Consider the following 144,179-nt stretch of genomic DNA (forward strand, 5'->3'; position numbering starts at 1 on the left):
ATTTTAAATAAATGTTTTGTTCTGTGCAGTCATATCATTAAATCATAGACTTGATATCTTCTGAGGGAAAAGTCTAATTAAAACTACAGATCAGTTAATTGTATTTAAGGAAGTAAATCACAAACAACTGGGCATTAATAATCTGCTCTTTGCTGTGACTCATTTGTCCTTTTAATTATGCCCGATCCCACCATTGTAAAAAATACATTTAAAGGGAAAGTTTATTAGACTATACGTGCGTGTGAGGGAGTAGTAGAGAGCTCTTAGTAGGCAACCTGTTAGAAGAGATTACATTAGATTAAATTAGATTAGATTAGTTAAAAACTCTAGTGATCAAACTTTATTCAGGCTCCAATAGGGCAGCAGCATGAATAGATTAATCACACACACAGGTAGAATAAATCAATAATAGGTAGTAAGGCAGTGCCATAATAACATCAAATAAGTATAAAATATAAAGTTATACAACATATGGAGATGAAGTATAGCATCATTTGTAGTTCAACCCTTGGTGTAGTCCTTTAAGGTATAAATAAAAGTAGTAAATCAGTAGTAAGTAACAAGGGAACCAGAACACGATTCATTATTTGTTTTACAGTGAGCATGGACATAAAATATCACTCAGCTGGAAAGAGAAAACCCTGAAAATATATGAAATAAGATTTATGTCAATATTTTGAAACAATACTTTTCACGAAACAAACAACAGTTTTTAAGAAACAATAAAATATTGATTTAATTGTTCAAAAATATTGTATATTAATGTTTGAAAATACACTTGTTCTTTGCGCTCCTTGATTTGTTTTTTTGCGCTGTGGTTTATAGGTCACATATTCAGGCTTTAAATAATGTTTTTGATTTTAAACATTTTGAGTACTTTTTGCTCATGCGTGTTTATATATATGATTGATTGATTGATAGTTGGTGAAAATGAGTTTTTTGTTTGTTTGTTTTTCCATCAGATTGCCTATACGTTGTGCTGATTTCCTGGATGCGCTACAGCCGCGGCACGTCAGCGGTGTGGTCGCCGTTGCAAATAGCTTCCATTCTAATCAATGAGAGCATTTCCACTGGGCGCGATGCGGAACGTCTCAGCAGCGTCCCATAGGTAGGTAGCAGTTCTATTTTTGCTGTTGCCGCTGCGGAAATACGTACATTTCAACAGAGCGGATCGCACCAGACAAGTCCGACACAGACTCAAAGTAAAACACTTCCACCCCCTTTCAAAATAAAACACAATACGCAGGTCATACAGCCTGTCACAACTTCACATCAACATTACGTCGGGGCCGGTGCTGCCAGGTCAACAGTCAAATTATTCAGAGCGTCTCGGAGAGTCATAATGTACGACGAGAGACTGATTGTGGAAGTGGAGAAACATAAAATAAATTATGACACCAGTTTAACAGTTCTTCCACGTCGGAGAATGAAAAGAAGCTGTGTTGTGTCAGGACTGGAGTCAGGATCATGGACTCAAATGCACGAGAAACAGAAGTTGGTTTCAAAACAGGGATTTATTTGCCAAAAGAGCAAACCCAAAAAATGGCGACCATAGGTCCAAACATAACTCAAAAAACCTCCTCAAAAATACAGAAAAGAAATCTACAGACTTGCTGCGATATTACCATGAACGAGGGAACAAATGAGATACGTATGCTAGATTCAATACTTAGTCTTGTCTGAATACACATTGGTGACGCACTGACTAGGGGAGAGTGACGCTTTTAAAGGTGCAGAGGTAATAATCACAGGGGCGCGGTGAAGACAGAGACAGTGAACACAGGCAGCGGAAACCCATCACCAAAATAAAACAGGAAGTGACATAACAAAAACCCGACAAACCTAACTAAAACCACCAACTAAACTAACATAACCTCCGCTTCGTGACATGTTGTTGTTGTTTTCTTTATACACACAGTCTATCGCTGACGTGCCACGGCTGTAATGCGTCCAGTGAAAATCGGCCAAGACACAGTCACAGTGACAGTCTTGTCACTTATTCATTTTGTAGAAACAACAGCTTATAACCTGAGAGTGGAGGCGGGACTTCCACTACAAGTAAAGAGACGCTTGATTTGTTCTCTCGCGTTTGTCTATACAGGCTCCCGTAGAAACATGGCGTCGTGGCAATGCAGTAGCGGCCCGCGACCATGTTATTTTACATGACTTTTTGAAACACTACGAAAATGAAACAAAGAATATTATACAGCGACTAGACAATACAGGAGCACATAATATGTATACAAAAGTGGATTTTGGGTTATATAAATACTAAGCAGTGTCCCTTTAAATTAACAACAAATGCTGAGTGCTGATCAAGAGTTTTGTGCAAACAATTTAAGGTCCCGACTCTTGTACCAAATATGACAGGCTTCATTCAGTGATATAATCAAATATATTAACATTAATAAAACGTTTACCTGCAGTGCGCGCACTCGTAAAGCAGACATCCGCGCCGCGGGTGCCTGGATGTGTTTTTCCACATTTGAATATTAATTTTCACCCCGAATATATGTTTTTAAAATCTATTTGAATATAGAATATTTGTTGACAGTCCTACTACACAACCTGCACTCATTATAGGTTGTTTGTGAACATGCTACATGTCCAATTTGCTTGGGCCCCCCAAATTCCTTCAAACGGCGCTGTTTCCATGAGCTTAAAGGACTGCATCCATGTGGTTCGACAATGATCCATACAATTTATTGATGAAGTCATCAGCAATAGCAGAGAAAGCAGTCTTCCATGCCTCCCAGAGTTCATCAAGATTCTTTGGTTTCATCTTCCATGTTTCCTCTTTCATTCCACCCCAGACATGCTCAATGATGTTCATGTCTGGTGACCTTGATCTTCTTCGCCTTGAGGATATTTTGGTGTAGAGATGGAAGTATGCGATGGAGCACCATCCTGCTGCAAAATTTGACCCCTTTTATGGTTGGGAATGTAAGAGGTAGCTAATACTTCTTGATATTTTAGGCTATTGATATTGCCTTCCATCCTGCAAATCTCTCACACACCACCATACTGGATGTAACCCCGGACCATGCTTTTTCCACCACCAAACTTAACTGTTTTCTTGCGGGAGACCTACTGGAGCCTGCATGGATCCGATATTCACCCAGAAAACAACATTTCTTCAGTGAAGCAACTTTATTTTAGTGTATTAAACATAATTTGAAAAACTGAACTGAAGATTTTGATGAAACGTTTTATGACACTAACATCAACTATAGTTATCCATCTGATGTCTTCATAAGAATGATGACGATGATGATGATAGAAAAACAATGTTACAGACTGTTACCCATGCCTATTCATGTTTTATGGAATTATTCAGTAAATCAAGTTTTGTTTTTGCAAGTCTGTCCGTCTTAAATATACCTTTTTATTATTGCAGTAATAACTGTGAGCGAGGACTGTTGAAGAAGGAAGAAGCTGCACATTTCTCATTTCTCTGTTTTCAACACAGAATGAGATGAGAGGAGAAGAAGAACAAAAGGAGGACGTGAAAGGAAACAAAACACGGTGCTCTCGTAAATCCATGCACCATTAAATAGCAAATGACAACCCATGTGATCTTTTTTTCTCCCAGGCTCCAAAAATGTATGGTTGATCCGGTGGAGTTGAGGTCTAAAAAAGAGAAGCAACACAATAAAACATCCTGGACTTGATAAAGGTGAAGCAGGCAGGAGTAACTGAGCCACCGGGGATGAAGCCATCTCAATCTCGCACTGTGTGACATGACGTGACTGCAGTATTGACATCATCATTCAGTGCTGCATGTTTTAATGTTGTTATGTGAGAGCTATTTTCTGAATTCATACTCTGTCTTGTTAATGTGATGTAGAAATAGGAATATTGACCAGTGACTGATGGCATATAACTCATTTTGATTGACTATGAGATTGAGATAAAAGCAAAGCACCAGCAAAATACCGTATTGCACCATATTAAGTTATTAAGCTTTTTAAAAAACGGTCAAGATTTTAAGTTCCATACTTTTGTGATGTTTCTATTTCACGATTAAAAATACAACAAAGAAGAATTTGGGATTCAGGACTTTTGCTTCCTAACAATTGTTTGTTGAGTGCAAAAACCTTTAGGTTCTAAGCTAGTGAGTCAGCTGAACTGCACCCACACTGCAGTTACTTATCCCCATTATGCCGGTTGGTGCATAGGGCAGCTACAAAGGCTCTCCACTCCAATCTGTCTATGAGCTGTGATGGTGTTGCTAGAGCTCCTATGTCATTTTAAGGTGTTTCTTTCTTTCTCCTGGTGCATGCTGGGAGAGAGTGTGAGTGAGAGCTACGGTGAGAGGGAATGCAGACGGGGTGAATCTATGGAGACAGAGGGGACCAGAGAGTCTGTGCTGGAGGAGGATGATGATGACTATAGATAGATGACTGTTTTTAGTTTGATGACTGTAAAGAAGTTAGATGCTTTATTTGTCCAGGAAACACACAGTACCCAAGACAATGAAATGGAACAGAGACATTTATTTTAGTCATAAAAGCAGCAGTGGGTTTTTTTTAATTCCATCTGCTTTTAAACCATGCTCTGTTTTTATAGAGGAGACTTTACCAGGTCATATTTTAAAAATAAGAGCAGATTTTGAAAATAAAAGGATGTTTTTTTATAAATGTTTATGCTCCAACTGAAGGCACAGAAATTTTAGATAGAAACCAACAAGAGCCTCATGCTGCATAAAAAACAAAATTAAAGGAACGAATAAAATCAAACGAATTGACTAGACTAAACAAATTGTATTGTTTTACCCATCATTTAAATGTTTTTAAAATATTTTCCATTTTACCTGTCGGTTTTACAGATTACACTTTGGTTAAGTGTTGTTTTTATTAATAAAATAAAACCAAGCAGTGCTTTTTGGCATTTTAATACTGCACTTTTTTCTGACGAATGTTTTAAAAACCGCTTTTATCACTTTTTGGAACACTTATAAAAACAGATACAAGTTTTTACCTCTTTGCAGCAATGGTGGGATATTGGGAAAAGCCAAATTAAAACTCTGTTACTACAGTACACTCGCAATGTCTCCGGTGACTTGATCAGATCTATCAGAGATCTAGAGAAGGACATGATAGAGTTACAAAGTTTAGCTGAGTCCACAGGAATAAGAGTGCACATTACAGCCCTCAAAGCCAAAAAAACGTGTTTTAGGCGAGTTGCTGGGCGTACCCGCCAGGGGCGCTATGGTACGCAGTTAGTTCAATAATGTTGCTCTGATGGATGCCCCCTCTCACTTTTTCGTTGGTTTAGAGAGGAAAAATTGGCAGAGGTGGTTGATACACTCTCTGAGATCCACGGAGTGTACGGTGTTGCGAGACAGTGCTGAAATCCGTGGATATGCAGCAGGTTTCTATGAAGAATTGTTTCAATGTGAATATACTGAGAAACCTGAAGTCTTACGCTCTTTTCTCTCTGGTCTGCCAAAGGTGCCAGAAACTGGCAACAAACAGCCAGAAGCTGACGTCACCCTGCAGGAGCTCTCTGAAGCTCTGCAGAGCTCCCAGTGGGACGTGTACGGAACACCTCACCAGGGAGGTGTCCAGGAGGCATCCTAACCAGGTGCCCGAGCTACCTCATCTGGCTTCTCTCAATGCGGAGGAGCACTAAGCAAATATGTAGAACAGCCTTCTACCACCTTCGCAACATTAAGACAATTAGAAATATTATATCGGGACAAGACTCTGAGAGACTAGTCCACGCCTTTATAACCTCTAGGCTGGATTACTGTAACTCCTTACTGTCTTGATGTCCTAGTAAGTCCTTGAGAAGCCTTCAACTTGTCCAGAACGCAGCAGCACGGATACTGACTGGAACCAGACGACGTGATCATATAAATCCTGTCTTGGCTTCTCTTCACTGGCTCCCAGTGAAAAGTAGAATAGATTTTTAAAATACTTCTACTTACATACAAGGCCATGAATAATTAGGCACCTTCTTATATTTGTGACTTAATCACTTTATATCAACCGAATAGACCGCTGCACTCCCTGAACTCAGGTCTAGAATGAGCACACAGACTTTGCACGAGCCGCACTTTCTCTACCCCGTCCTCGATTTCTCATCCTTCACCACTTACCCTATGTCCCCCCTTGAGATGTAGCACATAAATCCACATGTAGCACATCTCTAACTGATTTTTAATCTCTTACAGTTCTGCTGACACCAGTGAACGACATGAGGTCAGGACAGGAAAGAGGACTCCGTCATCTTCAAGTCTCTGACCACAACAGCCTTCACTACAGGCTGTGACAAACCCAGTGATCCAGATGGATCCTGACATTTAAAGACTTTACACTTTTTATTCTTTGTCATTGTGTATTGTATGTTTTGGGTAACATCTACTGCACGTCTGTCCGTCCAGGGAGTGGATCCCTCACCTGTGGTTCTCCCTGAGGTTTCTACCCTTTTCCCTGTAATAAGGGTTTTTTCTCTGGTAGTTTTTCCTTACCCTGGTCAAAGGTCTAAGGACAGAGGATGTTACCAACCCTGTGAAGTCCCGTGAGACAAACTGTGTTTTGTAAACTGTGGGCTATATAAATAAAGATTGATTGATTGATAGATGTGGACCTGATAAGGCGTATCATTGCCTGCCAATCATCCTCAATTTATTCATTGTTCAAGTCTTTCTCCCATATATGAGAGATGTCTGGTAAATGGTATGATGCAGAAGAACCAAGAAGTGAGTAAAATTATGCTATAAAATGTTTTCTGTTTTTGCGCTCTAGAAAAAATCTCTCAGCATCACTGTAAGAGATGTAAGTGGGGAAAGAGGTGGTTTATAAAGACGTAAAGTATACCTAATCTGTAAATACGCGAAAAAATGGTATTTGTGAATATTGAATGTCTCCTGTAACTGCTAGAAGGACAGTAAGGTATTATCTCTCAATAATTCATCAATTACATGAATTCCCTTGTCCCTCCAAGAGAGGAATGTGGGTGAGCTGACACCTGCAGGAAAATCAGGATTTTGAGTTATAGGAGACAGTAAAGACTGTCATATTTTTCCTTCCTAGGTATTTAGACATATCATGCCATATTGTGACACTGTTGTAAATGATATTGCCTTTTACTTCTGGATTAATCTTCTTTGCTTCACATGTGATTAAGCTCCATGGGGAGTAAGGGTGGAAGGCCCAGGAATCAATACAGGTCTCTCTCTTAACATAAGAATGTAACCAGAGCCAAAAGTGGCGTGCATGACAGGCCCAGTTATAGTACAATATATAAGCATAGATAGTTTGTCGGTGATTGTAATATCTTAAGCCTATGTCTAGGTTTTTTGCCTTGCCAAACAAATTTGGAAAATGCCTTCTCTTAGTCTAGGTTGGTTTTCTTTGATAGATATGAGCAAATATATATATATATATATATATGTATATAATATATAAGAGTCGAGGGAGCACATTCATCTTAATGAGGCTGATTCGGCCATACAGGGAGATAGGTAGGTTCTGCCATCACTCCAGGTCTCTCTTAACAGAGTACAGATTGGGGCCAAATTTAATTTTTGCAGATCCCTCAAGTCTCAGGACACCTTTATCCCCAAATAAGTAAAGCCAGATCTCAACCATCTATAGTATTCAGGGCTCCCAGTGGCATAGCTTCAGATTTATAAAAAAATATTTTGTAGCCAGATTATTAACTTATTAACTTATTGAAGATATCCATAATTGTAGAAATTGATAGTTGAGGGGAGGACAAAAACACAAGGATATCATCCGCGTACAAGGCACTTTTATGTTCTTTATGTCCTATTGTTATTACCTTTATGTCGGTGTGTAGTCAAATAGTTTCGGCTAATGGTTCTAATGCTAAGACAAAGAGGAGCGGGCTGACTCCTCTTGCTATTGGGAAGGGTTCAGAACGTTGTCCGTTAGTTATGACAACTGCAGTAGGCGAGTGATATATGGTTTGGATCCATTTACGGATGTCCCCCCCCATCTAAATCTCCCCAGAACATCAAACAGATAGCCCCACTCAACCCTATCGAAGGCCTTTTCTGCATCCAGAGAGACGGCTAGTGCCTTCTGCTTGTATTGTGAGGTAAACTGTATAATATTCAAGAGCCTTCTCACATTGCTGGTTGCATAGCGCCCATGAACAAAACCCATCTGATCTGGATTGGAAGTGTGGGTAATGTCTCCAGGCGTCTGGCCAGAAGATTTGACAGCAGTTTGCTGTCTACAGAAATTAAACTAATTGGTCTATAGGAGCCACACATGTCAGAAGGCTTATCCCACTTCAGAACAACCGAGATATTAGCGATGCCCAGTGTTGGAGGGAGGCAACCCCTATTGAAGGAGTCTCGATACATGTCTGTAAGGGGACCGACTATTTCCTGACTAAATATTTTATAGAATTCAGGGCCAAAACCATGTGTTCCTGGGGCTTTACCTCCTTTAAGGGTGCGTATGGCATGTAAGACTTCTTCTTTACTGATTGGCTTGCATAAATCTGCTTTCTGTGCCTTTGAGAGAGACGGTAATTTTATCTTATGGATTAGATGTGCATTCAGCGCTATAGAGATCTTTATAAAACAGTTTAATTACTTCATTTATATCAGATGATTTGAGGTGTCTCATTCCATTTCTGTCTATGAGAGAAGGGATTACATTGGGCTCGGTTTTACCACGGGCAAGGCGAGCTAGCAACCGGCCTGGTTTATTGCCTGATTCAAATAGTCTGTTTAGCAAAGAAAATATGTCTCCACTTTTCTGGTCAAGAGCTGATTTAAGGCGGAGCGATCTGCGTCCAGCTGTTTCGCCAAAGAGCTGCTGTAAATTTTCTTAAACCGAGTTTCCAGATTATCTATTGTCTTCTCTAAATCCAATTGTCTCAACGTATAAAATATAATAGCCCCGCGTATATATGCTTTGCCAGCTTCCCACAATGTAGAAAGAGTAATATCTCGAGTTTCATTTATAGAGATGAACTGCTGCCACTCAGATTTAACATACTTCATAAAAGAATGGTTACTTAGTAGAGTAGGGTCAAGCCTCCAGTGTCTGCAGGCTGGATCCCGATAAGGAGGAGGGATAGTTACACTGATAGGGGAGTGGTCAGAAAGAAACTTGGTATCAATTGTACAGTTCAGTATTCTGCCCAAAACTGTTCTCGAAGACAAAAAGTAGTCTATTCTGGAAAAGACCTGATGGGGAATTGAGATGAACGTGTAGTCTCTATCTGTGGGGTGTAGCACGCTCCAAGCATCATATAAATCTAAATCTTTACGAAATTCAACAATTTTTGCACTTTTCTTGGAGAGGGTAGTGTGGGGGGAGACATATCAATATTTGGGTTAGTTGTACAATTAAAGTCACCTCCTAGAAGTAAGTATGGGGACAAAAATGTTGCCAAATCTGAAAGAAGCTGTGGGATAAAAAGAGGTTTCATATACTGTTGGGGCATATATACATCCAAAAACGACAAGTTCTCCTGACAAATAACCAGACAAAAGTCCCTCCTTGTCTGATACTGTCTTATCAAGAGTAAAAGGCAGGGAGCGGTGTAGGATAATTGCAACTCCTCTACCTTTGGAGTTATAGGAAGAGTGGAATACCCGGCCCACCCAGTTTCTCCTCAGTTTTATATGTTCCAGGTCTGAAAGATGGGTTTCTTGGAGAAAGGCTATTTGGCATCTGGCGATTTTCTGGCGTTTGATGCCCTGGTTAATACCCTTCACATTGAGTGAAACAACCTTAAGATCACTCATGAAAGATTAAGCCCTTCATATAGTTGTAGGTATTCTTTACATGAGACACTTAGAAAAAAGGCAGTATTTGACCTGATAGTCAGTGAAGGACCGGCGCTAAACCTGCACTGTAGGAGTGAAAAAACCACAATAAGTACAGCTGTCTGTAGAAACCCCTCCCCAGAAGGTGTCTCAGAACCATCAACAAAATAGAGCCCCCCAAACAAGAGAACAAAGAACATCCTTATAAAGGTGTCAAGTCTCGGGGCAGGTGAGGCAAAGAGGTATCCTCCCACCTGAGAGAGAAAAAAACACACCAGCCGCAGGAATGTGCACTTGCATCCCACTGCCAATGCCTGTTCTCCGCAACCCCCCCGCTCCCCCAGCCGAACATGTGAATAAACCATCGTCTGTAATAATAATCACTGAGAAACAACACAGGCATATTACCTGAGCATGTGTCTATAAAAGGAACAAATAAATCAAAAAATAGGTATGTAAATTAGGGCTGTAACGATATGCGTATCGAAATCGAATACTCAGAGCCACGAACCTGTCACGTGGCGTGAGAAAACAGAATCACGTAACGCCCTTTCTAACTCCCAGTTATTTTTCCAGTCAGCCACATGATATGAGCTGTTAGTGCTACCAAACTTATTTTTATTAGGGGTGTCAAATTATCGCGTTAATTGTTATTAATTAGGGTTACACATAACTGTCACGGATTCAGTCTGTTTCCCGTTTCTGTAAAAGTCTTCTATAATGTCGCGCGCCACCGCGACTGTTTCGCTGTGGACTGAATCAGTGACACTTCTGTGTTCGCAAATCATGAAGAGTCAGTGACAGCGAGAGCTGAACGTGTTTCATGTCCTCCTCCGTGACAACTCTCTGTCTCAGTTCGTTCGTACGTGCGAATCATGAGTGAGTCAGTGACTGAGAGTGTGAACGAATCACAGCAGCACGGCAGACACAGTTCTTCTTACGAGTCACTCCCTCCCCGCTCGGCGCACGTTGGCTGGCGCAGTTTGCCGAAGATTCACGAGTGATTCACAGAACGCGGCAGTTCCACTCCCAGTCGCCACGCTCACTGCTGAGCTCAACTGAACTTAAAAAGGAACAAATCAGTTCATGAAGTGAGAGAGCTGGAGAACTGTGGCTGAGGAACGAACTGACACACAGAGAGCTGGTGTACTGTCACTGAGGACATGAATCTCGTCTGCGCTGTCACTCACTCTATGACCCGTGGCGCGAACGTACTTCACTCAGGGAGGAGGTGAGTCACGTAGCAGGGCACTGGGCTCCTGCTAAGCACTGAACAATTCGGTGAACGAATCTTTTGAACTAATAATTGTAATTAACTGATTCAAGTGATTCAGTACACTCAAATGAACTGCCGATCCCATCACTAGTGTCAGACCCGATAAGCATCAGTGAAAGTCGTGGTAAAAACATGAAAAACTGATGGTAAATATAATCAACAAATACAAACTGAAGGGTCGGGCTGACACACCATGGAGGGTTCACCTAAGTCTCGCACCAGACTTGAACCCTTCATGGGAGTCACTCTATAACCCACCGTTAACAAAAAAAAGTTGGAGATCTACAATGGAGAATTTTACATGGTGCTGTGGCAGTTAACAGTTTTATATCCATTTTTAATGTAAATGTGTCAGAAAACTGCCCGTTCTGTTCTCTGAGAGAAACTGTGTTTCATTGTTTCCTGGACTGTCAGAGGCTCGAACATCTGTTCTGGTTTTTAGAGGGAGTTTTTATTTCCTTTGGACTGTTTTTTAACAAACAAGCATACATCACTGGTTTTAAACACAGCAATAAAAAAAAAAAAAAGAAATGGCGTATTTTAAACTTCCTTCTGGGTCAGGCAAAGATGGCAGTGCACATCAGTAGAAGAAACAAATTCCTACAAGGCAATGAATGACAGACAAATTCAGAGATGTGTGGTGTGTGAATGAGGTTTTGTGTGGGGGGCTTGTACTTGGGAGGTGTTTGGGTTAGTGTATATTTTTTGGGGGGTGATTTCTTGGCAAAGTGTATATCTTTTGGGTGTTATTTTTGGTGTAGTATATAGCTTTTGGTTAATTTAAGTTATGTATTTGTATATTTTTTTGTTATTTTAAGTTATTTATCCATCCGTTCATCCATCCATCTTCTACCGCTTATCCCAGGCCGGGTCGCGGGGGCAGCAGTCTGAGAAGGGACGCCGAGACCTCCCTCTCGCAGGACACTTCCTCCAGCTCTTCCGGGGGGACCCCAAGGCGTTCCCAGGCCAGCCGGGCGACGTAGTCACTCCAGCGTGTCCTTGGTCTCCTCCCGGTGGGACATGTCCGGAACACCTCCCGAGGGAGGCGTCCAGGAGGCGTCCAGGGGGCATCCGATACAGATGCCCGAGCCACCTCAGCTGGCTCCTCTCGATGTGGAGGAGAAGCAGCTCTACTCCGAGCTCCTCCCGGGTGACAGAGCTCCTCACCCTATCTCTAAGGGAGCGCTCTGCCACCCTGCGGAGAAAACTCATTTCAGCTGCTTGTATCCGGGATCTTGTTCTTTCGGTCATAACCCAAAGTTCATGACCATAGGTGAGGGTAGGAACGTAGATTGACCGGTAAGGAGGGAGCAAGCCACCTTTTTCCAGTCAAGAACCATGGCCTCGGACTTAGAGGTGCTGATTCTCATCCCAGCCAATTCGCACTCGGCTGCAAACCGCCCCAGCGCATTCTGGAGTTCCTGGTTCGTAGGAGCCATCAAGACCACGTCATCTGCAAAGAGCAGAGATAAAATCGGCCCCTGGCTGCGCCTAGAAATTCTGTCCATAAAATTAATGAACAGAACCGGTGACAAATGGCAGCCCTGCCGGAGTCCAACATGCACTGGGAACAAGTCTGACTTACTGCCCGCAATGCGAACCAAGTTCCTGCTCTGGTCATACAGAGACCGCACAGCCCTTAACAAAGGGCCCCCGACCCCATACTCCCGGAGCACCCCCCACAGAATGCCACGAGGGACACGGTCGAAAGCCTTCTCCAAGTCCACAAAACACAGGTGGACTGGTTGAGCAAACTCCCATGAACCCTCGAGCACCCTGCAAAGGGTATAGAGCTGGTCCAGTGTTCCACGGCCAGGACGAAAACCGCATTGTTCCTCTTGGATCCGAGGTTCGACTATCGGCCGAACTCTCCTCTCCAGTACCCTGGAATAGACTTTCCCCGGAAGGCTGAGGAGTGTGATCCCCCGATAGTTGGACACACCCTCCGATAGTTAACACACCCTCCGATCCCCCTTTTTAAAAAGAGGGACCACCACCCCGGTCTGCCATTCCAGAGGCACTGTCCCCAACTGCCACGCAATGCTGCAGAGACGTGTCAACCAGGACAGCCCTACAGCATCCGGAGACTTAAGACTTCATCCACTCCCGGTGCCTTGCCACTGGGAAGCTTCCTAACTATCTCAGTGACTTTGGCTTGGGTAATGAATGAGTCAACCTCTGAGTCCCCAGCCTCTGCTTCCTCTAGGGAAGGCGTGCCAGTGGGATTGAGGAGATCCTCGAAGTGTTCCTTCCACCGCCCAACGATTTGTAGATATTTCAATATTTTTCTCTTTTTTTTTACATTACTTCTACAGTATGTTTGTGTCTTGTTGTATGAGTGAATTTATTTTGTTTAATGTTTACATTTAGTTAATAAATATGATTTCTTTGGTCCAGTGTAATGTGACTCTTGGGATCGCGGTGATTGTCATTCTGAGGACATGATCGATCAAGGTCCTCCTCTTGATTACGTTGTGCATGTCTTCCTGTTGGGTGTTGTAGAGGAGCTTATTGTTTGAGATGATTTGGAGCCAGAATATATGTAGGATTTGGTGCAGACATGATGTGTGGAAAGTGGATAGTTTTCCAGCATTCTACACCGTATAACAGTGTTGATATTACGCAGCTTTGTTAGATCCGGAGTTTTGTTTTGGTGTATTGGTTTGGTATTGGCTGCAGTAACTTGAAAATAATTGCATGATGGTACTTTCTTATTTATCTGCTTGAGTTTCCTCCAAGCTCGGTTCCTCTGCCAGAGGTCTGGTACACTGAGGTTTATGTGCAGAATCGCAGAATCTTTTCAGGACTATGCTCTTTTGGACATAGATCAGATTGGCAGGAAGCTGTTCTGTTCAAATCCATAGACATATAGAACTGGCAGCATTTACACCGGCAGGCTACTTCACTGAAGATGGTGGATGTAGAGGTGATCGATTCATTTCAGGTACAGAATCCACCACTAACGGTGATGTCTATTTTTTTTTTTTCTTTAATTGTGATGTGTAAGGGGAACTTTATCAGAAAATGGAAGATTACTGCAGGTCTGGAATAATATTCAATGGTGAATGGCACTTGGGGGCATTTTAAGTTCTGCAGTATATTGCTAAATCTCTATGGATTTAAAAATAAACTCGGATGGCTTGAAATTGGCCTTGGCAATGTTCATAAACACAACCCACCTGCTCACTTGTTTTTCCAATCACTGGGATTGATCTCGCCTCTCCACACACCTGTCCCTCACATCCATCTTCACCTCCTGGTGTCAATGTAACCCCTCTTTCCTCAGCAAATCATTTGGTAACATCTCTGAGTGTGTGTTTGTGTCTCCCATTGTGCCGCTCACACTGTGGACCATTATTTAAAGTTTAGTTATGCAGAAAACAGGTGCAGAAATAATAATTAAAAAAAATTTATTTGAAAAAATACAACTGTGAAAGGGATAAGCAGAATTCTGTGGCCAAACTGTTTGTCACAATAAAAAGTCAAGCCTTTTCTAACTGTTATTTTTAGCTGAAGTCATCGGGAGGTGAAGGTTCCCTCATTTTAAATGGATGGCACTCTGACTTTGCATTGTGGGAAATGCATCTTGGTTTGCTTGATTGAAGTAAAACAAATCAATTTCCCCTTGTCCTTTGATCAGCAGCTACACTTTAAATACAAATCAAAAATAATTTATCTTGAAGAGCAGGCGGTAAGTAAAACAGAAAAGTGTATTCAGTAAATCTGATGAGTTCATTTCTCCTTTCATTCTGGGTTTTCCTTTCACATATGTACATCAACTCTACATACTGTTGTGTTCAGGGCTGGACATGTTTGCTTTACGCTGCAGAGGAAATGAGCACAGATGAGGAATTCAGATCAGACAGCAGATCTTCAGTCTTTCCACCAAAGGACTATTTGTCTTCCACTGCTGCTGTCAGGTGAAAACCCGGAGAACTTAGGAATTTCTATTCTCGATCACATGCACTGGTATGTAAATACAGGAACATTGTCCTATAGTTTAATAAAAAAAAAATATATATATATCTAATCAAGTCTTGAAGGAAAGGGATAGGTTTGTTTGTTTTTAACGCCACTGTATTGTGGCCAGCATTTACAACAACTTTAATACTGTGTGGTTTTTTTTATGTTAACTGACTTTGGTACAGTAGCATGTAAAAGGGAAAATATATCACCGAAACAACTGGCTAAACCAGTACCCTATGCTAGATTCTACCCCAGGCATATTATGGAGTATAAATTAGCCTCTGCCAGACTATACACCTCTTGGCCAAAATATACCCCTCTTGTGTAAAGAGGTTTTGATTGTATTCACACAAGAATGACTTATTTGTTCAACATTTTAAACCATCACATCAATATCACCCTGAGAAAATGTTAAATCTCAAAAGTTTGTCAGTCATTAGAGACTTGTTTTGGATAAATGTATGAAACTTAATAGAGTAGTTTTTGACTTCTATATCCTATATTTTGTTAGGTTGCTGATGAAAAAGCTCATTTAGCTCACCGGGTTTATTCTGGGCTGGGGTTAATTTGGCCTGTTACACCCGCTACTCTATCTTAACCCATCTCCACTGTTCCTCAAACCCTCCTTTATTTCAGAATCCAAAGTCTAATGCTTTAGCTTTCCAACCGTTCAAGTACATTTGAAATCAAATTGAAATTGTCTTTGGTGGGTGAGACAAAAACAAAATAACACACAATCAACCAATGCACAACATGAATGAGAATCCAGAGGATTGAAGGTAGTACATTCTCAACTCGTGTAGAGGCTCTGGTTACTTTACCACTAATATTAAATTTTAACATGATGAACTTAGGGGGTGGAGCACATTTTTAGGATATTGTATTTCTGAAGTATGAAGCAATGATGGAAGGAAAGAGGCTTTCTGTCAAATACAGATCAATCAAATGTCAAAATGTAAACCCTTTTTAGACAGAGATTATATTGGTTTTAAGATTGTCATTCTCGCCAGTGGCCAGTTAGTTAAACAGTATTTGATATTAGAAAAAATCATGGAGTGAAGAAACATTATTAGCAAACTATCGTGACAAAACATACAATATAAATAGTTACAAGGGTAAATTTGTGTGTTGCTGCAGATTCTGCAGATTTGTTTTGAGGCCGAAAAATATCCGATTTTCAGAGGGAGATGTTTGGGTGCGGCCACACGGTTGGTGTAGTGGTTATCACTCTTGCCTTTGCACCAAGAAGACCCGGGGCTGGAACAAGGGCCTTTCTGCATGGAGTTTGCATGTTCTCCCCGTGTGATTGTGGGTTTTCTCTAGGTTCTCCGTCTTCCTCCCACAGTCCAAAAACATGCAATATGGGGTCGGTGTAAATTGTTAGAGTGGATGATTGAATGGTTGTTTGTCTCTATATGTGTCCTTGCAATACTGGCATACTGTCCAGGGTGTACTCCTATTGCCCTTTGTCAGCTAAGTTTGGCACAGCTGTTGTCACATATCAGAAATAGTCACATATAAGTAGCTGAAATCACACACTCAAATACTCAGACCAATAAAACAACTATCACAATATTTGATGGTTAATTCTTGGAACCATTATTGATTCACTGCTGTGGCCATAATGTGAAGCTCATCATTAACATATTCACAAATCAAATGTTATTTGTGGCTCATGAAACACATATAGACCCCTTGGCAGCCTACATCATGAGCGAGTCACCTTCTCTCTACTGCGCATGTCGGTTGCAGAAAGCGCTATTTTGAGCAACACAACAACATGTCTTGTTGTGCTGTCGGTTGCACTAATTGTTTTAACAAGCAAGACAAAAGTTTTACCGGATACCAAATTGCACCCCTTTCAAGGTTAACAGGAGACGTCTTTGGTTGTAAGACATTAGGAGGATCGACTGGAACGAGCAAATGATAAAAGAAGCAAGAATTTGCCGTGCTCACTCCATATCAGTAAACATTACGTTTTAATTTTTTGGCATCAGGTAACAAGCTAACATGAATGAAGTAACATAAAAATGCTGCATTCCTGGCAACAGGGGCATTCCAGCGGGAGCTGGCCGACCGGTCAGGAGTGTGCCAGTCAACCCTGAGCTGAGCCATGCCAGCTGTGTGGGACGGAATCATCCGTATGTCACCCAGGTACATCAAATTCCCATACAATGCTGTTGAACAGGCCAACATTAAAGCGCAATTTGCAGCGAGAGCCGGTCTCCCTAATGTAATCGGAGCTATTGACTGCACACACATTGCTATAAAAGCGCCATCACAGGATGAATTTGTTTACATTAATAGGAAACACTTTCATTCCGTAAATGTTCAAATCATATGTGATGCGCAAATGCAGCTAACAAACATCGTGGCAAGGTGGCCTGGTTCAACGCATGACTTATTCATTCTGACTAAGAGCATGGTTGGAACAGTGCGTGATGGGTGGCTTCTGGGTGAGTAAATGGTTTCTTTTATTGTCTCGTATGTAAACCAGCGCCATGCACATTTGGGCATGTGTGCATTCATATATCAAATATCATGATTTTGGTTTTCTTAATTTTCTGCTGGTGAAATTACAGCTACAGAGCTTTCTAACAAGCCCCCGATTGTCTCCCTGTGTTCAGTATTCATGTCAGTAAAAGCGCGCGTAAAGTTGGAAATGTCAGCCGCGGCCTTCATTCATTAATTGTGTGGTTAATTAAGTGGTGTGATGTATTCTGACTTCATGTGACCCCAGGGGAGCTCACACCCCAAAACACAAGTGCTTTTATAAAATGTAATATGCCTAGACCTATATGTATTTGAAGGCCTATTCATAAAAATAGTTATTTCCCTTTCATCACTACTTTTTTTTTTTTTTTTTACTTTTGTACCAACAGATTCTGATGGTGCTATCTGCCTGGTGGATCCCACTCACGCCACAACAGACCTTGTGACTGTAAGTAAGCAATACTCTTATACCATTTTGTCAAATGGTAGTTTAAATTATTCTGAAAGGTATCACTCATCTAGGTTGAAGAGTACGAGGAAACTCTATCTGCTGCCTTTACAGAGGGGGATCCAGAAAGGCCTATAGAGATAACATCTTGATATGTTATTGAAAGTTCTATTTCCCATTTACATTTCTTAACATTCTGGTGGAATATAGAGTGACATTTAGCCTACACTGAAGTATTAACACATTCTCATCCTTTTTTAACAGGACATGGCTGGACAGCAGCAGGAGGCTCCCTCAACTTCCACTGCACAGATTGACACAGTGAGATGGATGTTCAGTAAACACCAGAGATTCATTCAACGGAATTCATGTGCAACTGTATAATGTCCTCCTTGTATGTATTTTCAGTTACCAGTCAAAGAAATTCATAAAGTGCTCCTTCTGAAAAAAAAAGAAAGAAACTGACAAAGAAATGCAGTTCTTGGACTGCCAGATTAGGAAGGCAAAGAGAAATATAGAAATTGAAATACTGGAGCACAAGTTAGAGGTAGGTGCATGGTCACAGGTGAATTATGTTAACTATTGGAACATTAACTAAACTAGCTCTCGTATTCGCAGGAAATAAAGAAGACCGAATGAAAAGTGTATCATGTCTTTATTTGGTTGTTGTGGTGGTGGTGGTGGTGTCACAATCACTTGTTTGTGACATATAATGTCTCTCACTGCTCTGCCGTCCTGCACTGCTGACAGTTGGATGGGGTCATCATCGTGGTCTTCTATTTGTAGGGCAGGGTGTTATGAAGAACAACACATGCCACATTAATATCACAGGCCTTCTCAGGGGTGACCATGAGGTGACGTAGGCACTGGAAACGGGCTTTCAGCAGGCCTATGGTCATCTCAAACCGGGCTCTCGTCCTGCAGTGAGCCCGGTTGAAGTTCTGTTGGGGGCCTGGTTCAGGGTCAGGGTAAGGGGTCAGCAGTCTGGTTTGACACGGGTAACCCCTGTCACCCAGCAGATGTCCATCAAACTCTCCTGTGATGTATAGTGGATACATTAGAGTATATTAAAAGGAGGGAGACAAGTGTTGTGTGTCAGTATTGTGCAAATCTTTAGGCTGCTTACCACGCTGCAGTCTGTAGCTCAGGTAAGACTCACGATACATTCTTGAGTCATGAACAGACCCGGGGCCACTTGGCCTCCACGTTAGAAATTATGTGTGCAGCATCACATACGATCTGGACAGTGCAGAGAATGACAGATGTTGAACTATGATGCAGTCTTTAACATTTTGAAACAGTAGTCAATCCACATGTACCTGCACATTTATGCTGTGAATGGACTTCCTGTTTACATAATCTGCTTCATTCACTGACAGAACCGTGATGGGAATATGTGTTCCATCAATGCAGCCAATAACACTGGGAAATCCTGAAAGAAATTAAAATCAATATTCCCAGTCTGAGGTTGCAGCACAATGTCATGAACAGAATATTATTTAATATTCATTTAATGTATCTCTACATCATTCACCTGCAATCCTGTGGAAGTCCTCTTTGATGGCTCTGACGGGTTTATGGCCAGGGAAAGTAACAAAATGGGCAATAGTGTTTTTAGAGCGAGGCAGACTTTTCTGACTGCTCTGCACACCGTTGCCTTGCTTAAATGTTCTGCATCTCCGACGTTGTATAAAAAACTCCCATTAGAAAAAAAACGCAGCGCAACACACAGATTCTGCTGGGATGTGAGAGCATGACTTCGGTTGGTAATGTTAGAACAGGGGTCACCAACCTTTTTGAGTCAGAGAGCTACCTTAAGGGTAAAAAATAATATGGAGGGCTACCATATAATATTTTTTTGTTTGTTTACCATTTAAATGATTAATATTATGCATTCAACTGCATACACATTCCTTCCAGTGCTTACTCCTAACGATTACCAGTTTTTATAAACAATATCAAAGATATTTTACTGACAGATCATACGGATACATGCAAGTGAGGTGAAGTGAAGTGAGCCCGCGGGCACCATATTGGCTGCCCGCGGGCTACCAGGTGCCCGCGGGCTACCAGGTGCCCGCGGGCACCACGTTGGTGACCCCTGTGTTAGAAATATGAGGACGGATTATGTTGTGTATGTAAATGATGGACTGTGACGTGAAACGGTACCGCTCAAAAAGAAAAGTGTCTGAAAATGCAAGAACATCAATGCGCGGTCTGATAATCATCTCCTGACGAATATTTAATTCTCTGCGCAGTAATGCTGCACCTTCATCCACGGGATCACTGTCAAAAGGACATGCCATGGTCGTGAAAATAGTCTCCACCTAATCTAACTTCTAATGTAGCCAGCAAAACGAACGGCAGTAATATACTACGCCAAAACGCTGCTGACTGAATGAATGAGGAAATCAAATAACGTGTGTGGCTGAAAGACGGCGGAGACAGAGAGAAACTCAAGGTTTGCGGACAAAAACCTGTTCCCGACCAGGTTAGTTTCAAAGAGCATGTTACCATGGTAACTGACCGAGAGGTTAAGTTAAGTTGCCTCTCTCTGTGAAACAGGCTAGAGTTACTCCTCTTTCTCTGGTTTGACTTACCTCCCTTTGTGAAACAGAAAACTCAGTTTCCCTCATTTCAGGGTTAACAGACTCAGAGTTTTCACTAAACCTGCTTTGTGAAACGGACACCAGCAAATAAGAAAACACCAGCAAATAAGAAAACACCAGCAAATAAGAAAACACCAGCAAGTAACAAAACACCAGCAAGTAACAAAACGGAAGTGCTCCAGGTCTGTGGGGGCGCTGTCGTGCAGGTCTTCGACCAACCTATTGACTCGCAGTGTTAGGCCAAAACTTTTTTTTTTTATAAACTTTATTTTAACTTTTCCAGTACACATATACACATATACAAAATACCTCAAAGGGAATATAAAATTGCATCTCGTCGATCTATTAATCAAAACTAAAATAAAATAAATAAATTCTACAAGGCTTTGTTCATCAATCACAACAAGGCAATAAAGGCAAGGTTACAATCGAGGTATCCTTTCTAAATGACGAGATGCAATTGTATATTCCCTTTGAGGTATTTTGTATATGTTCGTGTACTGGAAAGGTACTGCGAGTCAACAAGTTGGTCGAAGACCTGCACGACAGCGCCCCCACAGACCCGGAGCACTTCCCTTTTCTTACTTGCTGGTGTTTTCTTACTTGCAGTTGATCATCTGAGATTTTGCTTGAATAATACTTCTCACTATTCTCATATACAGTACAGTACAGTTTATTCTGTATAACATTTTTCATTCACTTAAAGGGACAATGTGTAGTATTTATGGGTTTATATAACCCAAAATCCACTTTTTTATACATATTATGTGCTCCTGCATTGTCTATTCGCTGTATAATAGTTTTTGTTTCATTTTCGTAGTGTTTCAAAAAGTCATGTAAAATAACATGGTCGCGGGCCGCGGTTGCATAGCCACTGTTAGCAGCGAGACGCCATGTTTCTACCGGAGCCTGTAAGGACAAACGCGAGAGAACAAAACAAGCGTCTCTTTACTTGTAGCGGAAGTCCCGCCTCCACTCTCTCCGCTTCGTCTGCTACGGCCGTGGTAGCTCGCCCTCTCCCTCGCCTCACGAACCTCATCTGCTGACACGGAGAAAGACGATGAGGACGATATTTGACCAGCTGCGGATACCGTATCGCTCAGGGAAGGGAGGGGGTGAGCAGAGCAGCAGTTCTTTGTTGTAAATTTCAGCCTCTCCTCTAGATGGCACTATAAACTACTTATTTCACCTTTAATTTGGCCCTAACACTTACTTGTTTTATTTCCAATTGAAACAAAATTGCCCTCACTCTATGGTGATGGTCCTCTCATTTCTAATCCGAATGCTCATCACTCCTCTCGTCCAACACTCAAGTAAAGAGGATGAGATAAGGGAAAAAAGAAAGCATTAGTTAAAATAAGACATCCTGTCCCACAGTAAACAAGGTATTTAAGATTTAATGCAGAGATTGTGCTTTTGCTCGTGCACTTTTAGTTCAGAACTGCTGCTGGAAACAGGACAAAATGTGACAGCTGGAGTTTTGTTCTATACAGCATTTCTCCGTGTGATGGAACATCAGCTGAACACACTGAACTGTGGGAGAGACAGACTTCCTATGAGAGAGGGAGGGCATTTCCTCACTGTGAAAAATGTTAGAAGCAGGTTGTTGATGCCATAAAGATTCCCTCAGCACACCGATTAAAAAAGAAAAATGGAATCAGTTGATATAAGTGATAATCCAGTTTAATGGCAGTGATTGCTTTGTCCTGTTGTTGTGGTTTGAAACTATGGGCAGGAAACATTTTATGTGGCTGTGGATTAGCGGTAGAGTGGGTTTTGTTGGAAGGATGGAAGGTTGAATTCCCTGAGACTCGTGGCTCACACTTAGTGTGATTTGTCTCAGGAGGCTACATTGTAATGCATTATAATCTAGGTTGTGTTCATGTGTTGGTATGTTGGTGATTAGATTTTTACCTGGCACACAAACTGTATCTAACGGAAGAGTATTAGGACCACATGTTAGAAAAAAAACAGCATGAATTCTGAGATTGAAGTCAGAAAAAGTCAGAATTCTGACTTGAATAAATAAAGTTTAGATATATTTTTATGTGGCCTTAATACTTTCCCATAGAATCCAACCGCAGAAGTATTATGCACATTCTCTTGTCGACTGTTGTAGAACCTGATAATGTAAATAATCCCAGATAATGTAATAGCCCCGATAAGGTAATACAAATTTGCATTTGAGTCCATTGAAAATGTAATAATACCTGATAATGCTCACAGAGTGGTCCTGTTGCACATATATGTTAGTCATGGAGGTCTACTTACATACATTAACTTGTTTTTATGGTCAAAACCTCCTAGTTGCTGTAAACGATCCTCTTTTCTGACACTGTTCCCCAGCCGCGATATTTCAGACTCAACTCTCACCCCGGCTTCCCAACTGTTGTGATTGGCCAATACCCGGAAGTGACATATTCAGCACACCAGCTCTCAGAAGCGCAGCTCCCCCCTCTGGAACGGTGGATGCACTGCTACTCATTATCAAAACATTGTTTTAACAATGTTTAAAAATCGATTCTTCACGACTCCCCGCCGCAGTCCCTTTTATGACTTTGACCCGGAGTCAGACCCAGAGTCAGAAGACGCTGTCGCTCGTGAAACACCTCCACAACGGACGTTATGGAGGTGTTCTGCAGTTCAAGGAGAACCGGTGTTTACGTAACCGGACCGGGTTTTTTCCGAGATCTCGCTGAGCCCGAGATTACAATACAACACAGTGTTCTCAGCAATGGCTGAACTGTCTGTTTAGAACCTTCAGGGCTTCGTAAAAAAGGTAATGATGCAGATACACACTAAAACACAATGTTAATAGGAACTTCCGGTCTAGGTCCGCTTTAACAGCAGACCAGCCATTTTTTGGGTTCAAGTGGTGATGCTGTGTAAGCAATGCAAGCTCGAGAGCTCTAGTGCCACCAACAGGTCAAAGTTGGACAGGCATGAATGTTCATTAACTTTTGACCTGTTCCTCCGTTTTTCACAAACGTATTTAATGTCTTTTTTCTCTGACCTAGAGAACAAGGCCCCGATGTCATATACCAAATTTGGTTGAGATATGTTAAAGGGTTGCTGAGAAATGGGCTTACTTCCTGTTTGGCGACCTCAACGTGGCAGAATTATTACATTATCGGGACCTGTGAAATAAAGGCTAACCTGATAATGTAATAACCTCCCGTTAATGCAATAGTTATTACATTATCAGGTTTAATTACATTATAAGGTTTCATTACATTTTTAATGGACTCGTGCAATTTTTATTACATTATTGGGGTTATTACAAAATCTGGGATTTATTATATTATCTGGTTCTACAACTGTTATATTTGATACAGGGATGTTTTCTTCAACTGTCCATAAACATTTTTAAAATGGTATCTTTTGTTTGTTGTTTTTATGGCACACAATACTTATTATGACCTTTCGAATCATGCACCTGGAAAATTTTTGTTTGTTTGTCCGAGGACTTAGAAGATCATGTCTCCTACTAAGCACATATTTGTAGCATATTTATCTGTTGATAGTATTGTGTTTTCTTAATCGTATTATTCCTTATTTTCCCTTTCTGTGAGTTCTTTCAATTTTAAAGGAGCAAATGAAATGCACCCCTGGAGGATTAATCATTTTGATTATAATGGATGTACACAGATGCCCTATATGAACGTGACAGTGATTGAGTGTGAATGGAAGACATACCCAGAACAGCTATTTAAGCCATTAAACTAGAAATGGTTATACTGTGTTTGTTGGTGTCAAAGTGTTCTCGCGACACATGAACATTCTCTCAGCACTTTTGAGACACAAGCTCTGGTTTAATCTCACGATGATTACTGCTCCATCTGCTGTGACAGAAAATCCATCTGGACTTGGACTGGAACCCGTTACTGCTTAGAGGCAACCAGTAACGCAACTTTTCAAAGGCTGGTAGAGAAACATTTTGACCATAAAACATGATGAACTGTTTCGTAATTCATACGTCTTTTTTTCCTCAAATAAATTTTTCATGTTTTGTATGAAGTTCAGGCAGGAAGTACCTGGACATCTACAGTATGTGGCCATTAAAGAAAATTGAACTACTATAATAATTTGTATCATAGTTTTATTGCTACATATGAATAGCAAGAGCATGTAAACGCACACATGCTGCCAGAGTGAATGTGTGATTCACGCAGAGATCTATAAGAACAGATGAGATACAAAGTACATTAACTTCTCGATCTGAGTCACTGGCAGTTTAACAGTGTGAAAAGAGATGTTCTCTCTCTCTTTCACTGTGTGTGTGTGGTTTTACAAATACTGGCTGTTACATGCCCATCCCCCCCTCTCTGTCTTCTCTCTGTCTCCCTCACCTATGCACTCTAGGTTATACACACTATAGGTTTATTGGTGTGATTGGCAACCACCTGTGTCTAGTCCTTCTGCCTGCTGACCGGCCAATAACCAGAGCCTTCTTTCTGCTGCTGATTGCTATGTGGTGAGGGGGTATGGATTAAATTGGACGATCCCTGTACATCCACACAGGGATCCATCATTTATTGTTTTGATTCCATATTTTTGTAGAAAATATCTTTAGTTTGTTTGGCTTTAATGTGAGTGACAGCCTGAAACATTCTCATTTGTCCTTAGAGGTGTGAAACCTGAGAGAACGTGCACCCACACAGGGAGAAAATGCAAATTTTGCCATCTAGCCAATAGCATAAATTGTCAATTAAGTTGTAATTTTTGCAAGTGAAGTGTGAAATTAAATATTTGCCTGCTCCCTGAAATGTTGGCACACATCTCACATCTGGTTAAAGCTCCAATAGAGTGGTCCTATCTCACATATATGTGAATTATGGAGGTCTACTTACATACATTAACTTGTTTTTATGGTCAAAAACCTCCTAGTTGTTGCAAACCAGCCGATCGGAATCTCTCCTCACTGAAGCTCTCGTCAGCCTCGCTGTTTCCGACTGAAATCTCACCCTCAGAAGACTGAACTGTGTTGTGATTGGCCAGCCAACGAGAGCTTTCCCAACTGTCTTGTGATTGGCCAAGTACCTAGAAGTGACACACCAGTTCTCAGAAGTGCAGCTCCCCCTCTGGGACGGTGGATGAACAGCTACTCATCAAAACATTGTTTTTTAATAATGTTTAAAAATGTATCGTGACTCCCCGCCGTGGTCCCTTTTACGCCTGACACTGTCACAAGTGAAACACCTCAACAACAGACGTTGTCCTTCTTCTGCGGTTCACTGTACGCAGCCGGATGTGCCCGGAGAAGGAGGGTCTTCTGTTCAGGAGACGAGATCCTTAAAACAATTCCAGAGCTCTAGAATACAATAAAACCCAGCGTTCTCAGCAGTGGCTGAACTGTTTGTTTCTATACTTTCGGTCTTTTTAAACAAGGTAATGGACCAGATACACAGCAAAAAAAACAGCGTTAATTGGAACTTCTGCTATGGGATTTGCTTTGACTGACCAAATGAATGCAGTGTCCAAAAGCATGTGTGAGTATGTGTGCGTGTGTGCAAATCAGAGTGAGACATGTTTTCCTTTGCTACTTGCAGAGGCAGCTGTTGCGCAGGAACCATTTGAATGACATTTATTTATTGTTTGGTCAGGGATAACACAGAAACTGGAACATTAGCACGGAAGACACCACAGCCTTGGACACAATGTAATAAATACACTGCTCTCTTGTCGCTTTTACACTACCCCCTCTTTACTTGTATGGAATATGTGTGTGTGAAATATAGAGATGGAGAGAGAAATATATCGATAAGGGTGAAAATAAAAACATATAAGCCCATTTGAGTTCGGTTTATTGGATGTGTTTTTTTTTTTTCTTGGTTTCCAAGGTGAAACATGAAGCGACTAAATGGTAAAAGCTCCACTCACTGAATGCTCGTGCGTCACCGCAGCAGCGCCAATAACGATCCCGCCTCCTGCTGTGACAAGTATTAAAGCTGCTCTCCTCCGGCTTGAAGAGACTGAAAACATTTTTGCTCAGATTGGTCTCAATGTGAAATTTGGCAAATGCGTTCTCACTCTCATCCTATGTTTCTACGGTTTCACGCATAAAAGGCGCAAATGGATTTAAACTTAACGCTGTCGGAGCGCGACCTGATCGGCTGGAGCGCGCTGGCGCAGAGACTCCTCGGGAATCACTCTTTGGCTCAGTTTGATAACAACACGGCCGTTTCCAACACAGATGAGGAAGATTTGGAAGTCAACACGAACGTGTATGCCAAGGTGATCGTGACTGTCATCTATGTGGCTCTGTTCGCTGTGGGCGCCCTGGGCAACTCCATCACACTGTACACGCTGCTGACCAAAAAGACCCTGCAGAACCTGCAGAGCACCGTGCATTACCACCTGGCCAGCCTCGCCGTGTCCGACCTGCTCATCCTCGTACTCTCTATGCCCATCGAGCTCTACAACTTCATCTGGTTCCACCACCCGTGGGTGTTCGGGGACGCGGTATGCCGGGGTTACTATTTCCTCCGGGACAGCTGCTCCTACGCCACCGCGCTCAACATCGCCAGTCTTACCGTGGAGCGCTACATGGCCATCTGTCACCCATTCAAGGCAAAGAGCATCATGTCCCGCAGCCGCACCAAAAAGCTCATCAGCGCCATGTGGCTCGCGTCGTTCGCGCTGGCCACGCCGATGCTCTTCATCATGGGCCAGGAGGTGCGCAAAGACGAGAAGATCTGCACGCCTGTTGTCGCCCTCGTCACCATGAAGACGGTTCTTCAGGTAGGTGTGATGGGCACACACGCACACAGCTGTTCTTTACGCACCGAATATATGATGACTCTGGCGTGCCAAAAAGTGATGGTCCCTATACGCACTGCGCTCCAACGTCACGTTTCGGCACGACACCTGTCCCAAAGTAGCACGCTCGATAAGCGGATGTTAGTAGTGATTTGTATCTGTCTTGCTTGTTTGTCACAACGCGTACACAAGCGCTCGTGCGTTATTACGCGCGGGATCTCTGGGCTCAATTATTTATATTCCAGCTTCTTAAATCTGATGATTTATTGCTCTTTTATTTGCCACATCATGTGACTATGTTTGCAGTTTGGTCTGTTAGTCCATTTGGATGGACTGTATACTCAGATATTTTCTTACAGATCTCTGTTTGTTGATCAAATAAAAAGTCATGAGTCTCCCAATTTGAGACTCGTCCTGCATAATTTCTTATTAAATTCTTGGGTTTTTTTTTGTTTGTTTTTTTTAAACAAGGAAATTGGCAAATAAGGTTACTTGATTTCAATTGGTATGTATTTCCATTCATTTATTTGTCGTCCTGATCATAAAGCAGCAACATGTGAAGTGAAGGGTTAAAAACTGTTGAATGGTTTAGTTGGTGAAGTGACTTTTGCATAACAGCAGTAAATGATTGTTTTTATTTTTTAAATACCGGTATAAGCTTTGAGCGCTGTAAATTTAATTTAGTGATGGCACTTAAGATCTACAAACTGAGGTTTCTGAAGTGACACTTAGTCCATCAGCACTGACTATGTGTCATGACCTCATACAACTGTGTGTGTGTCCAGCCCCTGACCCTGAGACCCTGCTTCAACTTTCAAAATGTCCTCATATCACAGCCAGCAGTTTAAAGACAAAAGGCTCACCTATTGAAATAAATGCCCACTTAAATCTGTGGTATCTTAAGAAATATGTCATCAAATTCACCCAAGTGACACAAACTGTGACAAAACCAAGCAGTTGACATTAAACTCCCGTGTACATGTGAGCTAAAAACAGAGATTTTCTCTATTAGACTTAAGTGCAAGAGATTGAGGCGTTCACAAATTTCACTTGCTAGTTGAAAAAAATAAATCCTGGTACATATTCTTAAAACATGGTAGACTTAGATGAGCATAGACGTTACTAAGTGAGCCTTTTTTTAAATGGCTAAAATGTATGATTGTGTCCCTGCTGACAGCCATGTTTTTAGTGAGAGCAAGCATCTCGCTGGGCCTATGAACAGGTACTGTGTCTTGTGCAACCACACAAAAACACTGAACTATGCCTTTAAAGTCAATAAAATCATGATTTCCTAGATTCCATACAATATAAAGAACAATTGACATTATCATCCGTTGTGGCCCTATATGGATGGAACAGGAACATCTGCCTCAAAGAAAAAGTGTCTGTGAGGAAAAAGCGAGCGAGGCAGACAGAAAATACTGCGAGCATAGCAGCTGTCTCCTCACAAAAAAATGATTTCTCAAGGCTGTCCCCACTGCCCGCTGAGATAAATGATACTGCTGAGCAGTTTGTATAAATGATTATGCTAATCTCCCTGGCTTTGTTTACAATGCACATATGGATTCAGTAGGGACATGGCAAAATGAAGGGGGGGAAGCCCCTTTTACCCCTCAGCTCAGGACCTTATGTCTACAGCTGATTACGTTTGTCCACAGCAATGACAAATTTGTGAGAACTCCCTTTAAATTCATGATTGCCTTAATACTTGGAAACCCACAAACTATGTTCCGCGCTACGAGTTTCTTTCGGTTCTGTTGCGATGTCCCTTAATCTCAGAAGATCATCAAGGTCCTTGGTGTTGTCCTGTGTGGAAGGAGAATTGATTAGGTGAGGTGTGCAGTCAGCACAGCATATGTCCAGTGTTTAGATCGTTAAAAATGGACACAACCTTTTTGAAAAGTAAAGTCCAGGAGGTAGAGCAGAAGTTGCAATTGGCCACCAGGGGGAGTCCACCATTTACGCTCTACCAGTAATCACCAGGGGCCTCATGTATAAACCGTGCGTACGCTTGCTTTCACACACACGATGGCATTTATAAAATGTACTTGGCGTGGAACATAGCGGACCGCAGCGCAAACTCTCGTCAGGTGGAGACGCTGCAATATTAAGCTCTGAAACTTATCACAGTGTTTCAAAATAATATTATTAATGTGTCTACAGTGACAAACACAAATTATTCTGTGACGAACAACAATGATACACCATCGTACGTTTGAACATGTGTGGATAAGATCAGAGGACACTGAGGACAAAACTGATCCCGCGCGCAAACACACACACTTCAAACGTGTGTGTGTGTGCGCGCGCTCGTGTGTGTGAGTGAGTCACACTTTTCTCTAAGTCTTACTTTGAGCAAATAACTGAAATTGATTTAACACAAATTAATATTTTCTTTATGTAAATAGACTAAGCTCGTGACGTGAACGCATGGACACACGCCAGTGTGTCCATGCGTTCACGTCACGAGCTTAGCCAGTCTAACCAGTAACCAGTCTAACATGTTTTAAAACGCTCCAAAATAAAGTTACAAACTCATTTGCTGTAAGAAAAAGGGACTTGGACGTTGAGTAGAACATTTCCTAATCCCATTTTAATCCATACGATAACAAAATAACTGCAAAAAAGTTATTCCACCACCGCTGCTACTTTCATCAGAAGAGACAGCTGATGCAGGTGCGCGCTCGTCAGCCGCTGGAGACACCGGCACACCTGAGACATCGGCACACTGGCATCTTCTTCCTCCCTCCCCAGCGACCACAACACAATCAGTGACAGTAATGAATCATTATTATGCAGTAACTCAATGAGCTCTATCTGCTTATTCTGTGCTAATGCGCGTGTGCGTAACTGGATGATGACGCGTGACACTGACACATTTATAGATTGTTGAAATATATAAATTCAGCTCACATGGATAAGTCATGTCATGTTACATCAGAAAAACACCCACGGGATCAACTATCAATGCACAGCCAGTTTTTTCAAGCATCAACATTAATATGAGAGCAGCCGCGGTGACCCTCACATTTAGTTCCTTCGTGTTTATATCTAATTCCAAATAAACAAACAAACAAAAAATATTAATATATTTTTTTTAAAATTTATACATCATAAATCGATGCGTCGATCGCACACTTTCCATCTTTTTATTTTATTTTCCTCCTTCGCTGCCGCATTTGTCATTGTTCTTCAGGAAGGAGGCATCAGAGAGTGCGTTTTAGAGTCATTTGTATATTAATGTGTGGGTGGAACGAGGGCGTGGTGTGTTACTCATTCACCTCCGCTCAGTTTTACGTTTGATGGGATGTATAAAGAGAAGGTGTGCAGGACTCGGTTTTATAAATCTGAGAATTTCTTTGCGTACGTACTTTTCAAATTTTGTGAGTGCGCCCTCTTTCAGTATGAAAGCTGCGCACTCTTTTATACATGAGGCCCCAGGTATTTAGTGTCATGTCAATAGATCATTAGTTGACAATTGTTTATATCAACAGTCTCAACTGTTTTTCACTTTAATTACATGGTCCTGACAATCCAACCATAAGGGTTATAGTCAGGCTGATAATATGAGCTTCACATCTGGGGCCAATGTTACTGTAACCATTGTGGGATCTGCATACTTTGACCATTTCAAGCTCATGCCCACTTAGTACCCAAGTAGCCTGGAAAGGGTACAGAGTGGGCGTGAGCTTAAACAGAGGTGGGGCCACCATGGAAACCATGGACTGACCCACTTGAGACCCATGTTCTTAGCCCAAATATAACCATTATGGAGCCTACATTGACATGCTGGCTGGGTATTAGACCATCAACATTCAACTATAGGACAGTTGGCTGTCAACTCATCTATGTTGTGATGTTTTCTTGACGATAAAAACACATTGTCAACAGATATTCAACTAACAATTGATCATACAATCCTGAGGTCTTCTTCAATAGCACATGTTGACAATTTTGTAAATTATGTTCCCATTTAGAGGAAAGTTGATGATGAAATGCAGAACATGAGTGGTTAACAGTGTGATATTGTCCAACAGACGCCTGGTTGCAGGTGACATCTGTGAATTCCTGGTTTGGGAAAATGGCAAATCTCACGGTTACAGTAGTTGAGTTTGCGACACTGGAGTGTGCCTGGTTTCAAGTCCTTGTTATTCAGCATCACATTTGAGCTTCACTATATGTTTGTCTCTCAATTTTGTTTGACTTAACATATCTCCTCCTCTTCCTCTTATGCTACATGTTTTTCCCCTCTTCAATCCATCACTTGTAAATGATGGTGACTGACCAGAAATGGCGCCAAGGCTAACGACTCTTATCTTCCCATGCTTTCTTTGAGTTTATTGGCATTTATGAGCCAGACTGGAAACATTTTCCCACACCAGAGGTCTTAACCTATAGAAATCACATAAGACTTGTATTATTCTTTTCTTCTGTTCTTCACATTAGCAGCAGATTCTGGACACGCACAAGAGGAAATTGCTCCCATAATGTTGTTTAAGTGTCTGCTTGTTTGTGGACTGAGTGTGTGTGATGAAAGATGCATTACAAGCTGGGGGGGGGGGGGTCTCTGGAGGGTCCCCAAACACTCTGGCTGTACAGACAACAGTGAGTGACACAAGGTTGTGTGTGGGTGTGGGTGTGTCTTTGAGTGAAAGAGAGAGACAGAAAGGACAATGAAAAATGAGGAGGTCAGAGAGCAAGAACGGAGAACTAACACTGTCTGTGTTGTGAGTTCATCTCCTGCTGCATCAGTCTTCCATTCACCATCCAGATACAAGTGCAATTACAGACAATCAGATGGGATTAGTGGACATATTTGGTTTCTTGGAAACCACTTCTCTGGAGAAGGTGGTAAAATTGTGTGTTAAAAGTTCTGGGGGCACCTATTCCACTGCTTTATATGTAGTTTTATATGAAAATGCTGACTGTGCAAGACTGGTTTTATGTCCGGAAATACAACACTGAACTCTGGTTGTAGATCTCGTAACTCTCTGCGTTATTGGAGATGTCTGATGAACAAAGTTTTTAAGATGTGCATTAAAATGAAACTGTGCTGATGCACATGGAGGGACAGCTTTATACCGACTGAGGGACTGTACTTATCGTGGGCAAGGCCAAGAAGAAAGGAATTGCGCTCGTAACTGGAAGGGTGTTGGTTCAGTCCTGGGACAAGCCAAGGCCTGGGATTCCCCCGAGCAAGGCACGCAATCCTGCCGATTCCTCTCGGGGTACAGATGAGTGCTGCCCACTGCTCTTGCGCCCGGATTGTAAAAGTTTTGAGATCAAAACTCACATTTTCACCAAGTTATTAACGTTTCCACACACACAGGTACAAACAAATCTGTCAGTCTGCCTGGGCTGTGCACACAGTGAGGGACTTATGTCTCCAGCAGTAAAATGTATTGGGTTTTTGTGGGTAAATTAAATATATAATACACACACACACACACACACAGGGATGATAACAATACCCTGCTTACACAGCTACACCGGCATGCAGGGCAATAAAACTTGAATGTAACATATTTTCTGAAACATCGGCAGAGTGTGTGACGCAGGAAGACTGTGTGTGAATCAGGGAATGAGTACTTCCACTGCGATGTTCTCTCTTATGTTTCATTATCAGATCAGTAGTTTATACCTGTATGTAGTGTTTCATATGAAAAACTTGCAGAATGAGAGACTATCATGCAAAATATTGGACCTTTTGCTGATATCCAACATGCGGATATATCTGGAGTGCTTGGGTCGAAGACCAATATACACTATCATTCCAGAGATTGGGGTCACCTATACAATTAGTCAAGACATTGACAAGATTAGAAATTCAGTCATTCTCCTCTGCTGGAGAGGAGTGGTGCCCCGTTTCCTAATTTTATAAGGAAATTAATACATAATTATTATAAAATGATTAATTTCTCATATTAAACATTCCTCACCAATCATATTGTTAATCCCAACATCTTTGTTTGTAGCCTCACAGCTAAATATGTAGCATCATATATAGCTTAAAAAGATACAGAATATATATATTTCACTCTTCATTTTCCTTTTTATTTTCAAATTGTATAACATTTTTCATTAATATAGTGCATGCACCCCTCATTAATCCACATTTTCATAATGCAAAGGATACATTTTAATATAGAAGATGCACGTCTAGTAGTATTTTTTGTTTTGTTTCTGTCCTGTAATTACCACGTAGCATTAAAATGTGTTAGCACACTTGAGTTTTGTGCCAGTACATGATGAGACTGAAGGAAGGAGGATTGGTGCCTTTATCGCTGTGTAACAGCAGTGTCAACGTAAGTGTTTCTCATAAACCCGTTGTCTCCTGCTGTCACACAGCCCATGTCCCTGGAAGTTATTGCATTTGCTGAAAAGAACATAGTAAAGGTGATTTTTCCATCAGCCTTTTTCATTTGACTCATTTCACCTCCTGTAACTTCCAGTATGTTTTGCTTTTTTTGGTCTGAAAAAACACTATTTGATACTGTGGGAGAAAAAAATGGACTGGATGTCATTGAAAAGGAGTGGTTGATCATCTTTACCCCAAAACCTCTGCTTAGTGAGTAAATAAACATCTTGAAAGTTAAAACAACAGTACTGGAGGTCTGCTAAAACTCAGTGTTGCCTCACTATTAAAATGTGTCTCTGGCTGGCTCTTCCTCTTGAAAGGAACCAGTCCAGACCATTATGTTTACATCCCAACAACACCAGTAGCTCCATGGAAGCTCTGGCCTCATATAAAACAGTGTCTAAAGCCCAATTTATACTCCTGCGTAAAGTGCTCTGCGTAGGTTACGCAGAGACTCTGTGTCGACGTAGAGCCTGTCGAAGAGCCTCTGCGTCGTCTCTGACTGCACAAAATATTGTGTCCGTCACTCCGTCAAGGGACAACGGAGACGGCAAGAGCTGCGATTGGTCCTCAGGACAGACCGAGCTAAGCTGCTCTGTGCCGGCTCACAGTGCGCACCGAGCTTCCACAGAGGCGGAGCTGATCACCGCCGAGAATGTCGCTGCCAAACTATAAATACGTCATATCTTAACACACACAGCACATGTTTAGACTCTAAATGGCCAATTTCTCGCCTCAAATTATCTTAAAATTGCGTTCCGTGACACAGAAAAGTGAGAAACGGCCACTGTTCCAACAACAACAGTCTTTCTCTCTCTTTCTCTCTCGGACACCATTGCTCACTGTTGCCTGAAGCACAACAACCTTGCACAGCGACCCCCACTGATCGGGCGGGAAATTGCAGCGCATATCTGTCACCACGACGCAGAAGTATGAAGGCTCGGATAACGCATACGCAGTCGGAGAATTATAATGTGGCCAACAGCCTGTTCAAAAGCTCTCAGATAGCTCAGTGCTTGTGGCCTTTTATATCCATTGCTAGCTCGATGCAGTATGAATGATGGGGTGCTGGTTGTGGCATGGGCTTCTTTAATGGTCTTCTCATATAGTGCAGTGTTGGTTAGTGCAGCTATAGTATGATGATTTTGTTTGATGGTCTGCATGTATGTAGTGATTAATTTATTATTGGGAGTCTGTGAGCCAGTGTCCATGCTTCGTTTTGTAACTTCTGTGATCGTTGTTGTCTTTAATGGTGATCCAATCGGGGACCACTCTTCAGAAAGTGGTCTGATGTATGTCTCTAACCCTGTGTATGTCTTTTTATTATGCAAAGTACGCTGTGTTGTTCCTCACTTGTGATTAGACACATAAGGAGTCTGCATGAGGACCAACCACACATCTAATGACCTTACACTTAGTGAAGAGATGAGAAGAAGCCCTTCATCATGCACATGCAGGGCCGGCCCAAGGCATAAGTGAACCGCTGCTTAGGGCCCCGTGACCACTAGAGGGCCCCCAAGAGCAATTAACTCAAAAAAAAGTTTGGATTGCTGTAGTTTATTTAGACTTTCTCACCATTTTTACCAAAGCTTTTTCACAGTTTTTACATAGTTTAACAGATATGATTATTTAATATATTTTTATATTTTATTTATAAACCATTTTTATTACCTTGTTCCGGGTGCCTCTGTTGATTTACATTATTATTTAAGTATTTGTTTGATATTTATTTGTTTATTTTATTTAATGTTGTGTTTTTTACATATAAAAGTCAAATCTTTGTATTACAGGAGTGTACTTTGAATCCCCCCCCCCCCAAACCTTGTGAACATTTTTAGATTTTCAGACCTTAATATCTTAATATTTTATTTATAAACCGTTTGGTTTTATGTATTGATTCTCTTTGTCGCCAGTAGGGGGAGTTGCTGATTTTGCCAAATACTAATTGAATGATTTTTCTGTAAGTTTGCAAATCTGGTGTCTGCTTCCATGCAACAAAAAGTTCTCGCATTTAGTTTTTTACGAGTGTATTCGTATTTGTGACTGAGTAGAATAAGTAGAATAGTATAGTAGGTGTGTGAATGATCACTAATCATTATTATTGGCAGTAACAACAGGGCCCCAAAATCAAATTTTGCTTAGGGCCCGATGGAGGCCTGGGCTTGTGCACATGAGAGTTGAAGCACCTCGCCGACAATGTGATTCGTAACCATGTGAACAAACAGGGTTTAGCTTTACAAACTATTTGTATAACCTTTTTATAGAGCTTGGCATCGATGCTGTTCCTGCATGTATTTAGAATTTCATTCATCCATCCATCCAGGAGCTGCTGGTGCCAATCCCAGCTGACATAAGGTGAAAGGCCCCCTGAAGAAGTCGCCAGTAATTTTGGTTTTCTCCATTCTGAACAGGGCTTAGCTGGACAGAGTTTTTTGTTTTAATGATGTTAATTATGTGATAGCTCTTTTAGTTCTTTTTTAACAGCATCCATTGTTCCCTTTTCTGTTGTGTTTTTGAATACATTTAATTACCAAATATTACATCTGGGTCCTATGTTGTTTCCCTTTTCACCCTGTGGTCTGGGCTGTATCAGGCTTTGAAATTCTTGATTCAGATGACACAAACTCACTAAAACCAGGCAGCAGTTGACCATTAGCCCATGTTATGAGCTTTGTGGGGGGAGATTATATGGATTACAAACTTCAGTTTCCAGCCTCAAATGCAGTTTCTTTGCCATTTTCTCCTAGAAATATTGTAATCTTAATTCTTTTAGTTTGGGAAAACTGTGTGAAAAAAGGTCTCCTTTTCCCTTATGTTTTCCTGCTCTGTGCATGTCACAGATGACACAACCATAGACCATAGTTTGTGTTGGAGGTGATAAAACATCATGACACATGGCTTGCAGCCTGTCCAGAGACTCTGGGCTAAATATTATCAGCGTGATGTGAACGTTTAGAGTTTTTCCCCTGTTGAAAATGGGATAGATTGTTGTTTAGATATGAACAACCAGGGCGGGACAATTACAGGAGCAGTGTGCCAGAGGAAAAGATAAATGGGCTCTCTGGCTGTAAACAGCGTGTGAACACTTACTGCAATTTGTTAGGTCAGGTTCATCATTCTCATTAAGAGCTTTATTAACTTGCACTGGGGGATCCTTTCTGTGTCAAGGAAAAACATGACATTGTCTCTGTGTTTAGTCTTGGCTAGTATTATTCATATCCTTCCTGTCCACCAGGTGCTCATGGCTGACACAACTCTGTGTCTCCCCAGCTGCACCTCATTAAAGCGGAACTCGACCAGAAGTTCCTATCAATGCTGTTTTGTTGGTGTGTATCTGCGTCATTACCTTGTTTATGAAGCCCTGAAGGTTCGAAACAAACAGTTCAGCCATTGCTGACAACACTGTGTTTATTGTAATCTCGGGGCTCAACGAGATCTCTAAAAATCCCGTAATAGTTACGTAAACATCGGTTCTCCTGAACAGCAGATCCTCCTGCTCCGGGCACTAGTCCGGGCACATCCGGTTGCATACATTGAACCGCAGAAGAAGAATAACGTCCGTTATGGAGGTGTTTCACGAGCGACAGTGTCTTTTGACTCTGGGTCTGACTCAGGGTCAAAGTTATAAAAGGGACTGCGACGGGGAGTCGTGACAAAGCTATTTTTAAACATTGTTAAAACAATGTTCTGATAATGAGGAACAGAGGGGGGAGCTGTGCTTCTGAGAGCGGGTGTGCTGAATAGTATTGGCCAATCACAAGACTGTCTTCTGGGGGTGAAAGTTCACTCTGAAATATTGCGGCTGATGAACACCGTCAGAAAAGAGGATTTCAATCGGCTTGTTTACAGCAACTAGGAGGTTTTTGACCATAAAAACAAGTTAATATAAGTAGACCTCCATAACTAACATTAATGTGCAACAGGACCACTCAATGTGACCTTTAACTCTTTTAACATAAACCTGTGACACATAACTATTCCTTTTGTCTGTTCATTCCTTTCTTCTCTTTTGCTCTTGTCCTCCTGTGACACAGAGAGATGATGTTCATACTTATGCCTGGGTTTAGCCCTAAAGGAAGGTGCTAGCTACCAAACCTCATAGAAAGTAATAATATTGTTTTGCTCTGCATTCACAGAGAACAGAATGATCTGCTGTGGCAAAACAAGTGGCATTTTTTGACTCATAAATAAAATTAACAATCAATATTCCAAACTGCATTTTCAACTTCTAGTTTGCTTATTCTGTGCCTTAAAGCTCACATAGAGCGGTCCTGTTGCACATATATGTTAGTTATGGAGGTCTACTTACATACATAAACTTGTTTTTATGGTCAATAACTTCCTAGTTGCTGTAAACGAACCAATAGAAATCCTCTTTTCTGACGGTATTTCCCAGCCATGAGATTTGAGACACAACTTTCATGGCCAGAAGACAGAGTCTTGTGATTGGCCAGTACCCGGAAGTGACATATTCAGCACACCCGCTCTGAGAACCGCAGCTCCCCCCTCTGGAACGGTGGATGCACTGCTACTCATTATCAAAACATTGTTTTAACAATGTTTAAAAATAGCTTCTTCACGACTCCCAGCCGCAGTCTCTTTTATGACTTTGACCTGGAGTCAGATCCAGATTCAGAAGACACTGTCGCTCGTGAAACACCTCCACAACGGACCTTCTTCTTCTTCTGTGGTTCAATGTACGCAACCGGATGTGTCCGGACTTGTGCAGGACGATCTGCTGTTCCGGAGAACCTGTGATTAAGTAACCGGACCGGGTTTTTTCAGAGATATCGCTGAGCCCGAGATTACAATAAAACACAGCGTTCTCAACAGTGGCTGAACTGTTTAGAACCTTCAGGGCTTCTTAAACAAGGTAAGGACGCAGATACACACTAAAAAACAGCGTTAATTGGAACTTCCGGTATAGGTCCGCTTAAATTAAAAGACAAAGCAAACAGAGAAATGCTTTTTCGTTTTCATGTTTGCCCGCAAAAAGTGTTTCATAATTCAAAAGGAGTACACGATACGTGGGGGCGCAGGATAGTGACATCATTGGCCGCTGGCCTTGTTCTGGCTCTTCTACACACACCAACACAAATGAGTGGAGGACCATGGCAGACCAGACTTCTACGGTTAAATATTGAAATGTCAGACATTTCCCTGGTAATTTTCAGAGAATAACCCCCGTTTTTAGGATTGTTAAAGTAGTTTTAACCGATCTACAGTTCGGCATTGTTTGGCTCGATCCTTGTGTCGGAGTTCTTCGGAGCGCAGACTCCGTGTGACACAAACACACACAGCTGCAGCGTCGCATACATCTATATGCTCAGGTATAGACGCGTCCAGGATTCATAGAACCGTAGTTAAATACGTAACTTTCGTTATATTTCATCCTTACTGAGGGCCAGAGGCGGTGCTTTAGCACTGGATGACCGATGACAACAAAGTCACGAGGAATGCCAGTACGTACCTCAGTGAGAGGAAGCAGTAGAGGCGGCAACAAGGCCACACCCAGTGGGAGTGGCCACATTCACCCGATAGAATCTGGAGAAGGTAGTTGGTGATGCCCACCAGGGGCACGCCGTGCAGAGCCGCCCATGATGTAGCGACAGCCCTAGTAGAGTGGCACCTCACCCTGGATGGCAGGGGATAATCACTGTGTTTATACACCTGGGTGATGACATCCGTAATCCTGTTTGGAGGGAGCATGGCCTTTCTTAGGGCCGCCATAGTAGAGGAACAGCTGTTCTGACCGTCTCATGCTTGTGGTCAAAGTTATATAGACTCTTATGGCCTGGACAGGGCACGGCAGTCCTGACCTTTCCTCCCCTGCTAGGGAGATAAAATGTGCCAGGATTAGGTTTGACGATGACAGAACCTTAGGGAGAAAAGGCCAAATTCGGCCACAGAGTGACCCCTGAGTCATCTGAGTTCCACCGCAGACATGAGTCGCTCACAGAGAGAGCATGTAGTTCCCCAACACGCCTTGCTAGTGATTGCGAGGAGAGAGGCAGTCTTAGTGGACACCCACTTCAACTCTGCTTGCGCCAGGGGCTCAAGGGGGGGCAGGCACAAGGCCTCCAGCACCAGTGGCAGACCCCAGGAGGATGTCGTCCACACACAGAGGTAATGGACAGGCCCTCATGGCAGTGGCATCCAGAGTCACCCCCAGAAAAGTGTACTCTGTGAGGGAACCAGGCGGCTCATTGTGAAATTCACTCTGAGACCCAGCTGGGCCACATGTGATAGGAGAATCGCTGTGTCTCGGGTCACCTGAGACCAGGGTGGTGCACAGACCAGCCAATCGTCCACATACAGCAGAACCTTCATGCCCCACGACTGCAGGGGTGAGAGGGCTTCCGCCACACAGCTGGTGAAAGGGAGAGGTTGTGGGGACGTGAGAGTATGCATCCTTCAGGTATATTGAGGTAAACCATTCCCCATCTGACAACAGTACGCAGAACCACTGCAGTACTGAGGATGTGGAACTTCAGGACCTTCAGGAACCTGTTGAGTCCTCTTTTCCACAAAAACATAAGTTGAGTAGAAGCCCCCGCGTGACAGGGGGTCTACTGGCTCGATGGCACTCATGTCCAGGAGGGCGGGAAACTCCTGGTTGAGGGCATGGGCTTTTGCCGGGTCGCGTATAATGGTCATCTTGACTTGGCTGTAGGTTGGGGGCCGGCGTTTGTACCCATGGGGTTAAGGTGGAAATCACCCAAGCGTCCGTGGTGAAAGCAGTCCAGTAGCTGGTGAGGGTCCGGCCCCCGGACCCTCCCCAGCAGGTGTTCAGCCTCATCCAGTCTGGCAACCCGTACTGCATGGGGCATGAAGCTATGGTTCATGCACGGTATCCTCCGAAAGCCCGTTTCTCAGATGTTCAAGGCCAAGGCATGGAGGACACCTATCATGACCATCTTCTGTTTGCAGGGAGGCCAAACAGGTCTAGCAAGAGTGGTCACCAAGCATGGTGTCTGTCAGCTCTAGTAGACTGGAAAAAATGATAGGTGCTGGGAGTTGCCTTCACCAACTGGTGTCGCACAAACAAATACAGTTAGCCTTGGTGGGACATGTCTGCTAACTACTAGGGCAACAGCACCCACCGATGCTGGGAGCAGGAGTGAGAGCACTGCCTTCACTGGCAAGGTCAGCTTGGGTGTTGTTGCCTCATCCTCCCCCAAAATTTTTAATGCACACTAGTTACCAACATCCCCCATACACACATCCAACAGCACACATACATACACATCACACATCACGGGTGTGGGGGGACCACCCGGGTACCTGTGTCCCGCCCGCCTCCCGGCTGGGCTGGGGTTGGCAGTTTGCGGCTGTGGAGCTCCGGGGCGCTGGGAGCTGCAGGGGTGGTTGGGTCGGCTGTCGGTCTGTCGGGGGGAGCCCCAGGGGACCTGGCCGTGGCTTGCCATGACTCCTGGGAGGGGTGATGGTGGACGGTGGGTCCTTGTGCCGGGTGGGCGCGGGTCCCGCCGCGACGGATCTATTGGGCTCTGACCCATCCCTGTGCAGGGGGGCTTGCCCGGGGCGGATCCGGGACCCTGCTGTCTCCTGTTTCTTGGGGGCCCCTGGCTGGGATCCCTACGTGAGCCTCTGCCGGCTTCCCTCTGGGGCAGAAGTCGTGTGGTTGGCTCCGGGGTAGGCGTCGGGGATAGCTGTGGCGGGCTCCAGCCTTCCCTCCTGGGGGGCGGTCTGGGGGAGGCTCCACTGTCTCTGGTGGTGGGCTGGGCTGCCCTGGGGCCTGCCTTGGCGTGTGGTGATTTGGTCTGTGCCCGTGGTGTTGTCGCCTCCTGCCCCCTCGGGGTGGGCTCTGGGTGGGGGGGGAACTTGGGCCACAGAGCCGGCTCCCTGCTCTGGTCTTGTGTGGGGTGGACTTGCAGCTGGCCCTGGGTCGGGCGGCTGCGGGTCTCTCATGGCCCGGGGCCGGTGGACGCCCCACATGCCTGGGTTACTGACGGTCTTTTCCCGGGGGGCTGGGGGCGACGACATGGTTTCCACCACGGATTCCCGACCACGCCAAGTGACAACCTCCGCACATACATATACATGGATGCGCGAATACACAGACATACAGATACACACTCTGGTTCATGATAGAACTAATATAAACTGATACAGCTGTTATAAACAAGATCACCTTTTCTATATGTGGTTGTTAACAAATTCAAATGGTACTGTACATATACAAATGCATATCAGTGTTGTTAATGTTATAATGTTATCATTATTGCCTTAGTGTGTAATGCTACTAGCTTGTATCTAGTGTCTCTCTCTCTCCCTCCCTCTCTCTCTCTCTTCCCCCCCATCTCTCTCACACCTCCCCTGTCTGTCTACTGGCAACGAAGCGGCAATGAACGCTTTTAGTTCAGCTAGAACTCACTGACGTGCTGGGTCAAGGGTGACTTTGTTGGTATAAACACTCTACCTGCGCATTCGCGAGATGTAGACATTCAGTGCTTAAGCACCGCCTCTGGCGGTCAGTAAGGATGTAAATAAATAGAACTGACTTGATAAATACTGTAGTATTCGTTAAAGTTAAAGATGGACTTGAAAAAGTGTCTCTTGCTAGCATTTTATTTTATCTTGGTTCCATTCTTATAAGTGTGATCCATTCACGTGCAGTGATAATGACAGTGAAGGGGTACAATGGGTTAGACCACCAGCACACTAATTACAAAAACAGTACACACTAGATGGATGGGACTAAGACATTTAAATGCAGTAGCTGGTGTTTGGCCAGAGACACAGAAGGTCTGCCAGTTTGTATGTATAATTTCAATACTTTACTCCAAACTGTAAAAATGTGCACATCAGCAAGGTTTTTAGGAGTTTAGTATCACTTAAACAACAGTGGATGAAAACACAAATAATTTAGCATCTTAATCGACAGCAGAACATTTGATACATGGACCAAAATCATTAACCCTCCACTTTGTTGATTTAATTAGTGTCTTACTCATGATGTGAGTAAGACATTTTGCGAGCGGAGCTCTTTCAAGAGCCACATTCAGATCTCCCAGCTTTAAATTTGTTAACTCGTACCAGGGGTTCTTGAAAATGAATTTACCAATATAAATATAATCTGGTGATTTATCACTACATAAATGCAGAAGATTATTGGTGTGAGAGGATGTCTGTCAAACATTAAACGTGGAAACATAACAGGAACAGTAGTCCGCTGCTCTGTTTTGGCACATGGAAGATTTCACTAAACACCACACGCAATGCCAGTGGCTCTTGAGCACTCTTCACTTTATTTGAATTCCTACATAAATGCTCATTCAGCTAACCTCTTTATTTGGGCCAATAACTTTAATTAACCTCAACCTGACTAACTGAAGAAACCCCATATCATGACGCTGCCCCACAGTCTTAAACAACAGGCACTAAGCAAAATATTGTATCTTACAGTTTGTAACATCTTTGGCTGGGCAGTGTATTTGTAGTGGTTTTTCTATCACACATCTTACTATACACAGTCACATGCTACTTGCAAAGCCACCAGGAGCAATTTGGGAGTAAAAGTCTTGGGCCCGGGTACACAACAGCATGTCGACAAGCAGAGATTTAACCTCAACAACCCACTGTACTGCTGGGTTTTTAAAATTCTTAGGTCTGCTTGTGCAAAATGCAATTTTTTTTCTTTGACTTTGTTGTTGGTTGTCTTTTTTTTATTTTTTATAAATAAATTACCCCAATGTGACATCATTCTCTGAGTAAAGATCCATTAAGGTTTCACTGATTGCACTGAACAAGCCTCATGTTTCCTTGGGGAAAAAAAGAAAGGAAAACCAACAACAGCAAAAGGAGGAAGACATCCTGGTATGTCCCTTTTAAGAGGAGTTCTATCGAAACATGCTGTTTGAAATGAGAAAGAAAAACAGAGAGAGACTTCCTGCTGGTGCTTCGACTGCAGTGATGCAGAGTCACACAGTGAACTGGTAGTAGACCCTTCAACGAATGACGCTGAGGAGTCTATTAAATGAGTTGTAATGTGTTTCTGCTATTTGGGGGTAAATTGGTTTTGTGTTTTCCTCTCTATTTCATTGCCTCATCATGTACATCATCTGTGCAAAGAAGACAGAGACAGCGAGAGAGAAGGGGAGCATTTTATGTTACCACTGAAATCTTAAACATTCTGTTACTGTTATGTAAACAAGGACATAAAGCACAGCTTTCCTTTTGGCCAAATAACTTCCACCAATAAAACTACACTAAACAATGGCTGTGAGTCCAGACACATACAAATGAAATGTTGCACAGCCAACCAAATGATTAATTTTAAAGATTAAATGTGTATGTTAGAGATAAAGAAACTGAATTATACCCGTGGACTAAACCTTGTACCGTGTGTCGTCTTCTTACAACAGAAACTAAATAACAAATTGTTAAACATTGGCAGAGTGAGCTTCCATGTTTGCCTTGTAGTTTGTGTATAGTGGTTTTTCTTTGACTGGTTACCTAGTTTCAGTTAGACAAACAAAGATGAACTGCACTGCAATCAGAGGTTTTATTGCCGTCTCACAATTGACTTTGCTTCAATACTCACACTGGCAGTGAGTTAAACAATTAACATCACAAAACATTATATTATTGTAATAATACTATTATTATATCTTATAATGTTGTTGTATAATGTTGTTGTCATTTTAGAATATCGTTTATTATTTCTACAGTAACGTAGCTTGGTAATAATAATATAAATGTGTGTGTGACACAAGGGAGGAGGCATTTTAACTCATCTGATGTTTTACACTGATGGTAGTCTACAGTAATTCTCATTATAAAGCTATGACCTGGAGATTACTATAAAAATGACATGAAAGTAATGCAATACAATCTCCTAATTACCACGCTGTAAAGCTGAAAACTGCATTACAAATAACATTATCATAATGTTCCCGCAGTGTTATGAAAGTGTTTCCATACAATTACCATACTCATTATGACCAGGCCAAGGGGAAAACCTGATCACAACATGAATAATGAGACTCCCTCTTCCCAACTCCCAAGAAACAACCAGCAAAAAGTCAAACAAACCATTTTAAAGGTTTATTGAAAACAAGCTCAACATGTCTGCTGGCAGTCTGGCTGTGAGTGATTTGAGGAAGTCCACTGCAGCTGGGATGATCAAGCCTCTTGTACTGGTAGCTCAGTGGCGTATCTAGAAAATTCTATATGGGGTGGCAAAGCGGGGGCAAGAGGTCTTGGCAGGGTGCCATGGGATGGATTTAACATAACAAACATAAAACTACTAATTACTGTTTTATCATGAACAACAGCAACAAGCCCAGTGTATCTCTTAAAAAGTAAAAGTATTAATAGCAAAATTAAAATCTAAAATAAAAAGTGCAATAATCAAAAATATTAAAAAACAAACTTAAACGGCTGAGGACCCTCTTCCTCCCTGCCTCACTTTGTGAATCTGCAGCAGCCTCCTCCTTTCATCCCTCACATCCTCTACTCTTTCACTTATTTGTTCATCTCATTCTGTGGTCTTTTTCTGCTTTGAGCCTCCCGGTCTCTCCAGTTCACTACCTTCTCCTTCATTTCCCTCCTTCTCTTCTGCTGTGCACTTTTCTTACTAAAAACCCTTTCAGTGTCCCCACTTTTTGCTCTCCTTTTCATTGTGAGAAGCTCTGGTTATCCTAGTATCACCACACTGTAGGGCCATGTAGTTATTGTGTACAACAAATCTAAAATCATAAGATATTTATTACATCGAACAGTTATGTTTAGACTACTTAATGCTATTGTATGTGTTATCTTCCCAGTTAGAAAAGTAAAGGATGTCACCTGGTTTACCTCATTGCTGTGATAGGTGACAGTAAGTGGTTTTATAGCAGGTCTACTGCTTAGCTAATCAAATCAATATGATCCATCAAGCTACAACTGTGTAGTGTGTTGTAAAGTAATCCCGCGAAACGGCGTCCCTGTGTAAATGTTATGGATTAAAACATGACAGGTTTTGATATATTGTATGAAGCTGTTGTTGTCTTTACTAAAATCAAAACTAATCAAAGAGCAAAACACTACAAATCACGAGTGTTGTGATTCGACGTTGTAATTATGAGTATGAATGATTAATTAATGTTATTAATTAATTATATTACACATTTTCCTAAGAATATCAAAAAGGGGGCACCACTCCTATCAAAGCCAGGAGAATGACAGGACTGTCACTTAACAACATTAAAGTGTCTCTCGACTATGAGTTAATTAATAATAAGTATATTAATATTAATTAGGATTAACTTTTAAGAAGGGAAGGTGTGAGGTCGTACACTGGCAGTAAAAAGTTAACATTTATTAAAGTATTAAAATTGATTAATAACAACAAAAACAAACGTCAATCCTCTAATCTAAATAACTACTGATAAAACTGTTCAAATGTGCAGGAAGGGGCATGGATCACTCAGCTCTTCTGTCTTTCACCAGCGGGGGCGCTGAGTAAAAGAGGAGAGTTGAAGGAGGAAATGGAGTCAGCGGTGACGAGGAAAATTTAAAAGGGACGTGAGGTAGAAAGGGAACATGTCTGATCAGAAAACTTCTGTAAATCACACAGTTTATGCGGCGATGACCGACTTAAGCTGCGGTTTTAACAGATCACGGAAGTTTTCCTCTCAATACGTGATCACGAGCTGTGTTGAGGACACAGGATCGTAACACACAGGGACAATCCACAGCGATAGAGGGGAGACGCGGGAATAATAGAGACTTTATCTCGGCCACACAGCTTAGCTGGAGTTTGTCCAGTTAATATGTAGTTTTACCGGTTTAAGTCTTCTATTATGATCGCGCACACAGAGAGCAAATAAACGATCAAACAGCTGTGCGGACGGCGCCACGATTTAACATCAATGTTATAGAAAACTATACAGTCCGATATATTATCTCACTGATGTTATCTTAAGCAAATTACAGCCGTGTGTGAAACATGCACACGGTGGTGTGGAAAGAAAAGAAAAACACACATAAACAATAATAAACACAGTGAAACTATCGGGTGTGCACTACCCATGTCTATAGTAAATTCTGAATAAGCTATTTGCCCAGACACAATTGCCGCTTACTATACTTATACCATACGTACTATAAATCGTCTTCTGGCGAGTAAGGAGGGGGGGGGGGGGGTTCTGCCGCTTCATGCGATTCGATCCATCCTTCGGTCGATGCCAGTATCCGGAAAAGCGAGCGGGCGCTGGGTTACGCGGCTCGTGTAGCTGTGTGATGCGTAGTCCAACGAGTCACGACAGGGACAGCTGGTCAACGGTGGTTAGGAACGTGTGCAAATCACAATCTCCTCTTCTGCAGGTATAACAGGGAATAACTCACAGGGAGTTATTCATGGGATCCTTGTATCAAAAACAAAAGAAAAACAAAAAGGGAAAAACCAAAAACTAGGGTAGGAATAGACAAAGGGCCAATTCCAATTCCTATCTTACCCCTCAATCTTAACCCTCAAGCTCAGCCCTTATCTTAACTGGCCCTCAAAACCAAGTGTTGAGGGTTATTTTGTCACTTAGAAATGGGACACCCCTTAAATGCAGATACGTCTTCAGACTGCGGGGGGCAGAATAACGCTAAAGCTGCGTCCAGTCTGTCAACTCCAAAAAAAAAGAAGTAGAACACATTTACGTCACGATTATTTATTTATTATTTTATTTCAGTCAAGTTATTAGGTTGTCAGTTACTTATAAGATGATACTACAAATACCACAACCACGGACATATTCAGCTGACAGTTACCACACACCACGGCTTATTGAAGGGTAAACGATAGCAAACGATCGCGTGTGCGCACCGGCCGGCTATTGACAAAAGACGCAACAATGACGTCAGTAATCCATAATATGGGCCTAAACTAAGATAATACAATGGTTTTCATAATTTTTATATCTCTATTAACAAAGAAAATACTTAATTTGTAGCGCACTCGCTTCACTGCTTTCGCCGCCATCTTTCTTATGCGAAAACACGCAATGCATTCTGGATAGCCCTTGCTCCCAAGGGTGGTCTCGGAAAATCTCAATATTGAGGGCGATACAGCCCTTAAACTCGCCCCTCAACTTAATTTTTCTGAGAATTGGGACAGCACTTGCACTAGCGGGAGTGCGCATTTTTGAGATTGAGGGTTAAGATTGAGGGTTAAGCAAGGAATTGGAATTCACCCAAAGAATCTTCAAAGCTCGGCCAGCAAGGATGTAGATCTTCAGAGTGTTGATTCTCTCCTAAAACATATACGTCTGCTCATGCTGACAAGTCAGGTGGAAGAGACTGGGGAGGAGTCTGTCTGTGAATTTTAAAGTTTCCCTGGGAGGTACAACCCCCCAAGAATACCCACCAATGGGTGTCCATCACAGACTGGACCCTCTGGTGGGGTGGAATTCTTCTTTTGTCCGCAACATGTGGTTTCTGGGCTTTATGACCCGAAACTTTTCACCAGGCCTGAGTTCAGGCTTTATGACTTCCCAGTAGGCCGCAACAGATTACAATGGCTAGGCCCAACACGAGCAAGCGATTTCACATTTAATTAATGGTCGCACTGTTATCGTTGAAGCTGAATAAGACTATAATTAGACTATATCCATTATGAATGTAACTGTGTGGGTTTGCACATAATTGGTCAGATGATTATGAAGGCCAATCCGAGCTTGGAATACTTTTTGGTACACTGGACAGGTCAGAGAGGATGTAGAGCTCTGAGGTTTCTTTTTTGGCAGACTTGCGCTGCTGCCTCTTCAACATAGCACAGTATTGTCTCCTGCTCTCACTGAGGACTGCATCTTCTTGAACTTTTCTTCTCTAGGCAAGTCAGTCCTGGGCTAGATGTTCCCAATGTTTGAGGTCAATATCAAAGCTCAGCGAGGAAGACTTTCAGAGTGTCCTTGTAGTGCTTTTTGGGTCACCTTGTGCTCTTTTGCTGTACTTCAGTTCACCAAAGAATACTTTTTGTGGCAATCTTGTGGATAGAATTCTTGTCCCATGGCCATTCCAGCTGTGGATTGGGGGTGAGGATGCTGGGCATATTGGACCTGCTGGGGACTTGTGTCCTGCCGCTTGGAATTCTGTTCTGCCACTTGATCCTCAGCAGTTTCCTCAGGCAGTTCAGGTGGAGCTCAGCTTCCTGGCATGACGCTGGTAGACTGATGGCACAAGATGGCTGCCCTTGGTTATAAGGCCAATTCAATGGTGACAAAAACCAAATTACTTTTATTTTAATTTATCAATTGTTGCCAATTAACCCTCCTACAGTAAATGTTACTCTCTAGACATATAATGGAACTTTACCTTTTATCATCACCAGGGTATACAGTTCTCACAGTGAAGTTCATATATTTGCACAAAGACACACAGCCATACAGCAACTCACAGGTATGAAAGCAAGTCGACACTAACCTAACATCCATCGTTTCCCAGAAGAAATGCCAAGTAGCTGAAAGGTGAAGAGCGCTGTGTGGAGCAACATCTGAAGAAAGTGTGAAGAAGAGCTATCACAACACGACAAGGGGCAGAGAGAGGTCTGGTGTGCATAGTGTATAAGAGCTAAAGACGGTGAAATGTAAACCATTAAGTGAAGTGAAAGCAAGTCCCATCTCCCTTCTCCAAACTAACAGAGAGTGTTTCCAACGAAAACTCCACTCACTGAAAAATGTGCAGGGCATGAAGGTGGGGGCGAGAAAGAGCTGCAGACACTCAGAGGTTTTTTCACTCTCATCTCCTGTAATTGTATAGTCTGACGCTACATCATTAGATGGCATCATCAAAAGAGACACGTTGGCCTGCTACACTCATTATTCAAAGTCACTCAAGCGTCCTGTAATCTCGATTACAACGTACACCCACCCATGACGTCATACATATGTTTTCTCAATTGTTTTGATTGTATCATAGAAAATCTTTCGATTAGCTGTTCCTTTGAGTCAAATTGTAGACATACAGAAACTGGGATTTCTATTCCCAATCGTCTCTTTTAGTGGATGCTCCAGTTGAGCGTGTTTGCCAGAGGGAAGACAATCACAACTGCTCAACATCTGCTTTGGAAAAAAACATTAATGTTTTCATGTTTTGGGAGCTACATGTCCCACACATCCCTTCAGCAGTTACAAGTCCAACTACAGATTCTCTGAATACAAATCAATACATTAAAGGGATTCCTACAACCATTAAAGTTGGGAGAGACTGGAAGACAGAAAGGAAGAGAAACAATCTCAAGTGCTGTGTTTCCATCAAGTTCAGTTTGGTACAGCACGGTATGTCTTTGGGGTACCAGAGTCGGGCTGGATTGTGTGACAGAAAAACGTCTAAACCTATGCAAATATTCCATGGAATGGAATATCCATTAAATAGCACTGTGGGAGCCATGTCTCATTTTTATGTGTGATTTTACCCCCAACCACTACTGGGTTGTATTTAATTTATTATATTGGGTCATGCTGGGTTATTTGATTCACCTGTCACTTTACTCTGGTGTTGGTGATTGAGAGGCAAACAGTTTTCTGCTGTGCTCAGGTTTAAGTTTAGTTTTTTGAAAATAGAAAGATGCATGTTTAGTGGAAATGAAATATAAGTGAACATTGGAAGAAAATAAACCCCTGATATGATTTCAGTCACTAAGGAAGAACCTGGTCGTGAAGACAATTGTGGCCAGCCATGGCAAAACCGGGAACAAGTAAGGCAGAGGGACATTTTTAGTTATTTACAGATTCTGTGTGATTTCTAAGCTTTCGAACAATGTCTAACACATGCAAATCTAATATTTGAAGAAGATGAAAACACATGGAGGTCATGTAACAATATGTGGATGCGAGTTGTGCAAAGTCTGATGCTGCTGAAATTAAGCAGAGTGAAATTACAGAGGTTTTAGTAAAGATCTGTCTAGGATTTCTCTCTTTTGGCACTGTGTGGCACCATCTGTGCCATTTGAGATTTCTTAGGTACCAAATTATTAAAAACCCATTTAATTTTATTTATATGTCACTACAGATCTAAAAAGAACTTGTTTGAAAAAAAAAAAAGTATGATAACTGTACTCGCTGTAAATTGATGCTCCCTGTGCGGTGCGTAATAACAACTCTGTGACTCTGCAGCGTCTTCAGTTACGCAGCGCCATAGCTCTGGCTTACCTTGGTCAACTAGGGTGATTGACAGCTTGTTTTGAACCTCCAAACCAGTAGAATCAGAACCCGGTCTCCAAATGCGTGTGAATCACTTCATTAGGGAGTCAAAAGGATTTTGTGTGGACATTCGCCTTTCTGTAGTCAGAACTATCTAATGTCGCTCTGTAATGGTCAATCAGACCGGGATTTGTTCCCAAAGAATGCTGGAAAGTGTAGTTCTTCATTAGAAGAGGTTTTGTTCTGGTGGAAATACAGAAAAGGTAAGACAACATTTCTGCTTGTATTTCTTGAAAGTCAGTTGTTGTCTGTCATGCAATTGGGTTCACATCTGCCGTTTGTATAAACTGGACAGTACAATCTGGCCAACATTCAACCACGCCAACATGGAGAAGTTGTAGCATGAAGTAGCACCACAAGCCGCTGCCATTCACCATCAGGAACGACAACTCACCGCCATGGCTGTAGCACTCCAGCAGTCATCGGAGCGTCACAGTCAACAGCTGAAGTCTCTGAGTGGGCAACTCCAACAGCTCGTTCAGGTCCAGCAACCACCAGCGGTTGAGGAGCTCTGTCACCCGGGAGGAGCTCGGAGTAGAGCCGCTGCTCCTCCACATCGAAAAGAGCCAGCTGAGGTGGCCCGGGGATCTGTATCGAATGCCCCCTGGACGCCTCCCTCGGGAGGTGTTCCGGGCATGTCCCACCGGGAGCAGACCCAGAGGAAGACCCATGACACACTGGAGTGACTACGTCGTTCGGCTGGCCTGGGAACGCCTTGGGGCGAGAGGGAGGTCTGGGCGTCCCTTCTCAGACTGCTGCCCCCGCGACCCGGCCTCGGATAAGTGGTAGAAGATGGATGGATGGAAGGAAAATATACATCAACTTACAATAAATAGTAACTTCATTTACATTGTTTTTTAGTCTGTAACAGAAAAGATTTAAAGATTTATAGTACATCAATTTTATTCTAGTGCAGCAAAAAGGGCATGTTCCCCGGGGGGTCACTCACACCCCCGTGGCATTGCACCGCTCCCCCAGGGGAGCCCGTCCCACTATTTGAGAAGGACTGCTTTGGGAGAAATTGACAACACAATTCTTTGTTTGACTCTTTATAAGTTGTAGAAATTCGCTGGTGGAAGTCAGCATTGGTTTTATTGGCCAAAATATGAGCATCCATACAAATTAGATTTTATTTTTCATTGCTCTCTTTACTGACACATAAACAAAAATAGAAACAGGACAACCCAAATGATCAAATAAGTCAAAACAAAAAGTAAAACAATTGTACATAAGGATCAAGCATATGTAGCTGTGTATGTAACTATCCAAACAGAAGTCAGGTTTAGCAACAAGCGCTAACATCACTCACTGTTAATGCAGTTGTAGAAATGACAGACTGGCAATAACATAAACACTCAATCTGACAAGTGCAATTTGTGCAAATTCATTTGTGCCTGTTTGACAACAACAGCTTTAATCTCCTCATCTTTTCTGTTGCACTCTGCCCCCTCTCTGTCTCTCTGTTTCTCTCATATAAACATTGTGGAGGCTGTCAGTGACGCTCTGATTACTAATGACCATACGGATGTGGATGATTAATTATAAAATACCATAATATGTTACACATGTCAAAGGTGGTGCAGATGATTATCTGTACGACTCATCTAATCAATGCAATCTTTATTTAATGTTGGAAAGACAACTGTAGCAAAGCAAACTGGAGGGAAGGGGGGTTGTTTTTCAAATGATCAGGGTGGTACTTTTCCAGCTTGAGTAAATTAGTGTCATAAATAAATATTTATTGTGAACTATACCAACATACTAACAGAGATACTTTGTTTAAAATTCGGAAAGACATCTTTCATCATATTTTTGGGGTCATATCATGATGGAATATCATGATATAATTTTAAGCTCATTTCGCCCTCCCCTACTGAATAGTTGCTTTTTTTCCTTTTTTTCTCTTGATTGGCCCCCTACTGTCCAAATGAGATGCTCTGTGGCCTCCATGTTATTTGAGTTTGAGACCCCTGCTTTAACACTTCCAAATGTCCACCTGGACTTTTGTACTTATTTTAACCACAATAAAAAATCCAGAAAATGTCCAGTCACTACGTGCTTTTGCCCAATTTTCCAGAATAACTTGCAATATCTGGCAGTTGTTTATAATGTACTGCTACTAGTGTAATGTTAAAATAGTGTATTAACAATTTAATGAATAAAAACACTGTAGTTGTACACAAACACCAGGTATTGTGTGTTTTTAACAGTAGAAAACATATTTAAAATAACATTTGTTTGAGTTTTTGCCTCAATTAACAAAAACAGGCCAAAGAAATGAAAACTATGTACAGGCTTTTTTCAGACTCTCCTCTGGTGATAAAGACTCAGATTGGCTAGCTTCCTGCAACAGCACCAGTTAAATTACCATGATAATTGCACGTTGGCTTCTCAGCTTTCACAAAACCATTGCAATTTTTCCAATAGCACAAATCGTCACATAATTACATTTATGCAAAGTGTGTGTGTTGATGGGTTGTTAAAGGGTTATTTTTTTTACTAACAGCATTTTCAACTCAGTTACTTGTTTCCTCCCTGCCTTTATCGTCATCTCACTGTAGGACACACTTCCACCTCTGTGACTTCACTTGTTTGCATTGTTTCTTCTCATTCTCCTGTTTTTCACATGTTGTTAGACATAACTCATAAATCATCAGACATCAAACGTATCTATATATAGAGAGAGAAACGCAGATGCAGCAGTGTGCAAACTGCAGAGAGGGGACAAGCGTGTGACAAATAAGATTTACGGTAAGTGATTGAGGCTAATTTGATTTTGTCAAAGAGTGTATATTTCATACCCTGACGGTGCACTCTGCAATTTCGCATTAAATGTCACAAATCTTCAGTAATTCTCAAACAGAGGACCTTTTAAAGCAGAATATCTGGATTTGTGTGAACTGTTTTTAGCCGAAACCACAAAGATAGATCATCATATATATATTTATATATATATATATATAGTCTCTTTTGTAGCCTCGTCACGTCAGCTAATCACCGTGCACAGTGGGAGTGCTTTACAAATTGTTTGTTCTGGAGGGTTACAGAAAAATCGGACATTGGCGAAGTGCAGATGAGGTGTTTTTTTTACTTAATATTTGAGTTCTTGACAAGCTCTTTGAAGAAAATCTGATCCCTTCATGGAGCTTGAAAGAGAAGAGAGAGGCATGGCACAGTGTTCGCACTCTCATGCTGTGAGAGAAGCACCAGAAACCAGGCAGTGGACCAAAAAGAAAAGCAGGACAAACCACAGGTAGTCTAATTAAAGGATCTGACAAATCAGGTTATCATTTCAGCACAGAAAAACAAAATGAATTGCACATAATGACACTCCAGATGCCATGATCTTAAATGAGCTCTCTGACTGATATGATGTATGTAACAATGTTATATGAGATCCATCTCTTATTTTTAGTCTCTTGGCTGAGAGCAGTCTAATTCTTTGCTTTATGATAAGTGACAAGGAAGACAATATACTTCCCAGCACTATACATACAGACATCTGGAATGAAGCATCCACCATTAACCAAGGAAACCATTTACTGTACACATACTGGCAGCAGAGACTCAAATGATGCCTCTACCAATATATTTTACGAGGAGAAAATATTAACACGAACCGCATTCTTTCACATCTATTGCATGACTTATTGTTTAAATAATAATAATAGTGCCCAGTTAATTGTGTAAGAATTACTGACATTCAATGGAGAGACTGCAGAGTGCAACTCCTCTTTCAAAGGAACTGTGCACAATGTTCACAACTTTCACTTTCTCTCCACTCTACCTTTTCCTAAATTTTTTTCTTAAGCTGGTTTGTTCAGTGAAGCTCCTTTTATAAATATGATGGCACAAGCTGGTGGCCTAAAGTAAATGCTGCAATACATTTAGATCGGAAGTGACATCCCCCCACAAGTTCACCACATTCCACTTGTAAAGGCAGAAATGCAAACATATCTCAGACTCGAGTAATTCCAGTTGATAACAATGCACTACAAGTTATTTTGCACACAGAAACAGACAAGTTGAAAATTAAACAGAACAATGTGAACAAGAGAAATGTCTCCCATTGAGACATGGGAGTGTTATGGTATGACGGAAAATATGGAACCCAGTAAAACTCAACGCTTTGGCTTATTTTTGAAGAAAACTCTTATTTAAAAGTAGTTATGAATGTCAATGTCATATGGTGGCCACACAGTATAAAGGGTCATGTAGGGGAATGATAGACCATTGTCTTCTGCTGGGGAGAAAAAGGAGAAAATTACTGTGAAATCACCTTTACAGTTATTCAAACATACGTATGGGTAGTATAATTATAAATACTTTATAATGGACATTTTATGTAAAAGGCTGGAAAGTACTCAACCCCTGTCTCTCTGAGTCCTTGCTTTCAGTTGACAAGAAATCAATGATCTGCTACTGCAGAGGACTACCATTAAATATTGGCACTGGAAATTGCATTATCATTCAGTCTTAAACTCTTTCCCAGGAGATTGACTTGGATCCTCCAAAGCAGTGAGTGAAATGTGGAAGTTCAAAGGTCCATGAGCTAGAGCTCAGGAGCCAAGCTTGAGTCAGAAGGCCATACAGCAGCTATGTGCCATCACCTGCACCTCATGCATTAAGAAAATGACTATCCCTTACAGGACACTAATCTATTTTGGATGAAAGGCTCTGTCGTAAATCAAACACGCTCCTCAGAACAGCTGGTAGCCGCTTGTTTAGGTGATTAGATAACCACCTTTTCTTCGGATTCTCCCTCACAGATAATCTCAGGCCTTCTCAGATTAGTTGGTAAGCATTATAATGAAACTGCCATCTTTAGACCCCCCCCCCCCCCCACACACACACACACACACACATTCAATGAGGTTTAAGTCTAGGCTGATGGACCATTCAAGAACTGGTCATTGTCATGATCAAAGAGTTTCAAGCACCTCTGTTTTTTTCTTCCCACCCTCAGTTGTAAGTGGTCTTACTCTCCCTGCTGCTTCTGAGATGCCCCTCACCCTTCCATATAATGATGGTATCAACCCGCTGACGAGCAGAGCCTGTCATTCCCCATTAATATTGTTGGGGTTATTTTTTGTTCTTGTTTATGTCCCAGATCAAAGCCCTGCCTGCCACACAGTTTTGCTGAAAGACCAACCAGAAGAGTCCTTCAGGTTGCGTGTATCCTCTGCTTCATATTACCAACACCAAGAGAAAGTTGATGAGTCCCTCTATGTCTAATTTATTGGCAGAGATTGAATATACTACCCATACATATGTTTTATACTATTTTAAATGGTTGTGTACAAGCCAAGAAATCTAAAAATTATTCTGGTTCAATTCAAGGTTGGGATATTGGTATTGGTATGAGACACAACAGTGATTTCAGAGCCATCACTAACAAATGCACATGCTCCCTTTCATAAAAGTGGCAATGGTACTGCATGGAGTACCATTGAGAACACTGATAGAGATCTTTGTCCACAAATAAGACCGGATGGATTTTTCTCCTTCACTAAGCTTGAACAGGCACGTTCTACAAAAAGCCAATTGTGATGTTCCAAAAAATGATAAAGGAGAAACATGGGCTGTCAATATCTTCATTGTACTGTAGCAGAAGCTCTGGCAGAGGTCAGTGATGGAAGCTCTTTGTAATTTAACTTGTGAAGGCAAAGAACATTTTCATTTTCATATTTTTTGATCTAACACCTTCAAAACTTAACCAGAGTCATAACCTTTTGTTATTTTCCCAGTGTGTCGCCCTTTCCTCCTCCACTCAACCATCACTAATATCTTCATTTCTGTCCCAATTATCAGCAGCAAGCTTTGTCACTTTTTTGGCCGCTTTTCATCTATTTTTTTTTTTTTATTCCTTTCGATGTAGAGATGGGGATTTTGTCTCACTGTTAAATCAGCGTTTGCCTTGTTGCTTTTCCCTCTGCTGTACTTCAACTCTAATTAGTCATCAATGACCTGGAGACAGGGGACCCTCTGAAGTCATCCAGGCTGTTCATTAAAGCCATTAACATTTTTCATCCATGATTATCCACAAGAAAAACAGCAGAGCTGCAAATGTGCGTGTAGTAGTAGATGTTCTTAGGAGAAACAAATGTAAAATCTGTTGCAACAAGAAAATATCCACACAAATGACCACCTCACTCATTCATACATACTTCCTCTTCTCTTCACCAGTAAACGTAACACATTGATTGGCCAATTTATTTATCAACATTTGCACTTTTTTTTAGCAATCAGCATCGGCCGACACTTATTTGTTAATCAGCCAATTATTACAAATAGTTTGTTTTTGTTATCAAAATTTTTATACATTTTGCTTAGCCTCTAAAACTTGTCAAGTTAAGTGTAGCCATAAAATGGGAAGACAGAGCAGTCCGGGGTTATTTAATGGAATATTTACACCTAGCATTAAAATGCATTTTCTGTGATCAGAATGCAATCAGTGCTTAACCACATGTACAGTGGTATGCAAAAGTTGTGGGAACATTGTTGGACACCCTTGTGAATTTTCATGATTTTCCTTTTCAAATCATTGGTTGTTTGAATGATAAATTTCTGTTACATATATCATATAGGAGACAGGCACAGGGATATTTGAGAAGTGAAATAAAGTTTATATGATTTACAAAAAGTCTGCAAAAATTATTTAAACAAAATTAGGCATGTGCATAAGAAAAGAAAAACATTGTTCATCCTCCTTTTCCAGACATAACCCAGCTTTAACCAGATTCCCAGTCCCTGCACTGGCTCACAGCCCCACAGCATGATGGAACCGCCACCAAATTTTACTGTAGGTAGCAAGTGTTTTTCTTGGAATGCTGTGTTCTTTTTTCGCCATACAAATCTGCTCTATTTTAGTTTAATCAGTCCACAGCACCACAGCAATCCAAAAAGAAGCTGTCTTGTCCAAATGTGCTTTAGCATACCTCAAGCGACTCTGTTTGTGGCGGGTGCAGAGAAAAGGCTTTTTCTGCATTACTCTTCTTGTGTAAAGTGCACTGAATAGTTGAACGATGCACAATGACACCATGTGCAGCAAGATTGTAGGTCTTTGGAGCTGGTCTGTGGGTTGACTGTGACTGTTCTCAGCATCCTTCGCCTCTGCTTATCTGAGATTTTTCTTGGTCTGCCACTTCGGGCCTTAACTAGAACTGTGCCTGTAGTCTTCCAATTCCTCACAATGTTCCTCACACATGAAACTGAGAGCTTAAATCTCTGAGATAGCTTTCTGTATCCTTCTCCTAAACCATGATATTGAACAATCATTATTTTCAGGTCATTTGAGAGTTGTTTTGAGGCTCCCATGTTGCCACTCTTCAGGGAAGATGCAAAGAGGAGAAACACTTACAGTTGGCCTCCTTAAATACCCTTTCTAATGATTGGATTCATCTGTGTATGGAGGTCAAGGGTCACCAACCAATGTTGAGTTCCAATAATTAGTGCTAAAGGTATTGAAATCAATAAAATAACAAGGGTGCCTAAATGTATGCACATGCCTAGTTCTTGCAAACTTTCTGTAAATCATATATACTTTATTTCTTCATGTGAGCTGTAGTTAGAAATTCATATGTCGTAACTCATGTCTAGCAGCACTTTCTCTCTCTCTCTCTATATATATATATATATATATATTTATCTCACTCTAGTGATTAATCTTCACTCCTCACTTTATTTATCTTCCCTCTTCGTATTGTTTTGATCAGGAGTGTGAAAGAAATGATTCTCGCAAAAAAAACATCCATTTGATCAAATTTGTCGCTCATGAAATGCTATTGCAAAAAATATCCCTTTTGTCATAGTGTGTGTTCTAAATTATTGTAATGAAAGAAGGATTTATCTTGGTTGCAAAAAGGTTTTCCCTTAAAAGCATAAAAATGTACTGTCTCACTTTTTCTCGCACTATTATATTTTTCCACGTTTCTCTTGCGTCACATTTTTCCCACTAGTGTCATCTCTCTATCTCTTACCGGGTGTCCAATGCTACTTAAGATTTTTTTTTTCCTTTTTGAATCATCTAATCGATTTTCCAATTCATCACATTCCCTTTTTTTGGAACACATCATGCATATTATTTACATGTGTTCACCACTGTTTTTCACCGCGACATAGATTCCCTTTGACTAAGAGGGTGAGGGAAAAAAATGTGACGCAAAACGAATATGAATGTCCACATGAAGGCTGTATGTTCAGGCAAATCTGGTGACCAATTTGTGTTTCTGCCATCGAGTGAAGCTGCCATTACTATGTGTGAGTCACAGTGACTCACTGCCTGCCACTGCTTGCTGACAATAACAGCAGCATGGAAAGTCGGTGTACAGTATCCCACTGTTGTGTTTGTTTTTTTGTAGGTTCGCTGTTCTAAAAGACATGTCCCTTATTTGGTTCTTCTGTGAGGAAATCTGTTGTAGTTGCAAATGCCATTTGAAATTATTAGAATAAACAATGTGTTTTTCTCAGAGCCTCAAGACTTGCTGATATCCTTCACACTGAGCATCTGAACAAATACAATTGCTGATCACCACTTTCAAAGAATTTTGAGTAGTTTATTCAACTCCTAGTCAATAATAAGTGCTATAAGATGTTCCCAACTCACTTACATCCATTTCATGTTCACTTCACTTTGAGAGGAGAGTCAGTTGATACCTGCGGAGGTGGCTTGAGCCAGCATCACCCTTTATGGATAGAGCAACATCCTGAGGCTCCCCATCGGCAGCCTGAATGAGGTGTTCATGGTGAGGCGTACAAGGGAGGTGCTGCTATACCGAGAGTCCTCTGATCACAAGGTCTCTGAGGCTGCGATCGAAGTCCGGACAGGTCAGAAGTGGCAGCAGAGTGGCAGCAGAGGCTGTAGATGTGGCTGAATCTTTGCTGTGGCACAGAAAACTTGTGGGAGCAGTGACTTGGGGCAGAGCGGGCCTAGGTAGAAGTACAACACCTTGCTATGAAAGCAAAGCAAAGGGGAAGGTCAGGAGAGCACTGGTCCAGGAAGAGGTGCCAGCATCAGTGGAGGAGGAGTGGTCCAGCCGAATAGTTGGAATGCGGCAGCAGGGAGCCTGGATGAGATGGGAGCAAGCATTGGGTGCCAGCGGTATTCACAGAAGATCACACGATAATCTCAAACGGACGCAACAACACAGCTTCTTTCATTCTACGATGTGGAAGAACTGTTGATCTGGTGTCATAAATGATTTCTTACGTTTCTCCACTTCAACAATCAGTCGTACATTATGAGTCTCCGAGATGCTCTGATTAATTGACTGTTGACCTGGTCACGACGTAATGTTGATGTGAAGTTGTGATAGGCTATTTGACCTGCGTATTGTGTTTTATTTTGAAAGGGGGGCGGAAGTGTTTTACTTTGAGTCTGTGTCGGACTTCCTGTCTGGGGCGATCTGCTCTGTTGAAATTTACGTGGTTCAAATAGAACTTCTACCTATCGAAAGCGGCAAGGCAAGGCGAGCCACTTCTGGGACGCTGCTGAGACGTTCCGCAGCACGTCTGGTGGAAATGCTCTCATTGATTAGAATGGAAGCTATTTGCTATTTGCAAGCGACCTCGCCGCTGACGTGCCGCGGCTGTAACACGTCCAGTGGAAATCCAGGGTTAGAGCGTAAAGCCTGCACTCTGTGCCAGAGGAGAGGGACCCTGGAGCACATTCCGAGCTGCTGTCCAAAAGGCCTGGGCGACGGGCACTAACGCTGGCCAGGTCTCGAGGACCTTAGCGAACACCATTTGCAGTGGAATTGACAAATGCAAGTGTCGCCACCCAGTAAAGAGGAGCATTGCTTTTGTGAGGGCCAGGGAGAAGCCACCAGTTGCAGCCAGAACCACCTCCACTGGCAACATCACAAGATTGGGTACTCAGAGTTGACCTGGGAAAGCAACTGAAGTTCCAGAAAATGCTGCCACAACAACTCTCAGGTCCTCACCTCAGCAACATGTCACAATATATGCTTGAGACAATTTGTGGTTTTAAAGGCAAAGCGTATGAAATTTAGTAAAACCTGTGTAGCCTTCATTTAGCCTGATGGCCTCTATAGAGCTGACCGAGCTCTGGATATGATTATAAAATCTCATTCTTGGTTAATGATATATAATAAATATATAAAATGTCATACATTCAGGTGGTTGTACACAATTATTCAATATTAAATTTTTTTTGTCAAATTAACATAATTTCACCCAACATTTCTACACTGGACCTTGAATATAAGATATGTTGAAATACAGTGGTCACACTAATCTGTGAACACTGAAATAAGAGAAAGTTCAAGGAATAGTAGAAGGGTTAATTATCTGAACAGTTTATAAATACTTTTATTTATTTTTTAAATACGAAACTTTTCACCAAATGTTTCGTAAAGGTCTTTGGGAATACAGCCAGAACAATAAGAAAAAATAATCCTATCTCTCAGCTCTGCTCTCAGGCTGTGGGTAATGAAACAATCAAGACAATGACGATAATCATTAGCTGTAGCTCTGATTTTCACCTGTTTTCAACCGGCAATTTCTGCCCATGCATTTCCGTCCACCTGATTTTGGCACACAGTCACGCAAATAAACTGCAGTGGAAATAACAGGCCTGTAAATAGTGCCAGGCATTTGACAATTCAAACAGCCTGAGACAAAAACAATGAGGTGGAGATAAACATGAGAGACAAGTAGCACCAACAGCTGTTTGCCCCAGTGCATTCCTCATAGTAGTTGAGAGATACACATATTGTGTCACATCTTTTGTAAATTCAGCTCAAATTTGTGGCAATTTGATCACTTCAGTTTAATTTGCACTTGTTCCTTAACTTTGAATTCATTTTGTAGTATTAGGGCGAGAATAAAACATTGAGATAAAAACACTGGAAATTCTTACATTCTTTGATTTGGAAAACAGTTTTTCCGATCTTGATCAGTGTCTGTTGACTGTCTTAATTAAATTACTTTTATGCCTCTCTCTCCCTAAACAGGTAAATGCATTTCTGTCCTTCGTGGTTCCCATGGTGGCCATATCTGTGCTGAATGGGGTCATAGCGAATCAGCTGCTGCGGATGTTCCGTGAGGCAGAGCAAGACAACCGAGTTTGCATCGTCGGAGGAAATCCCACCACGCTCAACGTCACTGTGGAGCCTAACCGTGCTCAGTCACTTCGCCATGGAGTTCTTGTTCTCAGTAAGTATTCACATACACACACAAAAGTACCTACACAATTCAAAGTTCATATGAGCGTCAGTGAATCAACTGAAGTACAGGGTATGATTTTGGGTTGTGTCAAATGAAAGATGCTCAGTGTGTTATAATCGTGGCAATTTCTTTGATCTTGGCTCCTACATGGTTGTCCTACACCGTACCATGAGAGGTTCAAAGATGGAACTTATTTGATTGACCTGACCTTGACCTGATTGTGTTGTAAAGTTAGGTCAACAATCTGATCACAAAATGACAAGAAATGCTAGGCTGAACTGTGATTTGACATGGGAACTTGGCGTTAGTGAGCTATTTCCACCAGTGAAATTTGGTTGCTGTGAAGTGCACCTCCATAACATGTCCATACATTTCCTGTCACTTGAGTGAAAGTGGCAGTAGGTCAAGTTCAATTGTCCTTACGTTCCTCTTCCCAACAACATTTTCATGCGTTCACAGCCTAAATGAGATGTATAATCTCTTCAGCATGCTCTGAGCCATGCATTAAAATCACATACAGAATTTGTGATGAAGGAAGACTCTGGGGAAGGCTTATATCCAGAGGGAACAGGACTGTTTTCTTGCCGAGAACAAAGATACATCTCTTTCACAAATCATTGGCCAGATGGTTGATAGTCACGGTCCTGGATTCCTGCACTGACCCCTACGATATCCCCAGAGGAAGCTGGTCATAGGCCTTTGTCCGACATGGACAAAGTCCCAAGAGCCCTTTAAATGATCCTGCGATGGTAAAGATTTGTAATGATACAGAGTCTTATTTATTTGAGGTATTTACTGCTTTAAGCTTCTATTGCTATAGCTTTCCCAGACTTCTAGACCCCAGGTTTAACAGCAGAACATTAGTTAGTTTTGGGAGGATTCGGCAGATTGCCTAAGGCTGGTGGACAGCATGACGTTGAGTCACTAATGCGATGCCATGCCCTACTCCCTATTTTACCTTTTTCTAAGGCCCGCCTCTTGAATATAGACCAGCCTATTGCAGTGTGGCAAGTTTTTTTTGTGGACTAATAGATGGTGATGGAAGCAATTTATGTTTTTTTTTCCAAAATCCACAGTCAAATCCTGAAAAGTGTAGGCTGTTGATAGAACTTAGTGGACGTCCTCATACTCATAGGTAAAACCCTCAAAAGGTTTGTCTGTGAGATGGATGGTGGTATGGTTCTCTATGTTTCGAACCTGCTTTATATCATGATTGTGAAACAAATGGCATGGAGCATGGTTCTTGTGGTTTCTGTTGTCTGAAGAGAGACGCCAAAGCAGTTTATACGACATCTCCTTCTACTTCCGAGCCAAAAAGCGGTGAGGTAATATTGGTGCATGTGCAGAAGGCCAAGTCGAACTCCGCAGTCTGACTAAGTGTATACATGCAGGAGTAATCGTGTGTCCTGGGGCCCGTTTCACAAAGCAGGTTTAGTGAAAACTCTGAGTCTGTTAACCCTGAAATGAGGGAAACTGAGGGAGGTAAGTCAAACCAGAGAAAAAGGAGTAACTCTAGCCTGTTTCACAGAGAGAGGTAACTTAAGCTCTCGGTCAGTTACCATGGTAACATGCTCTTTGAAACTAATCTGGTCGGGAGCAGGTTTTTCTCAACAAACCTTGAGTTTCTCTCTGTCTCTGCCCTCTTTCAGCCGCACACGGTATTTGATTTCCTCATTCATTCAGTCAGCAGGCGAGTTTTGGCGTAGTATAGTTCTCCCGTCTGTTCTGCCGAGAACCTAATATAATTAGAAGTTATATTAGGTGGCGACTATTTGCACGACCATGGCATGTCCTTTTGACAGTGATCCTGTGGATGAAGGTGCAGCATTACTGCGCAGAGAATTCAATATTCATCAGGAGATGATTATTAGACCACGCATAGATGTTCTTGCATTTACAGACACTTCTCTTCTTTTTGAGCGGTACTGTTTCACGTCACAGTTAATCATTTACATACACAACCTAATCCGTCCTTACATTTCCAACATTACCAACAGAAGTCATGCTCTCACATCCCAGCAGAAATTGTGTGTTGTGCTGCGTTTTTTTGCAAACAGGAGTTTTTTTTATATACAAAGTCGGAGATGCAGAGCACTTGAACATGATATAAATGAGAAGTCATTTATGTGTGAAAACATCATTATGTTGGGGATAAAACGACTGTACAGTCAAACAGCCACTTCATATTTACTTATAAACACAATGTAAAACATGATCAAAATGAGGTATCCCCATGAGATTATACCAAGGTATTACCTGTGTTGTGATTCAACTTTGAAATTGGTGAGAAAATATTAATACAAATGATTCATTATTTTAATAATTAATTTTGTCATTCATTTTCTTAAAAACGGGGCACTACTCCTCTCAAGGTGAGGAGAATGACAGAAGGACTGTCACTTAACGACCTTCAAGTGTCTCTTGACTATCAGTTATCACTAATTAATAGTAAGTATATTAATATTAATTAATAATTAACAAGGAAGGTGTGAGGTCGTACACTGGCTTCTTTCAATTACACAAACAAGCAAGCACAAAAGACAGAAACAGTACTTTAAAAATAAAGGTTAAACATTTATTGAAGTATTAAATTGATCAATAACAACAAACAAACATCAATCCTCTAATCTAATCTAAATAACTATTGATAAAAATGTTGAAATGTGCAGGAAAGGGGCATAGATATGAGTGCAGAAATGTGTGTGTGTGTGACAAAAAGGGGGGGCATGTCACTTTGGCAGCTGGTTACGTTGGGGAAACAGGAAGTAAACAAACAAAGCCAAAATGTAAACAAGAAGGAGGGTCTCTGACGTGACGGTTGTCACGGCGACGCTCCTCCTACTTCCGGTTTACTAAAAGTGGCCGCTACGTCACTTAAAAATGGCGTCACTAGCGGTTACCGAGGGGCAACGCGAGATGGCGCTCGTGCTCTGATTTCGCCACTCAGCTCTTCCGTCTTTCACCAGCGCTGGGTAAAAGAGAAGAGTTGAAGGTGGAAATGGAGTCAGCGGTGATGCGGAAAATTTAAAAGGAAGTGAGGTAGACAAAGGGGACGTGTCTGATCAGAAAACTTCTGTAGATCACGCAGTTTATCCGGCAATGACCGGCTTAAACGGGCTGTGTTGAGGACACAGGATCGCGATACACAGGGACAATCCACCGCAATAGAGGGGAGACACGTAGGAGGAATAGGAGCCTAATTCAACCACACAGATTTAGCTGGAGTTTGTCCAGTAAATATGCCGTTTTACTGGTCAAATTAAGACTTCTATTACGATCGCCGCTGCGCGTGAGACGCACACGGTGGCGATGAAAGAAAATAAAAGCACATAAACAATGAAACTACCGGGGTGTAATCCCGTGTTTATAATAAGCTCTAAATAAGCTATTTGCCCAGACACAATCACTGCTTACTGTGAGTCGTCTTCTGGCGAGTAAGAGGGGGGTTCTGCTGTTGCCGCTTCACGCGGTACAAATCCGTCCTTCAGTCAGTATTGGAGAAGAGAGCGGGCGTCTTGTTGCGCGACTCTGGAGCTGTGTAATACGTGGTCCACCGACTCACGACAGGGACAGCTGGTCGACGGTAGTTAGGACCGTGTGCAAATCACAATCCTCTTCTGCAGGAATAACGGGGAATAACTCACAGGGAGTTATTCACGGAGTCTCTGATCAAAAATAAAAGAAAACAAAAGGGGGTAAAACCAAAAATGGGGTAGGAATGGACAAAAGAAGAATCTTCACAGCTCAGCCAGCAAGGATGTAGATCTTCAGGGTGTTCCTCTCCTTATACACATAGGTTCGCTCATGCTAAGAAATATGGTGGAAGAGGCAGAGGAGGAGTCTGTTTGAGCTTTTAAAGGCTTCTCCTGGGGGTACGACCCCCAAGAATCTCCACCAATGGGTGAACGGCTGCCTGCCGTGGACATCATATGCCGCAATGGTTTGTGGGGAAGGAGTCCCTCACAAACTGGACCTCCTGGTGGGGTGGCCTCTCCTCTTTGTTCTCAACCATGTGGTCTCTGAGGCCTTTTTGACCACCATTTTAAGTCCAGGCTTGAGTTCAGGCTTTATGACTTCCCAGTAGCCCAGTAAGCCCAATTTATACCGCGTAAAGTGCTCTCCGACTGATGTGTTTACATGACATTGACAAAATCTAATAATCTGACTAAAATCTGACTTTTAACATGCATGCAAACATGAGTGCTGTTCCTTAATGTTTTTGTTATTTATTATCACCCGGTGGTGCAAGCTTTATTTTATTATTTTTTTACTTTTAATGTGATTTTGTTGCTGGGTTAGGGTTAGGGTTGATATCCTGAATGTTGGCTCAGAAAGCTTGATGGACCTAGCAACAGTAACTATGAACGTTTCAATGCATATCAATCTCCTCACATACATACACAGACGGAAAATTTCAGGACTTTTATAAGTCAAATCCATTAAACTCCCACTTCAATCAAATGTAGAAAATACTTGAAACCACAATATTAATCATCATTATCATTGTCAGTGATGTAGTGGTGAATCAAATGGGAACAATCCACGAGCTGTAGCTGATCATCATTTTATTCACAAACAAACACGATACTTCTCTCTGATTTGTTTTCGGAAGAAAGTCTGCTTTTCTTTGTTTTGGCTTTTTTGCCAAACTGAGGAGTAAACATTGTGACAACTGTAATTTGACTCAAATTAACTTTTGAAAATACAAAGTGGATTGTCGTATATCTCGATGAGAACTGTCTCTCTGGCACACATTTTTTGGTGCTTTTGATGTCTTTATTCTTTATTTCTAGTTGGTCTTCTATTGCTATGCAGCTGTTGTAGCAGCCTTGATTATTATAAACATTTAAATAATTGTCAGATGTGTTATAATGATCTGACAAGTTAATGTTGCCCTCCAAATGAATGGTTACCATGTGGGACAAATGTGACTGCATTATATACTCTAACTGACACCACAAATTTACCTCCAGCTTCCATTAATGAATGTTGAAATGCTGGAATAAAGCAAAGTCCCTTCTTACTCTAACATAAGGACGTGCCAAAACCCTGTTATTAGATTAATGGTAGTTAATGGTAGATAAGTATATAATTTATTCCTTGTGAATGTGCAAGGCTGGTAGATTAGAAAATGCAAATGGTGGAAGACCCTGCAAATGTGTTCCATGCCACAAAAATGTATTTTCAAGACAGATGCATCAGATGAGCTGATCTCTTTAGTTAACTGCTCAGAGAGGGAGAGAAGAGAAATCTGTCGCGGGGAGTTCGTAATCTGCGTTGTTTGCAGCCAAGTTTCGCTTTTGCACAAAGAGACTTTCCAGCATTTAATAGGTGCTATTCCACACACATCTTGTTGGAATTGTTTTATTGTTGTTCCAAACTGATCTTGGACAGACTCTAAGCGAGTATAGACAGGCGTGGGGGAAACGCTCATACGGTGAGTTTGAGAATGTTTTAGAAGAAAGTGTAACACCGCTGCAGCAGCAAAAGAGAGGGAGAACATTGTTGCTCGGGTCACGTTCTGTTAGAAAAGACAAGTCAAGTGAACTTTATTTTTCGAGCATATTTAAAAACAACCAAAGGTGAACAAAGTGATTTACAGAGTTAAAGGCACAGCAACAAGGTATAACATACAAATGGTAAAAACAGTAAAATAATAAAATGGTACAAATCTAGATAGAAGTGTCCAGGTTGACTATTCACATCCTGATGTGAAGGCCAAGGAGAAGAGGTGGGTCATTAAATCTGATTTAAAATCCGATGGTGGCAGGCAGATATCATTTCAATGTGTAAATTTTTCCAAAGTTTGTAGTCAGGTTTCTGGCACAGCTAAAAGCAACCTGTTATTAAACCTCAGAGCTCAGGATGGGGTGTGAAAATGAAGGGGTTCAATGATTGTGCCAAAGCATTAAGAGCTTTAAAAAGCCAGCAATAAAACATTAAAATCAGTCATAAAAACAAATAGGAAGCCAGTGGAGGGAGGAGCCAGGTGTGATGGTCTCTCCTCACCGGCATTCTGGAGTCAATTGACATATGACTGGTATAAACCCAGGTACACTAAATTACAATAATCCAGCCAGTAATCCATCTATCTATAAAGCAAGTTGCGTCTGTCTGTCTGTGTGTCTGTGTGTCTGTCACAGGCTGACCTTTAGTCAGATTGCTCAAAGACTTTGGATATGGGTTGAGCATGGCCCAATGGTGTGCATCCTTGATTTAAAAACGTTTTTGGAGGACTTTTAATTTTCACTGATTTATCATGCTGCACTTTCGCTGATTTATCAAGCTACACCAGGCAGGCAGCAGCTCATCAGCAGCAGCTGCTCTGTCTGGAGCAGGGTGCGAGTGAAGAGGCTGTCCTCACTGTCCATGTTTATCACTCTATGACCAAGATTCACGGATCCAGCCCCAAAATAAGAGCAAAACAACAACTGACTTTCAAGCAATACAAGCGGAAATGTTGTCTTACTTTTGCTGTTTGTCATTATTTCCACTGGAACAAAATCACTTTTAATGAAGAACTACAATTCCCAGCATGCTTTGGGGACAAATCCCAGTCTGATTGATCATTTACTTTGTATTTATCAACAGTATAGTTTTGTTACAGAAAAGAGAAAAAATCTTTGGTTATTTATTTATTTATGTTCAAATCTGTTCACAATGTTCCAAAATATTTGTTATTAAATGTTACATTAAGTTATATAAGTAAATGTTGTAAATTAAAAAAAAAAAGTATGTGGACCGATCCATCCGGAAAACACCACGTGGTGGAGGATTCTAACCCTGTACCACCTGCCACTATCCCAGGGGTTGTTCTGCCCAGCAATCTGGCTCAGTAGGACACAACAAGGCCTCCAAAGTCCTGGTGTCTCTACATCCACTTCTTCTTCAGTGGGGTCAATCCTAGTTCCCGTCTTCTCCTCTATCTCCTCTAGAAGTTAATACGGGCCATCATCAAAGGCTTGTCTCCTTCACAAGGTTGTTGTCTTCTCCCCTTAGTCACCAAGATGCTTCCTCTCCCTGAATCTGAGGAGAACCTCTCTAATAGGGTTGAGGGCATCTGGGCCTTTCTCAGCAGAGGCCACCGTCTCGTCAGCGGCCTTCTTAGCATCTGAACCTGGAGGTCTTACATGTTTACCTGTTCCCAGGAGATCATCATCATTGACGTCAAGGGTGGGTTCGGCCAGTTCAGTCGTCATCTCTGGCTCGGGATTCTCATCCACCTCTGGCTTGGCATCATCTTCAGTCTGCCTCAACCTCGGGTTCAGGCTCTGTCTTGACCCCAGGCTCCGGTTTTGGTTCTACCTCGACCTCTGGTTTTGGCTTTGGTTCAGGTCCGGACCCTGCCCCAGGGTCAGTCGCAGTTTCACATGCTGGTTCACTTTCAGCCATCGCAGCTTCGTACGCTAGTTCGGTCTCAGCCTCGGCCTGACCAAGGCTGTCCTTACTCGGTGCTCAGATTTTGTATGAGCATCCTTCTCAGTTACATCCTTTTCTCACACGTACCCTTCCACCGACGTTGTTGCAGCTACTTCTTTTTCTGTCTTTGCTGTTGTTGTTCGGACTTCCACACTGCCCTTTTCTCTTGTCTCCCCTATGAAGTGCTCTTCGACTTTGATAGCCACCACCCTCACCGCCCTGCTTGTTGTCATGGGACGTGTGAAGTGTGTTCAAAGTCAAAGTCAAAGTCAGCTTTATTGTCAATTCTTCACATGTACCAGACATACAAGGAATCGAGAAGATGTTTCTCATTTGCCCGTGGTGAAACAGTTAAAGTGCACAGGCACACAGATGGACAGACATTCCTAATACTGAACTAAAAAAAAACCTAAATTTAAACAAATGAAATATAAACCAAATTAAAAAAAAAATACAAAAGTGCAAAAACTGCAAAGAAAAAGGAAGATGTAACGGTAGTGGTAGTCGAAAGATTATAGAGGTATGTTATGTGCTGTAGATGTAAATTTGTAACTAGAAGTCAGAAGAAAAATATAACAGTATAAACAGTGTGATATATAGTATGTAAATAAATAAGAACAACAGCCAGAAAAGTATAAACATTATGAACAGTGTGGTAAATAAGTAAAATAACAACCAGTATAAACGGTGTATAGTGTGGGTGTGTGTGTGGGGGGGAGGGGGTGTTCAGCTTCCTGACAGCCTGAGCCTTCCTGACAGCTTGAGGGATGTGGCTGGGGGGAGGAAGGGGAGAGAATTTAGCTTCCTGACAGCTTGGTGGATGAAGGTTTTTGTGAGTCTGGTGGAGCGGGCACGGAGGCTCCTGTACCTTCTTCCAGACAGCAGGTCCAAAGCTTTGTGAGTATTACTATTGCAGATGTCTAGCAGAGCCTGTCGACTGTACTCGTGGTTACTTCCACTTCCACGGTCCCCTAGGCAGAATCGTGAGTGGTCACTCACGACTCTGGCTAAGGGACCGTCCTGCCGCACCGGGGCTCCAGTCCAGGACGTCCTGAAACCATGGGGTGCACCACTTCCTCGTTCCATGCTGGAGTCGACAGGAGTAGTCGGTTGTAATTGGTGTTGTGGAGGCAAGAAGAATATAGTATCTGGTCCCGTACTGAAGTCGACAAAGGTAGTCGATTGTTGTTGGTGTTGTTGTTGAGGCTGGGGGGGTGGCTGCGGGGGGTATCTTCAGCGCTTTCAGTGTGGAGAGATGGGGTGGTACTGACGGGGACCTCCCGTTGGTATTTCCGCCGGCATGTCCACCCATTCATCAGGTTCTCCTTATCTTCCTTCAGTGACAGGAAGAACTTCCATTTATTTTTTCCATGCGTTCCAGAATTTGCCCAAGTAATCAGGGCGCCTCTGAGTTTGACGAGTTTTAGGTCGAGTTTTCCACTTTCGATCTCCTGCTGCCGCAACGATACCACATCATTCCTACCGAGTGCTTCAGCCTGATCGAGAGTCGACTTAAACTCTGTTATGAGATCGTCTATGTCCGGTTTTGCTTGTGTGAACCATAGCATTTCAACGTGGTGTGGTACTCACGTATGGTGGCGTCTCTCCTTGCCTGAGTGTCGCCCCGCCGCTTTTCATATTCGTCTTCGTCTATTGAATCTTCCATCTTCTCCAGTGCTGCGACATAATTGTAACTGGTTTCAAGAAAATTCTTATAATCAGTGCTCATTCTTGCCATCATTTTTGAGGGCTCATTCTCATTTGGTAGGCTAGCCATGACATTAAGATGGTACATCTTAATGTCATCTTAAGGATGAATGAATGAATGATTTGTTTATTTCGGGCATGACGGTTAATCAACATCTGCACACATCAACATTTAAATTCATACACATGACCGAAAGGGAAAGCGGGAGAAGCAAAGCTTATCTAGTCCCGCCTCCATTACTGCAGAGTAATTGTTCCTTTTTTTTTCTTTTCTCCTTCTTTTTTCTTAACTTTTAACAGTATTGACGTCACAGCAGCAGTAGCATAAGGCTGCAGTTCATCTCAAGACAGTCAACAGTCTACGTGCACGTCCAATCAACAGAGTTCCTTTCAGTAGTGTGAATATTAACTTGGATGGCTGCACGCTAGACCATTCTTGCTCCAGGTTTTCTAATTTTGGCTTGTTGGCCACTTTACTTCCCTCTCAATTCCTAATTCACTTCAGGTAGGGAATACTTGATTGAAAGGATCAAAGCTAGTAGTGTTGAGTGAGAACACGTCCACAGCCAGCGCCGTCGTGTGTGGTGTGGTGTTGTGGTGGTGATACTTTCTCACCTCGCGATGTCAAGTTCTCGGCCCACGGCGACACGTCTCAGCAGAATCACACGCCCTTAGCCAACGATGTCCAGTCCCAGCAACTAGCTGCTAGTCTCATTCAGTAGCTCAGTGTTGACTTTAGTGGCCTCTCTAGTGACTGTTGGTCTCTTTACCAGCAGTCCACAGGGCTCCACTTTACTCTCGGTTACGGTACTTCTTGCGCCCCTTAATGCCCCCGTTAGCTCTTGTCCTCGGCTCTTCCGTTGTAGTGGCCTTTTTCGCCCTTTCGCTCTCGGCTTCGGCTCGCTCATTGTTGTGGCGTCTTTGGGGGTCCTGGCGCTGTTCTTCAACAACGGGCGTTCTCCACTTGGCACTGTGTTCTTTGACAACGATTCCGATATCGGTCTACAACTTACAGCTCAATAAACTACCCTCTGGAAAGGGCGACCAGAACAAGTATGGCAGACAACTCAAGTGTCTTTAAGAGGTTTTATTCTAAACACAACTTAATACACTACTTAATAGGTTGTAAACCGACAAAGCATACGGGTTCTGATGATCAGATACAGATGATGACAAACAAATAAAGGATTTGCTATATACAAGAAGCACTTTGGTCATTAAAGCTTTGATGATGACTGCTTGTATGACAATCACACTTTGATTTCGCACTGCACACGCTGAACAACTGCTAGAAAGTTCTACACTCACGGTGGGTGAGATATTTTCACACGGTTCGCCTGTTTCCAAAGGTAAGCTAGCGAGGCTACAATTAGCATTAGCGTGGGGCTAACATAATACAAACGCACGCAAACGTGCAACCTCATTAGGAACAACGCAAATGTTTTTATTTTCAGTTAGCGTAGCTAGATGCACAGTGTTTGTATTATATTAGCCTTTACGTTCCTTATCACGCATTACCATAACTGAAAAATCTGTGTTTCAAAGTTGAAAGTGCTGTCAAAATGGTCATCCAGAAATCCATGCAAAGGTTCGGTAAAGACACACACAAATGCTGTTTTATCAGCTCAGTTGTGTGCTGTCGCTAAATTTAAACTGTAGCTCTAATTTTGGATTTTATATTTTCAATACAAGTTGACGTGCTGGAGATCAGTGCAAGTGTAATGTTTCATTGTCTTCAAATTGACACAAATGTAAGAATAATAATAATAATAATAATAATAATATATGAATACAAAGATGATAGAGAAACATTTGAATATGATTATATTTTGTCAAAAGTAAAACATCTCAGATGACTAACAATTGGACTAAAACTGAAGTGTATTTTAGTCATAAGCCAATCACAAAAACTAAATCAAAACTTGCTGTCAGAATTATCTCTGGTGAATAAATTGTTTCTGAATAAATGATTAAATTTAATCATAAACAAGTCCTCAAACAACACAAACAATATACATCCATTCATAGATCGGCACTCTCGTCTCATATCCAATCAAAGAATAATTTAAATAATTTAAATCAAACAAAGCAAATTAGCTCATTTCAGTCAGAATGTTGTAATATTTAATTGGGAGAAAACTTAATTTGTAAAATTAAGAAAACAGGCAACTGTATAGGGTCACTAATTATTCTGACTTGCATTGTCATATCACAGATTCAATTTAAATGTATAATTGGATTAAGTGATGACCAGGTGGGCCCAATTTGGCTGGAAATAGTTGCATTTCCAGCCGTTGCTACTTTTGTGACAATTCAATTGGTTTGATAATGTCAGGCAATTTAATTTAGGTTAAAAGCATTTTGTAAAGATTTCTGATCCCTGCTCGCACTGTAACTACCGACATAGAGTGATCTTTACTGTGGTGTCCTCCTCATTCGATGTCCATTCATTACAAAAGCGGAGGGAGATATTGACCGGGACCAGGAGCACAGATTAATTTCGCCTTTTTCTCTTTTCCATCCACCACTTATAGTCACTCTGTGATTTCATTTCACCCCATCTTTATATGTCTCTGTGTGTCAGGAGGTGCAAAACCCTCTTGGGCATCATAATTATACTGTCTCTTTTGACCTATTGCTTTGTTTAACAGTCCAGCAACAGCTTTTAATAATCACTCTCCAGCACTATAACATCCGATATCCTGCTGTAATTAAAGCTGCCTGCATTGAGTTATGGATTCTATAAACAGCCACAAATGTTAAGAGAAAGTAGAAGAAGTTTCAAAAGTTTCTTTTTACTGAGGCTGTTTAATTTATTCTGTAATGCAGTTACGCGCAGCAGGGAAGCTCTCAGCTCTGGTGGATGCTTGTCTATTTAAATATTGCGGCCCAGAAGCAAACTTATAGTGGTCTTGCCTGAAATGCAAAGAAAAACCTGGTGAATGCACATTGCTCAAGCTTACAGAATTTTCCATAATAATACAGACCATGAATGAAATACTCTGGGCCGCTCAATGCAGTATTCTGTAGTGAAGAAGCAGAAAACCTTTTGGATGTTTCTGTAATCAATCAGACATGTATGTGTCCTTGTTTTCTGTTGTGTATGATGTTGTTTACGGATGTAAAAATGATCTGTGTTAATCTTGACTTTGAAAAGTGCTTATGTCAACATGTAAGACGTATATAGCTGAGTCCTGTAAACTGAGACACTACGATGTAACAATCACCCCAAGATGGAACTGCTGAACTGGTCACTGAACACAATTGACAGAGTGTTCTCATCAAGGAGTGCAGGCTCTGACGAACCCCAATGCCCGAGCAGGACCTTCCCGGCCAGCTTCACCATGGATGGATGGGGAAAGTGGCAAGCCTTGTGCCTTGCTGCACTGTATATATAGGATGTACATATGCACGTTCATGACAATTGGGATGCTCTCCTTGGCATGGGGAATGCTCACGCAACATCGGAAGCTGAGAAAGATCGCCTCTGAGCAGATCAGTGCGAGGGTGGACCTCGCCACAACTCGGAGTGCTGTGGTGGGGATGTGCTCCGACATCTCCGCAATAAGCCACTACGTGGTGAGAATGGGAGTGGACGCAGCTAAACGAGAAGAAATGGCGAAACTAAGCGTGGCGAGAGCTGCTGAAGAGAGGGATGAATAAAACGGCAGAAACGGGCTCTCACATCATCCAAGTTAATATTCACACTACTGAAAGGAACTCTGTCCATTGGACCACTTTGTGACGCTGTGACATCCTAGGCAACAAGTCGAGACTGTGGTCTCTTATGACAATGTACGGATATGCACGTAGACTGTTGACGGTCCTGAGCTGGACTGCAGCCCTGATGCTACAGTTGCTGAAACATGTTACGTCAAACTGTCAAACGTTAAAAAAAACAAAAAGAAAAAGAAAACATTTATTCTGGGGTAATGGGGGCGGGACTAGATAAGCTTTTGCTTCTCCCGCTTTCCCTTTCAGTCATGTGTATGAATTTAACTGATGGTGTGCTTGATTTAACTGTCATGCCCGAAATAAACAAATGAATAAATAAATAAAAATAAACATAAACAGATGTCACACAACTCTGATTATTATTATTGTTGTTGGTATAAATCATAATAATAATAATAATAACAACAACAACAATAAATGGTCTGTATTTATATAGTGTTTTCCAGCTTTTCATGATAACCACTCAAAGCTTCTGTATACTACAGTTTTGCCATTCACCAAGTCACTAACCCTTTCACAGATGCTGCCGGCACAGCCGTCAAGTGCAACGTGGTGTTAAGTGACTTACCCAAGGACACATCGTCACGTAGAGTAGCAGTGTTTAGCAGTAGCAGCAGAGTGTTTTGCACAGGCACATGAGAACTGTTCATCCAACAGTGCAATTAGAATAGACCAGCATGAACCCTGTGTTAATGAAGGTGCTAGTGTGTATACTGCAAGTGTTGCTGCTCCTACTATGTCTACAGCATCAGCCACTATACCACCACAACCACCTACATCCCACATGCACACTTAGAAATGATAAATACAACCAGAGATTGGATCTTGTTGTCTAATTAAAATGGGTCTTTATTTTAAAGTGATTCATGTATATGACAAATACTAAATTCCAATTTTTTCCAAACAGTAACTCTTATGCAACAAAGTCTTTCTTCAAATTACAATGCAGTTATGTTTATGATGTGATGATGAGCCCCCATGTCAAAAACCCTAACACCTATTAATAAAATCATATAAATAATATACATGCTATAGTGTATGTTTAGAAAAAATAGTGTCATTGTATCCTAGAATTTTGCAGCCCTATTCAAAACATTGTTGTTTGAGCAGAAAGGCGTTAATAAAATCTAACTAATTAGGCTAAAAAATTAGTTGATGCATCAGTGTGAAATGTAAAGGAACAATCTGAGTCTAATGTTAAAAGGGTGCATTGTTCTCTGTATTTTTTTTTTTTTATTCCAATTGTGAAATCGTTGCAAAGTTGCTTTCTACAATAATACAGACCATGAATGCAACACACTGCGTTGGCACAATGCAGTATTCTGTAGTGAAGAAGCAGAAAACTCCATTGTTATAATTATATTCATTACATTTCCTCACTATAAGCCACAGGTTCTTCTACAGAAGTAATGAAATAGGCCTGTAAAATATATAAGCACACAATGACCCTCCTTTATTTTCCTCCTGAAGGTTTTTACGTGATCCTGAGCAAAGTCCAGAGTCCATATACTCTTATGTAACTGGATGCACATCATATACATATTTACTTTTGGACTCTTTGGTCATGTTTCTGTAGTTTTGACTTGATATTTTGCTTGTGTAGTGTGTCTTGTTTGTCTGTTATATTTCATAGGCTTTTTTGTCATCATGTCTTGTTCCACTTTCAGTCCTTCTGTGTTTCTCACCACCTTGATTAAACTGACAAAGACCCAGTGCCCTGTTTGTCTTCCAGCAGCACTGTCATTACAGCAGAAGCAGGTTGCAGTGACTCACTTTATGCTTTGTTCCATGCATAAACACACCTTCTGTTCATTGGAGACTCATTTCCAAAATACAATATTGAAATGTTCCAATGCACTCATGTTATTTTGCTATTTGACAGTATGAAATACTCATAATTCTGACACCACCACACACCAGTCAAAAGTTTGGACCCACCAGTCAAAAGTTTGGACACACTGCCTTATTCAAGTAAATGGAAAGGTGTGTCCAAACGTTTGGCTGGTAGTGTACTATCATACTATTTGAAAAAAAAAAGTGTTGATGTTGTGGATCAGGAGTGATCCCTCTGGCTTCAGAATAATTGTCTCTAATAGATGTGTGTGTGTTGAGTAAATAAGTTTCTGGTGTGTGTGTGTGCAATTCACCTCTGTAATCCATCAATAAGTCAGATGCAAACGCCCTCATTTGTCATTTTGTCTATTGCATCACGTCACCTTCCTTCTCAGCTGTCTGCTTGTTGCAATTTGTCATTGTCAGCTGCTCCCAATAAGTCACTTGGTCATTACACACACACACACACACACCCACACCCACGCACATGCACACACACACACTCTCCTATTTACCCATTTATCAATCATGCTGACTCCATCCTCGTCCACCTCCACCTGTGTGCACTGTTAATTTTGTGTATATAGTTGAACAGTCCACATCGGTGTGTCCACTAATGGTGGTCAATACAAGCTAAAAACTTTGACATGACATCCCTCATGATGTTTTTACCGACAGGGAGCACCAGTTATGAGTACCAAAAAGTGCATTCCATGTTCAGACTGCAGCCCAAATCAGATTCGTAAGCATATCCAATCAGAATCTGATCCTTTACGCCCTTACCAACTGTTCACATTATATATTGCATGTGATCGGATCTGATCTGTGTGTGTCGATATTGCCATTGTCTAGTCTAGTCTTCCACATGGATTTCTAGTTTCAGGTTACGCCAAGTAGTCCAAACAAAATGGACGACAGAAATCTGTTCCTGTGTCTGTCCCAAATGGTTATGTAGAGCCACAGTGCAAACCCGCATCCATCCAATTAACTTTCGGATCTACGTCGTTGTTGTTGTTGTTGTTGTTCGGGTTGCGCTGCAAGTGACGCATAAGACATTTTAAAATCCTACCTTAGTGACCGAAATGTTCAGATTGAAAATTATCGGTAAAAATGAAATCAGAACTCCATTCAAAACCAACTCCATATGTTTTTTGAATCAGCTTTGTAAAAATCTGATCTCGGATGTGTTTTTTAGCTGTCAGGACTGCCAAAAAATCAAGCTAGATACAATTTGGAAATGCTTAAAAATCTGTTTAATTGGTTTGCACCAGCACAGGTTGGTGTAATACAAGGTGTAAGTTCCTTGTATGCATCTCATAGCCATTCCTCTAGGCCAGGGCTATTCAACTAAAATTTCCGGGCCAGCTATTCGGAAGGCTGTCCAGCCAGTGGGCCGGTCAACCCTTGTACTACTATTTTGTGTTGCATGTACAGTAAACGGATACAAATAGATACAAAATGTTATACATTATTTCTCACTTATTTATTGAAATGGCTGCTAGTTTTGCGCTAAAAAGGTAAGTAACCAAACCACCAACATTCAGATACAATACAATTTGCTTATATAGTGCAAAAAGGTTACATTTACAGTACCACCAACATTTGGGTATAACAGTCACAATTGGCTCTTACAAAATTAGAGGTAACAATATAAACAACATTAAGCTGCAATGGCCACAATAGGCTATTTTTGCAGAAATATAAGTAACCAGTAATATTCAGGTACAACTGCTACATTTGGCTCTTAGTGCAAAAAAATAAAAGTTACAATACCAACAAGACACAGGTACCGCTACAGTTGGCTCATAGTGAAAAATATTCTGGTACATACATAGTCTGCCTACAATTACAGCTGTACAATTTACTAGTACTAGTAAAGTATCGCAAAGTGCCAGAAATAGGCGAAGCTACGGTTTTATTGGCTTTTTAATATATATACATTCATTATTTATGGGTTAATGGGCCGCGGGCTGGTCCAAATTGCTTGAAGGGCCTGATCTGGTCCCCGGGCCTTAAGTTGAATAGCCTTGCTTTAGGCTCTGTTCTTGTAGGGTTTGTATACTTTTGTTATCCTTCAAGATAAAATTGTAACTCTCAGCGTGACAGACACTAACTGAAACAAAAGATTCTTTGTGACTACTGTGTTTGAAATCCTTTGTTTGAATTTACCTGAATAACGGATCTGGCTTTCAGCCATCCTTGTATTATTATCATGCTTTAAGGCATCAACACGTCAAGATGCAGCCGTGCCATTTATATTATAATATGCCACTTTTATTATCATGTAAATATTCATAGTGGCGTTATCATGAATGACATAGGACACAGCCTGAATGTCTACCACAGTACAGATAATAATCTATAACATCGTAGGCTGAGAGTATTTCTTCGAAACATGGAGACATGTCTGAAGAATACCCGAGTTGTACTTACAAACCACTTATTACACACCTGATGCGTTCTCACGGCCACTTAGTGAGCCACTGCAGAGCTTCAAGAGACAAGAAGAGGGAGTATTGATTAAAATCAGAGGTCTGTCCTGAAAGAGACGCAAACTGATAATTAAATATGTCTTGGTTATTTTTGTTTGTGTATATGATTACATCATCCTGTGTGAAAATGGGTGACAGGTAGATCACAAGTTCTTATACTTAACACTGTGTCCATGAGAATCAAATGAAATATTTTGTGAACTTAAGAATGTTTAGGTTTTAGCGACGTTTCTGACCTTTCTTTGGGTATGCAGCATGTCTGTGTTTATTAAACTTAGACATGGCTTTATGATGTATTTGTTGCTACAGTACCGGGGTCTCACTCTTGACCAAGAGTTAAATTCAGCAGTGACACTTATTTTTCATTTCTAGGAATTACATAATTTAATTTACACCTTTTTGGTATTTGCTTTTTAGGTTCTTTCAAGGCTGTGGCTGAGAAACATATCATTTATTTGGGCGATTTTTAAATTTAAGACTACTGCACTGGAAGAATTTGAGATGATACCTTTTCATCTTACTATTAAGGCAGTTTAAGCTGTTCTTTTTTGCAACTGGTCTATAAGATGAAGCATGAGAAACCTTTTTAGAAGAGGAATGAGTTTGATATATTACGGGAGGCTTTCAATTTCTGTGCTGAAGAACCACCAAGAGGGAATGAACCGACAGATTAAGGAAAAATAATAAATATGACATGAAGGGTTCAAGAGGTTCGAACAATGAGTTTGGTCTTTAAAATGTGATTAGTAACTAAGAAGTGTGGGGGTTCTGTATTGCATCTGTGTTCAGCCTGCTGGAACTCATCAGAAGAATTTTCTTTCTTTCTCACTCAGCAGATTGGAATAATAATAATAATAATTAAGTTGGCAGTGAGAGTTGATTAGTTTCAAAGACTCACCACAAAAGACTAAATTCAATACAGACAACACAAGTACTTTGATTCATACTTATATATTTAATGACTTGAGTGCTGCTTTTCATTTCCCTTTGGGATGATAGAAAAAAAGTTTTTGCTATCCTTTCTGTAAATTGAATTGTATTCCTGATATTCAAAACTTATACATGGGGTGTTATAAAGTCAGTTATTCCAATGTTCAAGACATTAAAAGTTATTGAACTGCCAAAGACCACAGGTGTGAAAACAAACGAGGGGGTACTACTCTCAGTGTTATTAGAGCTGTGTGTCCGTCCTTCCCAAGGCAATTCCAATCTGGTTCAGCCACAGAAAATATACAATGTAATGTATTGGGTGACAAGTGTGAGCTACAGTCCTGTGAGACGCAAATGAAAAAGAACAAGAGGGAGGAACAAGACAAGGCACCTGAATAAATCTTGTTAAAGACATTGTACCGCTGTTTCAAGTAACCATCCATTTGTGTCACTCTCAGCTCACACAGCTCAGTTTGACATGGAGACAAAGAGGTTGTTATTTATAGCTCTTGAGACAAAGGTCACATGCTCCACTTATGCATGTTGTGTGTTGTTTCCTGGCGTATAGATTTTTGTGTAAGGTAGTTTCTGATTTAATGAGAAATGCTGTCATGAATGCAGAAATCCACTTACATGTACATACACGTTTCAGGGTCACGGTGGATTAAGGGAGGTAATAAAATAAATATTGCTCCCAATTTGCAGCAGATTGTACAGTCTTAGTCGGGTTGAAACCTTCTGTGACTGTAGTTGACCTGGACAATCACTTAGAACAGGGGTTCTCAAAGTTTTGATTTAGGAACCCAACATTGGACTGAGGGCCGCCAAAGGAAAAAAAAGGGAAAAAAACAGAAAGAAATCCCATATTAATCATTTTAATGACCAGATTTCAGTTTTACAGTTTAGCGTTAAGTAATATAAGCGTTAATATAATATAATTTAAGCATTAATACAATAACGCTTTATAATTTACTGGGTAATTACCCAGTATTTTGGCCATTGTTCTTACCTTCTAATTACAGGTGAATACCAAGTAACACATTTCTGTTACCATATATTTACTGGGTAAATAGCTAGTAATTGCTTACAACCTGCTTATTACCAGCTTATAACCCAATAATACACTAAAATTGACCATATAGAAACCAGGTAAATACCCAGAATTTTATTTTACACTTATTGGTCTGTATCCAGTAATGTCCAATAAACATTTAACAACCTTAGTAGCTCCTGGATTAAAACTATCAACTGTAATTCATTGCAGGCCGCCAGAAATGTTTCTGCGGGCCGCCATTGGCCCCCGGGCCACACTTTGAGAACCACTGACTTAGAAGTCACAGTCACAGTTCCGGCCATAATAATCCAGGATTGAGTGGCCATGACCCAAGTGAAAGACTACAGCTAAAGTTTTTTTTTTTTTTATAGACCTTATTTTTGAATGCAGAAGTAATTAAGAGTTGACTTCCTGTATTTGTTTCCTTTATTCCATTATTTGGCAGTCACTCTCCTGGAGGATGTATGGAACAGCTCATCATTTGCCAGTTAGCCTATTGGTTGATGATCAGAACAGCTCATTGTTTCACAGTCAGTCTGTTGGTCGATGTTTAGAGCAGCTCATTTTTTTGTCAGTCTCTCGGTGGATTTACAGAATAGCTCATGTTTGTCAGTCAGTCTGTTGGGGAATTTATAGAGCAGCTCATTATTTGGCAGTCTGTCTCTTTCGGACAGCTCACCAGTGGCTGCTGATGTCTCTTTGAAAGTTTTACTGCCATTTTATAGCGCAGACACTTCATCCAGTCATGGATGATCATCTGTAGGTTTATTTTCAAATGAACAGGCATGTGGATATGGACTGAAATATGTGCCACCAGGAACTGAATTTGAATCATTTATATTTGAGTTTGAATTGCTAAACTTGAATGATTGTATTAGAAAAATGAATGTGAATCACATAATTTGAAATTGTGTCGTTTAGTTTGAACTATTGCATTGAAAAACTGAATCTGAATAGTATAATTTGAAATTGAATTTTTTAAATCCAACACTCCATATAGCTTCCCATTCAGTTCTCACAATTCAAATTCAGTTCTCAAAATTCAGTTTCAAGTTACTGTGACAGACATCCGGGTAGTTCAAGGATGAAGGAAGAACAATCGAGTGCAGATACAAGATACAAGATACAGGATACAGGAGAATTGCTTTGAAGTAGCATGCTATGGGTGGAGAAAGTCATGTATCCCAGAATGCATTTCGCCAGAAGATAGCAGCAACAAATAAAAACCTGAAATAACTTTTTTTCTGTGTCCCAGAATGCGGCTTTAAGATCATTTGAGGCAAAAATTCATTTGGAATTCAAAAAAGTGCTTTGTGTATTAAGATGTGATGTATTTATAGTTTGGCAGCGACTTTGTCAGAGGTTACCTTGGCCTGCCCTGTTGAAATGACCCGCTGGCTCAAACGGCTCTGTCATTATATATTTGGTGTGATCTGTAGATAGATTTGTTGTTGACGCGTTACTTTCTTTTCTAATGTAAATGTTTTGATCTGACAGTTCGAAAGTCTATATAGTATGAATGTTTTATTTATTTTAACTTTGAATGTCAGCTGAGATTGACACAGCACCCCCCTGACCCTTAATGAAGCTTAGCACTTGGTGCCACCCACCATTCAAACAGTACAACAAGGAAGTTACGCTGCTGTTCCAATTGAAGAGACAAATTAATTAATAATGTGTCTGTCTTGATTTCAACCTACAAGAGCTGCCACAAACGGCTTCCTTAACCACTGGCTGTAGCTGTATACTACCGGTAAGTTTCACTTTGCGTTAGTTTGTTTACTTGACTGGGTTTGTTTAGGGGCTACCGGTTAGCAGATGAGAGGCTGACAAACTACGATCTATCTGGCTGCTTCAGCTAAGGTAATGTAAAAGTAGGCTAACGTTGACTTAGCAATGAGATCGGAGATAAGAGTTTTTCAGCCTCTCATCAGGGGTGGGAATCACAGGGTACCTCACTATACAACACAAATGATTGTGAGATAATCAATATAATTGACTGAATTCTCTATTTATTCACAACATGGAAAATAAAGTGCATAAAGTCTATGTATTGGACGGGGACGGAGCAGCCAGTTTCTCTAATTCATTAGAGCAGTGCCACCGCGAGGAGACATCATCAACCCTAACACTCTGTGTACAAATGAGTACATCTGTGTCTTGTTCCCCACTCACCTGTCAGTTCTTCTGTGTTGGTTTGTTTCCTCTTTTCTAAAATGAACACGGAACTAATTATTTTCCAGGAGCTACACATGCAATTATGTCAAATGTTACAAGTCAGTGATGGAACAAATGTTACCTCAGAGTTTATGTACAGTATACTTACCATTGTATATCTGATTGGATTTTACTTTTTCTTTTCTTTTAGTTTTCCATTACTTCTATGCATATATTTTTCAATATTACAACAATATACAGAACCGAATGAGAGCACTAATACAAACAAGTTACAAAAAAAGGATTTTCTCCTTTCTTTGATCCTGTATTTTCATCTTTGTTGTTGCTTTTCAAGGTGAATGCCTTTGTAGCTTTTTTGTCTTCGCATTGAATAAATCATCAACAATCTTGGGAGTAAGCGTTGTGTCTATGCTGCAGTTGTGATTCATTGAACATGTATACCAACACTGTTAAAATGCAGAGTGGAGGAGCAGCCAACAAATGTGGAACAAATATAGTCCTTCACTTTTCTAAAGTAACTCAGTGTGGATCATTGTGTGGATTTTGTTTGTGTCGTTGCCAAAATTTGTATTTGTATTGTAATTTTTTTTTCAATTCTCCCTTAACCCTAGAACACCATTGCCGGGTGGTTTTCACCCGAGAAAATACATGTATGTGATTTTCCTTATGCTGCGTTTATCTGAGTGTCATGGGTCTCTGGGTAGCTTCAGCATTGCCTTTGGCATCTTTGGGTGTTTTCCTAATCCAAAACACACTTTTTCCTACAGGCACAATGTTTTTGGTGATTTTCACCCAACAATAGTTGATAGAAGGTAAAGTAGGTTCTGGGTGGATTCTACCCAGGGAAAGTGTTAGTGTATAAAATCTGGCAATCTTGCCCCCTTTCAAGGTTGGCAACATTCGGGACTGCCACATTTACTTTGCCTACTTCAACTTCAGCTTTGCTTCTGTTGCAGAGTTGGTGTCTCTGGCATCCCAGCAAGTGAGTAACACATAGCTAAGGTTGATTTACCTTACCAATTGTCAACTTTTTTTTTTTTAGCTTGAAACTACATTACCTAGCTAGCATACTGTGCATGTTCTTTTTTTCAGACAAGCACTACATTATCATATAAGATTATAAGACTTATTATATAAGAGTGGTCATGGAATTGCATTTTGTCTTTATTTAGTGCAGTGGTTATGAATAACTATCACAAAGTGGTGATTTCCAAGAGCTGGTCATGTTTACCCATTCAAAATATGACATATTTGTGTGCCAAAGACACTGAGCCTTCACCAGGGAAGTCTTTAATATCCCAAGAATGGGTGGACCAAGTTTCAATCATAATTTTTTTAAAGAAATTTTTGGTTCCCAAATTCTTAATTTTCCAGTAATTTTGGAGCATTTTTATATGGTCCCCTCATGATGCTTTTCTTTCATTTTGTTAGACATGACACAGTTTAAAATAGAAGAACCCTACTCAAATTTGCCATGTATTGTCATGTTTTGATATATTTTGATGACAAGTACTTTTTATTGGGTGTATTATCTTGGGTAAAAATCACCCGGCGTTAGTGATGGTGTTTTGAATTTGAGCGATAGTGTTCTAGGGCTAATACAATATTGTATATTGTCTACAGACCACAGCAGAAAGGTCCTATATTATGCTAAATCAACTTTTTAATCATTTAAATCTTTATATTTGAGACTCTGGAGGTCCTATCAGTCTGCAAAGTGTGAAAAAAGATGACTCATGTTTTTGTGGTCCTCCAGGTACAGGAGATAAAACATGCAATGTTGACTTCCACACTCATTGGGACGTCACAATGCACTAAATATCTGGAATTGTTGTCTTGCGGAGCTCCGCTTTGTTCGTAAAACACACGAGAGTGCTGGTGAGGGCAACGATATCCGAAAACCGGAAGTCCCCAAAGTCCGCCTAAAGTTCTGTTCTTGGCTCCACAGTGCAGCAAAGAGTCCTACACAAACTTCTAGCCTCAGAGGATTTATGAGGTGCCTGCTAGAGCCTGCAAATGATTACTTGATTACTTGATTGACATGATTACTTCTCCAAATGCTAACTGCTGTTAACCTCCAGTAGCCTAGTTCGTAGTAGTTTATTTTTACTTTATTAATAGCACATTCTATTCTCATTGTAATGCTCTTGCTTTAACCGTCTCATGGATATCCCCAGCTACGTCGTCTACCCCCCCGGCGGGTCACCTCGGCTGGTGCCTAGCAGCTGACTTGGAATCGGGGCAGACCAGGGGAATCCGACTGTTTAATTTAAACAAAGCGCAATGTGTTTTTTGCCCAGTGCACTGAATGTCAAAGTGAGATTCAATTTCACTCACCCAGTGAGGCGTGGAGGCGAGCCCCAAGTGGGCTTTCGGTTCTGGTGTCAAGCAACCGGCCCTCGCCACTGTCCCCGGTGGCTTGCAACAGGCACTCAGACACACTTCACTTAACAAGTGAATGCAGCCTGCCTGTTGTTTTGTTTCCGGTGTGGTGTTGTAAAAACTACAAACTTTGCTCTGCCAAAAAGAGCGTTAATCTCGCGATAATGAATGACAGCACTAATAAAAAAAGTTTTCGGGCACAAGGCAAATGCGGGCCAGGATCAGATCAGGATGGCAGAAGTGGAAGGCGTTAACAGACATGCTCTGTGACCGAAGGATATACACAGTGAGAGCAGCTATGATCTACGGGTCGCAGAAACGGGCCCTCACAAGAGCAGACAGGAGGCGGTTAGAAACGGCGGAGATGAAAATGCTACGATAGTTGATAGGGCTAACATGATGGGAAAAAAATAGAAACGACAATGTCAGAGGAATTGCAGAGAAGGCCCAAGAAAGAAGTCATGGGGAGCAAAGGGGCCCAGATTATGTAGCCTATGTCGCAAACAAGATAGAGAACTGACTCGCATGACAGAACCCGATCAATGTGGACATCACCAGGACATGATGATGATTGTCTCCTATGAAAATGTCTTGTTCTGTTTCCCTTTTGTGACATTGTGGTTTTATTATTCAGTTTAAATAAAAAGATATTTCTTTGATTATTAATACTATTATTCCACACTCACGTATGCTACACAGCAAAGTTTGCAGTGTGAAAGTCTTTTTGACATTTTATGATGTCAAATGAAAACATGTCAGTTTAACACCAATACAATACAATCTGCATTTGTGTTGAATTGAACATGAGTTAATAGACTCACTGTGTATGTAAATCACTTAGAACAATGATATACAACTGCATTTCCGAAATAATAATTATAATAATATAGTACACTCATTTGGTGTTGTTTTACCAGTAGGATTTAGTAGATGACAACAGATGATGTCTGTTGCAGCATCTCTCGCTCTTTTGTAGCTTTTTCTTCTTTTTAACTGTATTTTGTCAACTTTCATAGTTCTCCTTTTTTTCTATATTTGTCACAGGTTCACCTGCTTAGGGACTGTTTTGTGTTTCCTGTGTTCATCTGTCTGCCTCACTAACTCCCCTGTCATTGCAGATCTAATCTTCCATTGTTTCGGCCAAATTTGTTCGCACATCATGTGCTCTTTTACCTCAACTTTAATAAAGTCTGACTCCAGAACGAACAATGAAATCATGGAGCAGAAGTTGAGAATCAAATGAATAGTGCCTGCTCAAAGGAGTGTTTCATCTGAATGGTCTTATATAATATGTGTAACCTCTATTTCTGAATATTATTACATATGACTCAGAGTACATTTAAGGTCTGTTTTTGTCAAATGTTCTCAAATGATCCCATGTGGCTCAGTGCAAACTGACTTCTGATATTGTCCCTCTTCTTCTAAAGTTACCGTCATTTATTGGTAGAGTAACAGATCTTTTCATGGTGCTACATCACATTTTGTCCTGTCCTTGCAATATAAACACAGGACAGACACGTTTTATGAGCAATGACTCGCTTCCAGAAAGAGTCCCAATGGTTTGTCCAATAAGGACACTGAAAGGAGCATTGAGTCTGATGTATACTCAATCAAGAGACCCTTTTAAATTTGACGAGCAACAGAAATGGAGAGAAAAAAAGTGTTCCTACTGTCCTGTTGACAATGTTTTGTTGCAGTGTGATTGATTGTCACTGTCCCGACCAAAATATGTTCTCCCTGTTGTTTCAACCGATCCAATAACCACCTCTGTCCCCAGCTGACCCTTTGATCGCTCAGTAAGAGTAAATTCAAAAGCTCCCATTGCGCATTATATCAACAACTTAATCAAAACCCTAGTTGGGCCGTGCTTCCACTGAGTAGAATGGTTCAGTTTGTTATGGTAGGTAATTTATTTTTTCAAGTTAGTATAATAGGCTACAGTACCAGAATAACCCCAACTCAAGCTGACTGAACGACATAATAGCTTGCAACTGGTGCTTCTTTCTTGCAACTGATCAGTCTATTTTCATACAAAGCCTGACGTCTTATTGAGACAAACAGCCACAAACAGTCCTCCCCCACCCCCCATCCAGAATGACCTAAATTGTATCCAGTGTCTTTTTAAAGATCAAATTAATTAATTAATTAATTAATTATTTAATTAATTAATTATGCCCATGGATGCATGATATCATCAGCAGATATTGACATTGAAATGTATTATGAGATATCAGGAAAAACTCCAAGATCAGCCGATAAGACTAATGACCAAAATAGCAGGCTGAAAAAGCTGCTACATCCTTAACTTTTTTTAATGTTTTTTAACTATAAAGATATGTCTGCTGTGACATATGTATGAAAACAGATGTTAATTTCACTAGAGAAGAGAGTAAATTACCTCTGCAGTTGGGATGTTTATTTCAGTATCGGTTATTGGCCCAAACACTCAGATATCCAATATATCGACGTTATCAGATATCTGCAAAAAGTCCAATATTGTGCGTTCCTAATTATGCCCCATTCTAAGAGACGAAGAGAATGAATCGTTTCACTAACTTTCACTTGATTCACACGATTTGAGTGTGTTTAAAAAATGTGTTTAAACTGTTTACTTGATTTAAACTGAGTGCATGACTATCTATCTATCTATCTATCTATCTATCTATCTATCTATCTATCTATCTATCTATCTATCTATCTATCTATCTATCTATCTATTTACATACATACATATATACAGTGGTATGCAAAAGTTTGGGCAACCCTGTAAATGTTCATGATTTTCCTTTATACATCATTGGTTGTTTGGATACGAAATTTCAGTTAAATATATCATATAGGAGACAAACACAGTGATATTTGAGAAGTGAAATAAAGTTTATATGATTTACAGAAAGTGTGCAAGAATTATTTAAACAAAATTAGGCATGTGCATAATTTTAGGCACTGCAAAAGAACATTTTTGTGCATCCTTGGTCTGCCACTTCGGGCCTTAACTAGAACTGTACCTGTGGTCTTCCAATTCCTCACAATGTTCCTCACAGTTGAAACTGAGAGCTTAAATCTCTGAGATAGCTTTCTGTATCCTTCCCCTAAACCATGATATTGAACAATCATTGTTTTCAGGTCATGTGAGAGTTGTTTTGAGGCTCCCATGTTGCCACTCTTCAGAGAAGATAAAATTGGCCTCCTTAAATACCCTTTCTCACGATGGGATTCACCTGTGTATGGAGGTCAAGGGTCACTGAGGTTACCAAACCAATTTTGAGTTCCAATTATAGTGCTGAAAGTATTGAAATCAATAAAATGACAAGGGTGCCTAAACTTAAAATCTAATTTTGTTTAAATAATTCTTGCACTTTCTGTAAAATCATATAAACTTTATTTCACTTCTCAAATATCACTGTTTGTCTCCTATATGATATATTTAACTGATATTTCTTATCCAAACAACCAATGATTTATAAAGGAAAATAATGAACATTTACAGGGGTGCCCAAACTTTTGTATATATATATATACATACATATACTGTGTTTCTGATGGTCTGTTTTTGTTTACTCTTGTGTAGGAGTGGTGGTTGTTGCTTTCGTGGTCTGCTGGCTGCCCTATCACGCTCGCCGCCTCATGTTCTGCTACGTCTCCGAATGGTCTGAGTGAGTAATGATCTCTTGTGTGATGGAACCTCCATGAGTTGGGTTTGCTCTCTATATCTCCATAGAAACACTCGCAGCCAGGCCGTAATACACACACACACAGATTCATGAAGTGTAGATGATTCACTCTCACACACACACGTGCAAACTGGACACACACACAAATATTGGCTTCAGCGATCATTGTGAGGGTCATCAGTTAAGATCATCTGACAAAGAGAACTGATACATCTTACTGATTAGATTGCCTTCATTTAACATTCTTATCCTATCTCTCTCTCTCTTTCTCTCAATCACCCTCTTTTCTCTGTGTGTGTCAGAGAAAGCACATGTATAGGCCACGTTATACTTCTCCGACTGCGTAATGCGTTATCCGACTGCGTCACCACAGAGACGCCTCGAGCCTTTATACTTCTGCGTCGTGGTGACGGATACGCGCTGCAATTTCCCGCCCGATCAGTAGGGGTCGCTGCACAAGGTTGTTGTGCTTTTGGTTACAGTGAGCAATGGCGTCGAGAGAGAAAGACTGTTGTTGTTGAAACAGTGGTCGTTTCTCACTTTTCTGTGTCACGGAACGCAGTTTTAAGATAATTTGAGGCGAGAAATTGGCCATTTAGAGTCTAAACATGTGCTGTGTGTGTTAAGATATGACGTATTTATAGTTTGGCAGCGATGTTCTCGGCGGGGATCAGCTCCGCCTCTGTGGACGCTCGGGAGCGCACTGTGAGCCGGCACAGAGCAGCGTTATCTCGGCCTGTCCTGAGGACCAATCGCAGCTCTTGCCGTCTCTGTTGTCCCTTGACGGAGTGACGGACACTTAAAAAATATTTCGTGCAGTCGGAGACGACGCAGAGGCTCTTCGACAGGCTTGAAGAGGTGGGGCCGAACCTGCATGTGAGTGTTCCAGGAAGAGGTTTGGGTAAAATTGAGAAATCAGATTAGGACTTTTCTTGACTGCGTCTCAAACTGTGACCTGCTGCTTGGTGGACATTTTATTTTTTAGCACCATCACCATACCCTTCACTCCCAGGTGAAAAATGTTCCATTAAATACTATGGGTGCTTTACATTATACAGTTCTAGCACTACTCATGCTGCTCATCTCTACTCTACTCGTTTTTTTGGGAGGCTTTTTCATTAGTCATAGTACCTGGTGGGGTTTTTTTTAGTACCTGCTCTGACGAGGTTCCAAGCGACCTGAGCCGATACTAAAATGTGATGTTAACAGACTGCCAGCCACTAATTGGTCAGAGTGTCATCACTGGAATCATGGAGTCATGAGTGCTATGATAACCCCGCCCATGTTGAGGAAGTAAAGGAAAACCATGTGACTGATACCAAATCGAGTCGTGTCGAGCGGAGTTGTGCTCGAACTGTACACAGAAAAGTTCCATATGTCACTATCGGGCAAAGGTAAAATATTATATTAACCACAGTCATGCTAAAACTGCAATAACCTTCATCCCATTGCACTGAAAGAAGTATAACCTTGCTCAGATTTAAAAAAAAATTATGGCCAGATATCACATCTAAAATATTTTATTTCACATAATCTAAATTGAGTTATTACTTAAATAATTAAAACTTTAATTATCAGCAACTGCTTTGCTACTTAGGTTTATTTTTAGACGAAACCCACCCAGGACACAAACGTTATCCACAATATTACCTTCAGGTCATGAAGAAGAAAAAAACAAATTGAGAGAAATCAAAAACTTTGTTTTGGGTCTTTTGGACATATATTTAGTGCAGTATATACCAAACGTGATGTCTCTAAATGCAAAAAGAATGAGTTTCACAATCAAATTGTATCCTATTTTAAATGGCAGTTATTAGTTTGAAGTATGTTACACTTTTTTCAGTGTGGCCCATTTGTGATGGACGAAGAACAATGTGGCTTCCTTCAGAGGCCTGAGTAACAATTTCTGAATAAAACCCTTCATTTGGAGAGGATTTTAAAGTATCCTGAAAACAGGAGGAATTTGAGGCCAATGATTTTCTCTGTAGCAGAAACAGTCAGCGAGGATTCACTGCACAAATGGAAACTATCTCAATTATCCTTAAGTAGCTCGGCTCAGAGAGATGAAAGGGGAAGAAAATTTCACCTCCTGTGGTTTGTTACACCACATCTTCATGGGTTTTGAATATTGTGTCTTTGAACAACTAAGGCACTACTACTATTCTGTATATAATGTATGTACTTGATAACAATGTAACATAATGAAACAACTACAAGCAGTGTTTTGACGAGAAGGTCATCTGGAGACAGTGGGGTTACCACAATTGTTTTGCTTGTTTTGCCTTGTTTTTTTAAAATAGATTTATAGCATTAATACATCGGAAACTCATATGTGGATGTTATGTGATCAGCTGCTACAATAATCCGTGGTACTATAGTTGGTAATTTTTTTTTAATCATTTTTTTTTAAATTTTAATATTTTCTTTTTTCTTTGATCCTCTTCGACAGTAAACTGAAAGAAAAGAAGAAACTTTACTCCACATTTTTTTTGCACATTTCTGACAATCAACTAATTAATTTCTTCGTAACCCGTTAACTCTTAATCCTCAAAAAGTACTGCGAGTAAGTGCTTTTTCCCATTTTACACAATAACGTTAAATATCTGGCAGTTACTTACAATTTACTGCATGTTAAAATAGTGTATTAAAATATTGAAATTTGAACAGTATAAAACATTTGTTTGCGTTTTTGTCTCAATGTCCAAAAACTGGCCAGACAGAGTGAAACGTATGTACAGGCATTTTCACAACTCTCTAGTGACAAAGATATTGATTCCATGGCTTTCTGCAACAGCACGAGTGAAATCACATAATAACCATGTGTTGGCTTTTACGTGCAATCTCTCAGCATTCAGAAACTGGTGGAATTTTACCGATAGCATAAACCGTTGCGTAATCACGGTAATACAAAGTGCACTTGTGCAAACGTGTTGTCTGTGATACATTCGGTATTAAAGGGTTAAATCAACATATCAATCAACAGTGGAAAATCAAAATGTATCCTTGATATGTAATCCTCTTCTAAGAAGACATATGTAGAACAGTGACCATTTTAAATTGGGAGAATTCAAATATGAGGTTGACTAGACTTGAGAAAAATAAGAAGTCAAATTATAAAAGCGTCTCATTATTAGTTTTAGACATGCAACAATGAACTGAGGTGACAGAGTGTCTGCCATATGTTGTTTCTAATCAACTTGCGCTTCTTATTAAAGGCTTTGCTCGGTTCTCCTCTTCATCACTGACGGAGGAGAAGTGCTATGCGGTGGACACATTTCTCATCTGCCTATTATAAAATGAAAGCTTCCATTTGTCAGTTTTTATGGGCTGTCTGTGTATTTATGTACCTCGATCTTCTCCTTTTATATATTTTCTGAAGGGGGGAGTAAAAGTACCAAATCAGAACATTAGTTTTTAGTAGAAGTCTTAAATAATGGTGAACTCATGGTGCTTGAGTATGAATTAGTTTATTTAATCATGACAATCATGGCATTTCACCAACTTAAATGTGGAAAATTAATGTAACAAAAAAATTCAAACACATACAAATTAAAAAACAAAATCCATTTTCTATTCCCTTTCCCTCCTCCCATCCCCCACCTCATCTTAACTTTCTCCCTCCTCTCTATAATATAGTATTTTTCCAGTTCTAAGTATGGAGTGGTGTGGAAGTGAATATAGTTATAATCTCTATGACCAAGAAATAGCTTAGTAATAACAATGGAAAATGTGTATGTGTGTGTGGGACACATGGGAGGATGAATTTCAACGTTACTTTGGTATTTTTACATTTTCGATACTCAAACATTTACACTGTACACACATCAGTACTACACTGATTGTCATTAACAAACATGGCATTATTGCAATATCATCTCCTTATTACTGCACTGTTAACATTATTACCGAGCTGTGAATACCGATAACAATTGAAATAACATGTTACAACCATAATATTACTTCATTATTACAAAATTAGTACCGTATGCTGTATTATACTGTTAAGTGTTCGGAATTTGAACAGCTTTGTCTCAATGTCCAAAAACAGGCCAAAGAATGGAAACTATGTACATGTTGTTTTTCCATCTCTGTCCTCTCTGGTGACAAAGATGCTGATGATGCCGGCTTCCTACAAAAGTTGGTTTTGACGTGTAACTTCTCAGCAGTCAGAAACTGTTGGAATTTTTCTGATAGCACAAATTGTCACAAAATTACAGTAATGCACAGTGCACTTGCACAAATGTGTCGCCTGTGATACGCTCCGTTAAAGGGTTAGGACAAAATTGTGTGTTTCCATGAAGACTGACCAGAAAAACTTAAAAAAACAGAAGCACTTGCCTTTCTTGCATGTCTCACAGCACTTAGTAAAAATTTGAACATGGACAACTCGGCCTCCATCAAAGTCCTCCAGGGCGGAAGAGCAACGGCCATGCACATGCTCGATTCCGCGGAGTGGTGTGGTTCTCATCTCAGCTCTGACTGTACGCTGGGACTGCAGAGGCTACTGTGCTTTGGAGTTGATCCCAGTAACACACGCTGCTTGTTGTGCACAGTAACAGAGTGATATACGTGCTTTCATGTGAGAGTCTCCAAACACCACAAAAAGTCTGCAGATTTAGCGACAAAGTCGCCACGTTGACTGCTCCAGTTCGACTGTAGGCGTGCTAATTGAGGTTACTGGTAAACGGTGCCTGGACTCTGGTGCCACGGCACAAAAAAACAAAGCATTACTTTAGAAACTCGTTTTAACAATCGAAAGTCTCATAAACATGATGTCACGCGGGCCTTTTTCCGGTCAGTCGTCATGGTAACGCGTCATTGCATTAAGGTTGACGCCGGTAACGCCGTTAACGCCGGTTACGCCGTTAACATGCCCAGAACCAACACAACATTTCGATCTTCATATATACTGCTGAGGGGAAAAACTGTTGAATTTTTAGTTTCTCTGTGTGTCACCCAGCACTAGTTGTAAAAAAAAAAAAAAAAAAGCCTTTTGTCTCCGATCTTGTATTGGTGTGATTTATGCCTGCAGTGGATTCATGAGAGGAAGAACATTATTATTATTCTCCATCATTTTCCTTCCAAATCCCTGCAGGGACAAGCGCTCAGTGTGGCTGTCATGAGGACAGAATGGGCCGAGGCAACCTTCTTCAGCTTCGGTTCATTTCAGATGTGAAAGCAGAAATTATTTTTGCTCAGCCATGAAAAAAAAAAATAGATCACTCAGCCAAATTCATCTGAATATTGTGTCTGAGACATTTGGATTTATTTATTTTTCTCTGGGTTTATTTGGTCTTCTGCTCAGTCGAGGTGACTTACCGATATCAGTCACAGACAAACAAAGCAGTGATGGAGTGTATGAATAATGAGGCAAGATTCTCTGTCTTTTTCCAGTGATACTATGCATCGGAGAATATATTAACATTTCAAGCAATTGTTAAAATATGATTTGAAAACAAACAAAACTCTGAAAAGAACCAGAAGAAACAGACAGAATGGATGAATAACATTTGTCAAAGAAATGACAACCAAATGAACTAATAAGAACTTAACAAGGTGTAACAATGTTGCCATTTTCCCAAATAAAAATTCCACACTTTTTCAAAACAGAAAACCTGTTTTTACAGACTTTAAGATTTTGCATACCTACTTTCTATTCTAATAAAAGCGTGAATTAATGAATGACGGAATTTACTTCTACTACTACTACTCTACTTCTTACTTCTAACCTGTGTTGTAGAACCCGAAATACTTCCACACATCATTTTTCAAATGCTTTCCATGAAGTGCACGCAAGAAACTCAGTGAAGGCATTTCTAGTGGAAGCTTCTGTTGTGGATTTATATGTGAATGACATTATAAAAAAGTGGAAAACCATTTATTTCTTCAGACAGTTCCGTTAATTCAGCAGAGGGAACTTGTCGGTGAGGAGGAGGAACAGTTACTTCAGAAAAGGCAGAGACGTGTGGTAATGATAGATAGTGGAAACAGAGGAGAAGGCGCAGCAGATGTGATCGGTTGCACTGAGGAAGAAGATTACGTGTCCAGTGAAACAGGAGATATTGATTATAGGCAGCAGCTGAGGTGGTTTAGCAGACACTTTTATCCAAAGCAACTTACAAAAGAGGAATAAGTTACATAGAAGGAGCCTTTGTAAGAAACATAACAGGGTAACATAAGACTTGTAGGAGAGCATTTAAGTAGGTGGGAGCAGACCCATGGAGCACGTTGTAGGCTAGCATCAGTGATCTTAATTTGATGCAGGTGGCTAAGGGTAGCCAGTAGGGCTGCAACTAACGATTATTTTAATTATCAATTAATCGGTCGATTATTTTTTAGATTAAGCGATGAATCGGTTAAAAAAAAAGAAACATTTGTAATTGCCACATCTTTATTCAAAAACGGAACATTTCAAATTCACAGTGCAGACTAAAGTGTAAAAACAACTGGTTATTGAGCTATCAAAAGTAATATTAAATGATTAAAAAAAAATCAAAACTTACTAGAATTACACAAAAAAAACATACAATGTATGATATACATACATTTACAGGTTAAAGTAAACATGTATTTTTTTATACTAAATTAAGTATATTTAATATGTTGATTTTGACCCTGAGTCTGACAGCCTAAGCTGTAAGTGCTTATACACACACACACAAACACATCGATTCGTTGTTGCAGCCCTAGTAGCCAGTGGAGCTCAATATAAGTACCTTGTCTGGTGTCAGTGGGGGAACAAGGTCCAGATGGACAGTGACTCCAAGCATAGAACAAAAGAGGGAGCGTAAAACGCAAAGGAGTCAGAGCAACTGGAATCCTGATCATTGTAAACAAAATAAATAAATACAATACTTTCATTTTTACAATTTCTGTATTCTGAGAGCAAGAACCATCTTGACCAGCTGCCACACCGCATAATGACACAAGTGTGTTTGTATTTCAATAACATGTGGATGAACCTCAGCAGTCACCATTTTGCTTACAACAGCTTTTATACACATTTACAGTATGTGAGGGTCAGTTACATTGTTGTTAACCAGGACAGTGGACCGTAACAAAAATGCAAATACTGATAAGCAGTGAAGGGAAGCCTGTTTATTCTACAGTATCTGTGCATTGAAGTGTATTGAAGAGATAGAGATACCAGCATGTACTTGTTTTTTTTCCTCATAGATTAGGGTACACCATACATCCTCAATCTCTTAGGCTGATTGGATACACATATTGACTGATCTGACGGATATCTGAACTAACTACTGAAAATCAATTCGCAAATGGGGATTAAATGAATGATTAATCACTTTCATTCCTACTGGGCCATAAACTCTCCTATATAAAGATGGAGAACATGATTGCTCCCAGAAGTGAAGTCAAAGTAGAGGTTATAAACCAATTATTAAAATATCCTGATTTTAAATTGTACTTAAAAATACAAAATAAACACAAAAAAAGTATTCAATACACTAACCTGAGTAAATGTATTTTGTTACTTTCTACCTCTGAATACTGATGCTGAATAACCACCACAGAATGTTACATCAGGTGCTATGAAGTGATTATAAAATCTCTTCTAACTTTGTCAACCCTGCACAATGTTGCAGTTTCCTCAACTGTCTAAAACGTTACACAAATCACTTCCTGTGTCCAGTGTGACATAAGATCCATACACTGCTATAGTGAGAAACATGGAGACAGTCAGGTGGAGCTGAATTATCAGCATTGTGTCACAATAGTTCGAATACAGGGTTTTGATGGAGAAAATCAATGTCCATTAAGGTACCATGTATGGTTCCTTGCCCGTCTGTGGGAAAACAAAAATCCAAATCGAAAAAGACAACACAAATTAAGTGAAAGGAACGTTATTTTTGAACATTATAGAACATTTTAGCCCTGATGGACCGGTGGCCTCTCCAGGGGTAGGGTTGTACCCCGCCTATTGCCCTATGTCAGCTTAATAAGCACAGCACCCCCCCCCCCACAACCCTCCAGTGGTGGATAAAGTGGCAGCTAATGAATCATTGGAAATAATGTGTTTCACATCATTGAGCCTCAGTGCATTAAGACTCAGAGGGATCAGTGAGTGGTGGCAATCACAAAGTCGCTGGTAATAGCAGTACTCCTTGATAAATTCCTAACATAGACTGAGATTGAAGATGTCACAAGAGGAAAAAGACGGATGTGCGCACACAGAATCATCACTTTGGGAAATTCAGCACCTGTAGCCCACAGGCTGCCCGCCATCACTGTGTGGAATTATAATGACAACATCTGCTGCTCTTGTCAAAACTGTGCCCATGCAAACGCTCACAATGTGTTGTCCTCCATTACGTAAAGCACAGGCCACACAATTACCTGAGTTTACATAATGAAAAGGTCATGTTCAATTCCATCCTTGTACCTCTCACTCCTGCTGTCGCTGACGGTCTGTAATGGTGCCTCTGTGTGCAGAAAGACACACACATCATTGACTTTCTGCACACTCCAATGATTCTCGTCCATCGGGAAAGCAAAACAGATCAATACACAGGATTCAAGTGACTGACGTGATGCTCAGGAGTATCTGCACTGTGTGATACACATATTGATATGATGAGACTTCCAACCTTTACCTTTGCCTATATTTATTAGCTGGTTTGAATGTTCTGCTGTCTTCTCTGTAATACTCACCCGCCACTTTATTAGGTACACAGGGCACAATACAGAGGCAGCAGTGTGGCTGCTATTCAAGGCTCAACAAGCTGTGTATTTCAGAGATGTTCATTTTCGTAACTGTAACCTGTGGTTATTAGAGTCCCTGTTTCCTTTTTGTCATCTAGAATGAGCCAGAGTTTTCTCCTCTGACTCCAGGCATACACGAGGCATTTTTGAATTTTTGAGAACTGCTGGTCACTGGACTTTTTTCTGTAAACACTACAGAGGGTTGTATGTGAATGTAGATCAGCAGTTTCTTAAAAACCTCGTAACAAAGTTACAGGAGTACTTCACTGATTAGCATGTGGCTTTGTATTGCTAGAATAGCAGTATTATTATTATTTTTTTAAAAGTGGGCTTCCCTCTCTCAGTTTTCCCCTGATTTCTAAAAAATAGCATTTGTGCTCATACCCATTAATTACCCATTAATGGGTATTTCTACTACATAGATGACCTAGTTTTAATAGACATTTATCTTCTCAACGGTGAAATATCTCTTTAAATAACTTCATTATGATGCCCAGTTTAAACTTAATCATGCCAAAAATATTGAGTTGCTGCCCTGAAATTGGCTAATAATATCTGTATTAGCAAGCACTTTGACAGATGTTCTAATAAAGTGTCTTGTGAGTGAAAAATCAGTGTGTTCACATGACATCGGTGCATCAAAAACCTGACTTTTAAAATATAAAAAAGTTCATCAAACTGAAATGGTACTAAATCAAATATTGGTCATCAAAGTCAGACGAACAGATAATGTCTTATCGAGTCGTTAACTCTGACCATGGATATATAATATGAACTGGATAGAGCTCCGCCCCCTCTGCCTTGAAGACAATTTTTGCATGGTGGCCACTGTGGGTACTGCAACAAAAAATCCCATGGAGCCCAAAAAGCAATTTTCCCATTGACCGCAATAGTAAAAGAGACGCGTGTAAAAGTGTCCACAGGACACCTCGAGACATGGACACAGGCTTTTATAAATCTTTATATTCTATATTTTAAATTCATGGAGTTTCATGTTTGAAAAACATTCCTAAAGGCCATAAAAAGCCCAGACAAATCTTATTTCTCAGAGTGACGTCACAGCTGTGTACGAGCACAGCCAAGCGCGGTCATGTGGTGTCTCGGGAACAGCGCTGCTGTCAGTGAACCGTATGACATGAAAACTTTATGAGAAATGTGAACAAATTAAGACAATGAGGGGGTTTCGTTTACATTTTTAAAAATATTATGACAAAGCAGGTTTTAGTTGTTTATTCGGCGCTCATTAACATTTATTTTAAAACGTATTATCGATGTATTAATGAGCTGCTGTGTGGGTTCATTGAGGAGAGGAGACTGACATGCTGCACTTTATCACTGTGTTCAGTCCCGGACATCGTGACACTGATGACGGTGTGGACGGCGGAGCTCTGACCGACAAAAACAACATGATTCCCGTAAACACATATAAAGTAATAGTCACGGTCCTAACCCAAATAAACCATTATTGATCGTTTTAATCTTTAACTACGTCATTGTACTTTTCAGCTTCACTATATTCACTTCGCTGTCGTTGCATTTATTTACAAATCCATGGTTTAAAGCCGGAGTTAACATGACGCCGGTATTCATGAAATCCGCTAGCGCACGTCATTAGCGTACTCCCATCATGCCTTTTGCTGTTCATGTACGCGCCGAGCAAGTCGATAAAGCGGAGGGCTCGTTCACATAGCCGACAGAGATTATGGTAGTGACACTATTGCGCATGCTCTTTGGGCCCCATAACCAGTGTTGTTTTCGTCAACGATGACGATGACAAAATCTTTTCGCTGATGCCACTTTTTTTCATGACGATAACGAGACGGTGACGAGATAAACATTTCAGACTCTCAGACTCTTTGATGACGAAAACATGACGAGACTTGTGTGAGTTTTCCTTGACGAGACGAGAATGGACGAAAATGTCAGTGGGTGGTCTGTCAGACGTTTGAAACGCATGACATTTAGTTTTTTCGGCCAATCAGCTGACAAAGCACATGGCTAGTTAATATGCACGTACCCCGCTACTGCTTCTGCAGTGTGTGTGTGTGCGTGTGTGTGTGTGTTCACCGTTGAATGACGATGGATAAGGAATCCCACAGAGGGACTGAACTGCGGCTGAACTTCTTCTAACCCGACACTTGTGTAAGTGGACTCGTTAGCATTTTAAGCTTGCGATCTTTATGCTAACGTGTTAGCAAACAACAAACAGATGGATTATTTATCACAGTGTGTTGCAGTGTGTTGAACTTATAGGTCTGCTGCTATTTTCACAACTTATGTGCGACACTGCTCAACAACAATCTCCAATATTTATTGACCTAAATAAATTTGTTAAAAGACTATACTTCTTTTTTCGACTAAAACTAGACTAAAACCCTTTTGAGTTTTCCTCGACTAAAACTGGACTAAAACTATCACATATAGAAGTGACTAAAATGTGACTAAAACTAATAAGAATTTTCGTCCAAAAGACTAAGACTAAATCTTAGATGGTTGTCAAAAACAACACTGCCCATAACCCGGAAATAAATGCGGAAGTCAAAAACTTTTTTGGCATATGCGCTGGGTGAGCATCTTCATAGGAATGAACGGAAGCGAAGGGGCGTTGCTCTATCCAGTTCATATTATACATCCATGACTCTGACTTAAGCTGGCTTGAGCGCTTTGAGCATCTCCTGCAGCTCCATCCTCAACATCCTTTGTCCAAAATAATCACTGTCCCTTCTCCGCACGTGGCCAAACCATCTCAGCCTTACGTTATTTCCGAACTGTTCAACCTGAGCTGTGCCTCAAATATGCTCATTTCTAATCCTGTCCATCCTGGTCACTCCCAACGAAAATTTCAGCAACTTCAGCTCTGCAAAACCCAGCTCCGGCTCCTTGCCACCCATCAGCTTAAACCCGGAAATAAAGATTTGTTGGACTGATGTGGAGACTGATGTCAGTTCAAAGAATTTAATGGATGGATGGAAGGAAGACTCATTGGCATTTGACATGCTAACAACTAGCTTCAAGCTAAACCAGAAACTGGCAAATACCTAATACTAACAAGCTGAAAGGGGTTGTAATGCCACTTCAGTCAATAAACTAAATCCTCACTCTTGCTTGAAGGACCTATTGAACAGCTTAGTAACTGCACATGGAAGCGTATTAAAGGTAATTTCAATTAGATGCTGCTTATGTTTTTACATATGAGCAGTGTTGGGAAGATTACTTTGGAAATGTAGTTGGTTACAATTACAAGTTACCCTGTTGAAAATGTAATAGTAGTGTAACTATTTCAATTACTTTCTCAGAGTAATGTAACTAATTACATTTGATTACATTTTAATTACTTTTCTTATTTTGAATGAAATCTCTCAACTGTTAACCATTTTCACATTTTAAGACCTATAGTGTGATAAACCTTTCAGCAGTACTTAAAGGTACAATGTGTAGTATTTATGGGTTTATATAACCCAAAATCCACTTTTTTATACATATTATGTGCTCCTGCATTGTCTAGTCGCTGTATAATATTCTTTGTTTCATTTTCGTAGTGTTTCAAAAAGTCATGTAAAATAACATGACCGCGGACCGGGTTGCATAGCCACTGTTAGCAGCAAGACGCCATGTTTCTACCGGAGCCTGTAAGGACAAACGCGAGAGAACAAAACAAGCGTCTCTTTACTTGTAGCGGAAGTCCCGCCTCCTCTCTCTCCGCTTTGTCTTCTACGGCCGTGGTAGCTCGCCCTCTCCCTCGCCTCACGAACCTCATCTGCTGACACGGAGAAAGATGATGAGGACGACATTTGACCAGCTGCGGATACCGTAGCGCTCAGGGAAGGGAGGGGGTGAGCAGAGCAGCAGGTCTTTGTTGTAAATTTCAGCCTCTCCTCTAGATGGCACTATAAATTACTTATTTCCCCTTTAAGACTATATAAAAACAACATAATAAAAGACTCTTTTTTTAACCATATGTTATGAGTCTGACTTTAGGCCTGTACTGTGAAGGAGGCTCACTTCCTCACTAAATGGAGCGACAATGGGCTGATTTCAGCCAAGAGGAGCAGGTTGTTTTAATGGAGAGAGTATGAGCGATACAAAAAAGCCTGAAGCAACAGTGTTGCTGCAAATATGACAAGAGGCTGATTTTAATTTCTGACAGATCTACATTGAGCTGCTTTTAAATATGAACCTTTAGAGCAACAACAACTGTTATTTTAAACTGTGTTTTATATTGTTTTCATATATTTCACTGATCACAATTATAAAATGCCAGTGTGTGTTTTATTGAAAGCGAGGCTGGGTGTGCGTATGAAAATAGGTTACGGTGTTTTTTTAGGTGCTGTAGATACAAGCAAATCTCATGTTGTCTCTGTACAAAGACCTTTTTAAATGTGAGGAAACAGCGTAGACCTACTCAAGATATGTGTTTGGGCAACACATAACAGGCGAAACAATTAATTTATTCATGGCCACATTAAGTTAAATTATCTGTCCTGCTGCGAGCGCACAACTTCTTTCAGTGGTGACTGTATATAAAGGTAAATAGGCTATAGCCTAATAAATGACCTCCTGGCGCTGAGCAGCGTATCCCCTCAGCTGAACATCTGTAGGCGGACACGCTCACAGAGAAAGTAAACAGCAGCGGATCAGCGCGATCTCTCCGTACAAATGTAACTTAAGTTGTAATCATTGAAATTTCAAAAAGCAACTGTAATTTAATTACATATTTTCTCCCAGTAATGTAACTAATTACAATTACGTATATTTTGTAATTAAATTACGTAACGTCGTTACATGTAATTCGTTACTCCCCAACACTGCATATGAGCTATGGACATACAGACTATTTTCTATTGAAAAATATTGAAAAAAGTAGTATTTCCTCCCTTCCTCCAGTTTCCTGTCCCACTTTATGCATTATAAGTTCATCCTTAATGGCTTCTGGCTGTAAAGCTTAACGTTGTCTCCTCGCCCATATCTGTTTACAGCAAACAGAAACACAGACTCTGTTCAGTCAGTTAAAACCACAGGCTTTATTCCTCAGGTGTTCAATAAATGTATTTCTTTATAATCCCTAGGTTGTTCATGAGAAGGAAAATGTATTTTATCGAGGTCTCTGTGTATATGTTTCTCCCTTCCCCCTTGATTTATTGATGGCTTTGGAAGCTACGACTATTTCTTGGGCAGTGGACCAGTGAGGCCCAAAATGAGCAGTGACATCCAAAAAGAAGATTACTGTCAGTGGAATAGACTCTCAACAGCTATTAGTATGCACTAGACATTATTCCCCCTCGCTTTTTGGTCAACTAAATCTTCAAGCCTGTCAAGTTCTCAATGCAAAGTTTATTGTGTATCTGCCCAGTAGCATAAAACAAGATGTGATTTATTCTGTTGTTTTATATATACTGTAGCACATTATTTACAATTAAATGAGAAACAGCCTCTGAGCTCATCTTAGTCAACTAATGCTTTAATTTACTATCGGCCGGATTAAGCAGGGAATGTCTTAATCTTAATCTTCATTTTTGGAGTCAGTCCTGTTTGTGTGCCAAACAGAGGCATGAGCTGCCAAGGAACTTGACACAAAAACAGAAAAATAAGGATTAAGATGAAATGATGTAATTATTCAATGCCTTTTCAATGGTAAAATAACATTTTAATTTTAAGAGAAATGTCATAAAAAAACATGAATCATTACAGAATGACTTGAGTGTCTTTATTTTATAAGAACAGTTAGAACAAATATTTGACACTGAAATGCTTCTTTATTTTGATATGATGATATTATGTCAGACTTCACATTTTATTTACAGAGATGTTCATTTTAATTTCATAATGCCTTAAAGTTCGTCAAGCCAAATAATTTCATCTAGAGAAGTGAAGTAACACGAGGGCAATATGGATTAAAACGTTAAGTTTTGTGAGCGTTTTGAGTCTCATGAAAGTCTTTTATGAGAATATGAAGTGACTCAATGAGGAAATAACACTGTAACAGCTTAATTAAACTGATTCATGACATAAAAACACAAACATTGATCAGTTCATAGTGCACAGTTCATATCTTTCTAGGATGTAAAATCCTGGATGAATAGAAACTCCTTTAATCTCATTAAAAACAAGATTGAGATCCTTATCTCTGGAGACAAACCAACTGTTCTTCTCTGCATCTTTTCCCGTAATATCTGGTCAAAAAGGTCAGAGTGACCTTTGATAGGGCTTTTAAATTTGACATTCAACTTTTCACCAACCAGCTTAAATATCATAGGCCTCCTCCCCCACAAAAGATTCTTCTTTGAAAACCTTCTTTTTCTCCTTGGTTTTTATTTCAATTTGAGCGAGACTTGTTTGGTGCATTGTGCATCACTTCACCAGTGAGTGAAGTATTGTTTTTAGTGGCTCTGTCTGTCTGTCGGTTTGTTTCTGCTTCCACACTTGCACTTGCCAATATGACCATCAGAGGCCGCCAGGGGCTTGTTGCGTGAATAGGGTAAAGTCTGCTATCTCTGATTGCCTTGTTGATTTGGTTGTGTACAGCACTAGTTTTACACCCCTGGTATTCATAAATAACTCTTTTGTGCTTTTACATGATCATTTTGCCAGTTACACACACATTCACACAGCAACTGTATTTGGTCCTTTGTTTCCTGTTACACATCATTCACACAATGTCATCACAGCTACTTCAGGAGCATTTGTTAACCCATTGACGCCGGGAAAAACATTGCCGCATTTCTACCGTAGACGCCGGTAAAGCAGATATGTCAGTTTTCGGGGGGTATAAGGGTTCCTTGCTACATTTTATATTTTCTTACTGTTTTTTAATTGAAAATAGTTATTCACTTTAATTTTACATTTTTGTATCTAAATGAACTACATTTCACAGGAAAGCCACAGGTGTGAGCTCTCATATACTTTTTGAATTGTGTTCCTATATCTGCTACAGAGGCTGAGAAATCAGTCATTTAGTAGCCATTGAACCTCAGGTTTTAGAGGCATTTTTTCCAGGCGTTTCAGGCCTTAACGGGTTAAGAGTCTGTGTCTGGACTGAAGAAAAACATGGATCGAACTTTACCCACTGAACCTCGGCCATATTTACTAAGCCTATGTTGTGTTTCCTCACAGGGACCTGTACGACTTCTACCACTATTTCTACATGGTGACCAACGTCCTGTTCTACATCAGCTCGGCCATCAACCCCATCCTCTACAACTTGGTGTCGGCAACCTACCGTCAGATCTTCTTCGCCACGCTGCGCTACTTCTGCATGCCCTGCCAAAACACGCCCAGGAGGCGCCCCCACCCTCTGACCCGCCACTCCATCAGCATCTCCAGCAGCCACACCCTCTCCACCAATATCATCAAAGAGACGGCGTACTGATTGGGCTGCATTGACATACACTTTATCACACTTCAAGAAAAAACATCTGCTGCTGCTGCTTTGTGATTACTTGTCCGACTTCATCAAGGAAATCTGGGTGTCAGAGACAGGTTGCCATTAGTAATGTGATATTGAGGTGTCACACTGAGTCTGCTGTGATTTCATTTCTGATTGTATCATCCGTTGTTGTCTGCTGTGTCTTTACGGAGCATAAAAAGAATGTAAAATTAAAAAAAAAAAAAAAAATGAAGTCATGAAGGACATGAAGTCTCAAATGAAATGTTGATATATAAATGTTTTCTAAAAATGTGATTCTATATGTGCATGTTTTACTGGACTGATCATTCATACCTGCTTGATGTTGAACTGTACAGCAACAGACTTGGAAGACAACTCCTAAAATTAGTAAAAGGTCCACTTGAACATCACAACTCGGCTCATTTGAGTCATGGGTCATTGAAAGTGCTTGAATTTTGTGCAAGAAGTTGATATTTAGGTAAATGTCTCCCTAGTTTGTTACGATTCCACCTACTTCATTGCTTGATGTACATAGACCCGGCCTACACAGGACAAACTTGGAGTCATAATTAATAGCGGTGTTATGGACACTCCCCACTGTCTCCTTGAATTTGGGCGAATTCTGGAAAGTCCTTGAAAAGTCCTCAAATTTGATGTCAACAAAGATATGGGAACCCTGGCATGCACATCTGACCAAAAAAGGGCATTTTTGACGAATGTGGCCATTGCCAAGTAGGGATGTCACTTTAGTAGTTTAACATTTGGATGGAAAGTTGAAACACAAATGCTGCCATCTGATAACCGCCGCTTTTGGTAGGTTTTCCGACCATATAATATGACAGTGTCAGCTGCAGCAGCAACAGCATCTATAACATGCAACATGAGGGAGACTCCTCTCTCTGGAAATAGCCAGCAACTTCTTGCGTTTTAATTGTATTAAAACAAGGACAGTCTTAATGACAGAAAGCAGTCGTAGCTATGCTAGCCAACGAAAACAAACATACTAAACTGAGCAGAACAGCTCACTCTAACCCTGGATTTCCACTGGACGCGGAACGGCAGCGGCGCGGTCGCCGTTGCAAATCGCTTCCATTCTAATCAATGAGAGCATTTCCACCAGTCTCAGCAGCGTCCCAGAAGCGGCTCGCGGCGCCGCAGTGCTATCGATAGGAATCAGTTCTATTTTTTCCGTTGCCGCTGCTGCACCTTGTAAATTTCAACGAAGCAGTTCGCACCAGACAGGAAAAGCGACACAGAATCAAAGTAAAACATTTCCGCCCCCTTTCAAAATAAAACACAATACGCAGGTAATATCGCCTGTCACAACTTCACATCAACATTACGTCGTCACCGCTGCTGTCAGGTAAACAGTCAATTAATCAGAGCGTCTCTGAGAGTCATAATGTACGACGAGAGACTGATTGTTGAAGTGGAGAAACATAAAATCATTTATGACACCAGATCAACAGTTCTTCCACGGAGGAGAATGAAAGAAGCTGTGTTGTTGTTGTTTACTTTATACACACAGTCTATTGCTGGATCTCGCGAACTCGCGTCTGTTTCGATATTATTGCGCGATCTTCCGTGAATACCGCTGGCTCACAAGGCTCCGCGCCGCTGCAGTAACGCGCCCGGTGGCGATTGATGCTGGGCAGAGGACGAAGTAGAACCGCACCGCTGCCGTTCCGTTCCGTTTTTGGCCATTGTTCTTACCTTCTAATTGCAGGTTGATACCAAGTAACACATTTCTGTTACCATATATTTACTGGGTAAATAGATAAAAATTGGGGGCTGTAGCTACCTGCTTATTACCAGCTTATAACCCAATAATACACTAAAATTCACCATATAGAAACCAGGTAAATACCCAGTATTTTTGTTTACTCTTATTGGTCTGTATCCAGTAATGTCCAATAAACATTTAACAAGCTTAGTACCTCCTGGATTAAAACTATCAACTGTAATTCACTGCGGGCCGCCAGAAATGTTTCTGCGGGCCGCCATTGGCCCCCGGGTCGCACTTTGAGAACCAATGCAATAAAGCTATACGATCCTGTGGTAACACTACAAACCTGTACAAGCACTTAAAAGCTGTACACCCAAACGTAAATGCTGAGCTGCAAAGCAAACGGAGGGAGCTCCCCAAACCAGACCCCTGGCACAGAGACAGACGTCACAGACAGAGGCCTTTCAAAAACCACAACAATATCCAGGTAGCAAATTATAGAAGTGAAATTTCCAGCATTAATTAATGTTGTTTTTCACAGTGTAATTGGTGGTCAGAGACGTAATTTAGCAGAGAGATTAAACTATTATCACATATTCAGTCAGTTTAAATAAATCTTAATTGTTTTACTGGAACTCAAAAATATGAACTATTTTAAGGTTTCCAGCCTCCCTCCAATCTAAAGTATGAATATGGCAGAATATAATAACCCTTTTTTCTCTCTGTTGAAGGAAGATTAGTATTCCTTGGCTTCAATCGCTGTCCTGTGTTTGTTATTATCATAATCATAATCATTTAATTAATAGCAAAAGTACAAAGTCATTCAATGATCAGGTATTTTCAAGTAAAAAGTATTGGTATCAGTGTTGGTATTGGCAATACTTTGTATCGGATCGATACCAAAATTTGCAGTATCTCACAGTCCTTTGTGACAGTCCAGAGTAGCCTACAGCCAGATTAATGCTAGTCTGAAGACAATGAGGCTAAATACAGAATCAAATCATGATAACTTCAGTTATAAACGGTGACCATTTTTTTTGTATTTGAGAACATTGAAAATGTGTTTAAAATGCATTTCCATCAATCATTTTCATCATTTAAGTTAATCGACCTCTGCCCCACATTTTGTGATTATAATGTGTTATTTATCCAGGTTATATTTTGTATGCACTCAAATTTTGCAAACAAATATTGAGTGTAAGCACATGGCTGACGTCAGCTGCATTTTAAAGTATTACTTGTAAGTGTTTGTACCTGGCGGTGGCTGTGGCTGTGGTGACTGTGTTACACACACATGGGGGGGGAAAAACAACAACTTTTTAGATTTAAAAACAATATCTAAGTTTTATGTGTTTAAGCAAGTGTCTGTGCAGATTTGTGATTCTCTCTAAATGCTGTTCTATTCATGGACTGTAAATAAAAAAAGCAATGTTGTCCATAAGTGAAGCCAGTGCAGAAGTGGTTGAAATCTGTATTTCCTTTGAATTGCCACGAGAGGGCAACTCCACAAGTGGGTATATACGTCCATGAGAAAATAAGGTGAATTGCCATGTGATTTATAACATCAGTAAACATTTTCTTGAGGAGATTAGGGATTTGGGACGTCTGATGTATTTACACTTACTGTCATCCAGTTAATGTCTGGTTGCAGTGGATGTATCTGTGGATGAGTTCTCTCCCACTTTTCCAAACTGTTCCTTCTATAATTTTTATAATGTTCTAAGTAATAAACCCGAGGATTCAAACTGACAAAATGAATGATTTTGCCACTTGCTGGTGTTATTGTGGCTCCAGATATTTTCGTTTATTCATTTTCTTTATAATGTTCTGTTCCTTTCACTGTGTTATGACAGTGATGTTCTCCTCTAATGTACAATTTTGTCCAGCATTGTTTCCAGTTTATTCATATTGTGCTGCTGCACAGAAAGCTCACCAGAAATGCAGGAAGACAAATGTGCAGCACAGACTTTCAAAAGAGGAAATTAATCATTGTGTTTTTGTGTAATTGAATTTGTCATTTATGAATGAAAACTGTTTGATTTGTGTATGTTTGTGTATGTGTTTTGGCCTTTATTTTTTCTTGAATGATGTTGCACGTTGACACCCAGTAAGTGTTTGCTGTAAAATGATGTCACTAACATCTGGTGTCCTGTCTTAGTTGTGGAAAAAAGCAACTGGAAATCAAATCAAAATAATGTCATATTTTCCTCAAAGTTTTATGATCTTTTAAATGTTTATGTACATAATTTACTGCTTGGGTTCTCTTTGTCTCTGCTGACCAACAATTTTAATATTCTCTTATATCATATGCATTCACTTTAAGTCCCAACATTTGTAAAGTGTTTTGCCCATTTTTCCAGAATAGCTTTCAATATCTGGGAGTTATTTTCAATGTAATGTCTGTTAAACTAGTGTATTACCAATTCTATTTTCGAAAAACAATGCACTTGCACATGATCACCAGATTTAAATAGTGTATTAACACTTTTATTTTGAAAAACACTGCACTTGCACATGATCACCAGATTTTGCATGTTAAATTTGACATTTTAACAGTATAAAACATAACATGTCTCAATGTGCAAAAAAGGGTCAAAACATGGAAACTATGTACAAGCGCTTTTCACAACTCTCTCCTCTCTGATGACACAGACGCTGATTCGCCGGCTTTCTGAAACATCGTGAGTGAAGTTACTGTAATAAACACACGTTTGCCTTGACTTGCAACTTCTTAGCTTTCAGAATTTTTCAGATCGCACAAACCATTGTGTAATTTCGGTAATGCAAATTGCGATGTGCAAACGTGTCTTCTGTGATACTCTGTATTAAAGGATTAAGTATGTTTGTTAAAGCCAATATTCTTAAGACCCCCTAAATAATTTGAGTTTTTATTTTATTAATTTATTTATTTTTTACAAAAAAAGTGCCAACAACTATATAAAATGTCCATAATCTGAGTTTAAATAAATAATGATGTAACCTATAATTTTTCACTTAAATATGATCATAAATCTGTCCGTTTCCCTTCACTTCATAGTGTAAGACAGAGAGAGCCCCTTCAGTGTGTCGTTATCCAATCCATTCCACTTGTTCATATAGAGAACGCCCACATCACTGAAAATCACTCGTAACAGTTAGTTACCCCAGCTAACAGCTAACAGCTAACAGTAGAAAATCCCATGTAATTAATGAACCAAGTGCTCTGGTCTCTGTTTGAAAAATAAAAACCTAGCTTATTGTTTTGCGGTCAAAAGTTACATTCCAGCTCTAAAAGAACACTGCTACTTAGCTAGCTAGGTAGTCTGACTGAGTTGTGAAGGCCCTGGTTGTTTATAGAGTTAAAGGGACAATGTGTAGTATTTATGGGTTTATATAACCCAAAATCCACTTTTTTATACATATTATGTGCTCCTGCATTGTCTAGTCGCTGTATAATAGTTTTTGTTTAATTTTTGTAGTGTTTCAAAAAGTCATGTAAAATAACATGGTTGCGGGCCGCGGTTGCATAGTCACTGTTAGCAGCGAGACGCCATGTTTCTACGGGAGCCTGTAAGGACAAACGCGATAGAAGAAATCAAGCGTCTCTTTACTTGTAGCTGAAGTCCCGCCTCCACTCTCTCCGCTTCGTCTGCTACGGCCACGGTATCTCCCTCTCCCTCGCCTCACGAACCTCATCAGCTGACACGGAGAAAGACAACAAGGACGACATTTGACCGGCTGCGGATACCGTAGGGAAGGGAGGGGGTGAGCAGATTTTGTCAATTTCAGCCTCTCCTCTAGATGGCACTATAAACTACTTACTTCACCTTTAAGTGTGCAGTGCACTCTTTTTACCATTGACTAACTTCCGGGGCATCAGCTGTGTTTCTCAATTTACGCATGGATGCACACCGTGCATCAGGAGCTGAGCTCATTCAAGTATGATTATCATCAGTGGATAATCATAATAATACACTAATAATAATCACTATTGACCTGTAGGAGTCAGGGCAGAGGAGCACAGGGAGTGAGAGGAGAGAGACCTCCACGAGAAAGGTGAGTCTAAAGGATTTCACAGGATAGAGTCATTTGTGACGCAGACAGTCTTGGAATTTTATGGAACTCAATAGGAATATGAGATATGAAACATTTCAGTCAAGGTGCACCATGTAAGACTTAATTAACTTGAGCTTTCATTGAGTACAGTAATGATTAGAAAGTGGAGAAAGCCAAGATATTTATATAAAAGCCAAATTAGCCTGACCCAAATATAACAGTATCTTAAAGCAGAACTAGACCGGAAGTTCCTATTAACGCTGTTTTTTGGTGTGTATCTGCATCATTACCTTGTTTATGAAGCCCTGACTGTTCGAAACAAACAGTTCATCCACTGCTGAGAACGTTGTGTTTTATTGTAATCTCGGGGCTCAACGAGATCACTGAAAATCCCGTAATAGTTACGTAAGCAGCGGCTCTCCTGAACAACCGATCGTCCTGCTGCTGGCGGTAGTCCGGGCACATCCGGTTGCTTACATTGAACCGCAGAAGAAGAATAGCGTCCGTTGTGGAGGTGTTTCACGAGCAACACTGTCTTCTGACTCTGGGTCTGACGCCGGTTTAAAGTCATAAAAGGGACTGCGGCGGGGAGTCGTGACAAAGCTATTTTTAAACACTGTTAAAACAATGTTTTGATAATGAGGAGCAGTGCATCCACCGTTCCAGAGGGGGCGCTGCGCTTCTGAGAACGGATGTGCTGGATAGTACTGGCCAATCACAAGACTCTGTCTTCTGGGGGTGAAAGTTCACTCTGAAATCTCGCAGCAGAAAAACACCGTCAGAAAAGAGGATTTCTATCGGCTCGTTTACAGAAACTAGGAGGTTTTTGACCATAAAAACAAGTTAATATATGTAAGTAGACCTCCATAACTATGCATTATGTGCAACAGGACCACTCTATGTCACCTTTAATATTACTTTAATTTAAGTAATTAAGTAATATTTTTCAGGGCTTGAAATTGCAAACATTTTTGTTACATAATGTGCCCAAAATATAATCTGTGCCTCTATGTTCTCAGTTTCTCAGTCTTTGTCAGCTGTTTGTGAAATTTTGTGCGTGTGTGCTATGTTCGCTCACATCCTGTGCTTCTCTTGGGGGCTAAGCCTCCCCTGTCCTTAAAACCTAGTGACGCCTCTGGAGTTTAGTATCACTGTAAAGGCCTTACTTTTACCTCACACTCCAGAGCCTTACAATATGTCTCTTAAACATGGTGCCATCATGCTGTCATGTTTCCACACAAGCTGAAATCAAGCCACCATGCATTGTTTACGCCTTTTGCATTTTGAAGCTTACTACACAAACAAAGAGGAATAGCATCCTTTCTGGTATGCACAGGCCACTTTAGTTCCTTGCAAACATAGGGATGAGGGGGATTCCCTCAAGATGTTCACAAGATATCAAACGTGAAAAAAAAAAATTGTTAGATTAACGTTTAATGATTATTGGATTTTGAGCATATTCCTTCATTTCTGTTTGAGAAAGTTAACGCATGTCACGGTTATTTGTGTCTTAGAGACAAGTGTGTATGCCTGCATCACTGCTGCTCCTGTGGGCCACAGAGAGCAGCACTTCAGCAGCAGCCACTGAGCCGCTGCCGTTTGCTGATGTTTTCCCAACAGCAGCTGCTTGAGAAAATCGGTGGCAAATGTGGAGACTCCAACTTTTTCTATTAAGGAGAAACACGAAGCCTGTGACACAATCTGGACTTTTATTCAGCTTCTTTAGGCACAGGCAGGATTGGTGTGCAGGATTAAGGAAATGCACTCCTCACATTCATCATGGCTCAGCGTCAGCATTTTTGTCAAGGCCATTGTAAAATGATAGCACAGGATGCTGTGACTGCATAAATACAAATTTTGACCTCAAAGCATGGAGAAAAAAGGCTTTGGCTCAAGGAAGAAGCCATTAAAAAGTGAGTTAGATTTGAAAAGGAGCATGGATCCAGGTTTATTTTACTTACCACTGTCTTTATGGCAGGGTGATTATTGACATTTCTGTTTCCCGTCTTACCAAACAATGGATAGGAAATAGAAGAACATAGACACAGTATAGCAAATACTATAGTATGAGTAAGCACATCATTCTTCCACTATGATTTTATGATGTATGTTGTTTTTTGTTGTTGTTGCTCAGCTCTAAGGAATATATTTAATTTAAAGTCTGTTGTGCTTCGTCTTTTGTGGTAGCTTTGATTATTTATCTATTTTTTTGTTTGAAGTGTGGTTCTATGTGGTAACGCAAATACATTCACCTATGAGCGTGAATTAGTGTGGGAAAAAACACAAAAACCAGAAACTGACTCAGATCTGACGATGGTCGCTATATGTGCCGAGGAAAAATTGTGTTCATGCAGCTCTAGAATGTGGACATATGCATCCACAGACCACCTCCACATGTGCTTTGTGTTGACTGATGTGAGGATGCATTCGGGACAGATTCGCAAGGTCTGGTCACTTAGGACGAATGTTAACACCAGGTGTGAACGGGAACTCTCAGACAGATTTACTGTATATGCTACGCTCGCACATTTATTTGTGTAAATATTGACAAGAAGACATGTTAGAAGAAAATGTTACTGACATTTCAATGGAACCATGTAATACTGGCCTGTAGTTTTGGCAGCCATGTGCATATACAGCATATAGTGCATATATGCACTATACCACCACAGGTTTTCTGACATCACAATGCAACCCGTTGATAGGTAGTGGTAATTAACAATTCAATGACAAGAGTAGGCTGGCACATGTAAGTGCTTGGCAATCTCCGGGAGCACCCACAGAATCGGCACCTATGCTCCCATTGTCCATTTAAATATTTCTAAGATATTTCTTTATTCTTAGACAAGGGATTCCCTTTCGTGATTGGTCATTTCTATGGACACGGAAGTGACGTCACCTAAAATTCCTGTTTATGGCACAAAGTACTGTCGTAATTCAGCTCTGAGAGTGACACTTAAGATTGTTTATGATTTGTTTATTATGGGCATGACAGTTAATCAACATCTGCACACATCAACATTTAACATTTTTCATACACATGACCGAAAGGGAGTGTGTATGAAAAAAAAACAGTCCTACATTTCGCTGAAAATGTGAGTTAGACGCTTGATAACTAACTTTTAAGTGCAGCTTTCAGCGAATAATTTTTTTACTCATAAGTCTACACTTAGCAGGGTTCTTAGGAGTAATTCTGAGACACTTGATAAACACGGGCCCTGAAATACTTCAGACCCATCTAACTGAACTTAAGCTGGTATTAAATGCAGAACGAGGACTGACAACCTTCAAAATGAAACAATCTTTATATAACACTTTTCTTGGCCTATAGATCCTCCTCCCTATCCGAAACAAAAATCAACATGGCCTTCACTCTCATTCTCTTCTGAATATGATGGTCCTGAGGGCGAGAACACAACTTGGAAAAGGGGAAATATGCTGCTCCTTCAACATGGAATAACTTACAGACTGATCTGAAATTGTCAGAACTGATCCCTGTGGGGGAAATTAAGTCGATTTTTAAGGGATTGAGACAGAAAGATGTGACTGAAGATCAAGAAACGGTCCTTGATCCTGTAATAAAATGGTTGGATGCTATGTTTAATTCATATATTGTGTATGATAGTTGTAGTTGTTGTGCTGAATTCTTGGAAAAGAGATATTAATCTCAATGAGGCTTTTTACATGGTTAAATAAAGGATACATTTTCTGAAATGGTGTTTTTTCCATTATATATTTCTAGTGCTACTTGGCTCAGCTTGACTACTCTTTTTTTTTTGCTTTTCAATCACTGATAGGACCTGGTACCTGGAGCCTTTTTAAGTACCTGCTGAGTACTGCTCTAACATGATTGCAAGTTAGCTGACCCAATACTAAAATGTGAGTCAAGAGTCAAGAATGCGATGTCCGACACAAGTCACAAATCACTTAAAAAGACTCTGCAATATTTAACAGAGGAGTCTGTTAAATATGGTGAATTTAGCGACAGCACTGCTGAAAGCCAGCAATCGTGAGCCAAATCACAACCAAGTTTATTGGTATTTCAGTTCAGTGACTGTGTCAGACAGAGTCTGTGCATCTGGTCATGCAGGAAGTACTGAACCATTCTGTGAACAAATCTTTTTAATCAACTGATTCTAATGATTCAGTTACACCGAAAACAACTGCTTTACAAGTAACTAGTTTGTGTTTGTGTCGCGTATAAAACAATGTTTCGTGCAGCCGTGCTATGATGACCCCGCCTATGCTGTGGAGGTAGGGCCCCATGATTTCCGTGTCAACGGAATCGCGGACGGAATCGCGGAATTGGCCAATAAAAACGGAATCTAATGTTAAACGCGGAATATCGCGGAAATTGACATAATGTGACTGAAATGCTGTCATCGTGAGGAGACGGAACGTTTGTCTGGAGAAATGTTCCGGGGAACGCTCATTCGTGGCACCACCCGTGCATCTCCTCACAAACACTCACCGGGCCAGGGTTTCCCCCAGTGCGTGTTGCTTGTTTATTTACTTTATATACACTTTTTTTTTTCTAAACCGCGGAACAAGTGCGCTGCGCACGCATGTAACCGGCGAGCGTCTCCTTGTCCAGGTGCCGATTGAAACTCAAGTCACACCATCAAATACGCCATTATTACGGTTATATTGTTATTGTCAATAAAGATGTTATATTAAGGAATGCACCGATAATTCGGCGGCCGAAACACGGCGAGTAAACTGTGGAACATCGCCTGTTAAATGCTGGAAAGTCTCTGCGCAAAAGTGAAACTTATGAACTCCCCGCGACTTTCACTTCACACCGGAGAACATTCTCTCTCTTTGAACAGTTAACTAAAGACATCGGCTCATCTGATGCATCTTATATTCCCTTAATTGCAGAGTTGTAGGGGTAATATTGCGTGCAGAGAAATGATCCAGTCGGATACGGAGAAGCGCACGGCGCAGGAGAGGGAGAACAGTACAGCGCAGGGGCGGTGCGCAGAAATCCATCTGCACCAGAGGAGGGGGCACTTTTTTATTTATGTTAATTATTTTACTTTTAAATGTGACCAGCATTGCATGGCTTGTTTTAAGATTCACTGGCATTTACTAAATTAGGATTTAACTTAAGTCAAAACAATTGAACAATTGAGAAGTCAGTGGATTCAAGAAGAAAGTTGAATTTCAGTGGACATTTTATTCACTGACACAAAAAGCACACATTCTATGGTGGTAAAGTAAGTATAAAAGGTAAAAAAAAACAGAATAAAAAAAAATAAAACGGAAAAAACGGAATTCTAAAAAATTAAAACGGAAAAAACTGAATTTGGAAAAAAATAAAACGGAATTTGGAAAAAAATAAAACGGATTTCATAGGGCCCTATGTGGAGGTTCTATGCAGTAATGTAAAACAGCGTGACTGATACCAAAGACGTAGAGTAGAGTCAAGTAGTGCTAGAAAGTGTCTCGACCTGAGAGATTTAACGTAATGTATTTATTCTATTAATGACCGTGTCAAGTGTCACCAAACTGCATTGTGGGTCAGATGATGTGTGTTTCTTGTGTTGCATTCAGCAGAAGATAAGAAATGTGTTTATTTCTATGTCTCCTGCAAACTTGGGATCAATACATCTGCAGCAGTTATTCAGGAGGTTGTTTTCTCATGATGATGAGAGGAAAAAAGGGCTGCCAACTCACTCCATTTAGAAAAGTAGCCTAGTACATTGATTTCCATTTGCTGCAAATGGAAACCATGTGATATTATCATGAAAAGCTTTCACTGTGATAAAGTACCTGAGGTGCTAAGTTTTTTGCTGCTTGTACTGTTTATGTTAGACACCGGGTTTTGCAGATGTCGAAACCGATTACCATTACATGAGTATAGGCCGTGTTCAGACCTGGTATTTACATTTGTTCTGAGAGATCCAGACACAAGTGGACAGCGTTAAGCTACTGTGCATTTAAATGTGTCCTGGATGCATCTCCTGTGATTTAATTTCCTGCACTGTATGCAGGGTTCCCACGGGTCCTTGAAATCCTTGATTTTTTTTTCTTGAAAATACGGCAAATGGACTTGGGTCATTGAAAGTGCTAAAGTAAATACGTTGATATTTAGGGAAATGTCTCCCTTGTTTGTGATGTTGTTGGTGTATGTAGACTAGGCCTATATACGCAGAAAAAATGTAGTCATAATTACTAGCGGTGCTGTTGACACTGTCTGTCTCCACTGAGTAATGTTAAGCAAGAGAGAGTAAATGACATGATGCCGGGGAAATGCAAAATGCCAAGATCTCTGTCTCACCAGCGACAAATACAAAGACTGACTTTGACCAAGATCACAAGGAAAATCACTTGTCCAGATGCAGAGTGTGCTGCAAATCGATAAAAGTGGAAACCATTATGGGAGAAGCGGCTCTTACAATTTGCCCTTCCATCTTAAACGGACAGCAATATTTGGTCCTTGAATATGAAGAAAATTGAGGCCTGGAACGACATTCAAAACTTGTTGGCCTTTGCCAATACATTGTGTCTCTTCTTTGCAACAAAATCTTTCATTATCACATGTATGATGTGTTTGTTGTCACTTTGTGTGTGTGTGTGTGCATGCGTGCGTGTGCAAGCGTGTGTGTGTGTGTGTGTATGCTTTCGCACGTAATTTTCACCATGGAGCTGTGTTCACGTTGGGCCAGTTGTTCAAAAAATATAATCCGGACCAAACTATTCAGATTTGGAAATCACAATTTTTGCTATCCAGGATCAGTTAATCCGTCTTACTTTTAAATCGGTTTTCCAAAGCAACTTTGGATTGGATCACCCTGATCCAGCTACACAGTTTTCAGGATTACCAAATCCGGATTACCAGCTATGTAAAGAACACTTACATCCACTTCCATTTATAATTTCTTTTACGACCCTTTTATGATGCACCTGAGCCTGTTGAAGGACCAGACCAACCTCTGCCATTCTGTCAGAATGTGAGACTGACTGGACATGTAGTAAGGGATGCAATTGTTCGAAACTATTTTTGACAGGTTCATATCTGATGATTGTTTCTCTGACATTAATATACAGTGATGAATGACAATGACAGAGATTAAAAATTTTGTATATTATTTTTGTTTGTTATAGAAATCTGTTTGGGGGTTTATTTCCTGGGGCCAGTCGTAAAACGTAATCTGATCGGATTTTGGTTATCGGATTGGATCAAATCTGGAAAATGGGTTGTTCAAAAGGGAAAAAAAGGATTCGGAAATTGGATCAGATCATGTAATCCAATCCGAGTTTGGAAATGGATCGAACCTTCAATTTGTGTTGTTCAAAACTTTTCAGTAGGATTTGGATAACTTTGATCCAAAAAAACATGATTACCCTGATCCCAAAAAGGGGTATGATTTCAAGGTGGATTTCAGGAAGAAAATCTAGTAAAACTAAAAGTGTAAAATTGGTCAAATAATAATTTTGTGTCATTTAGTGTATACACTTGTAGACTTATAGACTTGTTTAACTGTTACAGTGATAAAGGGTTGGTCTGGTTCTTCAACAGGCTCAGGTGCATCATAAAAGGGTCATAAAAGACATTTTAAATGGAAGTGGATGTTTATGTTTTGTGTTTTGTCTCAAAATAAACACTTAAAACCAGTGTTGGCTCTTCTACCTGTTCTTTAGCTGGTAATCTGGATTTGGTAATCCTGAAACTGTGTATCTGGATCAGTGTGATCCAATCCAATGTTGCTTTGAAAAACCGACTTAAAAGTAAGAAAGTAAAACAACTGGCCCCGGAATATAATCCATTCACTGAAAGCATGCGCACTTGCACTTCACTCGCACTTAAGATTTCTTTTCACTGAAGTGCAACTGCGTATGCTCGTGTCATTGGATTTACGTAGGATTATGCACGAATATCAGGGTACATATTTTTTGTACATTTTCATACGACCCCTTCATGAGAATACATTGATCAGTTTTACATGAATTAATACATCAACATATTGCCTTGAGAAGTGTAAGGGGGAATTCCAATTCCTTGCTTAACCTTCAATCTTAACTCTCAATCTCAAAAATGCACGCTCCCGCTAGTGCAAGGGCTGTCCTGATTCTCAGAAAAATTAAGTTAAGTTGAGGGGTGAGTTTAAGGGCTGTATCGCCCTAAATATTGAGATTTTCCGGGACCACCCTTGGGAGCAAGGGCTACCCAGAATGCATTGCGTGTTTTCACATAAGAAGATGGCGTCGAAAGCAGTGAAGCGAGTGCGATACAAATTAAGTATTTTCTTTGTTAATAGAGATATAAAAATTATGAAAACCATTGTATTATCTTAGTTTAGGCCCATATTATGGATTACTGACGTCATTGTTGCGTAACATTTATTTTTATTTTACGATCTTTTGTCAATAGCCGGCCGGTGCGGACACGCGATCGTTTGCTATCGTTCAATAAGCCGTGGTGTGTCGTAACTGTCAGCTGAATATTTCCGTGGTTGTGGTATTTGTTTGAGTATCATCTTATAACTAACTGACAACCTAATAACTTGACTGAAATAAAATAATAAATAAATATCGTGACGTAAATGTGTTCTTCTTCTTGGAGACGCAGCTTTAGCGTTATTCTGCCCGCCACAGTCTGAAGACGTATCTGCATTTAAAGGGTGTCCCATTTCTAAGACATTTCTGACAAAATAACCCTCAACACTTGGTTTTGAGGGCCAGTTGAATGAATGAATCGTTTATTTCGGGCATGACCATGACCGAAAGGGACAGCAGGAGAAGCAAAGCTTATCTAATCCCGCCCCCATTACACAGAAAATTTAATTTCGTCTTTTTTCTTTTTTTTTCTTCTTTCTTCTTTTTTTTTTTTTTTTTTTTTCTTACTGTCTTAACTTTCGACAATATTGACGTCGCAGCAACAATGGCTTAAGATAAGGGTTGAGCTTGAGGGTTAAGATAGGAATTGGAATTGTCTCTAAAAATACCATGAGATTGCAGTGCATCAGAGAACCTCAGCTGAGGAGAAGCTCAGCAATGCATCCTGAGGACAGATTCCTCTCATGTATTATATAATATTTTACAATAACAACAAAAAATATTGACAAAATAATCCCCCTATAATCACCCACCCCCTTCAAAAAAGCCATCGTGCTCTGTGTACAAACACACTTTACAACAACAACTATAATTCTGCAATGGCAAGTTATTTTTCATAGATTGATTGAACATATTAAGTTTTTTATTACACTGTGTTTTTGTTGATACACTGTATCTCTGTGTTCCTGCAGTGTCTGTGTTTATGTATATATATATACATATACATGGCTTGGTTGAAGTTTTATCAGTTAAGTATGGCAAGCCATTTGAGCATTTATTCAATATCCTTGATATCAGACTTAAGGTCCATCTACTCGTAAGCTTTTTGTCCTGACTAGTAAGACAATTTGGCACACTAGTGCTAAATTACTAGTAGGGTGCACTCGTAGAATGACTGTGTCTCTTATTAGTAATGCTTTTTCCACTACTCGTGCTACTTTTGGCTTACTAGTGCTCAATCAAACCTTACTAGTAAACTACTGTGCTGCCCTACACTCTTACAAATAAGGGTTCCAAAAGTGTTCTACAAGGGCTGAGGTTCTACCTGGAACCATTTGTTTTTCAGGGGTTCTTGGTAACACTAATGGTTCCAGTAAGAACTATTTTGATCCAGAGAACCCTTTAAAACCCCTTTACTACTAGGCCCTACTAGTAGGCATGTGTCACGCACTAATAGCATCCTGGACCATATTAGTATCGGCAAAATGCCCACTAGTAGCACTAGTAAGGCATTTTTGACCTCACCAGTACTACTAGTAAGTACAAAATGCCCACTATGTCACAATCCACACTCACTCATTCATTCATTCCTGCAAGTTCCTGTGTTTTCCCTGCTGCCCCGATGTCTTTGCTCTATCTCTGCAGGGGGCGTGGTTGACCTACATTCCTGATGACGCTGTTGATCACCGCACCTGCGCATCTCCACCCAGCTGCTCCTGATATCCAATCAGGAGCACTACTTAAGCGGGAACCAGCGGTGACTCCAGCGTCAGATCGTAGTTTCGCTACCGCCGGTAAAGATCGTTTTCCTACTTGCTACTAGAAACTATTGACTCCCAAGGAACTCACCTCGTCTCCTCTCCAGGTCGCCACGTCTCCTGCCTGCGGCAGAGACACGGAAGCTCCGCGATCGCCACACTCCTGGGTTCGTCTCAGACTTCCGCCTTCAGCCTGCTTCCCTCCTCGTCGCCTCCTCGTCATACACCGCCCGTTGATCTTCACGGATCCTCTTGCCTCCAGTGATTCCTCGTCGCTTGCCCTCGCATCCGCTGAGACGCCGCCACTTCCTCGTTCGTCCTGTGGAGGACGTCTCGGCTACTCATCTCCTCTCCTGAGCTTCTACACCCAGAGTGAGTCTGTTCCATAGGGGACACAACGACGAACTTTAAATCTGCCACAGAGGAACGGCGTTTCCTTCACCTTCCTGCTGCAGACTGACTCACATGCACACATTCACATACCTACCTGTTGTTGTATATACTTACCTTGTGGCCTTAATAAAGTCCTTTAAATCTTCCTCGTGGCTCTGTCTGCATCCGGGTCCTCCATATACTAGTCATTGGTTTCCCCATAAAGGGAAATCATAACACACTAGTAGTACTAGTAAGAGCCAGAATGTCCACTAGTCACATTAGTAAGATGTTTTTGACCTTACTAGTACTACTAGTGAGGCTCAAAATGTCTACTAGTAATATTAGTAAGGACCTTTACTAGTGTTACTTGTTTGCCTGACGTCTACTCGAACTACTAGTAACAGTGCACATGTCTGCATAGCACTAGCTAGGGCCAAAATGTGTACTAGTAGCACTAGTTAGTGGCAGAATATTCACTAGTAGCACTAGTGGGGGACTTTTGCAACTTACTAGTAGTACTAGCAAAATCAAAAATGCTCAAGTGTTACACGTGACAGATATTTTTTGTCTGACTAGTGTAACTAGCAGGGATTAAAATTAACACCGTCCGGTGGAAAAAACTTACCCCCGTTTTCCACCGTCAGCGGCGTGGAAGATAAGCGTCGCGGTCAGCTGATCGCTGCCACTCTTATCAATGTGAGCATTTCCACCAGCCGCAGCGCTATCAATCCATAGCAGTTCTATTTTTTTCTATTTTTTGCCGTTGTCGTGCCTAAATCGCGTCAAGCTCAACAGAGAAGATCGCACCAGACAGCAAGTCCGACACATGAATACGGCTGGTTTGCAAGACAGCGGCTCATGGTAGCGCTCCTGGAACGCGTCCGGTGGGGATTGACACTGGGCAGAGGACAGGCAGCACGACGGGTGTCGTGCCAATGTAGGTATCCCCGACAGAAAGTGCTTGCCCTGGCCGCGGCCGCGGAGGCGGAGAAACAGTGGTGCGCTTGCTTCACCAAAGTAAATTAAAACAATTGAATTGTTTAATGATTTATTTTATGTATACTTCACATTGTACTCTATAACCTCTGGTATTATGAACAGCTTTCTTCTCTTCTAGCCAAAGATATGGGGGGGAACATTATTTCAGACTGTTTACATGGCTGCCATGATTTGTTTCCCCCCATATCTTTGGCTAGAAGAGAAGAAAGCTGTTGATAATACCAGAGGTTATAGAGTACTATGTGAAGTATACATAAAATAAATCATTAAACAATGCAATTGTTTTAATTTACTTTGGTGAAAGCAAGCACACCACTGTTTCTCAGCCACCGCAGCCAGGGGAAACACTTTCTGTCGGGGATACCTACATTGGCACGACATCGGCGCTGACAGAACGCGCGGTGGAAAGCGGGGTCACTGTCAATACGATGTTGCGCTGGCTGAAGCCTAAAGAGTCTGAATATACGCAGCCAGGCCCCAGCCACCAAGTACAATCAGGGAGTGATGGCGACCCACCTTGCCACACAGAGCTTGAGGTAAGTCAGTAACGTTAATCACCGCCATCATTCTCAGCAATGATACGATGTGCGCGAGTCTTGGGGCAGAAAGCTTTTAGTGGCTAACGATGTCAGTTTATAGAAAGCTAAGAAACTGGGGGAATTGTGGAAGAAAGATCATTTGATACGTTAACCTCTCACACATACAGACATGTTAATGCACCCTCTGATATTATTATGTTAAGAGATTCCATCACTTTTATCTTATTGTTTAGACTCTAACTGGTAGCATCGACATATTAGCATCGTCTGCTAGCTAGCTAACGTAAGCAGCCGTACACAATTATACTGTTGAAACAAGGTAATAACACACCTAAACCGTAGTAATACTCACCACACCCAGATTGTTGGTTATTATACTCGATTTTTCTGGTTGTAGTCGTAAAAGTAAATTATCCACAAGTGATCCGCCATCAACAAAATAGGTAGACTGTCAAAGTTTAGTTAGTAGGGCTATTACTAATTACTGTTAAAGGCAGTGTGTTAGCTTTAGAGATAGCCAGTAAATCTGTGTATTCTCTTTATTTCGGCTTTTAAACACCTGATGCTTTCACTTGCAAAAAAAAAAAAAAGATTTGTATTTATTTTATTGTAGGGTTTAGTAGGCTGTTGTGTTTTCATCTACAATGTATTTGTTTGTCCTTTATTACTCAAAATCAACATTTCTTATTTTCTATAGAAACAAGGAATCTCTAACTACTATGAGGCGAAGAGAAATTTCCTTCCTGTGTGGAAAAACACATATTCATTCATTGACTGGGATGCAGAGGCAGAAGTGATGTACTGCAGGACCTGTCGGAGCTGTCCAAGTCAGGCCAGGGGGAACAGACTGGTCTATGGTGTTAAAGGAGATAGTCAGGCTGAAGACAATTAAGGAGCATGTAACCACAGCGCTCCACAAAACGGCAGCAGACGCTTTGCACGCCAGAGAAGATCCAGTGGGGGGGAAATAGTAGCAGCCTTTGACAGGATGGATGCAGCTGTGCAAGAGAAGTTGGTCAAACTCTTCAACATCGCCTACTTCATTGCAAAAGAAGAGCAGCCATTCACCCTATTCCCCAAGCTGATGACGCTTCACAAGACCAATGGCCTCGACCTTGGCTCAACCTACTACAACAATGTGGCATGCAACACATTTGTTGAAGCTATTGCGTCATGCTTCATTGAGGACCTCAAGAAGGAGTTGCAAGCAGCCAGGTTCTTCTCTGTAATGTCTTACTCCTCAGTTGACCGTACGGTGAAGGACCAGGAGATGATCTACTGCACTAGCTTTTGGATGGCAAACCTGTGAACTGGCTGATCCAGATTGTGACCCTGGATAGCCAGGGCATTTTGGATGCCATTCTGAAAGGGCTGAAAGTGGTGGGTAGTTGTGTCTTCTTTTGAATGTAATGTGTGAATGAAATAATCCATACTTCTATTGTATTCATACTATAACCTAATGGGATGCTTGTAATGATTGTGGCGTGGACCCGAAAGCAGACGGAGACGGTAGTGACTATTTCAAAAGGTCCGACTCCTCCACTGGTTTCAGGAGCGAGACGTGGAAGGTCGGGTGGATTCGTAGGGCTCTAGGAAGCTTCAGGCGGGCGGCGGACTTGTTGACCATCCGCTCGATGACGTACGGCCCAATGAAGCGAGGCGCCAACTTCCGGGACTCGACCTGTAGGGGAAGGTCTTTAGATGACAGCCATACCTTTTGTCCCGGTCGATAGTCGGGAGCTGGGATGCGGTGGCGATTGGCCTGCCTCTGGCTCTGGATGGAAGATCGTTGAAGGGATGACCGGACCTGTCTCCACACCGCGTGGCACCGGCGAAGGTAGATCTGGACGGAAGGGACGGCGACCTCTTCCTCCTGGAAGTCGAAGAGGGGTGGTTGGTAGCCCAGGGTCGCCATGAATGGGGAGATGCCGGTAGATGCGACCAGGGAATTGTGCGCGTATTCCACCCATGGAAGCATGGAACTCCAGGAGGCGGGGTGGCGGGCGGCGACACAACGGAGGGCACTCTCCATACTTTGGTTGGCCCGTTCTGTTTGGCCGTTAGACTGAGGGTGATAGCCAGACGTGAGGCTGGTGGACGCCCCCAACGCCGAGCAGAACGCCTTCCAGACCTGGGAAGCGAACTGAGGCCCTCTGTCTGAGACGATGTCCTGCGGGAACCCGTGGAGTCGGAAGACGTGTTCGACTAAGAGGTCCCCCGTCTCGATGGCAGTTGGGAGCTTGGTGAGCGGTATATAGTGGACGGACTTCGAAAACCGGTCCACCACCGTCAGGACCGTGGTGTTTAGGCGAGACGGTGGTAGACCGGTAACGAAGTCCACCGCAATGTGGGACCAGGGACGACGTGGAATGGAGAGCGGCTGCAGGAGACCAGCTGGAGGGCGGTTAGAGGTTTTCCCTCGGGCACAGACGGGACGGGCTCGGATGAACTCAGCAGTGTCCTGAGGCATGGAGGACCACCAAAACCGCTGGCGAAGGAACCGGAGAATGCGATTGTGGCCGGGATGACAGGTAAGCTTAGAGCCATGTGCCCACTGTAACACCTCAGATCGCGCCGCGTCGGGGACGAAGAGCCGATTGGGAGGACCGTTTCCTGGGTCTGGTTCCTCTCGTTGGGCCAGACGAACCCTCTCCTCCACCGGCCAGGAAGCAGCTCCCACGATGCAGGCTGGGGGAATGATCGGCTCGGGAGACAGAGAAGGTGGATCAGGTGAGAATAGTCGAGATAATGCGTCCGGTTTAACGTTCCTTGACCCAGGTTGGAAGGTGAGGGTAAACACAAATCGCCCCAGGAACAGGGCCCAACGTGCCTGTCTGGAGTTGAGACGTTTAGCGTCTCGTAAACATGATAAATTTTTATGGTCAGTCCAAACGATAAACGGAAAAGACGCACCTTCCAACCAATGGCGCCATTCTTGAAGTGCCAGCACGACTGCCAACAGCTCCCTGTTCCCCACGTCATAGTTTGCCTCGGCAGGGGAAAGGCGTCGGCTGAAGAAAGCGCATGGGTGCAGTTTTTGGTCGGCAGTCGAGCGTTGCGAGAGAACGGCTCCAACTCCAGTGTCGGAGGCGTCGACCTCGACGATAAACTGTAGGGAAGAGTCAGGGTGGGAGAGGATTGGGGCAGACGTGAACAGTACCTTGAGTCTCTGGAAGGAATTTTCGGCGTCATCGGACCAGCAGAATGGTTGCAGCGGAGAGGTGAGTCGAGTGAGGGGTCCAGCCACCTTGCTGTAGTCCCAGATGAATCGCCGGTAGAAGTTCGCGAAACCCAGGAATCGCTGCAGCTGCTTCCGGTTGGAGGGGGTCGGCCAGTCCCTCACCGCGCTGATCTTGGCCGGGTCTGGAGACAGCTTACCCTGGTCGATAATAAATCCAAGGAAGGGAACTGATGATGCGTGGAAGACGCACTTCTCTGCCTTGGCATACAGTTTGTTCTCCAGCAGTCTTTGCAGCACCATGCGGACATGCTGGACGTGTTCCTGCTCGGACTCCGAGAAGATGAGGATGTCATCCAAATACACGAACAGGAATTTGTCCAGCATGTCACGCAGAATGTCGTTGACTAGGTGCTGAAAGACTGCTGGAGCGTTCGTTAATCCAAAGGGCATGACCAGGTATTCAAAGTGTCCTATTGGCGTGTTGAAGGCGGTCTTCCATTCGTCTCCCTCCCTTATGCGAACCAGATGGTAAGCATTGCGAAGGTCGAGTTTGGAAAAAACTTTAGCCTTGCACAGAGGGCTGAAGGCAGCGTCCATAAGCGGCAGAGCGTACTTGTTGTGGACCGTGATCTCATTGAGACCACGATAGTCAATACAAGGGCGCAGGGTACCATCCTTCTTCTGGACAAAGAAAAAACCGGCGCCGACAGGGGATGAAGAGGGACGAATGAGACCAGCGGCCAGAGACTGGTTGACGTATTCTTCCATGCATGAGCGTTCGGTCTGGGAGAGATTATACAGCCGTCGGGAAGGTAACGTGGACCCCGGAAGCAGGTCAATGCCGCAGTCGTATGGTCGATGGGGAGGAAGAGAGAGGGCCAAGTCCTTCGAGAACACCTCCCCGAGGTCGTGGTACGCCGCCGGAATCGTGGGAAGATCTGGTGGCTTGGGAACCGGAACCGGAGTGGTCGAAGGAGCGGGCAGTGCTGAGCGGAGGCAGCGGGAGTGGCAGGGAACGCTCCAGCTGGAGAGTTGCCCAGACGACCAGTCGAACCGGGGATTGTGGAGCGCCAACCAGGGCAGGCCCAGCACGACCGGGGAGGCGACAGGATCAGGAACAATTGAAGCAGCTCGTGGTGGTTGCCGGACAGGACCAGGGCGATGGGTCTGGTGCGATGGGTGACTGTAGCCAGGATCTTGCCGTCGAGGTCGTGGATCTCCTTCGGTGTCTCGAGCGGGATCGTGGGGATCCCGGCCTGGAGGGCAGTGTCCAAGTCCAGGAAACAGTCGTCTGCGCCAGAATCGACCAGACAGGAGAGCGTGACAGACTTCTGGTCCCACCGGAGTTGACCTGGGAGGATCACACGCTTCTTTGCGGCACAGGAAACGGCACCGCCCGCCAACACTCCTGCGTGTGTTGGCGGGCTTAGTCTTTTGGGCGTACTGGACAGTTTGCCCGTTGATGGCCCAGTTCGCCGCAGTAGAGACAGGCCCCGCTTCTCACCCTCACCGTCCGCTCCGCGGAGGTGAGTCGAGTACACCCCAGCTGCATCGGTTCAGGTGAACCAGGAAAGGTAGGAAAAGGAGGCAGAGGAATAGGAGCCGGATTGTGAGGACGTGAGTGGCTAGTGACGCGCCGGCTACTCGCCGTTCTCTCTCGATCTCTCTCCTGGATGCGGTTATCAAGCATGATACATAAGGCAATGAGTGAATCTAAATCATGGGCGTCGTTCCGTGTCGCTAGTTCATCACGTATTTCTCTTCTCAAGTTCCTAATGAACATAGCGCGCAGCGCCGAGTCGTTCCACGTACTCTCCGCAGCGTGAATGCGGAACTGAATGGAAAAATCAGCCACCGACGAATTACCCTGTTCGGTGTTGATTAATTTGGTGGAAATGTCGGACTCCTGAGGAGAGTGATCGAAAACTTTGCACAATTGGGTGGTGAACGACGAGTAGCTAACGGAAGCGGGGGCTGCGTGGGATAGCGTGGCCGTTGCCCACTGAGCGGCTCGCCCCGACAACAAGTTTACCACGAATGCAATCTTGGCGTTGTCATCGGGGTAGGTGCGTGGTTGTAGGCTAAAGACTAAAGAGCATTGAAAAAGGAAGCTTGTGCATTTACCAATCTCCCCGGAGAATCGTTTGGGGATGTGGACAAAAGGTTCCCGCGGCGAACTAGCGGAAGTGGCTACGTTAGCGCTACTAGCCGCAACCACTCACTCCGCGCTAGCGGAAACGGAAGTGGCGGAGGCTACGGGAGGGTTAGCAGACCTAGCAGCATTAGCCGTGAGTTCGCGGAGTGAAAGAGTGATCTCGGAAAGCATCTGACTATGGCGCCCGATGAGTGCGCCCTGGGCGGAAATAGCCTGCTTTAAAGCATCAAAGTCCGCCGGGTCCATGTTGGTCAGATCGTTATGTAATGATTGTGGCGTGAACCCGAAAGCAGACGGAGACGGTAGTGACTATTTCAAAACAAAAATATTTATTTACAAAAACGTGAACATAAATCGACTTCTCAAAAGGGAGAAGTGATAGTGGATAGATGGAGAGATAGATTGGAAAATTGTCTTTGCAGCAACTGCGGGTGAGCTCGGCAGGTTGATGGTGATCCAGTGTGGAAAGCAACTCACAAACGTGGCGAAGGAGATCCCAGGAGTGTAGGGAGACCGGAACAGCCAAGGAGTTGAGACCAGACAGGAGACGTGACGACCTGGAGCGGAGACGTGCGTGTAAGTAACTTCAGAGGTAAGTATAGCGAGAGAGCAAGCAGCATGTCTTTACCCATGAAAGTTAGAGAACGATCTGACACCGGTGAGGAGGAACGGCTCCGCCTTTAAGCCCCGCTGATTATTCATCTGGTGCAGGTGAGGAGGAGCCGCGCAGGTGCAAGTGATCACCGGTGTCTGGGAACTGGGTCAGCCACGCCCCCTGCAGAGTCAGAGGAGAGGGGAAAGAGCAGCAGCCACAAAAACAACACTAATAATAAAATTGAGGAGAAGGTGCAGGTGGAATCGTGACAATGCTAAGTCTTTTTAAAATTCCAATGGTGCTAACGTAATGCTGGGAGTGAACAACGGAGTCGCAGCCAGACTAAAGCACCTGTGCCCCTCCCTAGTGACGATATGGTGTGTCGCTCATCGGCTGGAGCTGACTGCGCTCGACTGTTTAAAAGTGCTTCCCAAGCTGAACGAGCTGAACGAGCTGCTACGTGTTATCCACAAGCATTACACAGTCTCTTCTAAGGCATCACGGGAGCTGGAAGAGATCAGCAAGGCGATGGAGGTCTCTATTCTCAGGCCAGGGAACACTGAAGGTATTAATATAATAAAGATATGTTTATTATATTTTATTTTTACGAATGAAAGGTAGTGCACATTAATGAAACATTACTGTAAATATGCCGGTTCAGCCAGGGAGGCTAGCTTTCAACTGTAGTCTAAGGCAGATGTTATGAACACTGCAAATAAATAACATTGAAAATAAACAATGTGATAATGTGATGATGATATTGATGAATCGAAACCAAAGTGAAACTGAATGTCTAATTTATGCTGTCTGATTGCAGGTACCCGCTGGCTACCTCACACATCGCATGCCCTTGAGGCCCTCATGAGGAACTACAAGCCTCTACTTGTACACTTGGAGAACCATGCCAGTGATCCCAATGACAGGGAAGCGAGTGCAGCCATGAAGGGGAGGTCCAAGCTTATAGTGACATCTCTGAAGCAGTACAGCACACTCCTCTTCATCCACCTCATGCTGAATATCCTTCAAGAACTGAAGCACCTCAGCCTCTTGTTCCAGAAAGACGGCCCCACACTCCAGATGGTCTCGGATGGGCTGCAGACAACATGCATGGTTTTTATAGCTATGCAGGTGAGGAACAATGTTCCCTTATTTTACATGATTGCATATTCAATTTAGGCTGCTCAAAGTCAAAGTCAAACAGCTCAGTCAGATTTCCATTATTTGTGGTTTTTGGTGATGAAATTATTAAAACTGTTTGTTCATGTTCAATGCAGACAAACCCAGGCCCAAGGCTGCAGCGGTTCCTGACTGAAGTTGGGACTGGATCCACCTGGCAAGGTGTTGAGATCAACAGGACCAGCACCGATGATGACCACTTCATCAACCTCAAGCTTCGCCTCACCAACAGGTTCTGCGAGTTTGTGTCAGAGCGTTTCAAGAGTCTCGAGACCGGCTTTCTGAAAGCAATTTCCACCCTCTTCGACTTGTCCAACTGGCCAGAAGACACCAACACCCTCGCTACATTTGGCACTGCTGAACTGAATGTGATCATGGAGCATTTCCGCCCAATCCTGGAGCCATGCAAGGACTTTGAGGATGCAGCAAGGCGAGAGTGGCTTGACCTCAAGATCCAGGTTGATTGCCACTACAGGCATCTCGATTCCCAGGTAAGTGATCCTCCAAGGGTTTCCTCCACATTAACAGCAACATTGTACTTATAGCACATTTCCTACAAGTTTTTTGCAGCACAGTGTGCTTAGGTTCACAAAGAATCCCAGTATAAAAACATGCCAGATGAACAGTTTTCGGGACGGTGGTGAAAAAAGTTAGTTTTAATCCCTGGTAACTAGTGGAAGAAAGTTTGTCTTACAAGTGAGCTGCTGAACCTAACATGTAAGGAGGAGGAGAACATGGCTGCACTAGTTGTTAAAATAATCCAGTGATAATTTAGTAATGGAGGAAAGAAGTTGGAGCCAGCTCAGGAATCAAACAAGGGTTGAATCTTGTGCAAGAGGAGCATTCACAGAGCAACATGCAGGTCTTGTTACAAGTGAAGACTCAAAGATCTAGGAGAAAAGCATTGCATTTATCTGTCTTTCTGGGTGTGTTATCAGTATGTTAATTACTACTTTATGACCTCCTACAGCAAAGGAGGAAACAAAGGGGGTGTTTTACAACACTCATTTAGTGCAAATGTGCAAGGTTCGACGCGGCACAGTTTAGGTTGCATCTCCACTACAAAAAAGTACTTTTATCACTGCACGGCTACGTGAAACTGTGGTGGCCTTGTTTTACACGGGACACAACACATAAACGAGTGACTAGTGACTTGTAAAGCAGTTGTTTTCAGTGTAACTGAGTCAAATCACTAGAATCAGTTACTTTGTTTAGCACTTCCTCCATGACCGGGGCACAGACTCCGTCTGGCAGTGTAATGCTGGTCTTTCACCAGACTCCTCTGTTAAATGTTGAGATTTTAGACTAGATTTCCCTGGTAATTTTTGGAGATTAACCCACGATTTTTAGGATTTATTAAGTCTTTTTAACCGATCTACAGTTTGGCATTGTTCAGCTTGATTCTTGTATCGAATATTTTTTCCTGTGATGGCAGTAGGTACACATAGTACCTACTCAGCGTGCTTGGAACCTCACCAGAGCAGGTACTAAAAAAAGTAACAGGTACTATGCTAGTGGGAACGCAATTTAACCGTGCCGTGCCGAGGCAAGTCAAGGCAAAGCGAGTAGAGCCTGTGGAAACATGCCATAAGACAACTGTGACAAAATCATGGTGAAATTCTGGCCAATATATACAGCTTTAAGAATCTGATATTTTTATGAAGACAAGCTGCATGCTAAACCAAAACCTACCTCGTACTGACAAGCTTCAGACAATAAATCTATTCCTCACTTGTGCTTGGGTAGTGGGACAAGGACAGTAGTCCAAAAGACGGGCGTAGTCGAGTCAACTTGTATGCATCGACATGGATATACGTGTGACTTTCTCACACACACACACACACACACACACACACACACACACACACACACACACACACACACACACACACACACATACACGCACCACTTAGCAAAACAATGCTTGACCTTTCCTAAAGTGCAGACATGGCAGGGGCTGGAGGATTAGAGAGAATATCACTTAGAAAGTGCATGGATTTGGGTACATTGAGTCACGTGTTTCACTGAGGACTGGGGAATAAAAAAGGGAAATAACCAAGTTCCTTTTGTCACAGCACGAAATGTATGAAAAATGTCGACTTCTGTTCAGAGGGATAGAGCGGGATGATATACTACTGTATGTCAGTTGTGTAAAACATGACATGTCACACTTTATCACAGACCTGATCAACAGAACCACAGCTTGTTCTGAGGTTTGATCAATCAAAGTACGTGTGGTTGTATAAGCAGGGTTCCCACACCATCAAGAACTTTCCAGGGCCAATTACAATTCGAGCCTGAAGTCTGGAAGGCTTTGGGAAACACTCATCTTTGTCCTGACATTTAGTGGAACACGCAACAAAAATGTATTGCTTGAGGAAAAATAAAAATGAATAGATAGAGATTAGTTGAGAATGAAAATACTTGTTACTTCCAGCCCAGACGCTGGGTTTCATCCCTGGTGATTCTCTGCCAAGCCTCTAGTGCAACGTTCTTGAATTCCTGCTAGTTCTTGGGGCATTTTCCCTTCAGTTTGGTTTTCAGCAAGTGAAATGCAGGCTCAATCGGATTCGGGTCATATGATTGACTTGGCCATTGCATAACATTTCACTTATTTGCCTTAAAAAACTCTTTGGTTGCTTTTGCGGTATGCTTTGGGTCACTGTCCATCTGCACTGTGAAGTGTAGTCCAATGAGTTCTGAGGCATTTGGCTCAATATGAGCAGATAATATTGCTGGCAACACTTCAGAATTCATCCTGCTGCATTTATCAGCAGTTACATCATCAATAAATTTAAGTGAACCGTGTGATCTATTGTTCTTTGTCTAAGGCCTGTATGCAGACAAAAAGCCTGATTTTAGTTTAACCAAACCCTATAGCACTTGTAGCATTACTTGGGTTAATGACTGGAGGACTCTTCAGGGTGGAACAGGATCTTTTAAGTCTCATTGGCGTCTCTGTTTTATGGCCCCTCCACTGGTAACCATATAAAAGCAGAAGACAGACATTTTTTCTCTCTCTTGTACCTCCCCCCGGGGCCCGAGGCTCATGGCTCTGGCCATGGCCTCCGGTATGCAGCTGTAATCCCACGCCCCACAAACAATGCCCTTTTTGAAGAAGCCGTGCTCGCTGCCCGAGTGAGAAACTTGTTTTGTGTCTAACCACGTATCCACGTATCCTCCACAACCGAGATGGAGACCAGTGTTGTTTTCGTCAATGATGACGATGACGAAATCTTTTCGTCGACGCCACTTTTTTTCATGACGATAACAAGATAAACATTGCTCTTTGATGACTAAAACATGACGAGACTTGTGTGAGTTTCTCGTTGACGAGACATTTAAAACGCATGACATTTCTGCTTATTGTGCGCGTCAATTTCCTAGTTTGGGTGTGGTGATCTCACATTCCAGAGCTTTTGTTGTTTTTTCAGCCAATCAGCTGACGGTCACAGAGAAAGCACATGGCTACTTAATATGCACATACCCAGCTGCTGCTTCTGCAGTGTGTGTGTGTGTGTGTGTGTGTGGTGTGTGTGTGTGTTCACCGTTGAATAACGATGGATAAGGAAACCCACAGAAGGACTGAACTGTGGCTGTACTTCTTAACAAAGACAGAGACAGAAACAGACACTTGTGCTATGTAAGTGGACTCGTTTTAAGCTAGCGATCTTTATGCTGACGTGTTAGCAAACAACAAACAGATGGATTGTTTAGCAGCAGAAAGAAAGCAGGACATGACAATAACTGGACACAGTAGTTAGTAGTAGTGGCAACAGTTAGCTTTTGTTACACTAACGTCAATTCATTATGTGTGTGTTTCTTTAGCAGCATGTTTAGCCATGTTTGCATTCAGTGACGTGTGGTCATCTCTTTGTGTGTTATAATAGCCAATCTGCAAGCTCACAATGTGTTGCAGTGTGTTGAACTTATAGATCTGCTGCTATTTTCACTACTTATGTGTAACACTGCCCAACAACAATCTCCAATACTTATTGACCTAAATAAATTTGTTAAAAGACTATACTTCTTTTTTTGAATAAAACTAGACTAAAACCCTTTTGAGTTTTCGTCGACTCAAGCTGGACTAAAACTATCACATATAGAAGTGACTAAAATGTGACTAAAACTAATAAGCATTTTCGTCCAAAAGACTAAGACTAAGGGCCAATTCCAATTCCTATCTTAACCCTCAATCTTAACCCTCAAGCTCAACCCTTATCTTAACTGGCCCTCAAAACCAAGTGTTGAGGGTTATTTTGTCACTTAGAAATGGGACTCCCCTTAAATGCAGATACGTCTTCAGACTGCGGGGGCAGAATAACGCGAAAGCTGCGTCCAGTCTGTCAACTCCATATTTTATTTCAGTCAAGTTATTAGGTTGTCAGTTAGTTATAAGATGAGACTCATACAAATACCAGAACCACGGACATATTCAGCTGACAGTTACCGCACACCACGGCTAATTGAAGGGTAAACGATAGCAAACGATCGCGTGTGCGTGCCGGCTATTGACAAAAGATCGTAAAATAAAAATAACTGTTACGCAAAAATGACGTTAGTAATCCATAATATGGGCATAAACTAAGATAAGATTCATCATTTTTATATCTCTATTAACAAAGAAAATACTTAATTTGTATCGCACTCGCTTCGCTGCTTTCGACGCCATCTTTCTTATGTGAAAACACGCAATGCATTCTGGTTAGCCCTTGCTCCCAAGGGTGGTCCTGGAAAGTCTCAATATTGAGGGCGATACAGCCCTTAAACTTGCCCCTCAACTTAATTTTTCTGAGAATCGGGACAGCACTTGCACTAGCGGGAGCGTGCATTTTTGAGATTGAGGGTTAAGATTGAGGGTTAAGCAAGGAATTGGAATTCACCCTTAATCTAAGATGGTTGTCAAAAACAACACTGATGGAGACTCTGCAGCCGCCAGATTCCATCCCTCCGCCCGTGAGTATCGCAACTCGGCCGACACATCCCTCCATACCTGACGCCTGAACTACTTCCATCCACAGATGCAGAGGATCAACAGCTGTCCGCTGTGAGCCAACTAACTTACAGTAATGTGCACCCACATGTTCGTATTTGTGTTATTTTCATAACTACATGTTTTCTTTATTTACGCTTTGTGTTCGTTATTGTTGTTTTACTGTGTTTAATGCGGAGCACACCGCTGCCACTGCAGCGTTGGGTCTCCCCCTGCTGTGAGCGAGCAGACAGATCACGTGGTGAGATAATGGCGGTATAGACGTTATGATTCACAGACTGGCCTGGCTTCGCCTGTGTCAAGTCTGTGTGGTTTACACTGCCATCAACTCTTATGTTGCACACGATCTCTTGTTTCATTCATAGAACATGCTGGGCTTGGAACACACTCTACTTCAGCACGCAAACCAATCGTGTACTCTCTCTCACTCATTCACTTACTCTCTTGCTTTCATTCATGAACGAGAGCTCCCTCACTGGCGCTATCTTGTGTCAAACACGCGCCTCTACAGTCATGCTATCACGTGTTCGGTCTAAGATCTGGGGCCTGATGTTAATGTGTTTTTGGCGCCATCTTCGGTGGAGGCATGGGTTTACAGTCACTGCTACTGCACATGCCCCCACCACTTTGGTTCCAGGAGTGGGGGTGTTTTTTTACACCTGCCTAAGTTCATGATATCATAGGAGTATTTTCACTGCTTTATCGCACCATTTTCGCTCAACCACTGACTGCCCTTCACCAAAGTCCATACAGGAAGTTACCAATTTTACATCCCAGCACACAGGCGTTGTTGATCCACTGCCATCTCCTCCAGCAATATTAAATTGTGTGATTTTGGGATTTCTGTGTTGGAGCTCCTTTGTTGAGATTTACTTAAGTGACATGATCTTACCAAATAAGGCAGCAGTAGACCAGTAGCTCTTTTGTTCCCTAGAGCTAAAAAATTTGATTTTCTCTATTGATTTTGCTGTGGGAGAGTAAGAGGTTTACATCTGTCCCACTGGAAGAAATGCTGTCTAGCATTGAGATGAAGCCATAAATATAAGTGATCATAATCTTAAGGACTTAAATTCTGTTTTCATGTCTGGCACACCGAGGATGCACGTGAGTCAGTGGGATTTGGTTGAGGACGTTCCTGAAACTTCAAGTTTTTAACTGCTTGAACAGAAATAAATCTATACCTCAGACAAATATTAAAGTGAGGTATAGATTAGATAAAACAAGAAAGCCTCAGTCTTATTTCCTTTATAACGAACAACATCCACCTGATGCTCAAAGGATCATTTATTGATCTGAACTGCTGAAATATTTATACTGCAGCACCATCTCAACAGGTTGACCTTAGCACATCACAGGAGAGATGACCAGTCCTACCAATGGACCTGCTGCTGTTGATAGTGTTCTGCTTTTACCGCCTCGCACACAAGTGATTGACAGCTAGATAGCTGTTTCTTAGCAACAGAGAAACATGTGCCACTGTGGGAAAAAGAAAAAAACTCAAGGACGAAGACTTAGGTGAGGAAAGTGGAATGGTGTGAATTGGTTTAGAGTCTAGCTTTACCTGTGTCTGTGGCAGTGCATAACTCGTCCTCTGCCATTAATATCCGACCGTATTTAACAAACATGGATATGGACATCAAAACACACAAATAAAATAAATAAATAAATAATTGTTTAGGACCTTTTCTGGCATAATTATTACCTTGTCAGGACCCAGGGTTATCCAATAACTGTTAATGGTAAAGGTTAGTGATGAGGCTGGAAGCCAATGACAGTGCTTTACAGAATAGCTGTGTAAACCTTTGTGTATAAATGTCAACCAGCTGTGATAAAGCAGCTCATATGCTCCCGCTTGAATTCCATTGTTGGTCATTAAAGGAAGTGTTCTACCACTTGGATGTGATATATGGCCTGGTTTGTTGTGGTCTACCATGTGCTAAAATTTCCATTTGGCAGAACGGATTTGAAAAGAGTGTGGACGGAGGCAAAACCAGAGAGAAGACAGGAAATTATACATTCAGCTCGTCATCAACCTGAATGGAGAGTGGATCCTGGTTAAACGGAACTGGTGCAATTGTCTGTACAGGCATTTAAGCTTTTATTTTAAGTTATAAGCGTGAAATGAAAGACTTTGAAATAAAGCTGAAAATAAAATGTACCTTGTTAAGTGAACCTTTGTTGTGAGAAACACAAACAGCTCTTCTTCTCAGGACACAGCATTGACATCCATTCATCTGAACAGCCTTAATAAAGTCTTATCCCTTACCTTAATCATCACCAGTTCTGACTGGTCTCCATGTGGACTACTGGTCCTGATAAGATCAGTCTGATCATTTCAGACTGAAAAACGGGCAATTTTTATTTTCACTGTGTATTTGCAATTACATGCAAAATATCACACACACATAAATATCACAAGACTCATTTTGGGCGCCCAAAATCTATACAACTAATTGATTAATTCACTGATTCAAAAGTATATTGTTATGGGTCATCATAATTCTGTTGGTTGATTATCTCACATTTGAGGAGGAGGAAGCAAGTCCATTGCTTCCTGCTAAAGCAACACTTTCTCATGTGTGATCTTCAGCGTGAAGAATTGCACTGGCTCTCTGGAAACATCAGTATTATGCAGGTAATTAGTTAGTTCCAGGAATAAGAACAGGATCAAAGCTTCGTCCAGCTAAGAAGAACCTGCTTGTTAGTTAGAAATAACCATAATCCCTCCATTCTTAGTCTGTCACTCACTTGGCTGGCCATAATACCCAGCAGCTCTGGGAGAATCTTCACAGACTCCTGCAGGGGTGTGAAGCTGCTGTACTGTAAAGAGTGATGTTAGGCCGGCTGGTCTCAGTGAATCAGTGAATGTCATGACAGTTTACAAAGCAGCCTTACGGGCAGTGCAGAGTGATGCACTGTAGTCTCTGGGCCAAATCGGCAGTGTGACATCCATGATGATGCATCGCAGACTGTGAGGCAGAACAGAACTCGCTTTCACTGGTGCAGGTTTGATATGAGTAGGTCTATGACACTCCCGTATAATTGTATCTCCCACTCATAATGCTGATCGTTCATCTCTCCCCAGGAGACGAAACAACTTTAGTTACTTGTGACCACAAGCATCAGGTAAGTTAAACACTCATTGTTAACGACGTTAGACTCTCAGCAGCCTATTCTCATCAAAGATTCGTACTGAAAGCTAGGGAAAGTAATGCACAGTGTTTTCATATGCTTTCGCACATAATTTTCGCCATGGAGCCGTGGTATCCTTCAAAAAAGTTTTTAAAAATGTAGTAGCTGTAGTAGTAGTTACACCTGAGAGATTTAATGTGGCCTAAAATGAAAAAGGTCAACATTTTTAGCATGGTGAGGGGACAACAGCAGAGCACCCCTGCATCCCTTTGATCACAGCCCTCACTAAATTATATAATTTGATTTAACTATGAAACTAATACAACAGAAGTGTTATTAACTGTTTGTGAAGCGGCAACCAATATGGAATCCTATCCAGGGTTTGGTGAGGTTGCGCCACGTTCCTTACTCTGGAAGACAGAGGAATTCCCGAGTTCTGACCACAAATGTATACCTGCTGGTCTCTATCTAGCAGCCATACATGCTGGAGGTAGGTATATCCTGCTCTGCTATAAACACATTGGCAAATGTCCAGATCCAGAGCGAGATAACAAAGACAAAACAGAAAATACCAGTAGAGTATTCGGCATCTCTGCAGATCGATTTGGATTGATTTTAGACAAATCTAAACTTTGTTTTAGTAATCTATCTTTAAAAATACTTTGATCAATACAAAAAGAGAAAATACATCAACCCATGTTGCCCCAAATTATTATACTTATTTAAAGTGCCCGGAAGTTCCAATTAACACTGTTTTTTTGGTGTGTATCTGTGCCATTACTTCTTTTATGAAGCCCTATGGTTTCAAAACAAACAGTTCAGCCACCGCTGAGAACGTTGAGTTTGATTTAATTCTCAGGCTCTGCAAGCAGTCTGAAAAAGCCTGGAATCATAAGGTTCACTTCTGAAACGTGTGACAGTATCTTCTGACTATGGGTCCGACTCCAGGTCAAAGGAGTAAAAAGACTGTGGCGGGGAGTCGTGACGAAAACCATTTTTAAACATTGTTAAATGAAAAAAACATTGTTTGTACAAACATTGTGTAACTGATAACTGTGAGATTCTGGACAAACTGTTACCTGGAGATTTGCTGTTAGCCGATCGCGGCTTTGACATACAGGACAGTGTGGGACTTATGTGCGTCGAGGTAAACATCCCTGCATTCACAAAAGGACGCTGTCAGCTGGATGCAAGAGATGTGGAGAGCACAAGAAAAATTGCCCACCTCTGAATTCATGTGGAAAGGGTGATTGGAACTCTCCACAACAAGTACACTATTTTGTCAGATAAAGTACCGATTCACATGGTGTTGCCATCCAAGGATGAAGACATGACATTCCTTGATAAGATTGTGTATGTTGTGCTCTGACAAACATGAGCCCAAGTGTTATGCTATAGTGTTTGTGAGATACTATGATAGTGTTTGTGAGAGACTATGATATTCTGAGAGACTATGATAGTGTTTTTGAGAGAGTATGATATTGTGAGAGACTATGATAGTGTTTGTGAGAGACTATGATAGTGTTTGTGAGAGACATTGATAGTGTTTGTGAGAGAGTATGATATTGTGAGAGACTATAATAGTGTTTGTGAGAGAGTATGATAGTGTTTGTGAGAGAGTATGATATTGTGAGAGACTATGATAGTGTTTGTGAGAGACTATGATAGTGTTTGTGAGAGACTATGATAGTGTTTGTGAGAGAGTATGATATTGTGAGAGACTATGATAGTGTTTGTGAGAGACTATGATAGTGTTTGTGAGAGACAATGATAGTGTTTGTGAGAGATTATGATATTGTGAGAGACTATGATAGTGTTTGTGAGAGAGTATGATATTGTGAGAGACTATGATAGTGTTTGTGAGAGAGTATGATATTGTGAGAGACTATGATAGTGTTTGTGAGAGACTATGATAGTGTTTGTGAGAGAGTATGATATTGTGAGAGACTATGATAGTGTTTGTGAGAGACTATGATAGTGTTTGTGAGAGACAATGATAGTGTTTGTGAGAGAGTATGATATTGTGAGAGACTATGATAGTGTTTGTGAGAGACTATGATCGTGTTTGTGAGAGAGTATGATCGTGTTGGGGCAGTGAAGGGATCAGTGTGAGTGTATTTTCTCACAACTTATTGCAATCTGTTGTAGCAATGCAAAGAAAATGATACATGGTGTCAATAATGTGTGACAATGTCTCAATTGTGGTCTCTCAACAACCACTGTTTTATGTTCATGAAAAATTGCTTTTTCAGAGACAGTGACACCCTGTGTGATGAGGTTATTCACAGCCTCAGTTACAGCCCGCAGAGAGACAGCGATGCCACAATGTGCCTAATGCAGGTAATTGACTGCTAGATGAATGGCATTTTATATTCAAGTGACATTGGCACAAACAAACAAGATAACAAAAAAAAAGCTCCACTCAGATTCAACGCACTTTTCATCTCATCAGTAAATCTGAAGGTGGAAATTATGAAACCATGTGCAGTATGTGACTAAATCGGCAAACATAGCTGTCTTGGGCTTCACTGGAGACCATCAACATAAGTGCTTTTAAAATACTTGACAGGCAGCTGTACCATACGTTATTTTATAATTGTTGCAAAGTACTGTTACGCCTTACACGTTAATTACACAGAATCGTAGTAGTGGAGTAGTAGTAATTGATAATAGTAATCGAATAAGTTGATCTTTTTTTTGTTGCATATTTTATTTGAAATTGAAGTTGAAATCAAAACATTTAAAGCGTACCTAGACCGGAAGTTCCTATTAACGAATGAAATTATGTGATAACGACATTGCCTATGTGGCGTTTACAATGTGGATGGCTTGGATGTACAAAGCATGCGAACAGATCAGCCTGCTTCCATGTGAAGACTGCTAGGGAATTAACTCCAACACTCATCAAAATAAAAGTATACCCATCAAAATAAAAGGTTAACCAATATTATGTCTTGAAAGGCAACACAGTGTGATTTCATTATAACGGAATAAATGGTGCAACACTGAACAAAATAATTCTCAAGGACAGGTTGAGGAGTGAAATCGTTGGATACTTCTTTGACAAAAACACAAACACACACATTCTTCCCACCGTTCTGAAGCTATGCTTTATTAAGCAGTCCAGTGGCAGTGGGGAAGAAACTGTCCTTGTGGCATGTTTGATGGACCGCATCAACATGCCATTTTTGCCATTCTAGAATAATTGCAACTACACATGCACAAAATGATGCACTGTATATCTTTTCTGTTACAGACTAAAAAACAATGTTAATAAAGTTTTTCTTTGTTGTAAGTTGATCTATATTTAGTTTTCTTTAATGTTAATAATAGTGCTATGCAATAGGTTAACGCATGTTAGCGCACATTAATGCACGTTAACGCACGTTAACACATGACACGTTTCCATGACGTACTGATTCTAAGTTGCGTCAGAATCATCCATGTTTTGTTTTCATCCGTGTTGATTTTCAGACAGAAGCACGAGAAGTAAAATCAGAGGTAATATTTATTAGCCTAGAGTGTACAATTCGTGAAGCTAAGCAAACAGGAAGTGAGTACGATAAATGAGTGGAGAAGTCGAACTGCAGCTGAGCCATAGATGAACAGAAGCTTCACTGCAATCGTCAAAGTTCGTGGTTGGGTTCCGACGAAGAGCAAACTGTGGAGCAGTGAAATGAGCATTTTTCGGCCTTGACGTAGAGCTTGTTTTTTCAAAAGCCGCTGCAGGACCAGGCGGACATGCTGGACATTTTCCTCCTCCGTCTCCGAGAAGATTAAAATGTCATCTAGGTAGACGAAGAGGAACCTGTCCAGCATGTCGCGCAGAATGTCATTAACTAGATGCTGGAAAACAGCTGGTGCGTTGGTTGAACCAGAAGGCAATACTAGGTACTCAAAATGTCCAACAGGGGTGTTGAAGGACGTTTTCCACTCGTCCCCCTCCCGGATTCGGACAAGGTGGTATGCGTTCTGAAGGTCTAGCTTGGAAAATATCCGGGCTTTGCTGAGGGGACTGAAAGCGGCATCCAGCAGAGGCAAGGCGTAACGGTTTCTAACCGTTTTTTTCAATCAACCGAAGAGTTAGCTTGTTTTAAATTGATAAGACGACTGGTGATATCATTGCTCTGAGACGAATGGTCAAACACGCTCCGTAAATTAGCGAAGGTTTCGTATGATGGTGACTTAGTGTGAGGACTATTTTATACGGCGGGCGCCCATTGAGCGGCTCTGCCGCAGAGCAGGTTAACTAAAAAAACGATTTTTGCATTATGGGAAGGATATGTAGTGGGTTGTAGGTTGAACACAAGTGAACATTGGAACAGGAAGCTAGTACATTTCCCGATGTCACCAGAAAAATGCTCTGGGATGCAGGCTTGTCGCTATAAGGTAGGCCAACCAAGCAATTGGACAACAAAAGACAACGGTTATGAATAAAATGCAACGTCAAACACTGTGTGACCGCCCGGCGCCCCCTTGATAGTAATGCAGTAAAGGCGCAATGACACTGTTATCGGGATCCCCCTCAAGGGGGCCCCTCTCAGTAGCCACTGACAGCACCCAGCCAGCCAGGTTCGTGATTTCTGCTGCTGCCGGCAAAATACAAAACCTCGGCAGTCATAATGAAGCGGAAATATGCTTCTGAAAGCCAGAAAAGGAAGAAGAGAAAGGAAGAGGAGGATAAGAAAAAACAAGATAGTGGTAAGTGATAAATGACATTGGATAAATAGCTGTACTAGTCAATGGTTTGATTTCGCGGCAGGTAACTTCTTTGCTAGCATACGCCTACAGTAGGCTAGCAAAAAATGTTTATGTTAGCCTCCTGACGGCTGCTGCTGCTTGTTGTAACAAACGAGAACAGTCCTGAGAATTTGTTAAATTTAGTCCTACTCTCAAACTTAAGAATAAAAGCTATTCATCAACTTTCTTAAGTCTAAGAATCACTCCTACTCTCCCAGATATTTAAGAGACCTCCAGAGGTGTCTTAAGTGGTTAGGAGTTGCCAGCAGGGGATGGCACTGATGTGAGAAGGATGTCCTGGCTTTGTTAGATGACGAGCAGCTGATCAAACGTCAGGGGCGCCGATTTATGTTTTTGCAGGTGGGTTCTCATCATCGTGCTTGCATGATTGTTGCTATATTGACACGCGCACATTCGTCTCATAGTAAAACACATTAGATCAATTAACAGCAGCGGCCGCAATGAACGCACGCACGCACACGGACACGATGTCTTTCACAAAAACAGTCTACACACTGATGATGCACACAAGGATTGTAATGTTAATTATGCAACACTAACGCAAAAGACTCAGATGAAGAAAAAAGAAAAACAAAATCTACTTAAGGTGCCCGATACCTATGCACATCAGACCCTAGAAAAGTTTTGGTCGATATAGACAGCAGGACAGTGTCCATGGAAGTTGGAATCTAATAAGGAGTCTGTAATTACTCACCTGCCGAATCACTCAGAGCATCAAAAGTGGGTATTTTGAAGCCTACCTGCCACCAACTTTTTTGTTGATAAATTTAATTTTAAGTGGTGGGGACAAAATTGTTGATCGTAAATAGTGCTGGGGACTATATGTCCCCATATGCTCTCATATGCAACAGGTATCAGCTCGATAACAACTAGTGATGGGATCGGCAGTTCATTTGAGTGTACTGAATCACTAGA

The 144,179-nt window shown here is 41.5% G+C and overlaps 1 protein-coding gene across 1 annotated transcript; it reads left to right on the forward strand.

The window, feature by feature from the left end:
* Positions 1 to 26,412: 26,412 nt before the first annotated feature.
* On the forward strand, positions 26,413 to 105,539 carry ntsr1 (neurotensin receptor 1 (high affinity); the record flags this gene model as incomplete). Its single annotated transcript, XM_083890844.1, has 5 exons — positions 26,413 to 26,484; positions 26,619 to 27,293; positions 61,835 to 62,036; positions 89,350 to 89,434; positions 105,284 to 105,539. 5 exons carry the CDS (start codon positions 26,413 to 26,415, stop codon positions 105,537 to 105,539), a joined length of 1,290 nt encoding a protein of 429 aa, XP_083746970.1.
* Between the last annotated feature and the right edge of the window lie 38,640 nt (positions 105,540 to 144,179).

Source organism: Microchirus variegatus (genome assembly GCF_963457635.1).
Source record: "Microchirus variegatus genome assembly, chromosome: 6".
Classification (NCBI taxonomy): Eukaryota; Metazoa; Chordata; class Actinopteri; order Pleuronectiformes; family Soleidae; genus Microchirus; species Microchirus variegatus.